We start from the raw sequence: 144179 nt of genomic DNA, 5'->3' as shown, positions 1-144179 counted from the left end.
AATCGCAATTAACAGGATAGCTTCTGAAGATTATTCTTCCCCATCAGTAGGATATTTCCGTATCCAATATTGTATGCGCCCGCAATCGATTATTGCTCAGTCGCCGAAAGTTCCGAGCTCAGAGAGTTCATTCCCCTCTAGTTTGTCTTCCAAATTGCCATCGTAAACTACGCCTTCTCTCGATTCAATCACGCACAAAAAGCATACTTAAGCGATATTCTGGTGGTGAGATGCATTCATTTTTCGTGAGGACATCGACAAGACAACATCGTTGCTGAGGGTGCTGGACGGCGAAGGATCGAGATCTGCCCTGAAACGCAAGCAGTTTGTTTGAACCTGTGAGGGAGCACAGAGAAGCCGATCCTTCAACAGAAGAGAAGGTGACCATCGAAGCAGCCGCTACACACACACATACACGCACGGAATTCTTTCCGTTTGGATGCCATTCAGCATCGAGAAAGATCCGGAAAATAATCTGCCACTTCCTCTGGGGATTTAAAAATACATTCATGTAAAAGAGTTTATTTGAATGTTTTCTATCCATGTAACACTGTGACCAAATATTTTTCAATCAAGTGCTATTAACAGGTGGTTATCGAGTTAGCATTAACCACTGGTGGGCTTCCAGTATCGAGGAAAATGTGGTAATATCTTATCGTTACTGAAAATAATCTGCCAGTTCCTCTGGGAATTTAAAATTACATTCATGTGAAAGAGTTTATTTTAATGTTTTCAATCCATGTAACACTGTGACCAAATACATTTGGTTTTGTGATTTTTAAATCAATCGCAATTAACAGGATAGCTTCTGAAGATTATTCTTCCCCATAAGTAGGATATTTCCGTATCCAATATTGGATGCATAAAACCTTGTGGCTCCAACGTTACGCTTTCGTTTTCGAAGTCCTCCAAATATTCATCATTCAGAATGAATTCAGATTCAACTTCTAACAAATGATCTCTAAATCAACGATAGTCCTACGTCACCCTTGCGGTTATACCATAGATATAACCCACTTCCTGTTTTTTTAATTACACATTTATGTGCGATTCACATAGAACGTTACGGAAAAGAACGTCCACGTTCCGTCAACGTCTCGACCAATTCGCACATGCAGTCTATGCTTGCAGCAGCACCGTCACGTCAAATGTCAAACGAATGATTTATTTAATGTTATTCATGGTGTCGCCACCTACAACTGTTTTAAATTGCAATGCCCTCTTTCGAATCAACATCCCTAGAACCAGTACTAAATTTCGAAAGATTTAATAAAAATCATTGAATTATATTATTTAAATGGTTAAACCCCGTAGTCCCGACCCTTATTCAAGAACTAGACTATTTTTCTCAGCTGGTCGCGAATGATTTTGACTCCGAAATTTGGAACTAAGAGATAAGTTGACGTAAAGAATACAACCAAAATTAAAACAAAAGCCGAGACACAAAGCCCAGACAAAACCCCAACGATTCGTCCGTCTCCGTCAAATATTCTTTCCTACAAATCCTGCCGGTCGTATTCAATGAACGGTCGCTGACGGGTTGTTATGTTGCCGGTGTATGTGAATGTTTTATAAGAATTGCATGGTAGAATAGCTGACGTAACGTGATGGAACGTGAACGTGACGTGGATGTTGTATGTGAATCGCACTTTACACTACACTTTTACTTACACCTATGCACAATGGTCCAGGAGGTGCATTTAAGTGGAAATTAGCATTTAGAGTCCGACAGTTATTTTCTAGACAAAAACTGTCTTCGACAAACTTGTTACATATGATAGAGCGCTCATTTTGATGTTATCAAAAATAGGCTGACCAAAATTGTCGATGAAATAAGAAATATAACTTATCATTATCTTATCATTATAGATTGTGGTAAACATAGTTTGACAATGTTGTAGTCGCAGTTATTTGAGACATCTTTGTAGAACAAAGTTTTTTTGTATCTTTTGAAATAACCGATATAGCGCCTTTTTTTTAAGTTGCGTTAGGGTCACCATGAAAAAAAACTGTTTTTTGCTCTAACTTTTATATTTCAAATTCTACATACAAACTGTCTTCGGAAGACTTTTAGAGCTTACTAATACAAACGTTTTGCGATGCAGAACTTGTCAATATATCAACTTCACTCAAAGTTATTGATATTTCTTCCCAAAAAATACGCTCTCTGCATTTGTTTATCATTCATTCTGAGGCAAACATAAACAAAGTTTATTGACGGCATTTGATCGTTTTCTCCAAGAAGGTTGATCCGAATCTTTAACAGATTTTTGTGTTTCGGACAGCTCCTGGAATCAGATGTCGTCGAAATCTGGTAACCAGTGTTGCCACATGTACAGATTTATCTGGAATGGTACAGTTTTTTTTCGTTATTTTTGGTATTGATTCTGTCGGTACAGAGAACAAATTTTTGTCAAAAAGTACAGATTAGTACAGATTTTTTCCACTTGTGAAATTTCTTACATTTGAACGCAGCAACATTGAGGATCATGACGATTTTTACGCCGCACTATTGCTTTGTGCTGCTAATCACAAAAACATTTACAATGCAATGATTGATCAGTTCCATAAGGACGAAATGCCGTACAAGAATCGTCTGAAAGGATTCACGTCGAACGGTGTGACATATGTTTTTCGTTTGATCCAGGCTGAAAAAACAGAATTCACGATGCTACATGAAGTGCTGAAACATTTTCTTTTGATCATTCAAGGAATATTACGCTGTTTCAATGTCAAATGTTATTGAATAAGAAGATCATTTGAATAGCGACAAGAATTTTAGGTTGGAATAGCAGCAGAAGAAATTGTCAGTACAATGGATAGCGAAAGGCAGATAATTTCAAAGGATATTTGTCGCAGTTTTTTCGTCGAGCTGATTAGGCAAATGAGAGAAAGATTCGATTTTGATTATTCGACGCTCAAGGCTACGCCAATGTTAAATCCCATAAACTTTTCCAATTTGACAATCATAGGCGTTGTGTTAGAAGCGTTTCCAGGATTCTACAATGGAAATGTACAAGATGTAGAGAATTAATTCCGCACTATAAAGACAAAATTACTCCACAAGGGAATCAACGAGCATGTGCAGGGTTGGTGGACAAAAATTGGATGGCTAAAAATTGACGGTTCGCTCGCATTTCGGCGCTTCGATGTCTTGTTTGTAACGTTCTCACTATGCCTCACTCCTCGGCAACTGTCAAGCGATTTTTTGACGTAGAACTACGTCTTTCATTAAGGGTGCCAAATCAGAAAACAGGTTACGTTTTTATGAAATAAAGTTAACGTTAATAACTATTTTTGCCGCGAACGGATTTTGGCGATTCACATACTAAACGAATCGGAAATTCCGTAAGATTTGTTTAATATGCTGTACATTAGAATCCCCTGGTTTGTAAATGGTTAAAATTCATGAAAACTTGAGGTGTTTCCATTTTCCCATACATTTGTTCTGTCCATTTGTGTGCTTTCCCGAACAGACTTGTCAATAACGAGCAACTTATCGACGACCAACGGAGGGGAAATCGTAGGATTCAAAGTCCCCATGAACAAAGGAAAAGTAGAAGAATACTTGCCTAGAGTATAAACAGTGGATCTCGCTGAGGCAAACTTTCATTCGGCATCGGACTGTTGAGCAATCCAGTTCACTTTGCTTTCACTGCGCTTCGATCTAAGATTGGACCCCACCAGTGATAATCCAACTTGGATATCGTCGTTTGGTTTTTCTGTTCGTTTTTCGCGTTATTCGTTTCGTGTGTTTTTCTTTCCCCGTCATAAATTGGACGCTTCGCGTAGTGTATGATGAGCAAGAAGAAGAGGAAGGCAGGCTCGAGCCCTGCAAAAAACGAACGCATTGCCATGGGCAATAAAATTTCGAGGCAAGCGTCATCTAATGATGCACGCGATGTTGGTGCAGTGAAAAGCGCTCGCACTGAACCGAGCCTTCGCGAGTGTGACACCGCATCGCACAACAGCGAAGTAGGCGATTTCGGCGCGTCGGTCAAAAATGTAAACGCCGTTACACAGGCAGCAACCAAAATCAAGCTTTCCTCGCTGGTGGTGAAGGCGGTCGTTCTTGACAAACTCATCAGCGAATTCGCATCGATGGGTGTTACAGCAGAGTACAAGCTGTGTGGCATAATTCAGTCGTTTTCCAAGCAGTTAACATTGTTTGTTTTCCGTCATCATAAGGTTGTGCGTCAAAAAAATATTTGGGGAATACCAAGCATCTTGAATGTCTTACTGGAATGTTATAAGTTATTTGGGTTCGCGTGCCAGTTGCAAAAGTGCCTTCAGCTAGGATTGCATTAGCGCTATGAAGCATCGCTACTGTTTTCGAGGTTGTTATTAACAAAAAGAGTTTATTTCGCTTGTTTAGTCACCGAGAAAGTAAATGTCGTTCTGGAATTTTGTATGTGGTTTCGCTTGCCAGTAGCAAAACTTCCTCCACTAAGGGTGATAGCTGCGCTTCTCTCGAGCATGAGAAAGAAATACAACTTTTTTTCGAGGCCAGTAATATTAACAGAAGCGTTTCTTTTGAGAATAGCGCAAAATGATGAGAAGTGTTTTATATTCCTAGTAGTTTCAAGCCACCAATGTATGGCTCTGTATGCATGCTATGGCGAACGCTTGTTTGGCGTTTGGTTTACGTTGTACGAACGATGCCTATAGGTGCGATTCCTTTAAGGCAATACTAAATAACATGTAGCATGATATTTGATACTTGCAAGTGTTATCATTATTGTTGTTTCCATGCGATGCCAAAGATATATTGATGTAGTTATGAGATGTGGAATAATGGTGCTGGTGCAACATGTATATAATCGAGTCTAGCCGAGTCTATGTCAATTGCGGAAAAAAGGCCAAAAAAAAAGAAAAGCGTAAATTTTCATTGCATTGACATGAAATAAATTGCGACTTACGATCAGCTAGTGTATTGTTTTGCGAGGGCAAGAATGAATCATCAATCAATTATCGTCAACAAATTCTACAATGAAAAAACCATTTCAGAGATTATTCTACTAAGCAGTTGTTTCTAAAATTTCACAGCATTATAGAATAATATCCGAAGGTATGAATAAGCGACTTATATAGAATAACAGCGTAGTTCTACGTCAACAATGCGGTCGTATCTTGGACACAACCTCCTATATTTTTCTGAATATAATCAGATCAAAAATAAGCTTCGAAATTGCCTCAGCAACGATACGATGAACATTGAATAAAATGTTATTTTTTATGAGATAAACAATTGAACAGCTGTGAAATGTTAAGCGTTATTTAAACGCCCTACCTGCCAAGTTTTGATTGGTCTGATTTACGGTTCCCCCAACAACTTCAAAATCAATGTACCTGATGAATCCGCTTTGCAAATACAGGTAAGTGGGGAGGGAGATTTTTGTCCCCATCGCAGTATGTTCCCTAACACAGCCATCGAAACTAAGGTGCCTGAGGAAATTGACATTGCAAATACAGTAATTTACAGCCATTCCATGCCAAACCGATATAGTGGTTCTCAGAATTTCGTGAAAAGTGGTAGTTTTGTTCTTTATCGCAAAACATTAGACCCCCTTTTCTTATTTTTTCAGTAGGGTGACCATTTCCATTTCAGGGTTGTCCGAAAAATCAATTTTATAATAAATAATCACTGAATTCTACACTCTACACTCTATATCCTCCGAATAAATCCAGTTACAAACTTTTCTCTTTTTTCAAAAAATTACTTTTTTCAAAAATTCCTAACTTTTGAACTACTAGTCCGATTCAGATAATCGACTTATCAAATTTTTGAAAAAAATACTAAACCTGCAGAAAATTCGAATTTTGTTCTCGTTATTATTGATTGTATTCGTTTTTTATTGTTTTCATAGTTTCGGGACCAAGGGCACCATATTTTTTAATATTTTTTTCTGAAAAGCTGAGGATTTTTCACATAACATATGCCGAAACCAAAGAGGCGTTTTTTTCGTTTTTTAATTTGATATGTCGAACATCTGAATCGGTCTAGTAGTTCATGAATTTTTGAAAAAAGGCATTTTTGGAAAAAAGAGGAAAAAGTTGGTTTTTCGGACCACCCTCAAATGGAAATGGTCACCCTACTGAAAAAATAAAGGAATACGGGTCTAATATTTTGCGATAAAGAACAAAACTACCACTTTTCGCTAAAATCTGAGAACCACTATATCGGTTTGGCATGGAATGGCTGTTTACATTTAATGCGACATGCCGAGGCACCAGTAACGTGGATGTTGTATGTGAATCGCGCTTCACTGACAACGTACACTGGAGAAATAGTTTAGTAAAAGCAGCTACCAAATCTTTAGTAGCAAAAACATTGGTAAAATATACACATTTTTTGTAAATATTACTAAAATTGCGTAAAAAAGATGTCAGACGCAATGAATGTTCCTACCAGGAATTCGTATATTTTACTTCATACCATTAGTAAGTTTGTTTTTATCGTCATACCTAACAACTGTGATGTGCGCACTTTGTCTTTTGTCTTTTGGAGACGAAGCGATTCGGAGGTAAGCACTTTGTTTTTATTGAATTCAATTATGTATTCATCTCCCCCGAGAATTTGTTTTCATCTTTTCGGCGGGGAAAATATCACAAGAAATTTTGATCCATATTAACATAATTGACCTAATACCATTTTTTTCTTTTTTAGTCGGCCTTAAAATTATATGCAGTTCAATCATTCATCATAAACAAATCGGAGATAAGTATTCGTTTTTTTTACATCATTACATCAGTCACCTCGGTCAGGAAACTATTTTCATATTCCCGCCAAGGATAAACATCAGTTATATTCTGTACATTACAACACTATTGACCTTTTTCCTTGTCTTTACAGCTGGCATGATCCCAGACTCGTAATACTTGTTTACCAAAAACCATCCAAGCTATGGGATTGAAGGTAACGGCGAGTTTGTCGCTAAAATTGGAATCTTTCTTCAACACATCATCGACCGTAAAAAACTTAAGGTGAACATAAATAATTTATTGCATATTTAATATCATTAACATATGTATTTCTTTTCTTCATAGGGACACGAGAGAACAAAATACGGATGAAACGTGCTAATTCTACCGTCAGTCTGCTAATCAGCTAATGCAAATCAGAGCGATGCAGCAGGAAGAGGAACGGGAACTTGCTTTGGAAATGCTCATCAAATTGAGGTGGTTGAGGCTGCGATTCAAATTTGCCTCTTGTACGCAGTTGTTAGAATGATTCCAACGAGAATTATTGATGTTGTTTATAGAATAAGTTATTAGTTATTAGTTATGTATTCTAAATATGTAGAATTAAACGCAATCAAATACAATTTTTTAAATTAAAAATAATTATTAAAAATTTTGTCATTATCCCTGATGATTACCTCTCACAAATATGAAGCAAAATTTTCACTGTTATTGCACCAATGTTGGACCAACAATTTGTAGTTTGTTTGACATATGTGCCTACCATTCTTTTTTTGTAACATGTACCAATGATTAGTAGGGTAGAAAATGACTAGAGAATTGGTAACATGTACCAAAAAATTCGTCATATTTACTAAATTTTCCTCTCAGTGTATAAACCCGGCCTTACACTGAGAGAAATAATCAGTTAATATCTAGGTCATGCGGATGGAATAAAATTGGTTGTCAAAAAAAATTCAATAGAAATATCAAAAGAGATCCGATAATGAGGAGAGGAATTACCGTTGAAATTTTATTGGACCTTTTTTTCATTTTAGAATTTTATATAAATAAAATAAATTAATATAAATATTATCCGCAGCATAACCTTATAATATATATTTTTTTTTACTTATTCATTTTGATAATTATTATATTCTGTTCATATCGAACAGTTGGCCGATTTTTCTAATATGGCTGAGGGCGGAAAGGACCCCCCGTTGACGCAATTGAATATTTCTGATACCGAACCTCCTCCTGAAGAGCAGGAGGATGAAGCAGAAATTGAGGTAGAAAATTCTGTTTACGAAGTTGATAGTTCCGAAGATGAGGAAATCGACGAGAAACAGGATTTTCGTCCTAAAAAATACCCTGAAGGCTCCAAAGGCCATTCATTGTGTACTTTAGACGAAAATCCAAACCTCTCAATGTCATTCGTATCTCGAAGGAACTAACTCAACATTTTTCTGACGTTACCGAAATTACACGGATGGGGCCAGACAAACTACGAGTTGTCGTCTCAAGCAGGACCCAAGCGAACAAAATAACGCGCTGCGACCTCTTTGCGATTGAGTATCGTGTATACGTACCCTGTTGCAACGTCGAAATAGACGGCGTAATAACTGAAAAGGGTTTGACCCGAAAAGAGATAATCGATGGTGTCGGTCGCTTCAAGAACTCCACACTAAAAACTGTGAAGATTCTTGCATGCGATCGACTGAAATCTGTGTCACATAAAAATGACAAAAGAATTCTCAATCGGACAAACTCTTTTCGTGTGACTTTTGAGGGTTCCGCCCTTCCAAATTACGTTGCAATAGGGGCACTTCGTTTACCTGTTCGATTGTTTGTACCCCGGGTAATGAAATGCAACAAATGTATGCAACTCGGTCACACGGCCGCCTATTGTTGCAATAAAAAACGTTGCGCAGATTGTGGAGAGAGCCATGATGAGAATCCTTGCGCGAAAGAGCACAAGTGTCTTCATTGCGGCGGGACTCCTCATGATCTTATTCAATGCCCGGTGTACAAAACAACGAGGGGAAAAACTCAAGCGTTCCTTAAAGGAACGTTCCAAGCGGACTTTTGCAGAAATGCTTAAGAGTTCCGTGCCAACGACACAGGACAATCCCTACTCCATTCTGCAGAACGACGAGCCTGTTGCTGACGCTCCCAATGCCGGATGTTCCGGTACATCGCAGGGTGCCATCAGGAAAAGAAAAATTACTTCTTTTCCATCACTCCCCAGAAAGAATACCGAAACTTCCCAAGTTGGAATGAAGCCTCGAACTGAACGTGCTGAGAATAGGCCGAAGCAAGTACCTCCCGGTTTACGTGGTCATGCTACCAACCAGGGGTCCTCAGCACTTCCCGGAACAACAACGAACACGTCTGTCCCATTTTCGCGGTCGAAGCAACAGCCACTACCTGGCCTGCTTGCGCTTTCAGACCTTGTGGATAACATTTTAAATGCTTTAAATATAAATGATCCTCTTAAAAGCATAGTATTATGTTTGCTTCCGGTTGTGAGAACATTTTTGAAAGAAAAATGTGGTTTTTTAGCAGCGTTCATTTCCCTCGATGCCTAATTCAGCGCAAGAGGTCAAGGATTTGACCACTGTCATACAGTGGAATTGCAGAAGCATCATCCCTAAACTAGACCAATTTAAATTTTTAGTTCACAGTTCTAACTGTGATGCATTTTCTCTCTGTGAAACATGGCTTTGTTCAGCCGACGAGCTGAATTTTCACGATTTCAACATTATTCGCCTAGATCGTAACGACTCGTTTGGTGGCGTACTATTGGGGATCAAAAAACGTCACTCCTTCTATAGAGTCACTATCCCATCGATTACAGGCATTGAAGTTGTCGCTTGCCAGATACAAATCAATGGCAAAGAACTCTGCATTGCTTCGATATATATTCCTCCCAGGACTACTGTAGGCCGCCATCAGTTCTTTGATATTATCGAGGCATTGCCGGAGCCGCGGTTAATCTTAGGTGACTTCAACTCCCATGGAACAGCATGGGGGTCACTCTACGATGACAACCGTGCCACGTTGATTTATGATCTGTGCGACAACTTCAACATGACAGTTTTAAATACTGGGGAAGCAACTAGGATAGCCAACCCTCCTGCACGGGCAAGCATGCTAGACATATCTCTCTGCTCTTCTTCATTATCCCTGGATTGCACATGGAAGGTAATCCAAGATCCCCACGGTAGTGATCACCTACCAATAATTTTATCGATCGCCAATGAATCAAAATCTAGTGAGTCAGTCGATATTGCGTATGACCTCACGAAGAATATTGACTGGAGAAAATTTGCAGAATTAATATCTGAAGCAATCATTTCGATGCATGAACTTCCTCCCCTTGAAGAGTATAATTTTATATCAAGTTTGATTTACGATAGCGCACTTCAAGCTCAAAAGAAACGTGTACCGGCTACCACTTTCCGACGTCGCCCTCCATCACTTTGGTGGGACAAGGAGTGTTCAAAGGTCTACCTTGAAAAATCATCCGCTTTCAAAAAATTCAGGAAAACTGGATCAGTGGAATGGTTTCGAAAGTACCAAGCTCTAGAAGCCAAACTAAAAGGTCTGATTAAAGCAAAAAAGCGTGGATATTGGTGGAAATTCGTCAATGGTTTGTCAAGGGAGACCGCCATGAGTACTCTTTGGAATACGGCTAGGAGAATGCGTGGCTGGAACCATACCAATGAAAGTGAGGAATACTCTGACCGTTGGATTTTCAAATTTGCAAGGAAGGTTTGTCCCGATTCTGTTCCTGCACAAAGCGTCGTACGCGATATTCCGCTCCAATGCGATTATGAGAATTTTTCGATGGTGGAATTCTCAATTGCCCTCCTCTCATGTAACAATTCAGCTCCGGGGTCGGACAAGATTAAATTCAACTTGTTGAAGAATCTTCCCGACTTGGCAAAACAGCGTTTGCTGAACTTGTTCAACAAGTTTCTGGAGCTGAATATTGTCCCGCATGACTGGAGACAAGTGAGAGTGATAGCCATACGGAAACCCAACAAGCCGGCTTGCGATCACAACTCGTATAGGCCGATTGCAATGTTATCCTGTATTCGCAAATTGTTAGAGAAAATGATTCTACTTCGTTTGGACAAGTGGGTTGAAGCGAACAATTTGCTGTCAAATACGCAGTTTGGCTTCCGCCGAGGTAAAGGGACGAATGATTGTCTCGCGCTGCTATCTTCTGAAATCCAAATCGCATTTGCTCGCAAAGAACAAATGACTTCCGTTTTTCTCGATATCAAAGGGGCATTTGATTCAGTTTCCATGGAAATTCTCTCAGAGAAGCTTCATAATCGTGGACTTTCACCAATTCTGAATAATTTCCTGTACAATTTACTGTCAGAAAAGCACATGTTTTTCAATCATGGCAGCTTGAAATCTTCTCGATACAGTTTTATGGGCCTACCGCAAGGCTCCTGCCTAAGCCCCCTCTTGTACAGTTTTTACGTCAATGATATGGATGATTGTCTCACTAGAGACTGCACGCTGAGACAACTTGCAGACGATGGAGTTATTTCCATCATGGGTACTAATCCCGTCGCTCTGCAAAAGTCGTTGCAAGATACCCTGAACAATCTGTTCACGTGGGCCCTCAAGCTGGGTATCGAATTCTCTACGGAGAAAACTGAAATGGTCGTTTTTTCTAGGAAGCACGAACCCGCCCAATTCCAGCTTTACCTATCCGGCAAAACGATCCAACACTCTATGTTTTTCAAATACCTGGGTGTATATTTTGATTCTAAATGTACCTGGGGGAGACACATTGCGTATTTGAAACAGAAATGCCAGCAAAGAATCAATTTTCTCCAAACAATAACCGGAACATGGTGGGGCGCCCATCCAGGAGACCTCATTCAGTTGTACAAAACAACGATATTGTCAGTGTTAGAATATGGCAGTTTTTGCTTCCGATCAGCTGCCAGGATTCATATTCTCAAGCTGGAGAGGATGCAATATCGTTGCTTGCGTATAGCAATGGGGTGTTTGCATTCGACACATACGATGAGTCTCGAAGTTTTGGCAGGAGTACCCCCGCTTACTCTTCGGTTCACAGAATTATCCTACAGATTTCTCATCCGTTGCAAGATCATGAATCCATTGGTGATTGATAACTTCGAAAATCTACTCCAACTGACTCCTCAGTCAAGTTTTATGTCTTTATACCATGAGTACCTTACCCACGACGTGCACCCTTCACCAGGCATCTCCAACCAAGTTTGCTTCCCATACTTTTGCAATTCCTCTGTCATTTTTGATCTGTCCATGCGACAAAAAATCCATGGAATACCAGATCACCTACGCTCCAATGTTATTCCGTCGATATTTTCGGAAAAATATGGGAAAGTTGGATCTGATAATATGTTCTTTACTGACGGTTCATACATAAACGGGTCCACTGGCTTCGGCATCTTCAATGAAAATTCCAGTGCCTCTTTCAAACTCAAAGATCCTTGTTCTGTGTATGTCGCAGAAATGGGTGCGATATACTATGCTCTAGGGATCATTGAAACATTGCCCATCGACCATTATTTTATTTTTTCAGACAGTCTCAGCTCAATAGAGGCAATCCGCTCAATGAAGGTTGATAAACGCTCATCTTATTTCCTAACAAGAATAAGACATCTATTGAGTGTTTTGGTCGAAAAATTATTCAAGATTACCTTAGTATGGGTTCCCTCTCATTGCTCGATTCCGGGGAATGAGAAAGCGGACTCACTAGCTAAGGTGGGCGCTTTAGAAGGCACTCTTTTTGAAAGGCAAATTGCTTATAATGAATTTTTCCACATTCCTTGTCAGTATACGCTCGTAAGTTGGCAGCGCATGTGGAGTGGAGATGAGTTCGGTCGTTGGTTACACACGATTATCCCTAAGGTCTCGACGAGGGCATGGTTCAAGGGATTGAATGTAGGTCGTGATTTCATTCGCGTGATATCTCGGCTTATGTCCAATCACTACAACCTAAACGCGCATCTCTATCGCATTGGGCTCGTAGCAAACAATCTTTGTGATTGTGGCGATGGCTACCACGACATCGAGCATGTTGTCTGGTCGTGTATCCGGTTCCATGCTGCTCGCTCTCAGCTCTCTAGAGCACTGAGAGCAAAAGGCAGACAATCGGATATCCCCGTCCGGGATATCTTAGGTAGCCGTGATCCTGATCTTCTGCTTCATCTATACCTGTTCCTCAGAAACGCCGATGTCAACGTTTAATGATGTTTCCTTCGTTGTGTCCCCGTTTCATATCCCTCCTATCCGATCGATAAACTTTTACATAGTCGCGGCAATACATACACACACTCTTTACAGATGCACGGGCCGAAGGTTGTGCAGTCCACTGATCATTCAACAAGAGCCAAAGGTTGTACCGCTCATGACAACTCTACACGAACTGATGATTGCGCCGGCTAGTGACCATTCTATCCTGGATTCCTCGAGTCGAGAAAGACGCACCACGCTAGATATGGGGTACAGACTAGGGAGCGTTGCTGATTAATGGTCAGCTGCATCCCAATAGGAAGTAGCCCGTGTCGGGCACACGTATAGAGCATCGAAGACTGCAACATACCAATTATGAGAACACTTGTAATACTAACCTCGAGCCAACCGCGAGTAATCGGTTACATATTACTAACATAGTTGTAAGACAAAAATTGTCAAAATATTGGACTCCCGGCCCCGTCAGGCTAACGCCACATGTGCCTTAATAAAAAATATATTTTGGAAAAAAAAAAAAAAAATGAGGAGAGGAAAAAAAGTGTCCCTTTTCTTATAATAATCCTCCACACAGATAGAAGTATTGTTATTAAAGCCAAAAATATTCGATTAAATAAAATGAATGAACTACATTTTTTCATCAATTAGGCCATGTTCTCACTGCAGCGGGGCGTCAACGTGGCGTGAGCGGGGCATGTTCATTTCTCGCAACGACATTTGTCTTCGGCTTGTTTTATACAAATTGTCAATGTGTATTTTTGAATGAAAGAATGAAAATTGGTTTATTTTTAAATATTCCAACATCGTTGGACGAACCGGGACAAAAATCGGAAGGTGAAAAACGTAAAAACTAAAAAAAAGCGCGTAAAATTAAAATTATGTCACTACTACAAACAAACATATGCAAGAGAGAAGCGGAGAAGTATAAATATCGCCAGTGTGAAGTGTTTTCTTTTGTACGCCAGTCACACGCCAAAACCACGCTCACGACACGTCAGCCTGGTGTGAAAACATCGGTAAGAACACACACGATTAATCGTAAGCATCACACGCCCCGCCCAAGCCACGCTGACGCCCAGCTGCAGTGAGAACAAGACAAGATGCTAACGTTTAAGATCCTAAGAGCCCAACTGACATTTTGGAAGATACTGGAATTTGAGTATTATCGACTTCTAAACTTCTCTAAACTTAAATGTAATTTAATTTTACTTCTAGCGAAATATTAAGTTTTTATGATTCTGAACACTAGAATTATATTATTTGAACTATTTTCTTTCATCAAATAACTAAAAAATACGAATTACACAAATTAAAACGTTTCTTTCAATTCCAGTTCGATCACAAAGATGAATAAATAAAGCCCGAGCTACGTAACGTTTGTTCATTTTATAGGAGATACGTTTGACAGCATAAGCAAAACAGACAACATGGGGAAAAAAGTTGCAAGTAATTTTTTTTTCAAGCAAAATGCACTTGAAAAATAAATTTGATTGACTCCACATGACCCAGGTAAACATAACGCTTTTTTTTTGGTAAATTCTACCAATTTGTAGTTATTTTCTATTTTACTAAATATTGATATATACGTATATTGCAACTTACATTCATTTTACATACGGTTGGTAATATGTAGACAAAATAAGTACATTCTACTAATTTTTGCATCAGCTAAGGTATTAGGTAGTTTTATCCGAGGATTTTCCTGAGTGTAAGCGTCAGACAAAACTCAACATACATGGAAATTAACCCAGGTAGGTTATTCTAAACTTATTCTAAACTAAACTTACGTTACGCGGGACAGTCCCGCATTTCAACAAAATGTCCCGCGAAAAATTACGTCCCACATTTGGCAAAAGCAACGAAAATGTCCCGCGATATCAATATATTACAGTATTACAATTTGATCATGTTGATTTTCTTAAATGGATGAATCTCAAAATAAAACTTTTATTTGTCAGACTGTTCAAGAGCGCTTCCAATGCATTCAACGATTAATACGTTGAGCTGGTTTCATCGCACCGACAGTGGACTTTTTGTTTAGAGGGTGTCAACAGGAAACGACAGCAACAAAATCGAAAAATTGATTTTTATAAAGACTAGCGGCCCAATTCTATGTTTTAATAAGTTTACCGCAAAGTCATTGGAATAGCTTTGCTGTTGCACTCAAACAGACTCTCGCAACTTATTTTCTTTTCTTTTATTCAATCTTTCTTTTTTAGTCCAAATATCTCTATGTCTCGAACATCTACTCTTTCTCTGCGATCAATTATTGCTCTTCCAATTTTGACTTTGAATTTCAACCCTCTACTCTTCATTTCCTACTATCTACTCTGTACTTTGTTCTCTCTTCTCTCCACTCTCTGCTCTTTATCTTAAACTTTCCACTTTCTCTCCACTCTCACTACTCTCTACTCTCTACTCTTTCTACTCTCTACTTTCTCTAATCTCTTTACTCTCTACTCTCTCTATTATCTACTCTCTACTCTCTACTCTCTCTACTCTATCTAATCTATCTACTGTCTACTCTATCTACTTTCTACTCTCTCTACTCTCTCTATTCTCTACTCTCTCTACTCTCTCTACTCTCCCTACTCTCTACTATCTCTACTCTCTACTCTGTACCGTCTCTACTCTCTACTCTTCACTCTCTCAACTCTCTACTCTCTCCACTCTCTACTATCTCTACTCTCTACTCTCTCTACTCTCTACTCTCTACTCTCTCTATTCTCTACTATCTCTACTATCTCTACTCTCTACTCTCTACTCTTTACTCTCTCTACTCTCTCTACTCTCTACTTTCTACTCTCTCTACTTTCTACTCTCTCTAGTCTCTACTCTCTACTATCTCTACTCTCTACTCTGTACTCTCTCCACTCTCTCTACTCTCTACTTTCTACTCTCTCTACTCTCTAGTCTCTACTCTACCTACTCTCTACTCTCTCTATTCTCTACTCTGTACTCTCTCTACTCTCTCTATTCTCTACTCAGTACTCTCTCTACTCTCTCTCTACTCTCTACTCTCTACTCTCTACTCCCTACTCTCTACTCTCTACTCTCTACTCTCTACTCTTCCTACCCTCTACTCTCTACTCTTTCTACTCTCCCTACTTTCTACTCTCTCTACTCTCTACTATCTCTATTCTCTACTCTCTACTCTCTCTACTCTCTACTCTCTCTACTCTCTACTCTCTCTACTCTCTACTCTCTCTACTCTCTACTCTCTCTACTCTCTACTCTCTACTCTCTCTACTCTCTACTCTCTACTCTCTACTCTCTCTACTCTTTACTCTCTTTTTTTTTTTTTTTTTTTTTTTTATAGAGGTGAGGAACGCTCTACCAGCCTTATCTGGGAAGGGTTAACCCAGACGTCGAGTGGGGATCGCACCCACAAAAACCAAGCCCTCTACTCGTTGCCTTATTCCCCCTGGGACCACATCTAGGCGACTACTTCAGGGGGCGGCTGTGCTCATGCACTCTTCGAGTTTTCAACGCTGACTAGCGTTGTCCTTCCCTTTTTCTCAACATTTTTTCTCTCTATTCGCTTTTCATTCCACTGCGCTTATGTCCTCTTCGCAGGCATCCATTTACCCGTCGAGACGTGTACCGATTAGGAATTGCCCTCCAACTTGACGCGCAACCCGTCACAGTCACCCTCGCGGGATTTCTCACCTGTCGAGACGTGCACCGATTAGGAAGCGCCCTCCAACTTGACGCGCGCCCCGTCACAATCACCCTCGCAGGATTTCTCTTCCCAGCGGAGTGCCGATTAGGTAGTGCCCTCCTACATGACGCGCACTCCGTCACAGCTACTCTCGTGGGGTATACACCATTTTGATCACGGCTTCATCCTTCGCGGTGTTTCTCCATCCAGGCCACGATCAGGCGTTGCCAGGCAGGCATTTTTGCTGTTCTCCGCGGCAGTATCCGGTTACCTGTCGAGACGTGCACCGATTAGGAAGCGCCCTCCAACTTGACGCGCGCCCCGTCACAGTCACCCTCGCAGGATTTCTCTTCCCATCGGAGCGCCGATTAGGTAGTGCCCTCCAACATGACGCGCACTCCGTCACAGCTACTCTCGTAGGGTATGCACCATTTTGATCATGGTTTCATCCTTGATGCTCGCTCCTTCGAAACGTTCGCAGTGTTTCTCCATCCAGGCCACGATCAGGCGTTGCCAGGCAGGCATTTTTGCTCTTCTCCGTGGCAGTATCCGGTTACCTGTCGAGACGTGCACCGATTAGGAAGCGCCCTCCAACTTGACGCGCGCCCCGTCACAGTCACCCTCGCAGGATTTCTCTTCCCAGCGGAGCGCCGATTAGGTAGTGCCCTCCAACATGACGCGCACTCCGTCACGGCGGCTCTCGGGGGGGACTATCCGGTACTACAGCCGTCTCGATTATTCATCTCTTATGGTCAGGCGTTATCCGCATGCTGGTCGGTCCTCCACTTCCGCTGTAGCTCGGACATGATATGTACGATTGCACTGTTTACTGCGTTCCAGGTGCCCTCGTCACGACACATTTCCTCCACGATGTTCCCAGCATGAAGGGTAGGCAGCCCCTCACGCACTGTGGTGAATCTGGGACATTCGAATACGATGTGTTCCGGTGTTTCCTCCACATTTCCACACTCCGGACAAAGAGGCGATCTTGCGTGTCCGAACCGGTGCAGATACTGCCTGAAGCAGCCATGACCAGACAAAAACTGCGTTAGATGGAAATTTACCTCTCCGTGTTTCCTGTTCACCCAGCCCATTAGTGTCGGTATGAGCCTGTGCGTCCACCTGCCGTTTTGCGCGGCACTCCACTCTTGCTGCCACCTAGCCATCGACTCCGCCCTCATTAGCTTCCGGATTCCTCTGGTTCCCCTCCTCCTATAGCACTCGCTGTCCTCCGCCAAGATGATGTCTATGGGGACCAACCTGGCTATGACGTAGACCGCTTCTGTTGACACGGTTCTGTACGCACTCGCGACTCGCATCGCCATGAGCCGGTACGTACTATTCAGCCTCTTCGTGTTCCGCTGAGTTTCTAACGCCGCGATCCAGGCTGGACCACCGTAACGTAGTGTCGATGAGGAGACACTAGCCAAGAGGTGCCTCTTGCTGCTGCTTGGGCCAAAGTTGTTGGGCATGATTCGTGTCAGTGCATTGATTGCCTTCGTTGCTTTTTTACAAGCGTAGTCGACGTGACTGTTGAAGTTCAGTCGATCGTCGATCTGCACCCCCAGGTATTTTAGGTCTCGCTTCGAGGTTATCGAGTGCTCTCCAATTGTGATTTCTGCACGTTGCACCGCCCTGCGGTTGCTGACAATCAGCATTTCCGTCTTGTGGTGGGCTATCTGCAGTTTCACACTTTGCATCCACCTTCCGATCATGTCTATCGACTCGGTCGCGAGCATTTCGACCCGTTCCAAAGATTCCCCTGTCGCGAGAATAACGATGTCATCCGCGAAGCCAATGATCTCCACACCCCTGGGCAGATTCAGTTTTAGTACACCATCGTACATACTGTTCCAGAGCGATGGGCCCAGGATAGAGCCCTGCGGAACTCCCGCCGTAGTTTTAATCTGCGCCTGGCCCGTGTTTGTCTCGTACACCAGCACACGGTTCTCGAAGTAGCTTCTCAGTATTCTACACAGGTAGTCTGGGGCTTTCATCGTGTGGAGCGCAGTCGCGATGGCCTCCCAGCTGGCACTATTGAACGCGTTCTTAACGTCGATCGTTATCACTGCGCAGTATCGATTTCCTCTGAGCTTCTGTTTGGATGCTCTGTTGGCTCTTTCGACCACTATGCGAATGGCATCTACCGTGGATCTCCCTTTCCGAAATCCGAATTGATTATCGGACAGTCCACGAACTCCCTCCGTGCATTCCGTCAGCCTATTAAGGATGATTCTCTCCAAAAGTTTCCCAAGAGTGTCCAACAGGCATATGGGTCTATACGATGCTGGACCACCCGGCGTCTTTCCTGGCTTGGGCAGTAGTACTAGCTGTTGTACCTTCCATCGATCCGGAAAGTAGCATTCGTCTAGACACTTCTGCATGGCTGTCCTGAACATATCAGGGAATGCTAGGACTGCCGCTTTCAAAGCTACGTTGGGGATTCCATCTGGGCCAGGCGCTTTCTTCGTTTTTAGGCGTTTGATAGCTGCAACTAGCTCATCGTTCGTCACATCTCTGCGTTCGATGCTATCCTCATCCTCTCCATATGGCGTGGGTGGCCAGGTCGTTGGGTCGTGCTGCGGAAATAACCCTTCCACGATAATTTTTAATTTTTCGGGACACATTTCGGAAGGTGTCGTTGGGCCCCTGAGCTTCGCCATCACCATTCGGTAAGCATTGCCCCATGGATTGACGTCCACGTCCCGACATAACTCCCTGAAGCAATTAGATTTGCTCCGCTTTATCGCCCGTTTAAGAGTGGATCTAGCCTCTCTGAATTCCACTCTCCGCTCTTCTCTGGTGTCTATGCTTGACCGTTGGAAACGTCTTCTGGCGCTAAGGCAGTTGGCCCGAAGCACGCCAAGTGCCTCGCTCCACCAATAGGCTGGAGGTCGCTTATACCTGGGTTCCCTTTTTCTTGGCATTGTTATATCACATGCTGTTGCTAGCGTTTCCGTCAGTTCATCCGCGTTCATGTTCAAGACGTCGCTTTCCACGCGTAGTGCTTCGATGAAAAGGTCCTTGTCAAAGGTTTTTGTCTTCCACCTGCGCGGGCATGTCCTATTTATCCGTACTGCCACGGAGTTTCGTTGGCCAATGGTATAACGGATGGCTTGATGATCACTGTGGGTGTATCCTTCACATACCCTCCACCTCATTTTCGTCATTAACGAAGGACTGCAGAAAGTCAAGTCGATGATGGACTCTCGACCCTCTCGGCGGAAGGTACTAGTGGTGCCCTCGTTGCACAGGGTAACATCCAACTTGGCTAGAGCTTCTAGTGAACTAGTCCCTCTCGCGTTGGTGCATCTGCTTCCCCACTCTACTGCCCAAGCATTGAAATCCCCTCCTATAACGACTGGTTTTCGTTCGGCGAGCTCCTCGGTGAGGACATCCAGCATATAGTGGAACTGGTCCATCGTCCATCTGGGAGGTGCGTAGCAACTGCAGATAAAAATTCCGTTGATCTTTGTGATCACGAAACCCTCGCGAGACCTCGAAACTACCTCCTGAATGGGATATCGGCCCATGACCTGGATGGCGGCCATTCCTACTTTATCCGTCACCCAATTACCGTTACCGGGGGGAACGCGATACGGCTCCGCGATAATTGCGACATCACATTTTGTTTCTGTCGTTGACTGCCACAACAGTTGCTGTGCGATGTCACAATGGTTGAGATTAATTTGGGTTATCTCCATCACTGTTGGCTTGCCCTCGCCTGTTTGTACACAGGGCAATTAAAGCCTCCCGTCATATGGTCATTACTGTCCTCTTTTTCGCAGAGCATACACCTTGGTTTTCCCTTGCAGTCGCTGGCAAAGTGTCCCTCTATTCCGCATTTCCTGCACAGTTTGGATCTATCTGGCCCCAAGCAGCCTTTCGCCAGGTGGCCGAAGTTTAAACACTTGAAACATCGCTCCAGTTGCTTGGGAACAGGCGGAATGATTCTAAAACGACCCACAGCCCAGCAGACGTTTATACTCTCTAACTTCAGTAACTTGTTCGCTGCGTCCGTTGAGAGACGAATCGTTGCGGTCTGCGTCCCGCGATACGCCTTTCGTAGTCGGATTTTCATCGGAACTTTGCCCAGGATGTTTTCCTCCTCCAACTTCTGACGTAGGTCTATCTCGGTGGTGAACAGACTGAGGTTCCTGCATTCTATCGATGCCTCGGAGGATAAGGCCCTTACGTTCGCTCCATCGCCGAGAACCCTTTCTACAAGATCCTTGAATGCTGAGCTCCTGATTTCTGGGTCTCTCTTCAGCTCGAACAGCATTTCGCCGTTCTGGGTGCGCCTGGACTTCACCACGCTCTCCTCCAGTTTCTTGAGGCCAGGGTCCTCTCGCATTTTTTTAAAGAGATCAGCGTATGATACGTTGCCCTTCGCTTCGACGATGAGTGCATCGCCTTTGTCTCTCGCCCGCCGAGGATTAGGCTTCTTGTCTTTTGGCCCCTGCCACTTTTCATTCTCTTTCTTATTTTTTTCCACTATTTTCACTTTTCTCTCCCTCTCTTTTTCTTCGTTCCTTTGTTTTTTCTTGTTTCTTTTCGTAACCGTGCTCCAGTCGTTTCTCTTGCTATCGGTGCTGATCTGGTCATCGCTGTCACCCAGCTCTTCGCTGTCGCCCTGGGCGGCACTATCGTCTTGATCATCGTTGTCGTGATCGTCCTTGCGTTTTTTGAACATTTCTTCTTCTGCTGGTGAATCCTTTTTTCTTTTTTCCGAACGGTTTCGACGAATCTTTGGCGTCACCTGTCCAGCTGCAGCTCTTTGCAACGCTTCTGCGAGTGCCTTCTCGGCGGTTTTCGTCCTTTCGACGAGTCCATCGTGCTCCTTCAAAGCTCGTCCCAAGAGAGATCTTATACCCGACATCCTGGTCTTGATCTCCTTATGCACGTTGGGTTTGTCCTGCACGAAGGTGTCGAGTTCTTTGACCCTCAACATGATCGTGCTCAGGATGCTATCTCCAGTCAGCCCTCCTTCCTGGGTTAAACTACCGCTGGACTTTGGCAGGAACAGGAGATTGATCCCCCGACTTTGCTGGGTCTCAGGTATTCCTCCATTACTGCCGCTAGGGCCTGGTGTTTCCACTTGTTTGAGTATTGGCGATCGCAGAAGCTTTTTACTACGAATGAACGCGTTGGCTTGGTCACCTGTATCCATCATACTCTCTCTTCGTTCTTCGTTGGTTTTGTAGGTTGTCTCCATTTTGGTTGGGTCCCAACTTCGGGCCGCTATCTCCGCTCGTTGTACATAGTCGCCTTTTTGTGATCCCATGGTTATCTATGCAAGCAGTGAGGCCATGCAGGGGTTGACACGGTCCTTCATGGGGACCGTGTTCAGAGCCGGATCAGCGCAAGTCAGGAATGTGACATCTGATGCCTAGTACCTAGTGCCAAGGCCTAGACGAGCATCGAACGTACCCGAAGACTTGCCAAGTTGTTACCGGGACGGGGGCAACCGTACTATTAACCCACACGCCATTTCAGGTAGGTGTCACCCTTCCTTACTCAGGGAGCAGAATAGCACGACTGTCGGCTTTTAGCATCGCATGTTATCCGTTTTCGTGTCTTGTCCGTTTTCCATGTCATACCAGTATGTCGTAATCAGGATCTTACTGGCTTCGATCCTGATGTGCTCGGCACTCCTCTCGTTGCACCTGTACACGGTATTTCCCCCGTGCATTCTCCATAGGCTTTACCGCGCCCTTACTCGCGTTGTCACCCGATTAGTCGCCTTCTACGACAGGGACAGGGACGTAGACCCGAAGTGCTATTCTAGGCCGGCGGCTCCACGGCTCTTTACTCTCTTTACTTTCTACTCTCTACTCTGTGCTCTCTCTACTCTCCCTACTCTCTCATCTCTCTACTCTCTCTACTCTCCCTATTTTCTACTCTCTCTACTCTCTATTCTCTCTACTTTCTACTCATTCTACTCTCCTTACTCTCTACTCTCTCCACTCTCTCTACTCTCTCTTCACTCCTCATACTCTCCCTACTCTCTACTCTCTCTACTCTCTATACTCTCTACTCTCTACTCTCTCTACTCTCTACTCTCTACTCTCTCTACTCTCCACTCTCTCTCTACTCTCTTTACTTTCTACTCTCTACTATCTCTACTCTCTACTCTGTGCTCTCTCTACTCTCCCTACTGTCTCATCTTTCTACTCTCTCTACTCTTCCTATTTTCTACTCTCTCTACTCTCTATTCTCTCTACTTTCTACTCATTCTACTCTCCTTACTCTCTACTCTCTCTACTCTCTCTTCACTCCTCATACTCTCCCTACTCTCTACTCTCTCTACTCTCTATACTCTCTATACTCTCTACTCTCTACTCTCTACTCTCTCTACTCTTTACTCTCTACTCTCTCTACTCTCCACTCTCTCTCTACTCTCTTTACTTTCTACTCTCTACTATCTCTACTCTCTACTCTGTGCTCTCTCTACTCTCCCTACTCTCTCATCTCTCTACTCTCTCTACTCTCCCTATTTTCTACTCTCTCTACTCTCTATTCTCTCTACTTTCTACTCATTCTACTCTCCTTACTCTCTACTCTCTCTACTCTCTACTCTCTACTCTCTACTCTCTACTCTCTACTCTCTCTACTCTCTACTCTCTACTCTCTCTATTCTCTACGCTCTACTCTCTCTACTCTCCACTCTCTTTACTTTCTACTCTCTACTATCTCTGCTCTCTAATCTGTGCTCTCTCTACTCTCCCTACTCTCTAATCTCTCTACTCTCTCTACTCTCTCTATTTTCTACTCTCTCTACTCTCTATTCTCTCTACTTTCTACTCATTCTACTCTCCTTACTCTCTACTCTCTCCACTCTCTCTACTCTCTCTTCACTCCTCATACTCTCCCTACTCTCTACTCTCTCTACTCTCTATACTCTCTACTCTCTACTCTCTACTCTCTCTACTCTCTACTCTCTACTCTCTCTACTCTTTATTCTCTCTACTCTCTTTAATTTCTACTCTCTACTATCTCTACTCTCTACTCTGTGCTCTCTCTACTCTCCCTACTCTCTCATCTCTCTACTCTCTCTACTCTCCCTATTTTCTACTCTCTCTACTCTCTATTCTCTCTACTTCCTACTCATTCTACTCTCCTTACTCTCTACTCTTTCCACTCTCTCTACTCTCTCTTCACTCTTCATACTCTCCCTACTCTCTACTCTCTACTCTCTCTACTCTCTACTCTCTCTACTCTCTACTCTCTACTCTCTACTCTCTCTACTCTCCACTCTCTCCACTTTCTTTACTTTCTACTCTCTACTATCTCTACTCTCTACTCTGTGCTCTCTCTACTCTCCCTACTCTCTCATCTCTCTAATCTCTCTACTCTCCCTATTTTCTACTCTCTCTACTTTCTATTCTCTCTACTTTCTACTCATTCTACTCTCCTTACTCTCTACTCTCTCCACTCTCTCTACTCTCTCTTCACTCCTCATACTCTCCCTAGTCTCTACTCTCTCTACTTTCTCTACTCTCTACTCTCTCTACTCTCTACTCTCTACTCTCTACTCTCTCTACTCTCTACTCTCTCTACTCTCTGCTCTCTCTACTCTCCACTCTATCTACTCTCTACTCTGTGCTCTCTCTACTCTCCCTACTCTCTAATATCTCTACTCTCCCTATTTTCTACTCTCTCTACTCTCTATTCTCTCTACTTTCTACTCATTCTACTCTCCTTACTCTCTACTCTCTCTTCACTCCTCATACTCTCCCTACTCTCTACTCTCTCTACTCTCTATACTCTCTACTCTCTACTCTCTACTCTCTAGTCTCTACTCTCTCCTCCCTACTCTCTCTACTCTCTACTCTCTCTACTCTCTCTACTCTCTACTCTCTCCTTTCCACTCTCTCTACTCTCTACTCGCTGCTCTAAAAAAACGCACACACAAACACATACACGCACATGCACGCACAAATGAACACATGTACACACGCAGACGCGCATCACTCTGGCGGAAGATAGCGAGTGCTACAAGCGACGGGAAAGCAGAGGTATCCCGAAATTGATGAGAGCGGAGTCGTTGGACAAATGGCAGTATGAATGGGATACGGCAGAAAATGGTAGATGGACGTACAGGCTGATACCGGTACTTTCGACCTGGTTGAACAGGAAACACGGTGAAGTTAACTTTTACTTGACGCAGTTTCTGTCTGGGCATGGCTGTTTCAGGCAATATCTACACCGGTTCGGGCACGCAGTTTCACCCCTCTGTCCGGAGTGTGGAGATATGGAGGAAACACCGGAGCACGTCGTTTTTGTCTGTCCCAGGTTCACCGAAAGGCGCGAGGGGCTGCCTGCACTTCATGTCGGGAATATTGTGGAGGAGATGTGTCGCGACGAGATGATCTGGAATGCCGTGAGCAGTGCAATCACACAAATCATGTCGGAGCTGCAGCGAAGGTGGAGGGCTGACCAAAGTGCTGACAACGTCCGACGGTGAAAGGTGAACAACGGCGACGGCTGTTGCAAGAGATGGTACCTCACGAGAGTAGCTGTGACGGGGTGCGCGTTGTGTTGGAGGGCACCACCTAATCGGCTCTCCGCTGGGAAGAGAAATCCTGCGAGGGTGACTGTGACGGGGCGCGCGTCAAGTTGGAGGGCGCTTCCTAATCGGTGCACGTCTTGACAGGTAAACGGATGCCGATTTAATAACTACGACGGAGTGAGTGTCAAGGAGGGCGTCTTCAAACTGGTGTATACCCCACGAGAGCTGCTGTGATGGAGTGCGCGTCATGTTGGAGGGCACTACCTAATCGGCGCTCCGATGGGAAGAGAAATCCTGCGAGGGTGACTGTGACGGGGCGCGCGTCAAGTTGGAGGGCGCTTCCTAATCGGTGCACGTCTCGACAGGTAAACGGATACTGCCGCGGAGAACAGCAAAAGGCCTGCCTGACAACGCCTGATCGTGGCCTGGATGGAGGAACACCGCGAACATTTCGAAGGAACGAGCATCAAGGATGAAGCCACGATCAAAATGGTGAATACCCCACGAGAGTAGCTGTGACGGAGTGCGCGTCGGGTTGGAGGGCCCTGCCTAATCGGCGCTCCGTTGGGAAGAGAAATCCTGCGAGGGTGACTGTGACGGGGCGCGCGTCAAGTTGGAGGGCAATTCCTAATCGGTTCACGTCTCGACGGGTAAATTCAAAATGCCTGCGAAGAGGACATCAGCGCAGTGGAATTAATAACGAATGGAAAGAAAAAAATATTGAGAAAAAGGGAAGGACAACGCTAGTTAGCGTTGAAAACTCGAGAAGTGCATGAGCACAGCCGCCCCCTGAAGTAGTCGCCTAGATGTGGTCCCAGGGGGAATAAGGCAACGAGTAGAGGGCTTGGTTTTTGTGGGTGCGATCCCCACTCGACGTCTGGGTTAACCCTTCCCAGGTAAGGCTGGTAGAGCGTTCCTCACCTCTTTAAAAAAAAAAAAAAAAAAAAAAAAAGACGTACACGCAAACACACACACGCACACATACACGCAAATGTACACGCAAACGAATACACGCAGACGCACACACTCTCTCACACAAAAAACGCATCGCAGCTGCTCACTGCTCACTCTCTCACTATGTTTGTGTTTACGTCAAGAATACGAACATTTACGACCGTTTACGACTGTTCACGACGACTGCGCTTTATTTTTTAGCGATTTTATTTATAGTAAGAAGATAATGCAGATCAGGTTCAATTGCAAGGACACATGTTAAGTATTTCACGAATCTATGGTTTATTTTCACATAATGTATATACATAACGTATTGTTTTTTTTTTGTGTCCCGCGTTAGAACTTTGACCATCTGGTCTCTTTAGGTTATTCAATTCTTCGCACTAGAATTGCTAGACAGGGATTCGCCTCTAATTTAACAGAACTGTAATTCGACACAAATAATTGGATAGTAATTGGAATATGATCCTCTAAACGGACATCGTTTGTATACATTCGTTGTGTAAGATAATTTTTCTCTGTTTCGATGTGAGTTAGGTGGTGCGGAGTCAATAAAGTTTATTTTTGTTGTCAAAAAGATAGACCGAACCAGAATTGAAATAAATGTTGTAAATTACTGTTATTCGTATTTTTGAGTTGTTTTAATGCAAGTAAAATTTCAAATAATATAAGTCTAGTGTTCAGAATAATAAAACATAATATTTGGCGAGAAGAAAAATTGAATTATATTTAACTTTACAGAAATTTAGAAGTCAATAATACTGAAATTTCAGTATCTGCTAAAATGTCATTTGAACCCGTATGATTTCAGACGCTAGGAATTAAATGAAAAAAAAATGTAGCTCGTTCATTTTTATCAATTATTTTTGAGTTAATAACAATACTTTCTCTAGATAGTGGATTATAATAAGATAATTAAAACTTTTCCCCTCCTGATCATTGGATTTTTTTTTGCAACCAATCTGATTCTTATTGCATCATCCAGGTTGTGAGTAATTTGTGAAATATAAAAAATATGGCATACTTCTGGCAACTGGCTATGGCGTTGGACGAAAAGGTAATTTACCACGACAATTTAAATCCGATATTATTTACTACGACAATCCTAGACGCAAACCGGTATGGATGAGTCAGATAATAAGGGGCGATGTGGGCGTAATATTCATGGTTTAAGAGAAATCACGGATGCTCCCAGATTGCTGCAACTAACAGTGTTCTTCGAATTATATGAGAAGCAGGGATGCCATAGAATTTTTGGATTTTTACAACTACGACAAAATATTTCCATATGTCTCACCAGTCTTCCGAAAAACACTTACACATGTCCACGCGATGTGAAAATTCCATGTTTTTGTTTGAATTCGAACATGATTCTCGCTAGTGTTGAGTGTCTATCCCCAACACGAACAATGATACACAAACATAGACATGTGAAAACAAACACGATGTTTATAATTCAAGAACATCATGTACAAACATATCACCCGATGTCGCAGTATTCATTGCTTTCGTTTCGTTTCTTTTCATACACGGAAAGAAATTATTCATCCCAAAACATTTCTTCGTAGAATACTTTTTCACAGAAACGAACTTGAAATTTAGTTTGCATTTCAAAAATTGCACGAACTAAGAGGCTATAAGTTCATGCACCAAAATATATATTTTTATTAAGGCTCATATGGCGTCAGCCTAACGGGGCCGGGAGTTCAATATTTTGACAATGTTTGCTTACAACTATGTTAGTAATATGTAACTGATTACTCGCGGTTGGCTCGAGGTTAGTATTACAAGTGTTCTCATAATTGGAATGTTGCAGTCTTCAGTGCTCTGTACGTGTGCCCGACATGTGATACTTCCTATTGGGATGCAGCTGACCGTTAATCAGCAACGACCCCCTAGTCTGCATCCCATATCTAGCGTGGTGCGTCTTTTTCGACTCGAGGAATCCAGGATAGAATGATCACTAGCCGGCGCAATCATCAGCTCGTGTAGAGTTGTCATGAGCGGTACAACCTTTGGCTCTTGTTGAATCATCAGTGGACTGCACAACCTTCGGCCCGTGTATCTGTAAAGAGTGTGTGTATGTATTGCCGCGACTAAGTAAACGTTTATAGATCGTTCATGCACATTTTGCAAGTCTGATTAAATAATCCTTGGTTTCGTTCAAAGAAAACATTCTCTGAATAGAAAGAAGCTTTCTATTTTTTTTTGCGTGCATATTGGCAATTAAAGTCTGGGGAGCCGACTGCATAGCGGGCGACGTCGTACAAATGATGACCAAAAAAATAAATACCCAAAAATTAGTTTTAGATGCAACCTTCAGCGGCACAAAGCAGAACCAGCAGAGAAATTTCAGCGGCTAAAACACACCATTAATTTCTCGATGTTATCACAAACTGAATGAAGGAAAAAACTAAAAGCTACACTTACACTGCACTACATATGCTATGTGTGCATGCGATTGCATCATCCTTTCTTCTCCTCTTATCCGCTCGTTTTATAGCTCGGGTCGCGATCGTCGCGAACAAGCAGTGTTGGCCATTTGTATTCAAAGATCCAGCCAAAATTGTTGCTCCCGTGGTCGAGTGGTTAGCGTCACGCCTAACATGTCACTGCTGAATAATTCAATTTTAGTACTTGTTCAAATAGCTAATAATAGCGAATGTTACATGAATATAAATGCTTGCACTAAATAATGATATTAATTGTAAAAAACTCTGATATCAATCGACGTTTATTTTGTTCAGAACAGATAAAGAGGTTTATTTTATTTGCCCAATACTTTAAACGAATCAACCATTGTCATGATAGGAAAGCATTTTTTTCCATGTCAACATACCAACACACCACGCGTTGAATGGTGGTGGTGTGGTGTCCGATTCGCTTATTCTACTCTACGCACTGCCGGTGCTTGGGGTGAAAATGCAAGAGAAACTGTACACCATGTTCAAACATCATGTGAAACATTGGGATTAAACATCATATGTCCAAACATACCACGAATACAAACATGTCACATTTTCTAACATAGGTACGAAAAAATCATGTTTGTACTCAAACACAAAACTGTGAACAGCAGCGTGGACATGTTTATTCCGGACGCAGTGTTTTTTGTGAAACATGGAAGACTGTGTCTCACTCTTTGAAATCTTGGAAATATATATACAGTAGAATCCACGAAAGCGAGTTCTACAGTAAATATATTGGGCTTCCTGAAATTTGGTAGTGAGTGACAGGCTCATGCTTTTTAGATGGATAGTTTAAAGATTTCTAAATTGACAGAACACTTTTTTAATCTTTTTTCGTGTTTGAACCCTTTTTAGTCCTTTATTGCGTTTTCCGCGATTTTTGTTATGCGGGGTGACTTTGCCGGACTATTACGCGGATAATCGAGATTCTACTGTATTCTGAATTATTTCCTTCGGACGGGTAGAATAATGAAAATGGGTTTGGGAGAGATAGAACATAACGCTTCCGTCGATTCCGGACCAGTTTTCTGTCAGACTCGGACCAGCTGCTGATTGTCGATCCCAAAGAGTATTTGAAAATACACTTCTACTAAATGTACGGTACATTCTCTCTTATATTCTCTTATATTTTCCTGTTATGTTTTGTCATGAAAACTAGTTTTTGTAGCAAAATATGTACGGTAGATAGGGACCATATTGCCCCCATAAGAACGAAACGTCCTAAACCATGTAGGAACCTTAATAAATTATGCTACATGTTAAAACCTCACGATTTGAAACCTTATTGATCGATGCACATTGTATGAATATGCTTTGAAAAATATTTATGTGGAAAATTTGGACTTCTAAAAATGTGTTCCATTTCCGTCGATCGAGAGCACTACGGGGCAAAATTACCATATTAATTGATTCAATATTTCAAGCATGTTTTCGCCAGGAAATAACATAACGAGTTCAGAAAAGGAAAGTTTATTCTATTTTGCAATTATAACGTTTATTCCATTGGATTTCATTCAGTTTGCATGTACAAAAAATAACAATCCCACTTATTCCACGCGGTGAGTGACGTGAGATAGCAAAGTTTCTTGCTTCATTGTGGAGCTACCTAACTTTTCAGCTTCTTTTTGACATCCGAGTCGATAACATATGAGGACACGAATTCAAATCTCACCTAGTGACAAATTATAGTCACGCCATTCGCCTACGGAAATGCAGTGACTTGAGCCATCTCACCTCATTCGCCGCGCGGATTAAAGGGGAATGTAATTTGGTCTGCAATTTTACGTTACTCAAAGCAGGAACAGAATATCTGTGCAGTTATGCAGCCACGAGTGGCATCGATAGTGATATCGAAATCGTAGAATTTTCCGACTGCAACGCGATTGAAGCCCTGTGCCCTGGCGGCGGAGGTTGGTTGGTGTCCGAAGAGAGAATTGTGAGTGACGCTTTCGAAAAACAGCCAGTCAATCTATTCCGACTAATTGCTTTTAGCTATTGAAAGGGTGAGAAATTCAACAATTCTAATTCTACCAACAATGAGTTTTTGTGAAAAAATCAAGTTTCAAAACAACGTTGCATTTTTCATATGTGTATTCTTCCAAATATCATTCATACATTTGATCAACAATCCGCATAAATATCCCTTTCACATTTACAATCTCCTGTTTGTAAGTTAAGTATACTTTGAGTGAACATTAATTTTGATTTGTTTTGAGCATTCGTAAGATAATCTAAACGATTTCCCTAAAAAAGTTAGAATAATTTACAAGAAAAAAAAAATCGAGATCTAAACGAGAAGTTTAATACTTTCCGGTCGATACAGTTCTCACGAAAGGAGCGTTAAAAAGGAGAAAATTTGGGGAGGAAAATATTAATTCACAAAAAAAGAAGAAAAAAACAAATCATTCTTTTCGCTACTGATTATTTATCTGATTCACATTTACGAATCATCCACTTTGCTTGCTTGCTACACAATCGTCATGATAACATAGGGGGGCTCATCTTCTAATCTTCTACAATATCGCAGACACTTATGTTCTTCTGTTACTTCTACTATAGTTTTATTTTCTTTATATGGTTTATGTGTTGTTTAGGTTGTTTAACACCTACTATGCATATACATACGTATGTTTTCCTGATATTTTGGTAGTTTAGATTTAACATCGAAATTTTGTAGTGCCATTCCCTAATCTGCTTTTTTGTCCTATGTGTTTCCATCACATTTGGTCGAATTCCAATTTGTTGTAAATATATGTTTTCTTTGCACATAAAATAAAAACATAAACCTTTGATAATACGAAAAAAAAAATCAGACAGTCGAGGTGTGTTCATCTTCGTTGCAGGCTGGCTCTGTTCGTTTATATCTTTCTTAGCACACGGGGTTCTGCTAATACTGCTAATAAGTGCAATCGGCGGTTTGGGGAGAGAGAGAGGGCGCGAAAGCGAAGAGTCACACGGACACAGGCCGGACCGCTTTTTGGCAGGGAAGCCGACTGCAAGGGAACTCTCCCTCCCGGGCCTTGAATTGTGTTTCGTGTCACAAAAGCAGTCACTCTTCCGTGATCAGGCTTCAAGAGGGCTTCTTCCCCGGTGGTGCTGCGGTGGGATGTATCCCGGGCAGTATAATGGAGAGATGTATCCTTCCCCCTAGTCAAGAATTCTGGCACAGTGGTAACTTTTCCCTGACGTTTTCGCTCTCCCCTTTCACCACCGCCTCTAGTGTTGCACACTCTAAGGTGCGAGAGAACAAACTGCAACACTTTTCTAGCTCAAAACAAAAGTTTAAAATGAAATAATTTAAGATTACGCTAATTTAAATAGTAATTAATACTTAAATTACGATCTTTAAATAAAAAAATAGATATTAAACATTACTCCTACTCTTCAATACATGATGTACAATAAGGGGAATAGTTTACAGGGCAAGGGCCGCATTTTGGAGAGGACAGTACCTCTTGGAACCTTGGTCCAAATTTCGCTGTTTCGCCGGGTTTCGGTTAACACTCAGAACGCGAAATTTTGTTCGAATTCCAAAAGTTAGGCCTGAAAGTGTTTCGACGCCCCAGCCTCTCCCCCGCCACCAGCAAGCATGGTGTTTGGGGGTGAGGGGGAGTTGGGCTAGGGTTGGTCACGCTTCGTAGATACGTTCATATTCTCCGGATAATATGAACGAAAGCAGTGCTCTGCTGCGATGGCAGAGCGGAAACTGTGCATATGTGTGTTCCTAGCGTCCTAGGAGGTGCGTGTGTGTGTTTGAAGAGGTTAGAGTATAGCTGAATACTGTTTTGTCCTGTTGCAGTTTTTGGCTGTTTGGTCGCGTTAGTTTACGTTGTATTAAGTAAAAAAATAATAATGATGAAAGTATTCTCCTTCGGGTGCGGGTGGTGGGTGGCGGACGCGCTCGAGCGCAAGAGTTTTCTAACTTTTCTCGATCACATGAACGTAGCATGTTTCGGAACGCTAGCGGGTACTCGGGGGCGCGAACAACACACAACACAACGGACGAATTCGAATTTGTTCTCCCCCCTTCTTTAGCAGAAAGGCTGTCGTAGCTTGGCGATGGCGTTTGTCAGATGCAGGATTTCGGTGTTGAGCTGTGACACGAGGGTTTCCAGCTTGTCGACCGAGTCGAGCACCTCGACGCGTTCGGTGTGCGGGTTGAAGCGCACCTCGAACGGGCGGGACATGGTCGAGACCCAGCGCCTGAACTTCTCCTTGGCATCCTCGAAGCTTTCGGCAACATAGTAGATCGGCTGGTACTCTTGGTCCTGGTAGGGCTGGACGGCGGTGCTGGCCGGTTCGAACGGGCGGTGCTCGGGCTTGTCGCTGATGGCATGCAGCAGCTCGCCGTAAGCGGACAGCAGACCGGCACCGTAGGCCTTGATTTCGTTGTTTTCCTTGCACAGGCCGAACTCTACGGTGAACCAGTAGACCTGAGAGGACAATGGGAAATGTAATAAATTAATTGAGAGAACAAGACTAGGGTCGTAGAAAGAGCACAACAAACGTTTTCTCTTCGTTTAATTGGAATTAATGTCCAACGGCGTGGTTCAGTCGGCTGGATGACGCGATATAAAGGGTGCTGCTGTTGCGCATGTGGCTAATCTTTACATCTCATTTGTTATTCAGTGAGCATAAAATAATTACATCGCATGCGCCATAAATGAACCACCCTGACTTAAATGTATGATTAACCTAGTGGCACACACTCTTCTTTTGTGAATCGTCTTGGCTTATTATGGTGGTCGAGAATGAACGTGGAAAATCTGATAGAAACTTACCGTAGATAGTTTTTCAATTTCGTCATCCGATGCTCCCAGCGAGGCTAATCCAATTTCCTGCGAGAATTGAGCGAAGCTTGGGTCGGCTAGCAGGGGCATGTGGCCTAGAAGCTCGTGGATGCAATCGCTGCAAGAGACAAAAAGAGGGAGAGATAAGTGAACATTTAATTTTTATTGCTTCTGATTTTATTCCTCCAGGGAAGTGGCAGCGATTGATAGAGGACAGAGAGCGAGAGCAAAAAGGATCATCTTTTTTCCCCATGGCAGCCAGCCATTGGTTGACATAGCGATCTATTGTCGAACATCGAACCTCCCACCGATGTATCAAATTATTGAGAAATGCATCGATTTTTGTCCTCTAAACTCACATTCTCGTTTCGCTAGCTAGCTAGCTAGGCGTAAAGTGCGAATAATAATAGCTGTCATGAAAATGGTAAGCGCTCCCGACTATAATTGAGTTTGTATCCATTCCTTTCTCGAACGACAACCACCCTTGAAAAATTCTCAGCGCTCGACGGAGTCTGGCGCTTCGTCATGTCACACCACCGTGTTGAGGGGGAGGAGGGCAATTATTCATACCAGTGTGACTTTTACAGCCCGCCACTTGTTGCTGTCGGCTTTCTCTCACTGCTTCGAAAGGAAGGAGGAAAGTGCTGCTTCATTCAGTACTGGGAACTTTTGCTCCGGAGGGAAATCATTTCCGCCAGCCAAGGAGAGGCGTGTAGGAGCGGAAGCTGGTTTGAAGGCTGGGGACACATCAAAGGGAGACTAGGAAAGAAGTCATCGCACTACGCTTGCAAGCGCAAGGGGAGTGATGGTTTCCGTTCAAATTGTTCTATTATATTATTCTCTCGATTTGCTTTCTTGTTAGTGCTAGACTAGGAACTGAGCATTTGGCCATAGGCAAAGGAATAGTTGAAGCATTTACCACAGTGTAATGAGTTTCGGCAACACATTCGCTTTCACTACGGGCCATCGCTCAAACGCCCTACCCCCCTTCGTGTCCACCAACCAGCAGTTTTTGCTGACATAAAAGGCACAGAAAAAATGCGCAACTGGTGAAGAACTGGAAACTGGTGAATGGAAACACTCAAGCAATCATAACGCGCTTTCTTTCCTTCTCCTCCAGCCGGAAACGTGGTAGAAGTTCTTGAAATCCCCTCGCATTACATACATTAGCTTTTCTCCGGGGGGCATCATCATCGTCATGACGTCAACCGCACGCCACAATAATGTCATAAATTGTGACCCCTCCGCTGTCGCACCTACTCACACACATAGTGGGTAGCGCGATCACGACAGGATTAAAAGAATTTTTCTTCGCTCGCATTTTTCTTTTGTCGCCTCTGGGAGTTGGGAAAATAAACTGTAAATGACCCATTCCATGAAGTTATGCGCCAAAGAACAATTTTAGATCAAGTTTTAGGAAAAAAATTATAAGGTTGTGTGAATAAACACTAGTTATAATATGAATTTTTCGAACGAAAATAATTTTTATGATCCAACCTTTCAGAAGGACGCGTTTGAAAAACTACATATTTATATTTAAAATATGTTAAGTTTTCGTTATCTCAACTGTCTAACAAAGTTGTTGGCACGTCACGAAAAGTATACGATCCATTCCAGTGACAAAAAAAAAAGTTTTACAGTGAACAGATAGGATTTTAGGATTTCAATTTCGTGCCCCGCGGTAGTGAGCGCCGCCCGATGAGCCAGGCGTGTGCGAGCCGCTGATAGCAGCTAGATATTTACGAAGCAAGAACTGGGAGTCAGTTTCGGACAGCGGTACTAAACCTTTTTTATACACCCAAACTAGCGTTGCTAGAAAGCATTTCATTTTCGGCAGAAACCATGTCTTTTCATGCCTTGTAGCGTCAAATGAGCAAATAATGTCATCTGTCCCCCAACGCTTTAAAATGTTTGTATGTATGGAAGCAAACATCTTTCTTTTTTCTGTTTTAATTTTTTTGTGATGGCACCAAAAAAAGTCCGAACGACATTAACGGGGATCGAACCAAGGCCGGCTGGAATTCAAGACTGTTTTACACGATCACGCTATCCACATAGCTAATGCTGCTGTTACGCAGAAGTGTAATGATATTACATCTCATTACAAATTGAAGTTGGAAAGTGGTTTCCAATTTTACTCCTAGAAAACACTTTACAGCATAAAGAAGATCTATATCAATCTCGTGTCTCTTGTTTCGCTCGTTCGTATTAATCTTATATAGTCGTACCATATATATTATACAAGTGCTTACCAGTATTTGAGAGTCCTGACATTTTTTGTTATCTTTAAGCTCATTTCATGTAATAAATCGGGATGACAAAACATGAGCTAAAAATCAAATTTGGGTGTAGGAGTCACAAGCACGTGCCAATCATGGTGTCGCAGGCCGCAAAAACCAATAAAGAAGGATGATGTCTAAGACACGACAGTATTATTAATGACGAAACCACGAAATTATAGTCGGCAAGAAACGAACACTATGAAACTCAAGAATGAAATTCATCAGTGCAAATTTTTGGTGGCACTTACAAAGTCCCATGAATGAATGATTATACTGAGAGTGAACGTTTCGCGATAATACCCAAATTTGATTTTCAAATTAATTCTCATAACTAACTTGAACATGTGTATTGCTCGCTGTCTAGAGCGACACTGAAATACTGATCTTTTCAAATAGCCAAGTAGTGAAAAATACCTTCTGCTTGAAATGTGCTGTATTTTAATGCCACTTTCAAACCAGAAGCAATGCTCGAATTCACGAAAACTAATCGATCGATCGATAGAAAAAGTCACCAATATGTTCAATTCACGATTTATCACCAAATGGCAGCGGCATCGAAGCTTTTCAAATGGCCTTTCTCAATGCCGAGTGTTTAATTCAGTTTTCCAAATAGTGGCTCCAGGTTATTAAATATTTGTTCCACAACCAGTATTACCTATTCGATAGGGTATATAATCAACAATTCGTGTGTGTTATTGATTCATACACAACCAATTTCCACATAATAGAATGAAACCAACCGCGGTACGTCCTATACAAAATTTCTCTCCTATTACGCTTCTGCTCGTCAGTGTAAGCTTTGCACTATACATACTTTGCGCATTTTCTGATAATGCATTCTGAGTCGCGGAAATTTTGCCCGTCCATTCAACACGATAGTAAAATAGCAACCAACGCAAGCACAATATTTATATGGCTTTTTTCAAAGCAGTTTTTGAGCCGAGGAAAAAAGTTTTTGGCTCAATAAGTCACAAATATCACTAATATATCTTTTATCTTTCGAATGAAGCGATTGTAATACCACTTCGTTCAATTGGTAAAGAGGGATAAGGGCTTTAATCCTTGCATCCCAGTCGTTTTCGAAGTTTTGAAGCAACCCGGTACAGATGCAAAAATGAAGTGGTGCAAAAATACAAAATACTTTTCCAAATAACGGCATGCTGTGTACTACAGGTAACAGGTACATTCAATTTTTATAGCTTATTCTAATGAACAGACCATAAGGAATTTAAATTGCCTTGTTTGTAATGTTTCAAAATCTAAAAAAACATTCATATTTAGTGGGGGTTTCCGTAGCCTCAAGGGTTGCGCGTGGGTTCAACCCCAGGACCCTCTATTGGTTGATCTTCTAATAGACCTTTTTCAAGGCTAAAGGCGAATGAACTTTGTAATTTAAAGCCTCTATAATAGAAAAAAAATCAATCAATTCATATTTAATATACTTTATTGATTTTGTGACGTGACAACGCTTTATGAACTGTTTTTTCGCACATATAATGTTGTCACGTCACGAAATGCATGCCGATTTTTGCATGGTTCTTGCGAGTTTTTCGAAAAACTGAATGTACAGGTATCTATGTTCAACAAATCATAGAACAATGTTCATTTGTTTGTTCATCTTTTGTTAACAAATCATAGAACAAAGTTTATTTGTTTGTTTTGAAACAGAATTCAAAGTTAGATGCCACGTCATAAAAGTATTGGCCTGGTAACAAGCGAACTCAACTATAGGAATCTTCTCCAACTGATGATACCTCAAAAAAAATTTCAATCGTTTACTTTTTGGAAATCGCGAGATTTACACTCGAAAATGAGAAAAAAATCAGTTTTTTTGTGAGTCAAAACGTGGCTACGTCACGCTGGAATGGGTCAAATATAGAATCTAAAGTGTAACTTACGGTTCCGGGGTGTGGTATGGTGAGTTGATGTGGCGCACGTACTGGGTACTCTGGAAGATACGGAACGCGAGCGAAGCCAGGAAGTCCCGAGCGGTCAGCAGACCAGCGGCTGGACGCAGCGTAAATCCTGTGTTTTTGCGAAGGAAATCGCTCATCTCTTGCAGCTGGGGGATGCGTTGCTCGACGAAGATCTTCTCCTCCTCCAGTTTTTGGAAGACGGCGATGTATTCGGCGCAAGCGTGTTTCTGCATGAGCTCCTTGACGCGACCGAACACCGCCGACCAGGTCTTGTTCTCAACGTCGGTGTAATCGATGTGTGGGATTGGGTCACCGCTGGGGAATGGGTTAGATGATAATTCGTAATTAGTTTTTCCTGAAATTTGGGACTTGTGGCAGGGGTTGCGACACTTACTACTTGTAGCTGAATGCAATCTCGGCGATCTCCTTCCTGCGGGCGCGGTACACCTGATCGGCGAATCCTGGATGGTTCATGTCCAAGTCCGGTTCGTACTTGGTCATGAGGTGGTTGCAGTTATCCAACTCAGAGGCGTGCTTCGGGAACCATGGAGCCTTCACGTTGACGTTGTTCTCCGACAGTAGGCTAACACTGCCGAACGAGGAAGTCTGCCGCAGCGAGCGGATCAACTGCAGCAGATTTGAGCGGGCCATGTCGACCTTGATCAACACGTCAAACATTACGCCGTCGCTGCGCGATTGACGCGACTCCAGATGGACGACGGTTCCGTGGAAGGTCTCCACCGCCTTCAGAATACGTCCCAGAGAGCCCATGCCGTCGCGGAGGCGAACTACCACGGCAGCGCGGACAATCTCTTTCTCTGCCGCCGGTGACTCGGAAGCAGCGTTCTGTAAAACCACTTCCTCCTCCGTTAGGCCGGCGTCTGTGGAAAAAAAAGAGATGGTTATGAATGAATACACACTTTCCAACATAAGAGTCCATTCATTTGAAAAATCCATTCACGCTGAAAGAGTGGAATCGTGGGAGATTTTCGCCACGTGTGGGGAGAAAATGTGATTCACTCACACGACCCCCGTCACGACCACGGACAGGGGGCAGCAAAAGCTGACACTTAAATCATAAGTTACGGGGGACTGATGGCATTGTTAGAGGATTTGAGCACCGGCAAGCGTTTTGCGGTTGAGGAAGAAAAATATTCTCACACACATATGTACGTATGGAATGGATTGGTGGGACGGAGTGAACGACTGATGATTTCCTCGACCCATTAAATCCAAATACGTGTGATTTTTTTTAAATAGCAAAAGCTTTCAAAAATGAGCGTACTCAATGAAGTATATCTGGAACGCGGAAGGATTGTGTGTGAGTGTAGTTTTGTGACGCATAAATGAACATCATAAATCGATCATTAGACTATTTATTGGACAAGTGGGGACTCAAGTCAGCATAGTTTTTCGTGGCGAAATAGTTAAAGATACTCATCTGAAACATACCTTTCTCATCATCCTGATTATTGTTGGATACATTCTCTTCCGCTTTGTTGGGAAGTTCGTCAGCTATGCGGCGTAACAATTATACCAAGCAACATCGATGGAACGGATGAAGATCAAATCAAGGCAAATGAAAAAATAAATAAATAAAACAATGAAATTAACTCAATAACTTAAAGTAAATCATAACAAAATTACCTGCAGCCACCTCCAGGCTATCAGTCTGGTCAAATTGAATGTTATCACCATTCTCTGCTCAGGTGACGATACGGAAGCGAAGAATGAAAAAATACAAAACAAAACATAAATTAGAAATAAAAATCAACGAAACGAACGAAACAACTCATACGGAAAATCAGTCATGAATAAGCAAAACAAGTAGCAACAACGAAAATGAAACGCGCGTTTTTGGCCCAGAAATATCGACATTAAAATAGCGAAAAACAAACGTTTTGTACTCTACAAAATCATCAAACACACACACATATATATTGGAAGTAAACGCTGCACACCGATGGCGACGGCGACCTTAGAGGGCGATCAACCGCGTGAAATTCTGGTTTTAAATTTCCTGACTTGTTGCGAGTTTCCTGGTGGTTCTGTTTGGCCGCGAAATAATTCTCCCTTCACGGAGCCAGCCACCCCCAGAGCCAGGTGTGGTGTTTGGTTATTGCTACTCGTTTTGCTCACACAATGCGTACCCGAAGGCGACGAAGAAATCAATCGAAATCGCGAGGGACAACTTTCAAATTACCTTGTGGATGCTGTTCTTGGGCCTGTAGAACGGAGCTTTCCAAACTAGAATCTGCTCGAGATATTGTCGCGCACACACAAACAACAAACAAACAAAAGCAGGAATAGTCGAGGGTCGAGTCGGCGGGTTCACGGAACATAAAAAAAATAAGAAATAAAAGCAAAAACCATATATAACGACATGCTCTAATGGATAAGCTACAAGAGTGCACGAGGCGGCAATGGGAAAGGATTTTGGCTGGCTAAAGACAGCCCCCTCGTTACTTACCGTTGGCCTTTGCTCGGGCCTCGTCAAGAACGGTTTGCTTGGTCTGCTTGACAACGATGGTCTCAAAACGGGCGTCGTCAACAAGGGAACGGCGGCGGGATGGGTAGCCGTTCTGGAAAGAGAAAGGATACCAAAGGCTTGAATTAATAAACCTCGTTGAATATGTCGTTGATATAGTTTCGTTGTTGATCGAGCCGTGGTTATACCGATCAGAGCAGCAGCCGATGGAAGGTAAGAATCACGGAAGCGTTTTTGGGATAGTAGCACCTCGCCGCACCCGTTCAACCGGAACCAGACGACACTCGTCGTAGCAGCAGCGACCGGAAACGCGACATTCACCTTCACAGAAAATAATTACTTTTATTATCGAGCAAGCGATCGATCGATTGATTGATCTCTATGAACTCGAGCTTGCTACTGCTGCTGAACGGAGGCAGTGCCATCAAGCGGGACAGAGGGATGACGCCGCACTCCGCGAATCGGTCGAGTGGAGCGGAGCGTGTTGGTTAGATCCTTGTCCTCCAAAGGAAACGAAAACGGAAATTTAATGCTAAAGTTTAGCGATTTGGCACTCTGAAGTTCGCCAAGAAGAATCCCCATAGTGGTCGCCGGTTGGTTCGTGCATAAATGTATGAGGATGAGAGCTGCCGTTGCAGGATACGATTGGGTTTCCAATTGAAAGTTACGTCGCTTGATTGGTTGGTTTCCGCCGAAAAAAAATTTTTTATTTGGGGATTTATTATTAATTACAATGTCCAGCCTTTTTTGAAAAGCGCCATTTTACACAATGAGGCAATGATTTGATGCCTGTTAACAAGAATATTGTCTAATCATCAAATTCGCTCTTGATGCCTCGAAAATGCTGTTCATGGCATTTGTTCTGAGTGATCCGTCTTAATAATATTTCGTTCATTGCAGATTTTCAACGGACTGCAACAATCGCAAATTGGGCATCCGGAGAATCAGAAATTCAATATTTTCAATGTTTGTCTTTTTTACAATTTCGACTAATACTTTTTAGGAACACGTAAGGAGTTTCGTTGCAGATCGTAGCACAGTTCTTCCTATTGAAGCGTATAATAAACCATTCGCCAATTCAAATACATACTCCAGCTAGCGGGCAGACAACACTCTTCTAATGCTGATAACGCGCAGCGATTTCAATACAAAGTTCAAGAGAAAAATAATTTCAGAGTGTCAATGGTCGATGTCGATTGAAATATCGCGCTCAGTTGTGTACTTGTGTTGTTCGGTGGAGGCACTGTGTCGCTTTTTGATGGTATCTGGTGGAGAGTATCTCTGTATTTTTGCACTACACGCACTATAAAAATCATTGCTCTGTTAATCCTTTCACTTACAACATTGCGTCTCACTCGTGGTAAAATGATTGTGCCAAAAATAATAATATCGGAACGCTTGCATCTGTTCTTTTTTTTTGGAAATAAAAACGTAGGATAAAGGGTTAAAAATGTGTTGGCTCTATCGGTAAATTGTCATCAGTGACGTAACACATTTTTTTTTATCGGACGTTAATAAGTAAAACTGCCAAATTTGATCCGATGAACAGCCACAAGCAATACAAGAGCTGCCAATGCATTCCAAAAATTGTACTGCTTGGCGCGGTTTGTGGTCCGGAGGAATCATTGGCCCATACTTCTTCAATTATGAAGATGGGAACAATGTTTCTGTCAATGGAGATCGCTTTCGAGCAATGATTTCTATTTTTTATAGCCCAAAATACAAGATCAAGATACAAGAGAGACCAGGTTGATATGTGGTTTCGACAAGACGATGCCACATGCCACACAGCACACGAGACGATGGACCCTGTTGGGCAATGAATTTGGTTGGCAATTCATCTCTTGTTTTGGACAAATGAATCGATCACCTAGATCGTGCGATTGATGCCGATGGACTATTTTTTTGCGGGGGTATGTCAAATCTATTGTTTAACATCGATTCAGAAGACATACAAGGGTAGATTTGGACCCCATTTTCTATTTATTACAAGTTTCCTGTGTTTTTTCTGTAAATTAAAAACTCTTTATAAAATCCCCTGTGACCCAGTGTGTGTCAACTGTGAAAAGGAAGATAACCGACAGCTTCATAGCTAAGAATAGTCGGGGCAATGTTTGCATCGACATAGGGAAACAAATTGCGATATATGGCCAGCTTGTGTATTGTTCTCGCGAGGGTAAGAAAGAATCATCAATCAACAATTGTCAACTGTTTCTGTTGGCTGTACAAGTAAGTTTAAAGGATTTCTAAAAATGTTTCAACTTTTTATTGTTAAACCGCCAGTGTTGTAATTTTATTTTAAGTGCGTATTATTTTTCTGATGTGTAAGCAACATTTGTATTTTTGAACCGTAATCATGTAATTTCCTGTACCAACAAAGATGCATTTGCGGGAAGCTTTGCTATTCTGTTTTCCTTCAAACAGCAGGATGTCATTGAATGTTGTGTGAAGCATGTGGGGACCATGCTACATCATGAATCCATCTGTGAATACTGGTTTAGATACAAGGGACTAAGAACGTGAATGAATGCCCTCAATGGTTGGATACAATGAATTGGAGGCGATATCGAACCAAGATCCGCGTCAATTTCAAGAGGGACATGTCAAATGTTTGGGAGGGACTCAACAAGCCATATCATTGCGTCTGAGGGAAATGGACTGTAATTTATATAGATAAAAATAAATCGCCAAATGTAACGGATCGTTCGATTTGAACTGTCTTTATTTTGTTGTGTTCGTCACTCGATACTGTACATTCGATATTATTGATTGACTGATTTTTCTATTCTCTTTAGACTACAAAGTTGGAAGTGGTTTAAACGATCAAATCGCAATGATTGTGAATTAACTAATTTTTTTTAAATCGGTGGAAGGCCCCCGAGAAATATTCAAGACACACAATTGAAGACATCTATTTCCTGTATCTATCACTGGTGGATGGTGAACAATGAATATTTTTAATCAGGGATCTGATAAAAAAAATACTTGAATTGGGAGAATAGACAAGTTAATTTTACACCATGACAACGCCAACATGTTCATGGATGTGTCAAGTAATGTCTGGAATGAGTGAACTGAAGAGTTCTACCTCACCCGCCATATTCCCTAGACACTGCTTCCGCAGATCACTATTTGTCCCGTTCCATGGGGTCGGTCCTTTCTAGAGAGCGGTTCCGATCTAATGAAGAAATCGAAAGTTAGATTGATAACTGGGTCTGAGCAAAGCATCTAGACTTCTACCAGCGTGAAATCAGTGTATTGTCATTCAATGATTGTGGCAAACACTGTTTTGTTGCAATAGAAACAATAGAAAGATGGGTTGAGTCTTCAAAACAATTGATGCCAGAAACGGTAGCGAAAATACATGGTATGGCTCGAATTTCTTTCATTCAGACTAAATAAGGTCAAAATTAGTTCAATTTTCCCCTGAACAGACTTGACTTGTAAGACATACCATTTGTTAGCTCTAGATATACACTAATTAAATACGAAATAGTGAATCCTTCAATACCACCGGATCCCGAGCGTATGCAAATTTCGCCACCGTTCCAAATCGAGCGACTTCCTGGTCGACAGACAACGAACTCGGCAAGTGCAAATTGCGCTGCCCAATGTGCTGTGTGAGTGACCCAAATCAATCAGAATGAGGTTGAATGAATCAAACGGCACGGTAGGTCGGTCGGTTACCCGTGTGTCTCGATCACCGGTAGCACACATCAATCAATATGCACGAACTGGCAGGCAGCAGCACGAACAACGCACTACTGCACTACTATACCAGCAGTCAGTCATTTGCTCAGGGGCTTTTCGCACGGAAAAGGCAAAAAAGCTAAACACACATTCCACCACCAGCCAATTGACGATAGGAGCCCACACTACGTAGCAGCGCAGTGCAATGTTATTGACATTGACATCGGAACGAATGAAGGAATGAGCCACAACATTAGCAAAAACAACATCCAACAAAGCTACTCTGAGGTAGTAGCCGCGCGGCGTCCCTCGCATTGAAGTAATGGGCTGAACAAAAGCGGTTTCTTCTTGTAATGAGGAATGTAACTAATCATCGTCGTCATCATCACCACCGGTGAGGCCGGTCGGTCGGTCGGGGATGGGGACAGACAGATCAATCTGATCCACCATCATCCCTCCGGGGGGATTTTTCACGATATCTTGTAATCTTGACCAGTGCCGGTGCACCTCAAGGATACCCCGCACTTGGCGCGGGCGAGTGCACAGCGCAAAGCAAACGCAAATGTGTATGAGACGATGTTGTTCCATCACCATACCGTCATCATCACCGATGCCTTTTTTCGCCGCATCATTCGTTCTAACTGGGCAAAACCAGTGACTGACTGTTGCTGACCGCAGGGCTCGAAATGGTTTGTGTCACACAGTAACGACGACGATCACTTTTTCAAATTCAATGTCAATAACTATATCGGTGGCATGCTGCACACCGTACGGGAAGGAGGTGGGCTCCTTTTCACACACCAGATAGCCTTGCGCGTGTTTCGCACAAAAGCGCTCCTGCCAATTTCGGAAGTGTTGATGCTATTAGCTTGTAATTTTTTTTGTGGCTACGGACGGTGGCAGAGATTATGTTTGTTCCTGGCGCCCTTTCGATGGGAGGAAAACGGGACGGGTCTGGCCGGAACACACGGTGCTAAATTAACGTGACCGAAGCAACGTTGCATAAGTGCGTTCAAACATTGAGTGATTGCCATTATTCTTGAAAACTGTTTCAAATGAAACTCAAACAATGTAATGTATCCTATTTTTTATGAGCAGGTAAATGGCATCAGAACTAATCGTGTTTGTCCGTTTTCCATTTACTCTTTCGAGCGAGTTGTTGTTCGGTTGGAGAGAAAACACCGATTAACATAAGTGCGCTACGACATTCGGTTTGTGTGTGGGCGTGAGAATCATTTGCACCTTCTCATCGATAAATATACCTCTTTCCTCATTTTCTGTGTCCAGGACATTGCTGCTTGGAACAAGTAGCCGTTTTGCGCTCAACTGAAATACTCTCACAGGTATGTTATTATTCCTTACAGTTTCGCGAACGCGATCTTGATGGCCGTGAGACATTTCCTATTCATTTCGATGAGTGTGCGCGCGCCCGCGCCCTTTTTGAGGGAGCGCAAATACATTAAGTAGACGTCAGTTCTACACTAATTACACAAATCAAATCGCTTTTGCTCGCTGGCTGGGTGCACACTAATGATCTAGATGCTTTCCGAAGCAGCTCGCGGTTCGGCGTGAAGGAACACAGTTTGATATTGGGATTCAATTGCGGTTTTGCGCGATTATATCAACTATCCCCCAGCCAGTCCCCGTTCGTTCGTTCTAGACCTTATGGTCATTTGCGATTAATAAATGTGATCGTGGCGTAAAAACAGGTGTTGAGCAGAGAACAAAGAAAAATGTTTTGTTTGTTTTTACACACTTTGTTTTTCTCGTAACGCGCTCTCGCTTTTTATTTCGCTCGGAACAGATGATCGAGCAGCATTTGCCCATAGAAAAGGGGGTGTGAGCGGAGCTTACCGAGAAGGTTCTAATGCAACCTTTGGAAAGTAGGAAGTTGTGTGACCAAGATATTCCTCGAGTCATCAGGGTTGAGGAGTTTCCCTCGATCATTGGATGAATTTTATTGAAGTGATTACCCAAATAAGATAATTAATATTTCGCCGGAAATTAATCCGATTAAAAAAAGCTGTTCTTATTTTCATGGATAATGATTGAATTGAGAAATCAATATTTTCACACCAGCATAGCACTCGAAACGATTTAAATGGTAGAAGGAAAAATAACTACCGCAGCATATTCAATCTTTACGAATCGCACTTTTTCATGAACTGGTGTTTACAAATATTTACTAGAATTTTGAAAAAACAAAAAGTGAGAAAAAAATTTTACATCCCATCTTTCACAGTTAATTTTTCACTAATCTCGAGGCAACTTTAAATTGTTCCTCAAATTCACATCACTTATCTTCCACACATTGGGCCACAGCCAAACCGACACGGATCATCAAGCTCAAACTTACCTCGATGCTGTATGACTTCTTGATGGCGAACATTTCGCGGTTCTTCTGGGCGGCAGCAATCATTTTTCTATCTATTGTTTGATTCTTGGGTACAAGACTCAAAGATGAGCACGGTTTTTAGGGTTTTGATTGTTTGTTTACCACTCGAGGCGGGCGAAATGTTCTTTTGCAAAGTATGCACGGTCGCCTTTCACTAGATTCGTACGAAACACTTGCGAAATTGCGAACTCAGTAGAATTGTGCGTCTAATGGTCTCACACACTTGGTTTTCGGTGTTATCCTCTGTTGGGGAACTTTCTGACCACGGGCTGTGACTGTTTAAGCTCGTTTGTCGACACTTCACACTCTTGAACTTCTTTGTTACTACTAGGCTAGGACTTATCCTCCTTTGATCCTGAGTGAGCGAAAATTACGAACAATTCTTCTTCTGATACTTTGCAAAAAGCAAGCAAACCAATGAATGCATGATAGGTTTGGCGTGCTATCAGTTTAAATACCTGCGAGCGCGTCAACGAGTCTCACTGACCCCTCTACCAGATGCGCAACAAGCGACGATGTTGCGCGACAGAGAGCCTCTTCGACTATGCCCAACAACGCAAACACTGTTTGTTTCAAAGACGGAGGCACGTGACGTATTCCGTATTCTCCCGCTCTCGCTCTCTGCTGCCCACTGCTATTACTGCCGGCCGTCCGCAAAAACGCGTGTAGCAACATATGTTGCGTGCGTCTCGTTCTGTTCCACCTCTCTATCCATCTGGCCCTTCCATGGGAGCTGTGTTGATTGTTTTTGCTCTCCAGCTGTTGCAGCGGCTTTTCGCAAATCGTTGTCGCGGTTCTTTTCTTCACCGCCAGCACAAGTCACCGCAAACGCCGCGCGCTCCGATGGGATTTCACGTATGGGAATATGGCGTTCGGCGGGAACTTCTTTTTCGGCAGAACCCCTCTTGAATTTATTACGCTTGTACGTGATACGAATGTGAAGCATCAATCATAATTTTTTGCTTTTCTATGTCGATAACTATAATTTTCTCGCTTTTTTCATTTTAAATTTTTCGTACCATACCGTGATTTAACCCTTCAGCGGGCCGTGAGAGCTAGGCATGTAATCAACGCAAACTCCAATACAACGACATGTTTACATGCTAAAATATACAAAACATGGCATCAAACAGGCGTTCGGCGGTCAACGATTCGATAACACTGAAAAAATTCGTGACGCAGTTACATCCTACTTCAAAAAGTCAGACGCTACGCACTTCGCGCTCGGAATAGAAAAACTCGTGCCACCCTGTGAAAAATGCCTCGAACGTTACGGCGATTATGTAGAAAAAAAAATAAAACGTAGATTAAGAAAATCCTTTTTTGTCCTAACTTTATTTTTCCGCGTTTTCTGAGGCACTGAAAGTTATTTTTTGAACGACTCTCGTAAGTACCGGTACCCGTTAAAGGGTTAAATGATATGTTGTCCAGGAATTTAACCAAACAATTTCACTTGAACGGATTGTTTAGTAAAATTTCTCCGAGTATCATCTGTGAATGTATTTAATTATCCCGAGCTGGAGTTTTGCAACATTGAGTGACTTTTCAAGAATCAGTGAAATCGAGAATTTTTTCTTTACGAATAATTTCTAAACCGGCGAATAGAAAATTTTCAATTTAATTTAATATCCTTTATAACCCACGCGACGCTTAAACATTTGTAGACTACTACTTTTCTTTTTAACTAATACAATATAAAAAAAACTAAAAAATAAAAACAAAAATAGTTCGTCATAACCAAGCCAGACATAATCGAGATAAATACAAATTAAGAAAAAAGATAATTTGAGAAATTTAAATAGTCTACGGTAAAAAAAGCTTCGTCAGGTTCATTGAAAATATAAAAACAAACCGCAGAAAACAATTTTCTTCTTCTTGAATGGCGTTAACGTTCCCTGTGGAACTTTTGCCGTCTCAACGTATGCATTAACTAGCGTCATTCATTAAAATTTAGTTGAGATTTCTTAAGCCAAATAACACGCCTTGAATGTATTCCGAGGGGCAAGCTCCAGAATACGCGTGACCACAGTGCAAGTCGAAGGAATTTTCTTTTGACGAAAAATCCCTCGGCCAGAACGGGAATCGAACCCGAACACCCGGCATGATAGTGTGAGACGCTAACCACTCGGCCACGGGTGCACCCAATTGCAAACAATTTTACATACCTTAAATCTAAAAAATCGACTTCTTCTCAAATTTTTGACGTAGGACTACATCTAACCGGAATATATAGAGGGTAAATGAAAATCTAAACACTGAACATGTAGGCAAACATTATTTTTTTCCGTATTATTATAACTCGAGCATCTCTGATAGATCGCGAAAATTTTCGTATCAATTGATAGGAAATATTTCTATGCAACCATCACAATGGATAACATTTCGTTTTTCGCGAAATAAACAATTGAATATTTTTGAAATGTCAAGTATTGTCCAAACGCATTATTTGCCCCGTTTTGATTGGTCCGATTTGGGCTTCCAAATGGCCCCGACTGAAAGGAGCAACCAGAGTACAGCAAAACATAATTTGAATACGAGCAAAAAAATGTATTGTAAGCCACTCCCCCTGTGATTCTATCGCCAGCCGAACCAAATAAATTGAGCAGTTGTTTTCCGAAAATATCATTAATTTTCTGACCGCGAAGCAGAGCTCATACGCTAAAGTTATCGTTCTAGCATCTAGCAGAAGCAGAGGCAGGAGTGGAAAAAGCGGCAGAAGTGGGATAAGTGGCAAAAACGGCAGCAACGGCGACAGCGGGCAACGAATTTTAATTTTGTTGCGCTTATACACTAAGAGTCCCCGCGACTGCAGACTTCCCATCGATTGATGGTTTTGTATGGTTTGTTCTAGTGCAAACACCGACCCAACAGAATCGATGCATTGTGCGCGCGTATGCATACCTCTTCATACAGATCAAGAAACCGATCAAACTATTGGACGATAAAAAATCTGCGGGGGCTTTAAGGCCACTGTTCCACGAATATCATCAGCAACGACCAACGGACAACAGTAACCCATCGCTCTCATGTACTAATCGGTCCAGCACCCAGTGATGATATTGTTGCGAAATTGCCTGTGGCTACAATGAGTTTGTAGGACACAAATTTCGACATCGAGAGAACCAGAATCAATCCATTAGCGCTTTTCAGGGTCACCAAACCTTTCACAAAAGAGTTATTACAATACGGAAGCATTCTAAAGTGATATCCGGAATAATAAAATACGTAACACGTAATACTGATTTGTGTTTGCTGGGGAGAGCTTGTGTTAATTTAGAGATGTTTTTGAGTTCAATGGTGGTTGGGGATTTTCCGGTCGTTTTTTTACGAATTCATGCATGGTTTCCGAATTGAAAGTGGCGTCAAAGTATGACACATTGCAAGCCGGATGGAAAGAAGAAATTTTCCACAAGTAAGAGCTGTGTCCATTGCTACATTTACCACCAACATAATCGATTTTTTATTTTTTGTTGCCGTTCTGCGAAAGATGCTGGATAGTATAATTTGTGGATTATTTGTTTAGGAATGATAATTTTGGCAGCGTTGGAAATGTATTATTTTCAATAGGTACAGGAGAACTACGCAAATATACAAAAAGTTATTTAAATTTACAGCCTTTGGGTGTATTTTTGCGTCTCTCCGGTTTAATCCGCGACATTACCCACCCGTGTTTTTTTTCTTAAATTTTTATAAAAAATTCCTAATCAGGAACTATAAGATCTACAAAATTTGGGTCAAAGAAGAAGTTTCAGAGTTTAAAAATATATATTTGTGAAAAATAAATTCTAGTTTTTAAAATATTTTCTTTCAAAGCATTTTTTACTATCATAACCGGGTTTGAACGAAAGCAGATACGGCCGTTTGAAAGAATAAGGCTGAATATCTTAAAAAATAGAAAAACAAATTGATTTATATAATGCTGAGCCGGGGTAGCTTTGGAAGTGTTTTGGGCTTATTGATGATGATGTCCGATCGATCATTCAATTTTCGCGAATAGACGAGAGCGGTGGAAGCTATGTTCTTCATTTGCAAACTGAAGGTGAAAATTTGTTCCGCAGTGGTTACTGTTCTACCCGCCGCCACCACACAACCGATTTGGAACCGAATTTTCTGTTATTGTTCTGCGAAAGGTACTACATAGTATGATTTGTGGATTACTTCATTGGTGATGATATTTTTGAGAGCGTTGGAGATGTAATTTTGCTATGAGATACTAGAACATCCCTTGGATATTAAATAAGTTCTATGCTCCAGTGTCATTTTAGACCAGGGATCCTTAAACTTTTTTGGGCAAGAGATTCCTTTTTCAGAATGAGGTGATACCATCGACCCCTATAGACAAATTTCATGCCAACTCGACTGGCCGTTGGCAGCACCATCTCAGATAGCAGCGAAACGTTGTGGGTGTAAGAACAAGGATCTTTTAAGCAACTTTGCATACTTGAAATATTCAAAAAATAATTAGAATACTTCTTGAAAAGGGCCAAAAATTTTTCTTGATTTTTACAAAAAATATAGCTCGAAAACTATAATACCTGCAAAATTCTAATTAAGGAATGAAATGTAGGAAATAGTTTAAATTTTCATAAAAATATACAAAATTTTTTTTGAAAAAAAAATTATTTTAAAAATTAAAATTATTTTTTCTCAAAAACGTATTTTTTTTTTAAATTCTTAAAAAATTGTATGAATAGCCCTTACAATTTCCAAAACGTCGTCCATACATCGGAAGATGGTCACTTTTACAGGGAAAAAGTTTTTTTAACAACAACTTTTCCATGTTTTCTTTGAAAAAATTACAACTTTTCTTTAAAGTCAAGATAGCTAGACCTATATTGGACAAAGTTCCAGATATGAGAACACCTACAAAATTTTAGTCAAAGAATGAAATGTAGTTTTTTTTTTTTTTTTTTTCCCAAAATATATTTTTTATTAAGGCACATGTGGCGTTAGCCTGACGGGGCCGGGAGTCCAATATTTTGACATATTTTGTCTTACAACTATGTTAGTAATATGTAACCGATTACTCGCGGTTGGCTCGAGGTTAGTATTACAAGTGTTCTCATAATTGGTATGTTGCAATCTTCGATGCTCTATACGTGTGCCCGACACGGGCTACTTCCTATTGGGATGCAGCTGACCATTAATCAGCAACGCTCCCTAGTCTGTACCCCATATCTAGCGTGGTGCGTCTTTCTCGACTCGAGGAATCCAGGATAGAATGGTCACTAGCCGGCGCAATCATCAGTTCGTGTAGAGTTGTCATGAGCGGTACAACCTTTGGCTCTTGTTGAATGATCAGTGGACTGCACAACCTTTGGCCCGTGCATCTGTAAAGAGTGTGTGTATGTATTGCCGCGACTAAGTAAAAGTTTATCGATCGCTAGGAGGGATATGAAACGGGGACACAACGAAGGAAACATCATTAAACGTTGACATCGGCGTTTCTGAGGAACAGGTATAGATGAAGCAGAATTGTCTGCCTTTTGCTCTCAGTGCTCTAGAGAGCTGAGAGCGAACAGCATGGAACCGGATACACGACCAGACAACATGCTCGATGTCGTGGTAGCCATCGCCACAATCACAAAGATTGTTTGCTGCGAGCCCAATGCGATAGAGATGCGCGTTTAGGTTGTAGTGATTGGACATAAGCCGAGATATCACGCGAATGAAATCACGACCTACATTCAATCCCTTGAACCATGCACTCGTCGAGACCTTAGGGATAATCGTGTGTAACCAACGGCCGAACTCATCTTCACTCCACATGCGCTGCCAACTAACGAGTGTGTCCTGACGAGGAATGTGAAAAAATTCATTATAGGCAATTTGCCTTTCAAAAAGTGTGCCTTCTGAAGCGCCCACCTTAGCTAGCGAGTCCGCTTTCTCATTCCCCGGAATCGAGCAATGAGAGGGAACCCATGCTAAGGTAATCTTGAATAATTTTTCGACCAAAACACTCAATAGATGTCTTATTCTTGTTAGGAAATAAGATGAGCGTTTATCAACTTTCATTGAGCGGATTGCCTCTATTGAGCTGAGACTGTCTGAAAAAATAAAATAATGGTCGATGGGCAGTGTTTCAATGATCCCTAGAGCATAGTATATCGCACCCAGTTCAGCGACATACACGGAACAAGGATCTTTGAGTTTGAAAGAGGCACTGGAATTTTCATTGAAGATGCCGAAGCCAGTGGACCCGTTTATGTATGAACCGTCAGTAAAGAACATTTTATCAGATCCAACTTTCCCATATTTTTCCGAAAATATCGACGGAATAACATTGGAGCGTAGGTGATCTGGTATTCCATGGATTTTTTGTCGCATGGACAGATCAAAAATAACAGAGGAATTGCAAAAGTATGGGAAGCAAACTTGGTTGGAGATGCCTGGATGAAATGTAGTTGATTAATTATGTTTTCATTAGAAAATATCAAGTAAATTGTTGAAAAAAAATCATTAAAAAATATTTTGAAAATTAAAATTCATTTATTTCGAAAACATGTTTTCTTAAATACGTACCCCCAGAGAAAGCAATCAACGACGAGAAATGTTGAAATTCAAAGGACAAAGCTTCATTAAGGCTTCGGTTGCTCTAGTAATACGATTTCACTAAAAATACACGTTCTTACAGATTGTACATCTTGACACTAAAAACCATCCGATCAGACTGAACGAGTAGCCGAATATTATCGTCCCGAAGTGGGAAATGCTGTGTTACCATCGACGGAGCGATGATTATTTTATAACGAGCTATTCGATTTTTTTTTGCGTGAGCTTTTAATCTGAAAGACCCTGTATCTAAAATTACAATTTTTATTATCAGATGAACAAATTAAATTAAGGCTGTTTATTTAAAAGGGTGTATCCGGAATCATGGACGTTTTTTTTTCAAAAACTTCATGCTAACCACTCGGTCATGGAAGTACCATGTGTATAAAATTTAAAACAAAATCGGAGAGGGTTGGCGTGGAATTGCCCTATATTTTAATGGACCGCTCTTTGCGTAGACCTTAACATTAAATTTTTTTTTTATTGATAGTAGGTTTTATTTAAGTTTTATGAACAGTGTATTCAATGTGTTATTTTCAATAGAAAGCTTATTGGCTTTTCAAGAACTTAGTAGACCATAATATTTTATTCATAGAACAGGATTTCGAAGAATATTTTTTGTTGAATAAAAAGTTTATGATTTAGGATAAAAAAAACAGTCGCAATTAAATTAGTATATATTTAATTATAATTTTGGGTAGTTGCTACCTTATGTGCAAAAAACGATACTACCATTTTTATTTGAGACCTATTCAAGGTCCAAATGTTTGAAATCCTAATGTGAAATATCTTTTAATCCTCCCCTCGACTGCGATTGGACACAATTTAAACTTTTTAAATCCTTTACTTTGAATATACAATCCACAAATATTTGAGGCGTAGGCTCGCTCAACCCAGTCTTCCCCTACGGATTACATATTAGCGTACAATTCGCAACTCTCACGCTTCCCCATTCTCAATACCCAGCCCAACATACCGCACGCGCCTCGGAAACATATGTTTTGTCTATGCAAAAATGTATTAACGGAAGAGATCGAATCGTATCGCACCTGCCCCGTCCGCACTATTCCCTTCCCGAGTATGCAACGTTTTTGCCCATGGTATGTATTGTCGCACGGACCGATACTGTATCACAGGCCCGTCGTGTGCGGCAAGCGTTTGGGGCTCTCTTCTCTCATTTTAGGAAACAAGTTCGCCGGGGAAACACCACAAAACGCGGCTGTTGCAAACGCTGTGTGTTGTCCCGCTGCCGCTGGGCATTTCTTTTCTACGCGCGAGATCGGATGATTCACCTGTCATTCACTTTCGAAGGCGTATTTTTCTGGATTGTGTGATCGGAAGAAAATTGTTCAATCGTCTGGATTTACGCAAACCGCTGTAACGGCGAGACGGGGAATGCACTCTTCGGTGGGTTTTCCCATGCGGTAGCGGGGCTGCTTCTTAGGACTGAGTCAACGAACGTTGGAAGTAGCGGTTCCAGTGAACTCGCACTAAGTGTTATAATGTTTTATTGATAAACTTGAAATCTCGTCCAATGTTTTTTCCACCAAAAAGCACGAAGGAATATAAGGTAACAGGTGGTTTGGCCAGATGTCGGAGAAGATGAAGGTTGAAAGCTGAACTATATTGCGCTTGTGTTTGTGTGTAGGTAGCTCTATAATGTAGTAACGTCCTTCGAGTCCACTTGATTTCGACGGGCGAATGTGATCCAGTAGTTGTTCGTTGGGGATATGAATGCCGGAAGGGCCATCATTTTTGCTTTGCACGAAAAGCATGTTGTACCTGAATTGGATTTAGTTTGGAAACAGGTTCCTTACGTCCCTAGAATTTAATTTTATAAATACATTTTTCGTCAAGGGCGCAGTTCTTGGCGAAAACCGCCTGGAAGCAATGTAATAATTCTTCAGGTCGTCAATATGGAATAAAATTGCATTTGCGGATTTTCGTCAAATGTTATGCATTTAAGCCATCGAATCGCTAGCCATGAAGGACATTTTGCCGCTCGAGCTGCTGTACCGCTATCGACATAGTTTGAACCGACAGAGGGTTCGAGTTCAAGTTGACACCCGCCTTGGTACAATTGTTATGGTCTGCACGAGCCGCAAACGTTAGTTGGTGGCTCGTATGTATTTGATTATTTCTTTCCACTGTTGTCAAGATTCGGTCTCAAAGTTTACTGCTTCCTGCGCGGCATGGCAGAATAAGTGTCTGTTGTGCGCTTGCTCAAATATTTTTCTTATATCGATGCGATCAATTTATTGCGCAACACACATCAACAGCACGGATTTTTTGTTGTCCTGTTTTGATTGATGCCAATCACCATGAGAAGAAATGTCATATCATCATTGTTAAACCACTACCGAATTGTCGTGAATGTCCTTCGTCCTTTATCTCAAAGCGTTGTCCGTTGTCATTTCTCTATGCCAATATGCCCATATACTGATTTCAAGGCCATTTTGAAGTACCGAGGTTTGCATGTGATACATCATATGGTCAGCGTTTTCGGACAATCATCCTAGCTTGGAAATTTTTGTAAACAATAACAATCTGTACCCAATAATGAAGGCAGCGCACGAAAAAAAAGCTGATGAAGTGACAACGCTGGTTTGATCAGGTTTGGAAGCAATTATTGCCGCATACACACGATGGATCCGTTCTGCCACAAAAAGGGAATAACCGAAAAATTTAACCTGCATTACTCATTAGCAGGAAGTATTCTTCAAACTCATGGGGATCCACTGACTTTATTGGGAGAATAGCTCAGCTGAAATTGAGACGGCACTACCGCTGGCATTCTGTATTTACAGTTTGAGGGTGCTGAAGACAAACCAGTTTACTTTATTTCCCTGTTAATGAAAGCATCACAGCTATCCATAATATTAATATTACGAATAACACATCGTCATATTGACAATGTATTTTCCCAAAAATGATTTTATCATAATAGAATGGCTTTTGTGGACTGTACGCTTCGTAGTTGCTCTCCGTGATTGACCTGAACCAGCGAAATTGCACAAAGAACACACTGAATGGCGCTTGGGAGTAGCAAACCATTCTCATTGTGCATGTTTCGGAGATTCGAGCTTTAAATAGTCAATAACGACGCCGGCCACGTCCTTATAGTCACCAGGGGAAGGGAAGAAATGTTAGTATAATATTCGCCGCCCAAAGGCCAGAAGGGTCGCCTCTATAGCGTGGTTTCCTAGCGTTTATCATGGGAGGGATAGTTGTTAGTGGGGAGAGGCAAGAATCAGGATGAGGTAGATGAGGTGACTACAGATTATCTTTTGGTATCCTGAAAAGCAAATCCTGTAAAATAATTGGACCGGCTGGCTGTATACATTATTATCAATCGGGTGTATTTTTGTCGAACTTTAATCATGACAACAGAGAGTTATTTTTGAGAAACCTAAGAAGGCAACCGAAGAAACTCCTCTAAAAATTCCATTTTTCATCGCGCATACTCTATCAAACTCCAGTCGCGACGATGAAGAGTTATCTGTGGGAAAGTGCGAAAATGCAGCCGCACGAATCGTATGCAATCGTGAAAAATGGACAGCTACACAGAACTGTACTAGTGCGGTCGCAACTGCCCCCTCGCCTCACACGCATGGAGTACAAAAAATAGTCCGACTCCCCTCGCCAATCACCGTACAGTCAAATCCTCTTATGTATTCCGATCCAATATAATAGCACTCTAGGCTACGGTGATAGTCGATCCGAACTCTAACGAAAACTTGATTGCACAACTGGCGAAAATAAACAAACCACTCTGCTAATCCGAAGCATACGAGTCCGAAAGAATGATAAATTAATGACTTGAAGAATTAGATAATTAAAGTATAAATTCATGATCAATTTTTTGAAAAATTTTAGAAGAACCTAGCTTGGGTTGCTGCCAATTGATGATTTTTGCAATTCCTTCGAGGTACATGGTGATATTTTCACACCGGTACGCACTCAGACTCAAACTACGCGTTGGTTGATGTCGACATTCCCTTTATTGTAGCAACAGCGGTAGAAACGAGAGACGCTATTCTCGCCAATTAGAGCATTCCACTGTCACAAGCCCTGTGCCTATCGACTCTCACACTTCACCAGCAAGCACAACGAGTGTATCACACACGAAGGGTTTGTAAACATACCCGAGAGGAAAAAAAGATTAAAATTAACACGCTCTCCCGAGAAAGAAACACATTGGCACGGGGCACACAAAGCGAGAAAAAATTCAACATTGGCGTCAGCTTTTTCTATACATTTAACAACTAACGCTTTGCCACCACTAAAAGAGAAACGAACACGAAAGACAGAGCACGGAGCAAACGAAAAAGCGTCTACTCTCGATGACTACTCCCGCGAGACTCCTCTGATTAAATCAGTTAGAACGAAAACAAAAATCAGGGACAAATCAGGTAAGCTCCTATTGGTATAATTTTTATAGACGGACACATATTTTTGACGTAGGATTGCGTCTTTCGGGAACATATTGGGGTACAAATTGAAAATCGAAAATCGGACACATCGTGAAAATTGATCAATTTCAAACGCTTATTGCTCAGTTTTTTCACAATGGATTGATGATTTTTGCGTCAATCTATTTCGGCACTCCATAACACTTTTTTACTTTGAATAAAATAATATATGTCATGAAAATAACTATCGAGCAATTGTAAAATCCCAACCCCTATCCTAACGGCAATACCCACTTATGGTTGGTCGAAATTGATGACACATGCGGCGGCTCATGTACTCACAATTATTGGTCAGTTATTTCCTGACGGATTTGTGAGATATTTGCATCAATCGATCTGAGCACTCCATAACAATTCATTACAATGAATAGAATATATTATATGAAACTAACTATTAAACATTCGAAAAATCTTCAAACGGAAATACCTCGTTCTGATTGGTCGAAATAGAAGATACGGATAAATCAGCGTTGGAAATACATCAAAGAAGAGGGATGATCCTACCGAAATATATTCCCTAACAGAAACATCAAAAGGAGAAGTTTTTGTTCCCACCGAAATATGTTCCCTAACAAAGGCATCAAACCAAGCTGCCTGGGAGAAATCGTCATTGCAAATACATGACAGTAGAGGGAACTATTGTTCCCACCGAAGTGTATTCCCTAACAGAGGCATCAAAACCAAGGTGCTCTGGGGAAATCAACAGTGCAAACGGAGACGAATGAATCGTAAAATTTAAAGTCTCTGTGAACAGAGAAAAAGAAGAAAAACATTGCAAATATATGCAAATCGAAGGCATTTTGATATTGCAAGTAAGGTGAGTGATCCGATTAATTCTAGCAAATAACATTTAAATTTGGAACATTAATGTTGGTTGCTTCGTGAAATTTCATATCAATGACCGATCGCGTATTGGTATATGGTAGCAATTGTGTTAAAAATTACTTGAAATTTGAAGGCATTTATTTCAATTTTCATAAATAAAAAACCAATGTGTGTTTTTCCGCTCGAGAACGGATTGTCCGATTTGAGCTGTCTGTTTTGTTGTGTTCATTTTCACCCAAGGAAAGTTCATACGGCAAGTAAAATTGGAAAAGTGAAGGAATATTCGAAAAAATGATTTCTATATGCTCTACATATTAGGTGCCGTTAATCCAACTAAAATTCGCATTGATTGGCAACTGGGTTGAAAGTAAAAATTATAAAAAAATACCTTTTCATTCCAAATGTTTTCTCTTTTATAAATTAACATGTTTTTACTGATGAGGAAAATTGATAATCGTGTTCGATATTAATAACGGCATACTTGCATAACTTGCTTATCTTATATTACATTGGTGAGTTTTTTTTCCTTATTTCATCCAAACAGATCACAGGAGGCATCTCGTCTAGGGTCACAGAGGGTGGTTTTCATCATGTCTCATTCCACTTCGGCATTCTCTATCGAGGTTGATACGCACCATCCAACGACTAATTTCCATCCTTCTGTCATCATCACTCGGTTGTAAACACTGGTGGAGTGAACTAACAATACCCAACAACCAAACAAATCGACCCTTTTCAGGACCACCAAATCATTATCAAAGATTTTAACGATGTAATTTTTCAAACATATCCAAAATCAGCATGAAACAGATAGGAATCCTACGTCAACTATGCGGTTTTCATTGTTTATATGCACAGTTTTATCCAATGAACTTTCTCCATGCCTAAAAATTCATGTATCATGCATAGCACCTCGCAGCCAGAGTCTAAAATAATTTGCGGTATTGTCAAAGAGACATCAGCTATTCCATGCCAAACCGATATAGTGGTTCTCAGATTTTGGTGGTGATGGTGATTTTGTTCTTTATCGCAAAGCATTTGACCCAATTTTTTTATTTTTTCATTAGGGTGACCTTAAGTTAACTTAACCAGTATACTTTTTATTGCCGAAGTCGTCTAAAAATAATAATTTTGTTAATGTCTGGGCCACCTTCCCCTAAAACTAAAAGCATCGATTTCAAGTCAATTTTTTATCGAAATCCATTATGAAAGGTCGAGAGAGGATGCGGCTTTCGTCAAGAAAAACCAACGGCAATTGAAAATCAGCGCTTTCCACATTTTTTCGCATTCAAAATTGCAGAAATATTGTCGTAAAATTTTGGCGAATTTTTTTGATATTTTTTCGAATACATCTATTATTGGGTACATTGTGCAATATATTGCGAATATAATTGAACTAAAAACAGGAACAGGAACAAAAATTTAGGTTTTGCCCCACATTTTTTCGATTTTTCGGGATTTTCCAGAAAACGGAAGAACAAAAAAAATTCTTGAAGATTGGGGTTTCTGTAACGTTAATAATCAAAATTACACCAATAGCTTTTGTTAAAAAAATATTTTGTACAGCTTGGTCGTTAATGGGTTAACGTCATGTAAGGAGTTACCACATCATTCTCTTCTTCATCACAAAATTTTAATGCTTATCTGGCTGTCGTGAAACATTCTTCTCAATACGACATGTCCTTTTGTAATTCATAATACTATCAGCAGTGGAAAATAATTTGTGACACATAATTTCACACAGGATTCCAGCTTCGATAGTATCGTTTCCAGCATGAGTGTATCGATGGTTTTCGAAGGAAAAATGCCCGCGGGGGGAATCGAAGAAAGTGAAACAGCGGGTACTGATTACATAAATAAGTGGTCAGTTCTAACACAACTGAATGACTTGTGAGATATTTCGTAGAGCGTTGGCTTGCGTTCCATTTGGTACTAAGTACTGTTATGTTTGCCATGTTACAAATGATAGTAACTATTATAAAAACTGTGACTATGAATTGTCAGAACATCTTACTTTTGCTAATCCTACGGTATTGCAGTTTTGCCCGGATTTGTGACGAAATTCCTCGATATGCTCTGATACAGTTCGAATTGCATGATATTCCCTGATGTTCAAGGTTTTTCAGGTAGTCGACACCCTGTTTTTATAAACGCGCATCCAAAATCAGATTTTATACGTGTATTTAATATATCCACTTTCTAAAAACTTTGTCCAGAATCATATACAGAAAGATAAATTTCGAGTCAAGATTTCAAGATTTGATACGCCAAAATGAAAAATAAGTGGCAATGAAAACTGGCCATATGATAATGGAAATTGCAATTATTGGTAGTTGATCCCTTAAAATTTTTTGGATATGGATTCTGTTAAAAAACAAGAGAAAAGGGCTCACGTTTTGTTGGAGCTGACAGCAGAAGTCATACAGAATTGTGTAGATCAATGGGGCGCGAGAAGGGTGACCGGAAGAATAAGTATTCATAAATGGAATCAGAATAAAATGTCTGACAGTTTCAGTTTTGTTACTTAAAAGTCGCAGCTTGTGTATCAGTATATTTTTTTTTGTGAATTTAAAAAATAAGTTTTCCTAATCCATTAAGTGTGACTAACGACGTTAATCGGTTATTGTTTTGTTTTACATGAAACTAGTTCCTCCCATCCAATTGATGTGGGCGGAAGCTGACTAGCGAACATGTGTTATCCTAATCAGGTTTGCTCAATTTTATTCTGATATGGCATTCACATAATTAATGATGTGAGATTTTCAGCTTGGGGTTACACAGAAATATTGAAATTGTTCGATCAACTTCATTCTTTAGATATTTTGCAGGGCAATAACCTGTATAGTATATATTTACGATTAGGGAATAGACATTCGTTAGCCTTTGAAACGCTCAACTCTTTGGAACCTTTTTTCCCCAAACCAAGAGCACATGTCTATGGATAAACATTGTTATACATATAAAGGGTTACGGCCCTAATGAGCGTCAAATTATTCTTGTCTCGTCAGTTAGTCGGTTATCTCATTATCCTTCGCTAATATGAACTCGACACTATGTCACGACAGTATATTTCAAGTGAGTTTTGGTTTGACATTTTTCTCAACGGTGCGGTATATCCAAACTAGTTTTCAAGAACTTGTTTGAAGCTTAGTAATCATGAGTGTTGAGATAATTAATATTGCGATGATGTTACGTTATTGTGTGTGTAAATCCCACTTATATGAACGATTGGTCGTAGAAAGCAATCGAGCGTACTTAGGACTACTTCGCTTGTCGTAAATTGATCTCAGGATGTTGATTAAGTTTGAATTTTTCTGATCTTGCATTGTTAATATACACAAAACATACATGGAAGAAAGGCTAAAAGCGTTACCCCTTATGGAAGGCATTCACATGACTTGCACCAACATTATCAAATATTTTTTTACAGACTAGTCAGTACACTCTGTCCAACTTCTATAAGACCACCCTGATTCTTTTTCGTTGCAACACAAACAGATAGAATTTCAACAAGATTGTGAATTTAAAAAATAAGTTACATTGTTGAATGCTTAGAACAAAGTATATTTAAGGTCAATTTCGTTCAGAAGAGTGCGTACAAGGATCCTCCTTAAGATTTTCAACAGGATTCAAGAGAGCGAGCCGGCCAGTCGAAAAAATTAAGTTTTTGGTCCTTAATCCATTGCTTAGTTTACTTGTTGGTATGAATAGTAGCATTGTTTTGCTGGAATGTGAATTTTTTGTGACGATATCCATGCAAAAACGGTAGGAGAGAGGATTCCAGTACATATGTGTAATCCTTGAATGATGTGAAAGCTATCTTGATCTTTTCGGTTACGCAGAATCTCGCCCAAACCATGCACGAGCCTCCACCAAAATTCCTGGTTGAAAAATACTGTTCCTTCTTCCGTAAATCATGCCAGTATTGAACTTTTTTCGTCAGTGAAAATAATCTAAAGGGTGTGTCACATCAAATTGCATCACGGAAAAAACGCTGTAGAAATTCGCCCAGTAGACCGATCCTTTTGAAAATTTTAGACAGTAAAATAAAAACTATTAAACAACTTTTGGCATTTTCTTTTTATTCATACTTCGAGCCCAAGCCCGTATGCTCGCACCTTCCTCTTTACCCCGTCCATAAGGTTCTGTACAACGTCAGGTTGTAGTTTTTTGACGTAGGACTACGTCTTTCGTTTCTATACCGGGGTATAAAATCAAAGTTTCGAAAACGAAAGCGTTACGCCGGACACCGAGATTTTGGGCGTTAATAGCTCTTAAACAACTGAACGAAATGGTATGATACACACTTCATTCGAAAGATAAAATGTCTACGCGTTATATACTTGTTACTTTTTGATCCAAAAACTTGTTTCAATAGTGTTAAACTTGCTTTCAAAACAGGCTATTGAAATCACCAATCGGTATATAAGCGAGCGCCGCTCGTAAACCCACTCAGTTATAATTGAACAGCGATTGGAGCATGTTGTGGCTGTTGTGGTGAAGCTCTTCGTTTATCATGAAAGCGCGAATGAACGGTGTCACCAAGAGCCTGTTTGTGCACCTTAGGCCAGAAGAGAATCCATCAGGAGGAGAGTGATGCCACAAACGGTGCCCCGGGAAGAGATCGGAGCAGCCGCCACACACACACATACACGCGCGGAACTCTTCGTTTGGGTGCCATTCAGTATCGAGAAAATTCCGGAAAGATTCAATCGTTGCTGAAAAATAATCTGCCAGTTCCCAAGGGAACTGAAAAATACATTCATGCGAAAGAGTTTATTTTAATGTTTTCTAATCATTTAACACAGCGAGCAAATACATTTGGTTTTGTGATTTTTCAATCAAGTGCAATTAACAGGAAAGCTTCTGAAAATTATTCTTCCTCATCAGTAGAAAATTTTCGTATCCAATATTGTATGCGCGCAACGGAAAATGTTTCGCATCGTGAAAATTATATAATTTTCAATCGATTATTGCTCAGTTGCCGAAAGTTTCAAACTCAGAGAGTTCATTCCCCTCTAGTTTGCCTTTCAAATTGCCATCGTAAACCACACCTTCTCTTGATTCAATCACGCACAAAAAGCATACTTAAGCGATATTCTGGTGGTGAAACGCATTCATTTTTCGTGAAGATATCGACAAGACAACATCGTAATTGAACGAGGTGAACGTGCTGGACGAGCTGGACGGCGAGGGATCGAGGGATTCGTTACCTAGCCTGATCTGACCTGAAAGACATGCAGTTTGTTTGGAACTGTGAGGGAGGGAAGAAAAGCCGAGCTATCAGAAGGAGAAGAGAAGGTGACCAAGAGTGTATCAGCAAAGATATTATCGTTGCTGAAAAATAATTGCCAGTTCCCCTGGGAATTGAAAAATACATTCATGCGAAAGAGTTTTTTTTAATGTTTTCTAACATATAACGCAGCGACCAAATACTTTTGGTTTTGTGATTTTTCAATCAAATGCAATCAGCAGGAAAGCTTCTGAACATTATTCTTCCCCATCAGTAGGATACGTTCGTTTCCAATATTGGATTCGCGCGCAACGGAAAATGTTTCACATCGCGAAAAACATAATTCTCAATCGATTATTACTCAGTCGCCGAAAGTTTCAAACTCAGAGAGTTCATTCCCCTCTAGTTTGCCTTCCAAATTGCCATCGTAAACCACACCTTCTTTCGATTCAGTCACGGACAAAAAGCATACTTAAGCGATATTCTGGTGGTGAAACGCACCATTCTTTGTGTGGACACCGACTGGACAACATCGTTGCTGGACGAGCTGGACGGCGAGGGATCGAGTGCCTTTCTCAAGGCAATGAGGGTGGAGGTGTAATGCAGGAGTTAGAGTAGAGTTCCAAGGGCCTTTCTCAAGGCTAGAGACGAATGAACTGAAAAGTTTAAAGTCTCTATAATACAAAACCATTCTATCCATGAAACGCATTCATTTTTCGTGAGGACATCGACAAGACAACATCGTTACTGAACGAGTTGAACGAGCTGGACGAGCTGGATGGTGAGGGATCAAGGGATTCATTACCTGGCCTGACCTACCCTGAAACGCATTCAGTTTGTTTGGGACTGTGACGGAGCGCAGAAAAGCCGATCCATCAGAAGAAGAGAAGACGACCGAGAGAATACCAGCATCGAAAATTGGTTCCGCATGAGACATCGGAGCAACCGCCACACACATACACGCGCGCCACTCTTTACGTTTGCTGGTTATCGAGAAGAATCCGGAAAGAAGTGATCGTTGCTGCAAAATAATCTGCCAGTTCCTCTTGGAATTGAAAATTACATTCAAGTGAAAGAGTTTATTTTAACGTTTTCTATCCATATAATACTGCGACCAAATACATTTGGTTTTGTGATTTTTCAATCGAGTGCAATTAACAGGTGGTTATCGAGTTAGCATTACCCACTGGTGGTGGACTTCGGGAAGAATCCGGTAAGATACCGCTGCTGCAATATAATTTGCCAGTTCCCCTTGGCATTGAAAATAACATGCAAGCGAAAGAGTTTATTTTAATGTTTTCTAACCATATAACACTGCGACCAAATATATTTTGTTCTGTGATTTTTCAATCAAGTGTAGTTAGCAGGGAAGCTTCTGAAGATTATTCTTCCCCATCAGTAGGATATTTTCGTATCCAATATTGGATGCAAAAAACTTTGTACCTCCAACGTAACGCTCTCGTTTTCGAAGTCCCCCAAATATTCATTTATTCATTCATTCAGAATGGGTTCAGATTCAACAACACTAAATCAACGATAGTCCTACGTCACCATTGCGGTTATACCATAGATATAACCCACTCCCTGTTTTTGAACAGAAATCCATTTTCTCTTGAAGTCCGCCTCCGATTTGACAACTTTTGGGTTCTTCCGGAGGGCCTGCTTCATAATCGCCCAATATTTCTCTATTGGGCGAAGCTCCGGCGCGTTGGGCGGGTTCATTTCCTTTGGCACGAAGGTGACCCCGTTGGCTTCGTACCACTCCAACACGTCCTTTGAATAGTGGCACGAAGCGAGATCCGGCCAGAAGATGGTCGGGCCCTCGTGCTGCTTCAATAGTGGTAGTAAGCGCTTCTGTAGGCACTCCTTAAGGTAGACCTGCCCGTTTACCGTGCCGGTCATCACGAAGGGGGCGCTCCGCTTTCCGCAAGAGCAGATCGCTTGCCAAACCATGTACTTTTTGGCAAACTTGGATAGTTTCTGCTTGCGAATCTCCTCCGGAACGCTGAATTTGTCCTCTGCGGAGAAGAACAACAGGCCCGGCAGCTGACGAAAGTCCGCTTTGACGTAGGTTTCGTCGTCGTACCAGGCAATGCGGCTTCGTCAGCATTTCGGTGTACAGCTTCCGGGCTCGCGTCTTCCCCACCATGTTTTGCCTTTCGTCGCGGTTAGGAGCCTTCTGAACCTTGTATGTACGCAGGCCCTCCCGCTGCTTGGTCCGCTGGACGAATGAACTTGACAAATTCAGCTTATTGGCGACATCCCGGACCGAACTTCTCGGATCACGTCTAAACTGCTTAACTACCCGCTTGTGATCTTTTTCACTGACGGAGCATCCATTTTTGCCGTTTAGTACTCTGCTGACCGTGGATTGGACGATTCCCAGCATCTTACCGATGTCCCGTTGTGACAACTCCGGATTCTCGAAATGATTGCGCAGGATTAATTCACGACGCTCTTTTTCGTTCGACGACATTTTTCCAAATTTACGAAAAATTTACAGTGAAGCATGGCCAACGTGATCTATACACTCTTATCTGATTATAAGCGAAAGCTGGAGATATAATTCCTAAAAATTAAATTTCTACAGCGTTTTTTCCGTGATGCAATTTGATGTGACACACCATTTATACATTGAAGAACTTTTCGTTTTGGTATATAGGTATATATTCTTTGTCACAACATACCATGTCCCACTGTCGGTTCATGTGAGCTTTGGCAAAACTCAGACTTCTTCCGATGTGAGATGGTGTCAGATGAGTAGTTTTAACCTCTTAAGCCCTCTTTATGTGTGGATATTTAACCGAAATTTGACGAATTGTCACCCGAGTAGTTGAATAGTTGAAATATTGCTTTATTTGCACAGGCGATTTTGAGGTATTCGAAACTGTTCTAGCTATTTCCCGCTTATCCCGGTCAGAGAGCTTCGATTTACGTGGAGCTCTCTCCTTCTTACCATATCCTTGAAGATTCGCCAAATAATTGAGCACTACTTGATGGGATCGTCCAATCCGACGAGAAAATTCTCTGATACCAACATTTTCTTGGTGAAATGCATCGATTTGTCTTTCTTTTCTCTCCGTGAGTGCTTTTCCCTTCGGTATTTCCCAGATTTAATTGATCAAAACAACTAAAACAACGGAAAATGTAACTGGTCTTATAGAAATTTGACAGTTGAAAATTCGAAAACATTCGTTTACGCTCAGCGCTTGCACACACATATGAAAACCATGCAGTGTATGGTAGTCACCAATACCTACACACTAGAATATAAATTGAAGCATTGTTTATTTACAATGACACAAAGCAGCAAGATCATCACCTGGTCTTATAGAAGTTGGACAGAGTGTACACTCGATAGAAATGGCCTGATTTTAAGATTTTTTAGATTAAGTCTCTGTTTTTATTTTGAAAAAAAAATTGTTTTACTTTTTATCGTGATACTACGCAAGATGCATTACAAGGATGCATTTTAGGATCAATCTCCTAGAAGACTTTCTAGAAGCTTCCGTCTTGATGACTGCGTTTTTTTTCCAAAGCAAAGACTGAATAACAGCCCGGTGTTTCCCTTCCACTACAGAGTTTCATGCGCAAAAATTAAGCTAGCAAAAACAGAAACAGAAAACAAACCGTGAATGCATAATATCGATTTTTTTCCTTTTTTTTTGCATTGCCCCGATCGCCGCCGTCGGCTCACTTTTCGATAAACCCATCGAAACGACGATAACCGCAACCGCATCGCTTAAGAGACCTTCGGTCGGATCATGGCACCGCGAACAACAACCGTCGTCAGGTACAGTAGTAGTGTATGGATGTGGAAGTAAGTAGTAGAACCCCAAAAAGCCCGGTTTCAAAGACTAAAACAACGAAAAATGATACACAAGCTGGAGATCTTTACACGGTGTTTTTTTTAATATCACGATTTGCGTTTGTGTACTATTAAGCCGGGGTAGAAAACTACGGAGAATGATCAATTACACGCAAATTTGAGGGGTGTTATTTGGGGGCAAAAAAGAACCCAAGGGATTTGCTCACGTATAGGATGTACGATTTGGTACGGTTTTCGTGAGTCATGGAAGGAAATAAAACAGTTATGAGGAGTGCACTTATAATGAACTGTAGGAACAAAAAAAGGAACCAGCAGAACGATTGACTACGATAATATATCTAAATATCTAAACTCAGTAGCAATGCGATGAAAACGATTCAATCGAGAAGGAATTTGTTGACAGAAAACTATCAGCGGTTAAATTATTATTAGCTTCAAACTGGTTCAAAGTAGATCAGCATATAAATATATCGCCATTGAGAGCTCCTATAAGTGACGGTGGTGTAACGATACATTCAGGAAGCAGATAAAATCCAATGCATAAGTGTTAGTTGACAACAGTGATGGTTTCAGAGCGTCGCAGCGACAACATTACAATGCCAACAGTGTGACTCTATGTGCAACTGAACAGGTGTGGTACAGAACCCAAAAGCGCTCGAATAGGTCAAGTAGGAAATTTGGCGGAAAAGAAGGCGGAATAAACGTGTGCACTCGAAGATATTAGGAAGGTCAGTGTCGAATGTTGTCTATGAGCAGTCTGAGTTGCGTTCACTGACGTCAATAGTGATTGCCTGAATTTTAGTTACGTTTATTTTGGCAGGTTACACACTCTTGGAACAATTAGGATTTCATAAATGTTTCGACATTAGAAAAAAACAGTCAAAATATTTCTAATTTGAGAAAATATTTCTCAACTGGTTTTGGGCTAAAATCGTGCACAATGCAGTAACACAAGTCTAATCATATGCAAACAAGATGTTTTTATCGCTCAATATCAGTACGTGCTGCATGCATGACCCGCTCAACGGATGTTTCAATTACAGTCCAATTTCGAACGTGTGCTGCTACCGTTGGCATAATTTTGTCGTCCCGCCAGGCCAAAAGTAGAGTTCATCGCCAAGGAAGTAGTGTGCCACCTACCAGATGGTTCAGCGTTGCGAAGTCAATAACTCACCGCGGTGTCCCCGGGCATACAAATGCAAGCTGGTTAGAATGAAAAATTTGGCAAATATACTGATTATATAATGGCGTTGATTAAAGTGTTTTGAAGAATAGTTGTGTCACAGCTCTGAACCGAATGACGTCTGCCAAACTCAGAAAACCGAATGTATCATGAATGCGAAATTACTATGGATTGCTACTGTGCATGTATGGACATGATGCATTCTTATTTCGAGACTCGGACTTTGTTGCTAGGATAGCGAATCGTCATGCAAAACAATTCCTGTGAAAGCCAATTTCGACTCGCTCGCATTGAAAATTGCGTTTTTCCCTAATCCCTGGATTTTATTTTTTGTCGAATGGCCACGTTTTAAAGTCTGAGACTAAATTAAAAAAAAATACTTTGGGTGCGAAATGAAAATTTAAAAACTCTACCTGCTTATACAGCAGCAAGGCGCAATTTAAACATATTCATACCATTGCCAAAACAATCGTAGCTAACCACCGTGCATCATTCTATTCAATGGTAAAAGGAAAAAGAAGCAGCACAATAGATACTGCGTTTTCTCCGGTTAACCGTCAGTCTCTATTTTGTTACTGTTACGAGCGGGCAAAATTGTTTACTTCAGAAAGCATTGCACAAAGCAAGCTCGGTACAGTGTCTGCACTGATGAACAGGAGCAAAGCAGAAAAGAAATACCAACACGTTGACTACCGCTGCAGTTTCAATGATTCCGTTCCCAGAAGCCGACTCAACTGTTTTACATTATATTTTCAGAAACGTTAATTACAGTACATATTAGTCATCGAAAAGCTCACAGATTTTTTAAACAAACATGTGATGAGTTATCTCGCAAATGGATTATATAGCAGAAATTTTCTCGCGGAAGCCAACTACGGTCACAGGGTTCACAACACAGCCACAAGTAGATACGAGATAGCTCGTAGTTGACGTAGGTAAACAATCTACGAGTTATGTCGCAGTGGATAATCAACGTGTTAGGCGAGTATAAAAGGAATTTTACTTGAGAGAAATATTCAATCGCGTACTAAACACACAGGTGCACAATTTGAGACCACAATCGTTTTGGAGGATTCGACAGCGTGTTGCGAATACGAAATGTCACCGCGATATAATTTTTTTTTTAAATTTTTTTGTTCTCCAATAAAAGTTACAGGACGACTCGACGAGAAGATGCGTGATTATATTGAATCAAACCACTCAAACCAGCAACATAGTTTAGTGAAGGTTACTCAACTATGTTCAATGTTCCGAGTGGAAAAAGTTTATAGATTTTGAACGAAGATCTTTTCAATTGATAGATGAAAATTGATTCCAAATATTTAAATCAATTGTAAATAATCTTAAAAAGTTTTTGGTAAGCCATACTCAGTGGAAATAGCAAAGCAAGAAACAGATGAACGAATCGGAAAGATAGTTAATTTCTTGTTTTTATCGTCGTTCACATTCTGCAGCAATGCGACAATAGATGAAAGATAGAGAAATATAGCAGAAAGTTTAACAAAAAGAGGAAAGATAATGAAAGAATAGAGAATGAAGGAAAAAAATGAGAAAAAGAGATAGTGAAAATGAGAAAGACAGAAGTTAGAAAAATGAGTGAGAGGAAAGAGAAAGGAAAGGTGAGAAACAGAAGAATGAGATAAAAAACGAGAATGGGAGACAAAGACAAAGGAATATGGGAGACAAAAGAAGAAAAAAGAGATAATAAACGAGACAGAGAAAGAGAGAGAAATAGAGAGCAATAGTGAGAGAGTGAGAGAGTAGGAGAGAGTGAGAGTGAGAGAGTGAGAGAAAGAGAGGAGAGGAGTGGAGTGAAGAGGAGAGTAGTGAAGAGGAGAGGAGAGGTGAGAGAGGTGAGAGAGGAAAGAGAAGAGAGAGAAGAGAGAGAAGAGAGAGGAGAGAGAGAGAGGAGAGAGAGGAGAGAGAGAGGAGAGAGAGAAGAGAGAGAGGAGAGAGAGGAGAGAGAGAGAAGAGAGAGGAGAGAGAGAAGAGATAGGAGAGAGAGAAGAGAGAGAGAGATAAGAGAGAGGAGAGAGAGAGAGAGGAGAGAGAGAGAGAGAAGAGAGAGGAGAGAGAGAGAAAGAGAGAAGAGAGAGAGAGAAGAGAGAGAGAGAGAGAGAAGAGAGAGGAGAGAGAGAGAGAAGAGAGAGGAGAGAGAGAGAGAAGAGAGAGGAGAGAGAGAGAGAAGAGAGAGGAGAGAGAGAGAGAAGAGAGAGAGAGAGAAGAGAGAGGAGAGAGAGAGAGAAGAGAGGAGAGAGGAGAGAGAGAGAGAAGAGAGAGGAGAGAGAGAGAGAAGAGAGAGGAGAGAGAGAGAGGAGAGAGAGAGAGAGAAGAGAGAGGAGAGAGAGAGAGAGAAGAGAGAGGAGAGAGAGAGAGAAGAGAGAGGAGAGAGAGGAGAGAGAGAGAGGAGAGAGAGAGAGAAGAGAGAGGAGAGAGAGAGAAGAGAGAGGAGAGAGAGAAGAGAGAGGAGAGAGAGAGAGAAGAGAGAGGAGAGAGAGGAGAGAGAGAGGAGAGAGAGAGAGAAGAGAGAGGAGAGAGAGAGAAGAGAGAGGAGAGAGAGAGAGGGAAGAGAGAGAGAGAAGAGAGAGGAGAGAGAGAGAGAAGAGAGAGGAGAGAGAAGAGAGAGAGAGAGAAGAGAGAGGAGAGAGAGAGAGAAGAGAGAGGAGAGAGAGAGAGAAGAGAGAGGAGAGAGAGAGAGAGAAGAGAGAGGAGAGAGAGAGAGAGAAGAGAGAGGAGAGAGAGAGAGAGAAGAGAGAGGAGAGAGAGAGAGAGAAGAGAGAGGAGAGAGAGAGAGAAGAGAGAGGAGAGAGAGAGAGAGAGAAGAGAGAGGAGAGAGAGAGAGAGAAGAGAGAGGAGAGAGTTGGTTTTTATTTTTTGTCGAGAGAGAACATGTGAGATTTTAGGAGTGTTTGCGTACTTATGTATGACTTTTTCCGATAGTTCATTCAATTTTCGCAAATTCGAGCATTATTTTTGGCATTAACAGTGGCGACAAAGTGCAGCACGTTTAAGGCCGGTTGAAAAATAAAAGTGAACCTTGTTCCGCTGCGTTTGCTGTCGCTGCCACCGCCCCCACAAAACTGATTCGGTGAGGATTTTCTGTCGCCGCCGTTCTGCGTAGTATAATTTGTGGATTATTTTTTATGGTAATAATGTTTTTGGGAACGTTGGAGATGTTATTTTTCTAAGAGACACTGCAAAACCACTCGGATATTCAATAAGTTATTTAAATTGACAATAATATAACATCAGAACTAGACATATGATCGTTCAAGATTGTTTCACAACTCGTAAAAATGTGTTACTCCATAAAAAGATTTCATATTTGATACGGAAACGTTGATTTTTATTGACATTACTAGCTGACCCGGCAAACTTCGTCCCGCCCACAATTTGTGTTTTGTTATCAATACCTTCAAACATTCACGTTTTCTTACTATGAGCAAGTTCATGTGTCCAATCGCAGAACTGTTCATTGATTGATCTTCTAATCAACCCCGTTGAATTTACGTTTTACTATAAAATTCCTAGTATTTCTAACAAAACTCATCATTATAATATCAGATTATTTTCAAACAAAATTCTCGTTCAAGATTTTTCAACCACTTGCAAATAACATGTTTCTCCGTTACATGGAATAAATGTTTTATACAGAAAATATGATAAAAATGACAGCCCTAAATCGTTAAATTCCTTCCTCGAGTTCTGCTCTTATCAACACATCCGGCGATCCTTTTTCTTGGTATAGATAAAGAAGATATAGGAGTGAGTTTCATCACATTAAAACCCATTTCCAGTTTCGAAAAAAAAATCAATTTCGCTAGCGCAAACATCCAATGGACTAACAGCCCTTGTCACTATGTAATTGTAGAACATATGGGAATTTAATTTTTCGAATTTTCCCTTTTTCCTTCAGAATTTTCCGAAAATTTTCAATTGTCATGTTTGGTTGGAATATTTTTGGTTAAAATATGTGTAATATTTTTATGGGACCCTCTCTCCATTCCAGAGGAGGGAGGGTTGTCATACCATTATAGAAACATTTCCATACCCAAAAATCCTCACATCCCATATTGTGCTTGATTAGTTCTCGAGTTATGCAGAAGTTTGTGTTTCATTTGTATGGCAGCCCCCCTATAGAGAGGGGGGACGAGTGTATTCACCATAAAACGTTTCGTGCCCCGTAAAACCTTCACATGCACAAAATTCACAAATTGGGCTCCATTTGCTTGATTAGTTTTCGAATTATGCAGAAATTTATGTTTCATTTGTATGACAGCCCACCCTTAAAGAGCGGGAGGAGTGTCTAACCATCATAGAAAAATTTCAATATGCCTAATTTGGTTTCATTTGCTTGATTAATTCTCGTGTAATGCAGAAAATTGTGTTTCATTTGTATGGCAGCCCCCCTAAGAGAGGGGGAGTAGTATCTAACCACCATAGAAACATTTATTGCACCCCAATACCTTCAGATGCCAAATTTGGTTTCATTTGCTTGATTAATTCTCGAGTAATGCAGAAATTTGTGTTTCATTTGTATGGCAGCCCCTCCTTAGAGAGGAGGGTGGAAAGTCTAACTACCATAGAATCATTTATTGCACCCTAAAACCTCCATATGCCGAATTTCGTTTCATTTGATTAATTCCCGAGTAAAGTAAATTTTTTTTGTTTAATTTGTAGGGCAGCCCCCCATTAGAGAGGGGGAGGGATTTCAAACTATCACGAAAATCTTCCCCGGTCCCAAAAACCCCTACATACCAATTTTCATGTTGATCGGTTCAGTAGTTCGCGAGTCCATAAGAATCAAACAGACAAACAGAAATCCATTTTTATATATAAAGAAGAAGAAGATTATATTTTAGAGACCTGTGTGAACCTGAAAAAATGGCTCATCTCAGACTTATGCAACAGGACTTTGAAATTGTTCTAATCTCACTGCTAGTATGCAGGGAGTTTACCATCCAATTCACCATTCACGAAATTAAATAAATGAGTAAGATCTCACCTGTTACATCATAATTATAGCAACAGATGCACTCGGGGTTTTCTCGGAGATGTTCGCTGGATGTTAACAGCTAATCAATTAGCATCAGTTGCGAACAATAAAATGAAGCAATCCCTTATTGCACAAGTGACGAGCCCCGTTGCTTCTGCCGTGTTAAACTGAAATCATTTACCGGTACAAATCGATAAGATCGCCGGGTACACCCCGCACTCGAAAACAAGAGCGTAGATCGCCCTACCGCGATAACATTGACTCTAACCCAAATTCATTCATCGGTTTCATTCAAAGGATAGAACCTTCTCAACTCTTCCCACAGAGGCGTGCGCGTACCGATTGATAGCTGAATGGAAAAATTAGATTGCACCAGCCCTCACTCACGGAGGGGCTCGGAATAATTAGAAACAAATTATTCCCTATTAGAATAATTACGCCTTCTCGCGACCGATTCGCTTCCATTAGGTGCTACTGAAAGCGAAAAGCAGGGAAACGCAGTGATCGGTGATCTCCCAATCAGGTGGAGAGAATATTAATTACTGTTGCCCACTTTCCATTGCTACCGTTGCTAATATTTGACGTTTGATGAAATATGAGTGAAACTGTGTTGGAAAAAACTTTTCCGTTGGCATGCGCGCGAATTGACTGTTGACCGGTATTATGTGTGAATGAAATCGTATTTGCGACGCTTAAACTTACAACTTACAAACAAACATGGGGGGATCATCAGCAAAAATAAACTGCTGGATGATCTTGACGGGCGCAAACAAGGACGCCGATTTGCTTGTGTGCTGAGGATAACTGCTTTTGTGTATCTCAGACAGGGACGGGGGTTTTCCTGCGAGATCATTCAAAAGTATGTTGATGTCACTCGCTTAATAATAAGAACACGCTCGGAAAAATGAGGTTTTCATTTCTTGTATTAAGAAAACAAATTGAGAATGGAAAAGTTCGTTCGCGATTACTCAAACTAATTTTTTAAAGCTCAATGATTTTTTAAGTAAATTATGACGCAATCAATAATGGCCAACAATGTCGTGTGCAACATACGCGCTCTTGCATTTCCCGTAATGTTTTGCTTATCACCTTGTCACCTTTATTCTTTTCACTGTTTGTGCTATTTCCAGTTTGTTTTGGACATATCCAATGGGATTCGCATTGCTAATGTAGGAATACGAAATGCAAATATTTGTTATCTTCCCAAATAAACAATTCACAAACTATGCTATGCAGCAGCTTTCATAGAACGACAACAGAAAATCCGAATCGAAGCAGGTGGCGCCAACAATTGCTGCGAAAAGCTGAAAAGCTTCAGTTTTCCATTGAAAAACACAGTTCTCACATCAGAAAAAATATTAGCTTGGGGAAAATGTTATCCATTATTTTAGGTGAAATCCAAAACCTTTTTTAATATGCTTCGGATTGCCCGATTTGAGTCAAATATGCACCGTTTGGTTGGAAAATTTGTTGCCGTTCTGAAGGTAGCTTCATAATGTCTCTATCACTGAGGTCCTTGATCCTTATTGACGAAACACTCTAGCAACAGATTTTTACAATCTTCTCTTGATCCCAATTTTTTATCACTCTGGAAATTTTGCAATGCGAGAAAAAGGTGGAAATCGCTTAGTGCTAGATCCTAACTATTTGGTGGATGCATTAAAACATCCTATCAAGCTCTCGGAATTATGTGGTCTTGCGTTGTCCTAATGGAACACAACACCTCTTCTGTTGGCCAATCCTGGACGTTTCTGGTCAATCGCTAGCTTCAAACGGTCCATTTGTTGATAGTAGAGATCTTGACTAAAAACTAAAAAAAATAAATTGCATGTGTTTTAGTGTTGCAGTATCGGCATCATAAACACCATTCACAATTTCAGCGGCCTGGTTTACATTTTCGCATTTATAAAAGAGAAAATATAAAATGAACCGAATTTTCTCTTCGTTGTCCTCCATTGTTAACCCTTTCGCTACGAGCGTCGTCTATAGGCGACATCCGCGACTTGGCTTTGTTCTCAAAATAATCTCTTTTTCCACAATTTTAATATTATATGCTTGGACCGTGATGACAGATACGGAGGGGTGCTACTGGGGTTCAATAAGTGCCGTGCTCACACCTTCCTGAGCCACGGTTGATCTTGGGAGACTTCAACTCCCACGGAACCGCCTGGGGGGTACAGTACGACGACAACCGTTCGTTGTTGATATATGACCTTTGTAACAGCTTCAATATGACCGTTTTGAACACTGAGGAAACAACACGTGTACCTAAACCTCCTGCTAACCCAAGTGCTCCTGACCTCTCGCTTTGCTCAAATTCACTATCGTTAGATTGCAAGTGGAATGTAATCCAGGACTCCAACGGTAGTGATCACTTGCCAACCAAAATTTCCATCATCATTGGGTCGAATTCTTCTGAATCTATAAACATGGCATATGACCTCACAAGACACATTGACTGGAAAAAATATGCGGACGCGATTACTCTAGCCATCAATTCCATTGGAGGAGTATAACTTCGTTTCTCGTTTGATCTATGATAGCGCGGTTCGCGCTCAAACGAAACCCATTCAAGGTTCCACCATTCGCGGAAGGCCTCACTTTGTGGTGGGATAGTCAGTGTTCCAAGCTTTATCAGCATAAATCGAATGCATTTATAGTGTTTCGGAAACGTGGAACCATTGAAAATTTTCAAACGTATTTAGCCCTTGAAAATCAATTTAAAAACTTGATCAAAGGAGAAAAACGTGCTTATTGGCGAAATTTCGTGGGAGGTTTGTCACGAGAAACGTCAATGAAAAAATTATGGAAAGTGGCTTGAAACATGAGAAATCGCTCTTCAACGAATGAAAGCGAGGAATATTCACATCGATGGATTTTGAATTTTGCACGGAAGGTTTGTCCCGCTTCCGTTCCCGCACAAAAAATTGTTCGAGATATTTCACAAGATAGGTGCGATCTTGATTCCGAGTTTTCGATGGTAGAATTCTTTCTTGCTCTCCGTTCATGTAACAATTGTGCTCCGGGATCGGATAGAATTAAGTTCAACTTGCTGAAAAACCTCCCTGATGTAGCGAAACATCGCTTTTTGAATTTATACAATCGGTTTCTGGAGTATAATGTTGATCCAGATTATTGGAGAGTACGAGTACGAGTACTCGTAGTACTAAGTACGAGTTATAGCTATTCAAAAACCCGGAAAGCCCGCGTCCGACTTCAATTCGTACCGCCCAATAGCAATGCTGTCTTGTATACGGAAATTGTTGGAGAGAATGATCTTGTTTCCCCTTGATCGATTGGTCTACTCTCAAATACACAATATGGGTTCCGCAGGGGCAAGGGAACGAATGATTGTCTTGCGTTGCTTTCTTCAGAAATTCAAATGGCTTACGCCCTAAAAAAAACAAATAGCTTCAGTATTCTTGGACATAAAGGGGACCTTTGATTCTGTTTCTATAGAGATTTTGTAAGACAAATTACACTCTCGGGGTCTGCCGCCTCTATTGAATAATATGTTATATAACTTGCTTTGGGAGAAACATTTGAACTTTTCGATTCGACAGTAGATCGGGTCTCCTACATGGGACTCCCCCAGGGCTCATGTTTAAGCCCCCTTTTGTACAACTTCTATGTAAGTGACATCGACAATTGCCTTGCACAAAATTGCAGCCTAAGACAACTTGCAGATGATGGAGTGCTGTCTGTCGTAGGATCAAACGAATACGACCTGCAAGAACCCTTACAAGATACTTTGAACAATTTTTCAACCTGAGCCATTGGCCTAAGGATCGAATACTCCACGGAGAAAACAGAGATAGTATCTTGGGGTCTGGTTCGACTCCAAATGTACTTGGGGGAGTCCATCTCGAAGATCTTATAATGTTGTATCGAACAACTATTCTCTCAGTGATGGAGTATGGCAGCTTCTGTTTTCAATCAGCTGCCAAAACACATCTCATTAAACTCGAGCGAATTCAGTACTGCGTTGGGATGTATGCCCTCAACGCATACCATGAGTCTCGAGGTCTTGGCAGGCGTACTCCCTCTAAAAGATCGCTTCAATTTACTATTTCTTCGGTTCCTCATCCGGTGTAAGGTTATTAATCTCCATGCAAGTTGTTCCTTCTTCGTATATTTCCAACCGTGTTTGTTTTCCTGACTACATTAATTCGTCTGTGCATTTTGATCTGTCCATGAAGCAGGATATCCATGGAATATCAGATAATCTTCGATCGAGGATCGTTCCAACGATCTTCGATGCAAAGTATGGGGATATCAATTGTGATAATATGTACTTTACCGATGGGTTCTTCTCTATGAATGAAGAGACGAATGAACTCTCAGAGTTTAAAGTCTCTCTAATTCAATACCTTCCTTCCTTCTATGAATGAGTCCACAGGATTTGGAGTGTTTAATGAAATTTTTAGCACCTCTCGCAATCTTCAGAATCCTTGCTCAGCATATATTGCTGAATTGGCAGCAATTCACTGGGCGCTGGACAGCGTCGCCCCTTATTTCTTTGGGGTTCTAATGTAAATAGTCCATGAAGGAACATTCTGGACACATACCAATCGGATTGCTAGTTTGTGAAAATAGTTCAATTACGTTTGTCTTTGCATTTGACAGAGAAAAATAACGGTACATAGCGCAGCATCAACCTTTTCTATGATCTTAAAGATCTTAAAGATCATAAAAAGGTTAATGCTGCACTTTGCTCCGCTACATGGAGATTATCTATAAGATAAATGATGTTGGTTTGTCCGATTTTGGGGGTTTCATGCAACCAGTAAATGCTATTTTTGAATTCCATTCATAATTTGGGCATTCTTCAGAATATTGCCTTTTCTTTGCATTTTGAAGGTGAACAGTCTCAACACAGAGAAACTTTATTTCTGCTACGCAAGAATTATAACATAAACAAACTGAAGCGCCAAAAGTAATTTGTACCAAATAATCATCTGGATGTTGATAAAAAGTTAGCTCAAATGAGGGGCGCTTTGACACCAATAGAAGGTGGACTTTATGAACCTTTAAAACATGTAAAAAAATATATAACGAAAAAATATCCTGTACAACTACTGTAAATTAAGAAAAAAAGAATTTTATTTACATGTTAATTTACATGCTAATATTTGCCATCCAGCCGGATAACGGATATTTGAAAAAAAAATCTTATTAACATTAGACAAATTATAACACAATATCATATAAACATCATTCACACGTGATTGAAATAAGGTGTGATTCAAAATTGTCATGTCAACATGTCAAAATTGTTATTAACCCGTTCACTACGGCAGTGAGCTACCGCTGTACGGAGCATTGCGCCGAAAAGTATGCATATCGCACTGGTGTGATCAATGTATCACCCTGATGTCGTCTATAGACGACACTCGTACACACAGGGCATCGCGCGGATGTCGCCTATAGACGATGTTCGTAGAGAAAGGGTTAGAATTGAATTATTATCAACTCCATCGCTTTCGTTTCGTTTAACGTTTCGTTGAAGACGGCAATGAGCTGTTATTCTCAGAAGATTCGTCTCTAGATATTTTTGTAAGATGATTTTGATTTTAATGATTTTCTGTCTGTCTGTTTACGTTTCGAGAACACCTAAATGGTCTGGCCTGAACCTCGGGTATAAAAAGGTTGCAATCAGATAATTTTGATCTTCTTCTAAGTAGTTAAAACGAGCTGTCGAACGTTTAAATATGTTCTCATACGAAGTAAGTTCGGTGTTCTTTGTGCAGTCGTGTCCTTATCCAAATACTTTTTTGATGCAGGAACATGTGGAATTACCTCGAATACATGAAAGCCCAACGCACTTCTCCACCAAGTCTAACAGTTGTTGAGACGAATTATCCGCGAAAGCGAGTTCATTTGTAATTCTATAGAACTTCCCGGAATTTGCCAGTGAGCGGTAGGGTCTTGTTCTTTGGTTTTGGTCAGGTCTTTCACATTATCTGATTGCTGATGTAAACGACCTTACAGATGGATAGTATAATGATTTCTGTATTGATGAAACATAGTTTTCATATATAAATATTTTTTTTTTTACGTGGGACTACGCCTTTCATTTCTATACTGGGGTGTAAGTTCAAACTTTCGAAAACGAAAGCGTTACGCCGGAGAACGAGATTTTGAGCGCTAATAGCTGCTAAACAACGGAACAAACACTTCATTCGAAAGATAAAATGTCTACGTTATATGCTTGTTACTTTTTTATCCAAAAATTTGTTTCAATTGCCCTAAAACTGCTTCCAAAACACATTTATCAAAGCAGCGTTATAAAATTATTTGTTTACGAATGCTGCAAACGATCGTCGTTATTGGGAAGTTGGAATTGTTGGGAAGGGGGGATGATAATCACTTTATTCGAAAGATGAATCGTCTCATATTTATATGCTTGTTACTTATTGATTGCTAAGTCAACGTTAGTCCTACGTCCACCTTGCGGTTATATCAAAGATATAACTCACCTCTATTTTTTTGTGTTTGCACCTTATTTTTAGCCTTTTATTCCGTTATCCGCGGGAGCTAGCCCGACTATTCCGCGGATAATCGAAGTTCTACTGTATTTGCTAATAAAGAGCCGAATATCCGGCCGCCGGATTTCCGGCTATCCGGCCGGATATCCGGTATTCGGCCAAACCACTATCCGTTTCATCTCTAGTTTATATCATCTACTTGTGTTGATGTATTACGAAGTTATAGGGTTCCTAGAATCACTAAACTTCGCTCAGCTATAATTACTGCACTTGAAAAAGAAGGCTTCAATCTAATGTACAAATATCCGACTGAGAACTACGTCAATGTTTATATTTGAATATCTTAAAGGCTTTACCTGGTTTGGAGAATTTCATTATTTTTCGTATCCAAGTGCAATAAATAGCAGCACAATCGATCAGAACTGTCGATAATATGAAATTTCGTCCAAAATATGTTATTGATGGCGCCTTTTGAATGCTAACAAATACTCGTCGATAATAGAGTTCTATCGAATCAATTCGTAGTCCAATTTACATAATCACAAAAACAATCGATCAGAGACTAACACTAATCGAGCCGAAATATCATAACAAAATTTGATAAGCATCGCAAGGGCTGCATTCTATCGAGCTCTGAACCTATAATCGCGAGAAGCTATCCGAACCCTAAGTACTTCTGGTACAACCGGAACCTCGTCCGCGTGATCATCGATGCGTAAATTAGCTCTATCAGACGCACCGCATACAATGTAGAGACAGACAGCGTCTAAGCGCGCTAATTACGAAAAAAACAGAACACCACCTGTGGTAAAGTGTGATCATGCCTGAAAGTAGTAGTATCCAAGTTCTAAAAATAAGTGGTTATTACCGCCCATATCCCACAATTGGATATCTTTGTCTCATAAAACAGTCCAACAGTGAATTTTAAAAAAATATCCGGGGATTCCAGTTTTTTTTTGTCGGATTATTATTCGTTTCCACGACAGCCGCTTTGTTCTAATGTTGATAAGCCACTAATACATGAACCTACTTAACCGGCATTCTGATTCCAACTTTTACAATTTCGGAATAATATATACCAACAATTGGGCGTAGTCAACTCGAACATCGAGAATGAAGTTAAATTAGTCCTGGGCAATAAAATACAAAATAAATCAGTCGCTTGGCGTTCCACACTTGACGACATTCACTTAGTATCGGATCTTGGAGCGTGTAGCGTGAAACAAACGGAAGTATCAGTCCGAATTCCGAACGCTTTGGAACGGGTCAAGGTTATTTTCCTGTCGGAAATTTTCGTTTAGTCTGGTCATTCGACGAGCCTACGTGACTTTTCGTCCCACCTTAATTACGCTTTAAAATCATCTATCGATAGAGTGAGGTGTTGGTAACAAAGGGAGCAATTTTTCCTAATGAAAAAAGCTTTATATTTATACTATGAATCCACATGTAGCTAACGTTGCTCTCTGCACCAAAGGGGATGATCATATGTAGGCTCTGAGACGAGGAGAGCAACATTAATAAAACAAAACATTCATATGGTTTGGATAGTTCTCGTTATATAATCGCTACACATGTAGCGGTCCGAGACAGCGCGGAGTGATGGGGTATAAATTTTCCGCAAAACTTCACATTGATAGAACCGCTGATAACCGGTGGTGTCTGTCTGTACACATTGTGGCACTGTGTTTTGAGGTTAAGTTCATTGTAGTTTGTACCAACGGCGGCGTTGAAGGCGTTTATGTTTACACCATTATTCACGAACAACCGTGTGGATCTGCACCGGCGCGATTACAGGGCATCGGATTTGCGTTTAGCTAGTTAGGGCATTGTGTAAGAACGAAGAGAAGGAGAAAAAAGCAAAAACATTGGATCGGATCCCGATGATTGGTTGCGTCCGAGGTACCAGGGAAAGGTTGTCTGAGTACAATGCAATTGCCAGACAGCTACAGATAGCCTTAAGATGGCGAGTGATACCGGTCAGCGTGCATGATACAGCGTTATTTTTTTGTTATCGCGTTTTCGTCGAGTCATTCGGCAAGATTTTATAGAACGCATTTAAACTTACCGAAAAATTCTCCCGCTGGGTTTGAGAATAGATGAAATTATCATTTCTAGCTGCGGATTGCAAATATAATACAATTAAAATAGTAATTCGAATGTAATTTGCTATTCCGTACAATACCCAATTATAGTTGCAAAAAACTGATGAAAAAATATCCGTTTTAATTGCGAGATACAGCAGCGATGCAAGCTTGTTGTTTCCGTAAACGTATCAATCAATATGTTTTAGATCATCTTCAATATTAGACGAATTTCATGCCAACTCGACTGGCCGTTGGCAACACCATTTCAGATTGCAGTGAAACGTTGTGGGTGTAAAGACATGGGTCATTTAAGCAACTATGCAATTGAAATATTCGAAAAATAAGTGGACTACTTTTTGGAAAAAGCCAATTTTTTTTTCTTACTTTTTTACGAAAATATATAACATGAAAACTATGATATCACAAAATTCATTTCAATGGATGAAATGTACGAAATTGTTTAAATTTTCACAAAAAAATACCAAAAACTTTTTGGAAAAATATTTCGCTGACAAAAAAGTTATTTTAAAAATTAAAATTCATTTTTCTCAAAAACGTATTTTTTTTAAATTCCCAAAACTCTGCAATTTTATTTTTTTTATTTGCATTTGCATTCGATGCTTTTTCTATTTGTTCCACAATTACCGTTACAATATGAAATAATCATTAGACACAGTTTTCGTTTAATATGTTTTTGCTACTTCAAAAAAACCTCTTATTCCATCACATAAAATTCATAGCCGATACGTAAAAGTAAATTTTCATTCATAATTTTTATTTTAAAAGCATGTTTATTCCACCTGAAAATCCATAATTATTTTCGCCTCCCAATGCCTCCCAAAATGCCGTATACGCGAATATACTCTTCAAAATCAGAATCCGAATTGGATTACGATTCCAATAATACAAAAACAAAAGCAGCAGGTTTTCCATTTTCATTGTCTTTATTTTTTAGATTTTCCAAAATAATGCTCGGAACTTGACTGTTCAGTATAGTTGTATTGTTGAACCCGAATCCGTGAAACATCTCAGTGCGAACCCAACAGCTTTCGGGTTTAACCTAGTGCGAAACTAGGTTGAAACTGAGTGAATAAAAAAAACGTTTCGACAGCAGTTAGGTTGGAGCTGGGGTTGAAACTGAACAAAAACGAATTCGCTATTAGTCAAAGGCGTCTCGTGAGTAAATTGACCTAAGCAGTGTTGAAAAAATTCGTCTTCGCTAAGCTCAAATGCATAGATTTTCGGACTAGGTTGCATCGAAATCCTATATACTCCAAACGAAAATCAAAATGACAGATCCAGACAACCAGTGAATATGAGCAAATGAACTTTTGTTCTTCAATATGTTTTGAAGGTTATTTTTTCACTCAGTGTCATTTTCATATTGATAATTCGAGACGTCAGAATTGAATTTCATTTTAGCTAAATGAATATCAGCTGCTGTTTACTTTTAGCCTGAGGTGGCTGTGTGCGGATGGTTTTTATTTAGTTCGAACTTTTATTGTATTGCTGCTTGCAATACAATAAATACAACGTTTGGGGATCGTACGCGGTTCTTGCTTGTCTCTATCCAAAGGTTTCTTAGCCCGTGTTGCTTTGCAGCTGCCGGATGCCGTGTTTGGAAAATTCACTGCCAGAACGAATATCATTTCGAATGTGATGAATATCAGTTTGTTGCTTTTGATATTTGAAGTATAAATGACAGCGAAGTTATGAACCCACTCAATGCAGCATTCATTCATTATATCAAATTTGTTCATGCATCAGCGATATGAACAAAATGAACTCGTTCGTTATTGTCATCAATATAATGAGGGAAGTGTGTTTCAAGCTGAAAAAAAGTTATTTACACTGAAACAAAAATCATATTCGTTACTCGTGAATATTTGTTGATATTCTAATGGCGGGTTTACATTAGGGAGATCTATAGCTATAGATGGATTTATTCACGTGAAAATAGGTGTAAACGGGTGAGAATAAATATGATACACTTATTCGAGGTATATATAACTTGAATAAATTCAGCATATGTAAACGCTTGTGAATTTCTCACTCGTTAGAAATCAATAAAGTTGGATGCAGTTCTACTTCAGGTGAATAAATTCACCTAAGATATGAATATATTCATTATAGAAGTTCACGCTAGTGTAAACGGTTGATGCGATTTCTATAAATCTCATCATATTTCTTCACATGAATATATCACTAGTCTAAACCCACTTTAAGACACTGGAACTAAGACAAGACGTGACAACTGGCTTTTTACTCTCACTCATCGACCAAGTGCGAGCAACAGGGATGCCGAACCACTTGAGATGTCAAGTTTCTGAAGACTATTTCTTCATGTCCCTTAAACATATGTTTTCGTATCATATATAATTACATTTGGATTATGTAAAGCAAAATTGTTGCGTATTTCCCAACAAATTGTATATTCCTGTTATGCTTCATCATGAAAACTCGTGTGAGAGTACATACCATGAGTACATCATGTTGAAGTGTATTTTCAAATATTATTGGCAACCCTTTAGAATTGACCAATCGCAGTTGGTCCGAAATCGACCACCTATTGTCTGGTCTTGTCTTAGAAATTGACTAGTTGTGTACCTACACGGTGAACGAGAGCAACCCAAAATTTCGTAAATTTTTACTCACAATTGCCTAATCAAAATTTAAATTCGGGCTCATTAGTGCTCGAATATTTTGTTTATCTAAGAAAATGAATGAATTGGTTGAACTATCAGATGTTTCGTCATATTTCAGGCATTTCTGAGTCTTATTCTAATTACTATCTATTTTTCATAGTCGTGCGTAGTTAATACATGTTGTTGTAAATTCAATACAACATTGCATGAATTTGGAAGCGCAATGAAATGTGATAGGATGTTTCATAAACAGAATATTACAGTATTGTAATGTAATGAAATTCTTCGTTCTGTGTGATGAGCAAATCGGTCGATCAGGTTTTCAAAAAAAAAAAATATTCTGACGTTGGATCTCAAGAAGCATTTTGCTCTCAATAGCCATAAAAGCATAAGCTTTCCAAGTCACTCCTCTCCCATCGTTAAGTAGGTCTTCAGTTTACGAAGAACTGATAAATTTCGTTCTTGACATTCTTACCACATTCAACGTAGTCCAGTTCTCTTTGGCGTTCAGAATGTCGATAAAAGATAGAATTGAAGCGAAAACTGTCAGGAAGAAAATTGTATCAAAATCCAGTATGTATCCATGCAGCTTTTGTTTTGTGAAGTTTTTTTTTTTTTTTTTTATCTGTATTATAGTGACTTTTAACTCATTTGGCTGGTTCGTCATTTGGCTGGTTTACTTCCATTTTTGGAAGAATGTCGGGAGTGAGAATTGAACTCGTGACCTTTAGCGTGAGAGGCATGGATGTTACCACTACGCCAGATCGGCTCCTGCAAGTGAAGTCGTATCACCATGTATCACATAGATACATTTCTTCCAGACTAGTAGTAATTTCTTTATCATATGTCTCAACCATGTTGATCATCGTAAGGCTGTAGGCCCACTTACCTTTGCACTCGTTCGGGATCTTCTGTTGCATAAATTTCTTCAAATCGTTATTTGGGATTTGAGTGAAGAATGACGCCAAAGAAGAGAGGAAAGCAGACCCGTTTCTTTTATTATTCGTACAAGAGTGCAGCAAACAAGATTAAGAATAAGCGCCTTACTATAGATATAATCAGCGTTTGGAAACGACTTCTCAACGATCGCCTGGGAAAAACCCGTAAATCAATACTTGTCACTATTAACATCTCTCAATGACATAAATCTTTCGGCGGGAATACTTGCATCAAATTAAAAAAATATAGTTTTGTTCAATACAATACAATGATGTCGAAGAGCCATGCGTTTTTGAATTTATATTTTACCATTAATATTCACCATCGTTCAAGCAATATCGTGGTGTTGTAGCCAACTGAGATTCTCTAGAAATACCAGTGATTTCGTCGATCATAAATGCAACGAAATCAGTTTGTTTTACTTCCCGTGCTCTAGTATGATGGATCCAACAATTTACGAATTGTTACCGATGTTCCAGAAAACACTGCCGTGGCATTTATGAAGTCAGAAAACTTTCGTAGCCAAAAATTACACATGCCCTTATATTTAGTTCCCTCTGTTTACAAACGTTATGCTTTCATTGTAACCCCGGAAACTCAGCCCATGTGAGCCGAGAAGACAAACTAATTTAATGGGGGTTTTCATACCTTCTTTGTTTTCCTTTACAATTGAGTTATGCTTGTTTCTTGCGATTTCATCAGCATGTTCTAAAGACGCGTCCAAATCCCCTGTACTGGGTAGCATGTTCGATTCGTCACGTAATGTGGACGTCCAATCGGTTGCAGCGCAGCTTATAGCGAAATCGTTTTTGAACCTGTGTTAGTTCCAACCTAACTCTGTAATAAGAAGACGTTTTTGGGTTCACGAATGTGAGGTTTTGTGGTGTGCGTTATATAGTCTAAGTAGGTTATATTCGCCATGAAAAATGTAGTGTCGACTTTAGGTGGCGACATTCGTGTTCGGGAGGGAAAATATTCTATACCAAATTAGCAGGGCCGACGACAGTTTTGATCCTTTCACGTACAACATCGAGTCTCACTCGATGTGAAATGATTGTGCCAAAACGTATAACATCGAGTATCTCTCGTGGTGCGCTTGCATAGGCACACAAGGCACAGAGACGCTCAGCAGAGAAGTGAAATTATTCGATGCGTGATCCATGGAAGCGTTTTTGGTTCGCTCTTTCGAAAATCAAATCGTACGGGAAGCGATTAAGCTGAATGAAAATTTCTAATTCATGTTATCTGACACTTACCTCACTATTTGTCCATACTTTTCTTCTTATTTCCACGAAGACATTGTAATATGAAGCTATTATCAAACAAAGTTTTCGTTTGAAATTTTACTCGCTATTCACGAAAAAATGTGTAGCTTTTTTACATAGAATACATATTCGATACGTAAAAATAGATTTCCATTCATAATTTTCATTTGAAACATGATTATTCCATCTGAAAATCCATCATCATTTTCACCATCCAATGAAAGCACTGGGTTCTGAGATGGCAACAAGGGCAACAAAATAGCTTTACTATTGTCTCTGAACCACATAGCCATATCGCGTCGTTAGCTGTATCATTCAAGTTCCCTGTAACTATTTTAACGTTACATCATCGCTAACAAAGGTCGTTTTTAACTTGTTCAATTTTGGCCGCGCAATATCCATTTTTGCAATAAGTTATTTCTCTACCACAGTCCTTTACAATATACTGTCCAACAATATCCATATTTTATTCAAATTCGTGACGATATATCGCGGAAAACATTCAATCGGTACACCGAAAAAGGCTGTAGGATATTTAATTATCTGGAGTGCGTCAATCCAAATGCGAAACTAAAGCATGAATCTCCAACAAGTGCAAGCAAGGATATGCACGAAACAGACACTAATACATTGGCAATTCACTAGAGCGTGTGAGCGCCGCTCTATCTGTATTTCAATATACGGTCTGGTGCACAGAAAAAGTACACAGAATGGTGTCGATGGCGTGATAGATCATCGGCGCCAAACAAGCTCTCAGAGAGTTGCTATATGAAAGCACCTTACGCAAAGCGCCCGCAATCTAGAGCATGTATAGTTGTCTAAGTTCGGGTTACGAGAGAATCGAGAGAGCCTCACGATGAGGAGATCTGATTGAACCCACAACCGTTCTCTTCTCTTGTGCACAACTTCCAATGCACGAAATCGTTGCCAACACATTGGGAGTTAATCAGAGCTTCAAAACAATTTTGTCAATTTGTGTGTAGATATACGTAATTCTGATGTACTGTCAAAATGCGCGGACTGGAGAGAGCGTAGAGTAAATGATAGGAATAGAAACCAATATATGTAATTCTTGTGCACTATCGAAAGTGCGCAGACTGGGAGAATGATTTTCACTCTTTTCATATGATTCTTTCTTTGGATTAAAGTCTGTGCTAATAACCATAGTAGAGGCGATTCGCATTTTTTTATTTTTAAATATTAGGTTGTGCAATGCACGAGGTGCACATAATGACGAGACGACACTGGATAGGAGTAGTCCTACGTCAAAATGGCGACATATGACCAGCTTGTATATTGTTCTAGCGAGGTCAAGAATAAATGATGAATCAAACATATTCACCTACTTTCACATAATTACATCGGCTCTTTCCGGGGTCACCAACACATTTTACCGAAGAGTTATTTCTGATATTTCGATGCATTTGAAATAATTGAATTGAATGAAATACCGTAGTTATACGTCAATAATGCGATCGTGTACTGAACATCACATTCTACAACATTTAGGCAGTTACGTATTTAGCCCAATTTTTATTATGAATTTATTTTTGACGTAGAACTACGTCTTTCATTAAGGGTGCCAAATCAGAAAATAGGTCACGTTTTTATGAAATAAAGTTAACGTTAATAACTACTTTTGCCGCGAACGGATTTTGGCGATTTACATACCAAACGAATTGGAAATTCCGTAAGATTTGTTTAATATGCTATACATTAGAATCCCCTGGTTTGTAAATGATTAAAATTCATGAAAACTTGAGGCGTTTCCATTTTCCCATACATTTGTTCCGTCCTTTTGTGTGCTTTCCCGAACAGAGCTGTCAATAACGAGCAACTTATCGACGACCAACGGAGGGGAAATCGTAGGATTCAAAGTCTCCGTGAACAAAGGATAAGTAGAAGAATGAAGGGGATTGCTTGCCTAGACTATAAACAGTGGATCTCGCTGAGGAAAACTTTCATTCGGCATCGGACTGTTGAGCAATCCAGTTCACTTTGCTTTCACTGCGCTTCGATCTAAGATTGGACCCCACCAGTGGTAATCCAACTTGGATATCGTCGTTTGGTTTTTCTGTTCGTTTTTCGCGTTATTCGTATCTTGTGTTTTTCTTTCCGCGTCATAAGTTGGACGTTTCACGTAGTGTGTGATGAGCAAGAAGAAAAGGAAGGCAGGCTCGAGCCCTGCAAAAAACGAACGCATTGCCAGGGGCAATAACATTTCGAGCCAAGCGTCATCTAATGATACACACGATGTTGGTGCAGTGAAAGCGCTCGCACTGAACCGAGCCTTCGTAAGTGTGGCACCGCATCGAACAGCGAAGTAGGCGACTTCGACGCGTCGGTCGAAAGTGTAAACGCCGTTACCCAGGCAGCAATCAAAATCAAGCTCCCCCCCGTCATCATAAGGGCTTGGTTGGTGCCTTTGAGAATGCATCAATGCATTGAACTGACGTTATGGCGAAGCATGCGTTAAGCTTGTGTTATTTGGGAAATACCAAGCATCTTGAATGTCTTACTGGAATGTTATAAGTTATTTGGGTTCGCATGCCAGTCGCAAAACTGCCTTCAACTAGGATTGCATTTGCACTAATATTGATCATAATGAAGCATTGCTACTGTTTTCGAGGTTGTTATTAACAAAAAGAGTTTATTTCGCTTGTTTAATCACCAAGAAAGTAAATCTCGTTCTGGAATTTTGTATGTGATTAGGTTTCGCTTGCCAGTAGCAAAACTTCCTCCACTAAGGGTGACAGCTGCGCTTCTCTCGAGCATGAGAAAGTAATGCAACTTTTTTCGAGGCCAGTAATATTAACAGAAGTGTTTCTTTTGAGAATAGCGCAAAATTATGAGAAGTGTGTATATTCCTAGTAGTTTCAAGCCACCAATGTATGGTTCTGTATGCATGCTATGGCGAACGCTTGTTTGGCGCTTGGTTTACGTTGTACGAACGATGTCTAGAGGTGCGAATCCTTTGAGGCAATACTAAATAACATGTAGCATGATATTTGATACTTGCAAGTGTTGTCATTGTTGTTGTTTCCATGCGGTGCCAAAAATATATTGATGTAGTTATGAGATGTGGAATAATGGTGCTGGTGCAACATGTATATAATCGACTGTAGACGAGTCTATGTCAATTGCGAAAAAGGTCACCGGAATAGGGTTCGAAGTAAATTTTCAATACATTGACATGAAATAAATTGCGACATACGATCACCTGGTGTATTGTTTTGCGAGGACAAGAATGGATCATCTATCAATTATCGTCAACTTTCACAGATTATTCTACTAAGCAGTTGTTTCTAAAATTTCACAGCATTTTAGAATAATATCGGAGGTAAAAATAAGCGACTTATTTAAAATAACAGCGTAGTTCTACGTCAACAATGCGGTCGTATCTTGGACACAACCTCCTATATTTTTTCATAATGAAATTTATCATGAGGTCAATTAAATGTGAACGAAGGTGACGCAATCCGAGTCGGTCGCCGGATCGCTGTCAGAAGCGGCGGCCACTCGCAAGCAAACCTGTGTCTTTGATTTGCTTCTGCGCATTAGTGAATGCTCTGCACTGGGCTTGAATTGAGCATATTCTGAGAATTCATTCAAAGCCAAAAGATTTTTCGTGTCCGTTCTACAAGGCCACAGACCAGAGGAACTGATTGTCGTAGCGAAAGCAAAATTGCGCTGATTCTTTTGTTTTCGGTGATTCACCATGCTATTGGTATTAGAATATAAAAATTATGCCTAGGTGCTCAGGTGCTCCTTTTGGTAGACACAGTTTTAGAAGCACAAATTGAACAAATCATAACGTGGGGGTTTTGTTTAGATAATGCTTTACATTTTCCAATTATTCTCAATAGTTCCAACAAAATTAAAATTTTCTCATATAACTAATATCAACAATATTAATCGAAGAAATATCGAACTGTTAATCTGTTAATTAGGCAATAAATCATAACGGTGAAAATGTTTATTAATGCCATGAATATTTAACCGGCAGCCAAATTTTTGACATCTTCATCAGCAAATATCTTCATTTCAATAAATGGAAGTGTATTTGAATATTTCTAACACGTCTATTTGTCGTATCATGAGAGAGCTACCGACTTTTGAATGTTTGGTCGAATACCATAAAAACAGCAACATTTGAAGTAAGTGGTTTGTAATATTCACTAAATTCTTATTATTTTCGAAGAAAAAATCCATTAGTTTTCCAGATAAGAGACTGATTAGCCAAGCTCCCTCAAATATTGAAGTATAATCTTAGAATTTGACCAACATTTTTGCAGTACTGCCACGTTATTCAGAACGAATCGGATATTGAAAATGATATTGATATTATACTGTTACTGTGTGTATACTGTTCTGATCTCGTGAATAAATTCATTCAATTAATTGTCGTGCACGCGTCGCATTAAGTAGTTCCTTGTCCTTCTGGAACCGAGCATATAGCACGAAAGGTCCAATGCATTTTATTCCAGCCTCGCGAACTCTGATGACAGAATCCATAGATCTCCACTTCCCAAGCACTGCAAAAGCATCATTATCTGTTCCTGTTTTGACGTGGTTTTCATAATTAGGAATAACAATAACCTTTAGATGTCTTGTCCGCCAGTGAATGGTAGGCTTACCATCATTTACATAATATTTCCGTGCTTAATTCAACAAGTCAATTATTAGATAAAATTATGTATTTTATTATGATTTGTTTTGGGTTAGAGAAGGTGACGGAAACGAACCTAATAGTATTTTTTCCATTTTCTTATGATCACTTTCTCACACCATGTCCCTTTTGAATACAGGATATCTAGCTCATTTTTAAAACCATAACAAACCGCTCAGCGTGAAACATCCCCTATGACCACAAGCCAATGAAATGCGCGTCGCACCCCGACGTGTTTGTGTACACGTTATTACCATTGCCGGCTTAGGTGTTACACCTGTTCCGCTACTTTTTTTTATTCGGCCAAAGGGGCTCAAGTATGCCCACTGGAATCTACGCATATTAGATCAAGAATGCAAATAATGCATACTCGGTTCCACCCGCTGCGGCGATTGACTAGTAACAGGTGCCACCAGGGCACAGGTCGCAATTGCATGTTCTATAACTAGAGCCGGTCATATTTTAATTTCAATTAGACCAGAGCTCGTTTTCTGATCAACTTGCCTCATTAAACATGGGTGCATTTTGAATGGGGGTAATAGCGGTGGCTCGTGCTGCTGTCGGATGTGTTTGGCCAAGTTGAGGATTTTAGTAGGTGATTAAATGAGACCTGTTAAGCTCCGATACAATGCCTGCACAGATCGAATGACTTTATCACATGGGTTCTCATGACTAAAGATCAACCAAACTGTAACCAAAACAACCAGGCATTATGACAGCGACGTTCATAAGCTATTGAATACTCTTGTAGAAATACACGCGACTAAGCTGTAGCTTTCATGAAATAACGACCCGATGACATATTGATATGAGGTGAAAATTGCTGATTCCAAACCCGAGATAACGAGCTGTAAAATACCGATGGACGGAACGCGAGCGGTGGACTCTGATACTGGGCATATTTTTGCGAAACATCGAGTCATTTAGCCTTCGGCGCATCGTATCATATCTTTTTATGCGCAACCGGTGCTGTCTCCAAACATCAGATGATAACAACACTCTCCTGCGCTAGGGAATCTTCGAGTTGCGATTGCACCTTTTGCAGGGAAAGTTTCGGATGGGCGCTTGGGCAAATAGTTGGTTATGAAATTTCGGCGCCCGGTGTGCTGGTGATTATGCAATAATCGTTGCTTGTCACTCATGGTTTCATCCGAAAGGAAAGTAGCGTTCAAATCGATCATGACCAAACCACACGTCAGGTCCGTAAATTCAAGCAAATTGAAGATATTCCAAATCGAAATCCACGGATAAGTAGGCTGTTCTTCATTTAGTATCAAGTGACGTCAATTGGCATGGTCCGAAGACAACTAGGTAATGTTGACACGGTGTGGTTCGCGTGCGTATTTTGAAAACCACCGAGCAGCCACAAACATATGGTAATCCCCCGGTTGCGTTGACCGTCACTTCAAAGCGAGGGGGCAAACCGGCCTGTGATGCACACGGGTGTGTGTGTGTGTGAATTGGAACATACCGGTTTCGCATTTCTGTCACGACGTCAGGCTAATTAAAACGCATCCTAAGGTTACAACTTTGGTTTTTCGTGATCGCTCGTTGGCCTGCGAGTGAATCACTCGAGTAATTTGACTGTGTGGTCTTTTTTCGATTACAGGAAAACAAGTTTTCAGTACATTGTAAACTACGTAGCGGCGATTGCGTAGATATTACCCACACGCTAGGAATATATCTTCTTGCAGGTATTTCCAGCGCAATTAAATTGATCGAATGTCAAACTCTAGATTTGTTCAACACTTTGACGGCCATGGTGTTTTGGCCAAAAAGTTCGTAAAAAACTGGAGGATCCAATGGTTATTATTAGACTAGCTGACCGGGCAAACGATGTTCTGCCATATAAATTATTTCTAGTGAATATTTTGGGTGTTAGATAAAACATACAAAATGTATTGTAAGCGTGTTTGAATGTTTAACGATTTATAAAATTAATCGAATGTGAACAATGAAACAGAAATGAAAATGAAAATGAAAAAAATGAACGAAATTGTGTAGTGTTTCTTGATTCATTGTATTTTATTAACATGTCAGTTACCATGATTGATCCCCTCAAAATTAAATGTAAAGCGAAGAAAGTAATATATTTTCTATTTTGTAGCGTATCATTTCGTCGTTTTTATTAATTAGAGTATTCACATCGGTTTTCTGGATTTAACATTTAGCCATATTACTTCCCTTATTCACAGAATTGCAAATGTATTTATTGGTTTACATCGAATAGCAGAACTCAACATTCATATGAACATTGAATGGGCACTTATATCAAGCCATTCTCACTGTTATGAATGAAAAGAAATAAAATGATGATCTTCTAACCTTTTCAGCGTAGACAGAATACTGGATACCGGGGAATATGGAGAAAAATTATGAATTTTCCTTAATTTTTTTCGAATTTCAAACCAAAACAAAAAGCATAATCATTTTAAATGTTGTGCTCAGCTGAGGTGAATATGATACAGACCATCGATTGTCAGGGTGAATGTCTGCGTTTTGGATTTCTTCGTTGATATATTGAACATTCGCGTACGCTTGTGATCATGTCATTGGTGCAATCTTTAGGGAAACGCCTTGTACATATTACATCCACCATGCAAGGCGATACAAGTTTCAGATCCACGCAAGAACCATGTTCGTGGTAGTCCATATCTCAGAATCCGATTGATTTGAAACTCGACTTCACGATTCGATCGACATCATCTTTTGCATTCTAACACGTTGAGCCCCGATTTTTTCTTGCTTCGCTTTCCATTCAGCGCACATCAAGAGCATTTGCACAATATCAGTGTCAATCCCAGTTTCCAAAGATTTTTTGACGTAGGACTACGTCTAACCGGAAGATACAGGGGGTGAAATGGAAATCTAGGCACTGAACAAGTAGGAAAAAATGCAAGATTTGGAACGCTTATAACTCGAGCATTTCTCGATAGATCGCAAAGGTTTTTGCATCAATTGATAGGAAATATATCTACGCATCTACCATAACGTATAATATTTCATTTTTCTTGAGATAAATAATTGAATAATTGTGAAATATCAAGCATTGTCCAAATGCACTATGTGCCCATTTTTGATTGGTCCATTCATTTTGTGCTCCTCAAATCGTACCGACCAAAACGGGCAACCAGAGCAGCAGCGAAATAGAATGAAGCACGATTGGAAAGGAAAAAGAAAAAAAATGAACGAAACATTGGTCGCAGTCTCACACATGCGTAATTCTCGAGCCAGCCAGTCAGCTTAAAAATCCCCGCTCCGCTGCCGTAACGATCATTCTCATTCAAACCGTACACCACATCGGTTCGTATCACAACACATCAACAAACCAACCCAAGCAGCCATGTCTGGACATGGTAAAGGAGGAAAAGTGAAGGGAAAGGCAAAATCCCGCTCGAACCGTGTTGGTCTGCAATTTCCCGTAGGTGTATTCGCCAATTGCTCCGCAAGGGTAGCTAGACCGAGCGCGTTAGTACCAGTGCACCAGTCCACCTAGCCGGCGTTATATAGTTTCGGCCGCCGAAGTGATCGAGTCAGCTGGCAAAGCTGCTCGCGACGATAAGAAAACCCGCATTCAGAACAGAACACATTCGGTTCGGTGGACATCAAGACAACAGGCAGTTGCAGCGAGTGGCGAGTGGCAAACACAATCGTAAAACGGCAGCTGGTAGCAGAAGAAAAAAGTTTGTTCTTTATACAATCTGCTTTGGTGGCAAATCCAGAACAAGGCGGCATCGAGGGCGTTCGAAATGGTTTTTTTTCAAAACCACGAGTACAAAGTTTTCTAAATTGGAACCATTGCATAAAACAAGGCGCTTATCAGGGCCATTAAACCTTTCAAAAAAGAGTTTACGAAATACAGTTCAATGCTTTCTAAAATAATATCCAAAATAATAAAACACAGATTGATTTTTTCATAATTTGTTTGCCAGGATCTGATGAGTATGTGAATTTGGCAGTTGTTCTGAGCTTATTGATAGTTGGGGACTTTCCTGATTATTCAATTTTCAGCAATTCTTAAATTGTTTCCAGATTGAAAGTACAGTAATTTACAATTAGTTCGACATTTAGCTAATTGGACGGACATGTAATGCGACATATTTAGTTGGACATTTTTGTAAACAAAGAGATCCAAATTATGACCCCACATTGAAAGTCGACACTGTACCACTGTCATCGCAAATGTTCAATTACAGGTTAAAATCGCCTCCAATGCGACACTGAGTGGTGCTTCGGCACGTCCCATTGAATGTAATTTACTGTACAACATGTCACAAAGCTGGATGGGAAGAAATTTTCCAACTGTGAAAGCTGTGGCGAGTGGCAACAAATCGCTAAACAGGAAGGTTTAGCCGAACAAGATGGGGATATCGAGTGATAACAAAACAATAAACTCTTTAGATTGAAGATAATTTTGTGATCCTGAAAAGGACCCTTTTTAGCCTGCATGTGAATCCAACGAGAGAACAAATCGTAATGAATGTATTTTTTTGCCATCGCTGACTTTTAACGCTCATTCGTTCGTCTCGTTGGACTCGCCCCTTTGGCTGAGTCTGCCGATTTGTCTCTATCCTGTGAGTGTGTACCGCTAGAGTATAAAACGCGCGGACCCCAAAAAAATATCTTATTTTCTTTCAAACCGTAAACCCGTGTGGTTGTACGGCATCGGCATCGTGGACGTAACAAAGGAGGACAAGTTAAGGGAAAGGCAAAGTCTCATTCGAACCGTGCAGGTCTCCAGTTCCCTGTTGGTCGCATTCACTGATTGCTCCGCAAGGGTAACTAGGCCGAACGGATTGGTGCCGGAGCACCAGTATACCTAACAGCGATTATAGAGTTTCGACCGTCGGAGTGCTCGAGTTGGCTTGCAAAGCTGCTCACGACAATCAGAAAACCCGCATCAAGAACAGAGCAGCTTCAGTTCGGCGCTCATCAAGGCAACAACTAGTTTCAGCGAGCGGCAAACGTAATCGCAAAACGGCAGCAGGTATAAGAAAGAAAAAGTTTGTTTATACAAACTGCTTTGGTGGCAAAACCAGCCACCGTAAAACACGGCGCTTTTCAGGGCCATTAAACCATTCAAAGAAGAGTTATTAAAAGTTTTTCACAATACCAATGCATTCTAAAGTGACATAATATGACATATAATATAAACTGTTTTTTTTGTTTATGCTTGTTCTTGAACTTATTGGTGGTTGGGGTTTTTTAAATTGATCATTCAGTTTTCACAAACCCATGTATGGTTTCCGAATTAAAAGTGGCTTCAAATTACAACACATTGTATGCAGGATAGCATTAACGAATTTTATCGGTAGCAAGAACTGCTTTCTTTAGTTGATAACTGATGTTGAAAATTGACTGACGTTGCATCTGCATTGCATAGAGAAATAACTAAGGAGCAACACGATGAGCTATGTATTTCCTGCTGCTCTGTTCTTATTTTAAAGGACTTTAATCCGAAGGTCATCCGTCCCTATATTTACTGTTGGTTTTTCAGAACGCTTATAGCTCGTTTATTTCTCGACAGATCGTAGAGTTCGTCTCCAAAACCTCAGTTCTTTTTATTTCCTTTGTTTGCGGAGACTACAAATCTTACAATTCATTCGTCTCCGAAACCACAGCTTAAGGTACGGTAATGTGCTCAATAGTGAAATATATGATAGTGAACGAGCTGATGACCACCTGTGCATTCCCTATCACAGCCATCATTTTGATTGTAAGATATGTGTATACGCCGAAAGATGCCCGACGTTGAACATTTAATAAGTACAAAGCCTTCAGAAAAAAATCAAGAATCAAGTTTGTAAAAAAAACGCAAAAACACAACACCAAAGGTTTTTTTCAGAACCCCCAACATGTTCATAAAGAGTAAACAGTAAACTAATCCATTTTTCAGGTAGATAGGTAGGAATTCACGTAGGAGAAGAAAATAAAACAATATATTTAAAATATATATTTAGCAAAAGCTGTCCCCTTTGTATAGTCCTACGTCACTCCGGTTATGTCACCGACATTACCCACTCGTCTTTTTTTTATTCTTTATTTTTGAGACTTTCAGCCTCCCGGGCTGGTTCTTCTCAGCGTTTCCAAAGATACTTATTGTAAAGATAGAAAATAGACAGCAATTCAACTAAAAAGTAGCCACATTTTGTAAAACATCCGAAAACAAACAGTATATAATTTTATTTTATTATTTAATAACTGTCAGTCCCAGTCAGTCAGCACTTTCCTACCAAAAAGCTCAACGTCTGCCTCTAGGGGCCGACGCGGGGCTCAACGTGTTAAATACGTTCGTCTCACATTCAATCGTTCTATGTAAATGTGACAACCTTGCCTTGTCGTAAAACAAACGTGCAAGTAATTCATCCGTATTCGTGGAGCAATTTACTCGCAGACCCGGAAACAAATTCAAATTGTTGAAGTTTGAATGAAAATGATTACTCGGTGTCGTTTAGAAACAGAGAAGACATAGCCCTGATACAAACTTAACTTTTTTTCTAGAAATTTCCTTGCATTTCCACCAAAACTTTATCTATAATATAAAGTCATCACCAGGCACAATTTTCGTTCAAGATTTTTCCCCACTTGCAGAGAATGTGTTCCTTTTTTACATAGAACACATTTGATATGTAGAGCTAATTTTTCATTTATTTATTTTTCTTTTTGTTTTAAAACGCGTGTTTATTCTACCCGAAAATCCATAACCATTTTAGGTTTACATAAATGGAACACGGATCTCAATGTCGACTATGTCGAATTGTATGGCAAGGTTACCACATTTGCATAACTCGATTGGTTTTGAGTCGAACGGATTACAGAACGCAAAATTGCAATTCGTTTGGATAATTCTGATTCGGGTTAGTAGACGGATGGGAATTTCTAAGGAAATTACATTATCGATATCCTCAGGGCCTATCGATTTTGTCGATCAACCAAACTAACAATGTGTAATCCTCGTGTCTTGCATTCTACCGAATACAGCCAGCAATATATGGGACCGGACCCGACATAACTTATTTTTTGACGTAGAACTACGTCTTTCATTTCTATACCGGGGTGTAAAATCAAAGTTTCGAAAACGAAAGCGTTACTCCAGAGACCGAGATTTTGAGCGTTAATAGCTTCTAAACAACCGAACGAAATGGTATGATAAACACTTCATTCGAAAGATAAAATGTCTACGCGTTATATACTTGTTACTTTTTCATCCAAAAACTTGTTTCAATAGCCTTAAAATTGCTTTCAAAACAGGCTATTGAAATTACCAATCGGTATATAAGCGAGCGCCGCTCGGAAATCCACTCAGTTAGAAGCTATCTTCGTTTATCATGAGAGCGCTGATGAACGGTGTCACCAAGAGCCTGTTTGTGCACCTTAGGCCAGAAGAGAATCCATCAGGAGGAGAGTGATGCCACAAACGGTTCCGCTTGAGACATCGGAGCAGCCGCCACACACAAATACACGCGCGGAAATATTTTCGTTTGGATGCCATCCAGCATCGAGAAGTTTCCGGGAAATTGTCTCATTACTGGAAAATAATCTGCCAGTTCCCCTGGGAATTGAAAAAAACATTCAAGCGAATGAGTTTATTTTAATGATTTCTATTCATATAACACTGCGACCAAATATATTTGGTTTTGTGATTTTTCAATCAAGTGCAATAAACAGGTGGTTATCGAGTTAGCATTAACCACTGGTGGGCTTCGAGTATCGAGGAGAATCTGGAAAGATGTTATCGTTATCGTCAAGTGCAATTAGCAGGAAAGCTTCTGAAGATTATTCTTTCCCATCAGTAGGATATTTTCGTATTCAATATTGGATGCGCGCGCAACGAAAAATGTTTCGCATCGCGAAAATCACATAATTTTCAATCGATTCTTGCTCAGTCGCTCAAAATATCAAACTCAGAGAGTTCGTTCGCCCCTAGTTTGCCTTGCAAATTGCCATCGTAAACCACACCTTCTCTCGATTCAATCACGGACAAAAGGCATACTTCAGCGACACTCTGGTGGTGAAACGCATTCATTTTTCGTGGTGACATCGACAAGACAACGCCCCCCTAGTCTGTACCCCAATCGACAAGACAACATCATTACTGAACTAGCTGGACGGCGAGGGATCGAGGGATTCATTACCTGGCCTGGAACGCATTCAGTTCGTTTGGAACTGTGAGGGCGCAGAAAAGCCGGTCCATCAGAAGAAAAAGAGAAGGCCACCAAGAGAGTATCAGCACCGAAAAACGTCGGAGACATCGGAGCAGTCGCCACGCACACATACATACACGCGCGGAACTATTTTCGTTTGGTTGCCATCCAGCGTCAAGAAGGTTCCGGAAAGATGTTATCGTTGCTAGAAAATAATCTGCCAGTTCCCCTGGGAATTGAAAAAACATTCAAGCGAATGAGTTTATTTTAATGTTTTCTATCCATATAACACTGCGACCAAATACATTTGGTTTTGTGATTTTCCAATCAAGTGCAATGAACAGGTGGTTATCGAGTTAGCATTAACCACTGGTGGGCTTCGAGAATCTGGAAAGATGTTATCGTTGCTGAAAAATAATCTCCCAGTTCCCTTGGAATTGAAAATTACATTCAAGCGAAAGAGTTTATTATGTTTTCTATCCATATAATACTGCGACCAAATACATTTGGTTTTGTGATTTTTCAATCAAGTGCGATCAACGTAAGACCACGTCTTTCGGCAATTTATTAGAGGTGTAATGAATCTTAAGGAGGAATTCCCGCTCCACGCGCACTGGCAAACGATGTTTACTCAACAATTTCTCAAACGAGAAATGGGTGTTGTGAGAAAGGATGAGCGAACGCAAAAATTATGTAGACTGATTTGATGCAACAGATATTTTGTCCATTGGATATGGAATACAAATCATATCACAATACAAGCAATGTATTATATATATTATACAACTTTCGTGTGATTGCTTCTTTTGCTGAATACAGGAAACTTCGATACAACGTACCCTCGATATAACGTACACATTTTCAAAGTCCAGAGGAATAATTTTTTGAATATTGTTTTTCTGAAAGAACAGTAAATTATCCGTATTTTGATACTAAATCTTGATTTGTAGTTTTAACCAATCCCGAAATACAACTTTTGTGATTCCGGATTCTAAATGAATCATATTTTAATCAACATTACGAAGAGAAAGATTGGTTTCGTCTTCTAGTTGAATTTATTCATCAACCTTACTCAAACAGCAACACAATAAAGTAATATAAGCTACGTTTCTGAGTTCTTTATTATGCTTCGATATAACGTACAATTTTGAAAGTAAAATGTACGTTATATCGAAGTTACCCTGTATTGTGCCTTCAACGTAACACTCTCGTTTTCGTAGTCCCCCAAATATTAATTTATTCATTCATTCAGAATTGATTCGGATGTAACTAAAAACAAATGATTACTAAATCAACAAAAGTCCTACGTCACCCTTGCGGTTATACCACATATATAACCCACTTCCTGTTTTTTTAGTTTGAACACACGCTCTTCATCTTTGCGTATATGTCGATCATAAATTGTTAGGACAGCTCACGACCAGGGTAACTATTATATACAGACTCGATTATATGTGATTCGATTATATACAGTTTAAAGAAAAATATTTTCATGTTTCAAATATGACTTATTTCAAGAAGAAATGTAACCTTTCAACGTTAAGGTGTAATTTAACTGACTGATTCATATACAGTGGGGTAAAAATCGTGATTTTTTAAGATTTTGATTGAATTTTCACGAAGAATTAATTATATCGATATTGCAGCCAAATTAAGATAGATAGAAGTTGGGTGTCAAAGAACAAATTGTAGAGCGGTTAGAGAGCTTCAGTTTGATTGAAAGAAACAATCCAGTTGAATAGAAAAAAATCAGGATGACATTAATAATAATACATTAACAATTACTAACTTTTAAGTTTTTCACTTCCAAAATGTTGTTAAAATCCATTAATTTAGATGTTCCACTACTATAACCTGTATCAAATTTTCTCATCTTCCAAATGAAAGCAACAGAATCGTCTTCCGTAGCGTACTTTGTAATGTAGAGCCAGTTCGAGGCAACAGAGTCCGAAGCAAAAAAAAAAGTTCTATAACTCTGTCATTGTTGAAATTCGAACATATGCGTAGAAGAATTTTTTCCATCAAATATGATCGTCTATCACCCTCTGAGAGAATCTGGATAATTTTTTTTTCATTTGAGAAAGGTATTTTCTGACTTTAAGGGGATGAATCAATAATCAAATTCCTCTTTCATATTAAAAAAAAAAGAAAAAAAATACATGCAAAAAAAAACAATAAAAATATTTTTTTTTATTCGATTATATATAGTGAAAAGAAATCAGAAACTGTATATAATCGAGTCCGTGCTGTATTTATACAGATTTTTCAGGTTTTTTGAAACCAAGAATCTGTTGATACATATTACAGATTTTTTTAGGATTTCATACAGATTTACAGATTTTTCAAAATAACGATCCAATATTAGTTATGACTTGATCTCAATATTTTTTTCCAAACTCACCAATTTTATTCATAAAGCATTCGAATCAGTCTAATTGAGAGTCATTTTGGCATTCATATGCAGCGTGTAATATTGCTTTATCATGTTCAATCTAAGGTGAAAAGATGCAAAAGTCTGCGTCATCGGCTAGCTTTACAATAAATAAATAACACTGTTTATCTTTTTCTTACTAAAGCACAGTAAATACAAATTTCACGTGGATACCATCAATATCGCCAAATTCATAATAACTATGCCAATCAATAAAGCTAAGAGTATGCTTCAAAATTTAACTTATAAATTTAACCCTCTGCGGACGTATTAAATATCGACATGGTGTCGTACTGGTCGCAATTGTTTTACATGATGAAGCAGTGATGTATAACTTTCTGAGATTATGGAAGATGAACAAGATTCTATTATGTTTTGTAAGCTTCTGATAAGTGTTCACTAAACAATGTTTTAATGTTTATGTTTAAAAAATATTTGCTATAATTCTTCTTCGTATGATATCTTTCGCATGTATCACAAAAATAATTAGTTTGGTGCCTTTCGCCTTTTATCTTTCTGTTTGAATATACAGAACAATGCTCTCCACATCTACACAGTTCCGTAATACATGGAGCTTTCCAATCATCCTTTCCTCAAGACTGGATGACAACTTTTGTAGAAAAACTCAGTACCGTTATCTATTTTTCATAGTAGCACAGTTTTGGTTCGGTTTTGGTTCACAAGACGTTAAAAACTCGTTTAGAAAAAGTGTGAACTAATTCATTTTTGCTTAAATTATAATATTAGTATTGCTTTTTTGCTGTGGTGGCTGAAAGCAGACAAACAACGGCGAAGCGTTGATACAGATTTCGATACAGATTTCATGAGAAAAAAATTCGAGGGCTTGTATCCGAGACACGACCGCTTAGGACGTAAGACTATGCAATTTTATTTTTTTAAAATTTGTTGGTTTATCATTTCGGATATTATTTGCGAATACGTCGAAATTTCATAAATAGCTCTTTAGTAAAAAAAAAGTATAAAAAAAATGTCATTCTAAAATTATCGAAGGTGTGCTATTCACATGTACAGGAAATGAACATGTTCTAAATTTCGCGCAATTTAGTTAACTTGTTATTCAACTGTGTTAATTGCAATGCCAGATACACTTCAAGTGAAATATTCGCTAGCGTTCATAGCTCGAGGGGAAACATAAAACACAAAAAGGAGTAGAATAAGCGACCTTTGTTGTTTCGGGCACAGATTCTGCGAATTTTCCTCAGAGGAGATGCAATACTTGTTCTATGCAAGGGTGGAGTTTACTTCGCAAATATTCTCTTTTCGCTATTCCTATTCGTTAGTTCTATTCTAGCGCCTGCATAAGTTGCCCGTTATTGATAGCTCTGTTCGGGATTGCACACAAATGGACAGAACAAATGTATGGGAAAATGGGAATGCTTGCAATTTTCATCAATTTAAAGTATATACAGACTATGGGATTGTAATGTATAGCATATAAAACAAATCTTAGAAAATGTTCAATTCGATTGGTATGCAAATCGTTAAAATCCGTTCGCAGCAAAAATAGTTATTGACTTTAACTTTATTTCATAAAAACGTGACCTGTTTTCTGATTTGTCACACTTAATGTAAGACGTAGTCCTACGTCAAAATACAGATAAAAAGATATTTTGAGACCAAAATCACAGATTTTATTATGGCAACCCTGCTCACGACATCGTAGAATAGCGTTATCCTGATCATATGGAAACATCATATGATGCAATTCAAAATCAGAAATGATGTTCATAATGAATGCATTACCTTTAGCGGGGTCTCGTTGTTTAATGTTTATGCAATATCCGTCTCGCCCCTTCAGAACGGCTGGGGATTTTTCGTCGAAGACACCCTTTTGACTTGCATTAAAGTCACACACGATCCTGAGCTAATCACTTAGAATACATTCAAGGCGTATTGCTTAGCATAGAAATCTCATGATTTCTATGCTAAGCTTATGGTTTTACTGTATATAGATGGTGCCAGGAACCCATCTAGCATAAAATTCAGTGTTTGTCAATTGATCCATTCACTGAAAAAATCGCTTTCGTTCGTTCAAATATGGTCATACAGAATTCCCCCAGCGGCTTTTTTTTGTTGTTACGTGCTGCAAATCACGACACAAAATAGAACGCGACAACTATGCATCGGTTCGCACTTCATGACACACCAGCACGCAAGCAAAACCATCATATACGCTTTCGGTGCAGAAAGTTCATTTTCTTCTTTGCCTCTAACATATACATATCGAGTGCATCCGTGGCCGAGAGGTTAGCGTCTCACATTATCATGCCGGGTGTTCGGGTTCGATTCCCGTTCTGGCCGGGGGATTTTTCGTCAGAGAAATTTCCTCCGACTTGCACTGTGGTCACGCGTCTTCTAGAGCTTATACGGAATACATTCAAAGCGTGTTATTTGGCTTAAGAAATCTCAACTAAGTATTAATAAATGACGCTAGTTAATACACATACGTTGAGACGGCAAAAGTTCCACAGGGAACGTTAACGCCATTCAAGAAGAAGAAGATATACATGTCGAACCTCTCCATGCATCATGAAACAGCAGGATCGTACGGACTACGCAAAGCGAATGATTTATATTCAGCTAATGTAGCAGATCCTGATTTTTAAGTCTCAGAGAGTATCTGATTATTTAGCTCGATAGAAACTAAGGGAAGGGTAGTCAGATTATATTTTCCATTTTTAACGCTGATATCCCTTGAAATATATATATATATATATATATATATATATATATATATATATATATATATATATATATATATATATATATATATATATATATATATATATATATATATATATATATATATATATATATATATATATATATATATATATATATATATATATATATATATATATATATATATATATATATATATTCATATAGACCGCATAATTTTACTAGCAACACCGCTCTCGTGAGAAACAAAAACTCTCTCGTTTTACCTCTTTTCCCACTCGTTGCTCTCCTCCAATTTTTTTTTCGAAATTACAATTTTTATAACACTATATCAAACTCGTAAAATGTCTTCTATCACAATAATCCAGACACAAAAACTTTTCGGATCATTTCGGGCATTGTAATTGGTAGAATAATACAAGCAGTGATGCCAAACTATTCTATCGAAGTGTCCTACTATGTATTGAGGCCAGTAGAAAACGAAAAACACATTAGATTTAACGTAAAACGTGTACTGTAGCGCACACGTTCGAAACTTTGGAAGATTTCGCGTATGCAGTGCTGCACTCATGGCCCCAGCGGAATAATTTTTGAGTGCAGTACGACACTCTGCTTATTCAGCTCCAAAGGCTTGTTGTTTGTTTTAGTTATCATTTAACATTTCTAATAGCATATATTTTTATGTTATTTCAAGATATTATCAATGATACGTTTCTATATCGTTACTAGTTAACCTGGCGGACTTCGTCTAGCCCAAAATTGATTTTCTGATATGAATATAGGTCGTACTCGATTATATACAGACTCGATTATATGTGATTCGATTATAAACAATTTTGGACTCGATTATATACAGTTTTTGGGGGTCTCCGTAGCCACATTGGTTGCGCGTTTGCTTAGTAAGCGATCGATCGTGAGTTCAAAACTCAGGGCCCTCATTGACCATCTGTGTTGTTACAGAATAACTACGTCCACGCAACAATCATCAGCGATGGAGATCGATCCACGGTCGAAATAAGATCGATTCATCCATACAACTGCTCTGCTCTGCAAGAAACATCGGGCTGCTGTTCTATAAATAACTCAACAATGTATCAACGACTGTCTCCGCTGTCCAGTCTTAACTGGATAATGGAAGGACAGATAGAAAACTCTTACGCCTAAATGGCTACTGTGTAAATATGTACCATTTCCAATGGTATAGAAGGGAATACTCTAACGCCGAAAAATGGCAACTGTGTAATGTGCTAATTATAGATATGATAAATATGTGACATGTACACGATTAAAATTCGGCTCTGTTACAGCTGAAATGTTAATGAGCCTAAACAAAACAAAAGGGAAAAAAAAAATATACAGTTTGGAAAAATTTTTTTTTTTATATTTCAAAAAGGACTTATTTTTTATGACATGAATTAGCGATTGAAAGCGCTAAAAGTTTTGATTTATTTATCTTCAAAAATTTCCCAGTGGTGCAAACAATTTTTTTTTAAAGCCAAATGTATTCAAATTGCATGAAACGTCGAGATCTTGTCATCTCGTTTTTTTTTTTGTCAAAAATCGACTCTCTGGGATTTCGTCGTTTTTTCAAAAATACGAGGCAAAACGTTTAGATCAGAGTGCCAACGAAAATGGTCATCTTAATTTTTCATATGGTACTTCCTGTGACATGCTGATTTGCAAAATTTTTTGAAAACCAAAAATCATTGGGGTTTTCAAAAAAAAAATTGTTTTGATGCCAAATGTCTTAAGTTTAAAAACTTAAATTTTGACATCTGCGACAATAGTAAATGAAGTCCGAATAAGCAATTTTTTTGAATAGAGTATTTTATCGTTTAAATCAACATTTGGCAGGAAGCCCCATATGAAAAAAAGATATGACGATTTTCATGGGCACTAGGGTGGCAGCGAAAATGGTCATGTCAAATTTCAAAAACCGACAATGTACATTTTGTTTATTGGCCCCAAAAATGATCTGTGCAAAGTTTCAGCTCTATCGGACATGATTTAGGGGTGCCTCAAAGCGCTCAAGGTTTTGATTTTTTCATCCTCGAAAATCTTCCAAAATTGCCAAATGGCTTAAAAATACATGAAACGTCGAGATCTGGTGTCATCTCGAAAAAAAAATTTTGGCCGAAAATCGACCTTTTGGGACTAAGTGGCCAAAAAATCAAAACTTTGAGTGTTTTGAGGCACCCCTAAATCATGTCCGATTGAGCTGAAATTTTGCACAGGTCATTTTTCTGGAGCAATAAACAAAATGTACATGGTCGGTCCTTTAAATTCGACAATTATTTTTTTCCATACCTTCACTGCCTCTCAGGCTCAGAAGTCCCAGAAGGACCCACCACCGGATGATTTTTTGGTACGTATTCAGACCTTTCCTTTCTTTTTTTCCGCATATTAATTCCTAGTATGTAGTGTCCATTTTGTGTGTATTAAACTACATTCCCACATTTCACGGGTATTGATACCTCTTTTTTTTCCTGAAATTTATATGTAATTATTTCAATTTAGTGTTTCATATATCAGTTGTAGATAGATCGAGAAGCAAAACCACACATTAAACTCATGATAGTTCTGCGTTTCAACTTACCCCGCTCTTCGGACAACTTGAAAAAATGCATATTAAAACTAAACATTACCAAAATTGATATTTTTCCAACCATCAAGTATGAATCCCTATTTTTCATCGAAAGTCATCTGTTATACCTTGTATATGCTGCATACAGACTTATATTTAGTGATTTTCAAACATAACTTTCAAATTGAACTTCGAAAAAATCATTTCAGCTTACCCTGGTGTACCTTATACTTTTTTCTTATTCGATAATTAGTTCGTTTTTCAAAGCCAGAAATGAGTGCATTAGCCCTGCTGAAGCGTGACATAAATTTATTGTACTTGAACCGATTCATTTATAATGGATCAACATAAAATACATGACGGGACAGTTATGCCTAGAATATCAACATGGGACAACATGGATTGTTTGTTCCCTGCTTAAAAAAAACAACTTTGAAGGCGGGAACAATAATTTTCTTTGTGTTTTTCCGGAAGATTTATGCATAAAAACATCGTCTTTGTCAAAAATCGTCAAAAAGAAACATGGGACAACTATGCGTAGAGCGGCAGTGTTCACCATTAAAATGCCAAAGAAAAGGCAATATTCTGAACAAAGCCTAAATTATGAATGGATCAATATGATGACAGTAAACTCAAGCAAAGAGAAATACAACATCTACTTGAAACTTCGAATTTCATAATTCAAAAATAGTGATTTCTAAAACCGGACAAGCCATGATAATTTTTTGGACAAACCATGATCATATTTTCTCTTTGAAGAAAATAGTTAAGCATAAAAAATTAACGGCTCATGATATTGAGACTTGGGGCTTTTCAACAAACCCAAACTTGATTATATGTGACTTTCATGAAGAAAAATCGATTTGTATTCACAAGTTGCGTGAAAACACCCAAAGTCGAACAAAACTGCATCATTTACCCTACACTGGGAAACCTACAGAGCCAAATTAGTCAAATACATGTTTTTGTATCATATACTTTCTAATTACTACAATAGTCAAATTCTAATCGGTGGAATTTCATATTTTCCAGATTGTTGACGAATTTCCTGATTTTCAAGGTTGCTAAGGTAGACACTCTGCAATAATATTGGCCGTGTAAGGCCCGCATTAGACATTACTGCATTTCAAAGCCATAAAAATCGACAAGCGAAACAATTCCCTTTTCTTTATTCTGATAATTAGCGAAAACAACATTTTAATCAAGATCTCTTTTCGCAAATAAAAACTAAAAAGACGCAATAAAATCCAACATTCGTTCTGCCCCGATTTATCTTTTCCCAAATTATGAAAACCTTCAGTAAAATATACTTATGCTTCTTTCTCCATTCTAAAATTCCCAAGCCACGAAATACATTCACCCGGCATAGCTGTCCTCTCTATCGGATCTCTCGGTAGCATACAGATAGATGCTAAAAAGAGGCTTGTTCGTGGATAAGCAAAAGTGCTGTTAAAATCGTCATGAATTATGTGATCTCAAGCCCGTTCGCACGGGTGGTCAGGTCAAGTGTGTCATATCTGCTATCGATTTTCATTCCACACGAGCAAGCTCATGAAGAGCTTTCATCTGCTAGTGACAGAATGGACAGAAGTGAGAGGAAATCCGGAACCATCCGAGGAGTGGCTGTGGCTTCCTTTGTGCAAGTCGTTCCAAAGTGCGTAAAACAAAGTTGATTTAAAATTTGAGTATGAGAAAACGAGCAATAACAATTTTACTGGTGCACTCGATTAATCATTAGTGTGACATGCCAATGAATTGTCTTACCTTTTCGTCCATTTTGCATCTGTTTCCCTGGAATTAAAAAAAAGAAAATTAGAAACGTAAAAACGTGAAGTTAAACGAAAAAAATCTCCATTCTACATAACAGTAAATGGACTAATTCAAAAATGTGCACAAAGTAATTTTATGGAACCGCTTTACAAGTAGATAGCGAAACAATAAAATCATTTACCACAAATGATGGCGTACAACACATTTGACGCCATTGCGGTGCATACATGTTCCACTCTAATCTTTTGAAGTTCGTTTCTAATATTATAAAACTTACGATCACGTTGTTGGTATCAAAAATTGATTTCGGCGAGATTTGCACTACTTTGTAAAGCATTTTTACACGGTTAAACACTACACAGACAGACAGAGAAAAAGAGGGGGACGAACACAAAGGAAACAGCACAGCACAAAAAACGCGACTTCGCCAGCGAAAGCACTAGATTGAAATGGTCCAGTTTAGAACAAACCAGCCAAATCACGGTAACGGTATTGAATTAAAGAGACTTTAAACTCAAGGCGCCTAGAAGTATATACTAAGGTGGGCCAACTTGCTAAAACCACTCTTCAGCCATCTTGGAAGTCTACTGTGTTTTGTTTGTAAACAAAACACAATACGCTATTGCCGAAGCTCGCTCGTGATCAGTCTGTCTCTTTCACGCTACAAGCAAATAATTCCCCTTCTACTTTCTTCCGTGCTGTTTTCATATACCGCTTCCCTAACCAACTTAGTGACGAAACGGCCTCACCTAGTACCATAGACCCGTCTTGTTTAAACTCTGAGGCAAGGCGCAAATTGATATAGCGCCTGTTTTTGTGGCTAATGAAAACAGATAGAACTGCGCAAATTGGCCAGATGACGCGAGATGGTGGAGCGCTCGTGAGACACGACTCGCGCGACGCTGTGGCTGAACCACAGTTTCTCGTGCTGGTCATGCCGGTTGTGGTAGTTATGTTAGTGAACAATCATATAGCGCCGTGGTGGGGGACACTGTATGGCTGTACTGGTCGGGTGATTGTGTTAGTAAATAAATATATCGCGCAACTCTGTGTTAATTAGTCGTTGTATGCGAGTGGCATGTTATTTACACCAAACTGCGACTCAATATGCGCTCCACCACGCTACGTTTGTGGCACGTATGGGTCGTGTTGGTAGTCTCGCGTTCGCTTACGAGCGCTATACGCTTCTCAATTTGCGCCTAGCCTGAGAGTTCATTCGTCTCTGACACCACGGCCAAATCACAACCAAGGCGCCTCTATATATACCAGGTGAAACAATCATATGAAATGCACTTTCAGCCATATTGAAATTGCTGTCGGTATTGTTTACAAACAGCATCAGAACGCTGCCGGCGGCTCTCTACAAACTGCTGCAACGCTTGATCGAACGATGCCTACTTTATTCGGCTTTCGCGAATTTATGTGAAGAAGACGGGATGATTTTGTAGAATTTCATTCTCATTCAGTTCATCCACTCTCGCATGTGAAAATGCAAAAACGGCGTATCCTAGCAATAACAAAACAAACAACCCCCGCTCTACAAACCGTAATCCCCTTCTCATTGAAGTGATGATGTTGCTTCACCTGTTATACATTTATACAAGCGCCTTGATCACAACGTATGCGTTTAGCAAGGCGCCTAGAAGTACATCCTAAGGTGAGGCCGTTTCGTCACTAAGTTGGTTAGGGGAGCGGTATATGAAAACAGTACGGAAGAAAGCAGAAGGGGAATTATTTGCTTGAAGCGTGAAAGAGACAGACTGATCACGAGCGAGCTTCTGCACTAGCGTATTGTGTTTTGTTTACAAACAAAGCACAATAGACTTCCAAGATGGCTGAAGAGTGCTTTTAGCGAGTTGGCCCACCTTAGGATATACTTCTAGGCGTCTTGGCGTTTAGTACGGCGATTGTGAACGCGACCCAATTCGCGTTGACGACATTGTAGGGATGCCAGGTGATTTTTTCAAATATCTTCACACGGTACGAAAGAATGTCTTCAAATGTCAACTTGGAAAACTAAAATTCATAACTTATTTTTGTACAAAGTGTGATAGCTTATTCTTGAGGTTTTGAAGTTTGTTTCAATAAATATGAACAAAGAACTAAATTTTATGAGTTTAGAAATGATATTTGGCTTGATATAACCGTTGGTTAAGTGAATATCGCCACAGTTCTTCCACAAAAACGGAACTGTGATAACTCAATTTGTTTATTTCAACTTTGAAGATTTGGTTGTAACTTAAACCATATTATAAAACTTATTATTAAAACGGTATGCAGCCGGAAAACTTCCGATTCGTGAAGTGGTCGTTTGAAAGATCTTGATTAATCTATTCTCTAGTATAGGCCCAAAATAATAAAAATACAATGTCACAATCATTCAAATTCACGAGTGCAAATGAACGAATGTCTTCTAGAGACAAAATGTATTCAGACCGCTTTAAGTTCTCCAGAATTTGAAGTAAAGTCACTTTTTTGTTGAATACACTCTAAATACTAGTGGATTTTCAGCTTGGAAAAGTTTGAAAAAATCGAGTGAATGAGTGAAAGTGACCCCGTGACTAAAGTCCTTGTTGATTACTAAAAACAAAAGTAAATAAGTGACACTGATAAAAAAGCGAGCGAATGACACTGAGACAAAAGCAATATTTATTTTGACGATATTTTCGGTCAATAGTTAGAATTTTATGGAAATAATATCTCTGAAATGTCTTCACATATTTCATAATGTCTTCACAAATGCAAATGACTTCACAGTAAGTCAAATGTCTTCAAACATGTCTTCAAACCTGGAATCTCTGCGACATTGAGATCCGTTTTCCGAGTTAGTAATGGGTTTATGGGTTATAAATGAAAATTTATATCTCCATATCAAATTAGTATTCTATATAAATGAAAACTACCTTTTTTTTGCAAGCGGTGGAAAAATATCATACGCAAATTGTTGTTGTAAAATAAAAGAAATGTAAAAACGCTATGAACTTATTCCCCAACCCACTTCCACCGTTTTTCTACTTTAAATTCACCATTTTGGTCTCGAATCAACATTTTATTCTTCTTCTTCTTAATATAGTGAATGAATTATTTTGTAAAAAAAACCCTTAACAATCATACTTTTTTCTACTATTCTATAATTAAGATTTAACCATATTCATAGAATTATTCTTTCCAGCAAATATGATCCTCTATGACGCTATTCTATAATGTAATTTGGCTACGAACACTGGGTTGCAGCCACAGCCACAGCACGCCCAGTTTAAAAGCAGCCTAGTTAAAGAACATCCTGTTGGCGAACGACACGATTTTTCGCTGGTGATGTAATGTAATTTTGATGTAATTTGTTTTAAATAATACGTCCAATGAGCTGTAGTCAGAGACGAAACAGTTTTTTTACGTAGGACTACATCTTCCATTTCTTTACCGGGGTGTACGTTCAAAGTTTCGGCGAAGTATGCGGCGATTGATGTATGATCGGCAGAATGTCTTTCCCCAACACAGACTTCAAAATCAAGGAGCCTGGGTAAACCGTTATTGCAGACATAAAAAAGCCGATGGTACGTTTACAACCATATATGTTTGCCCTTCGGAATGTGTTTTCCTAACAGCTGTGTGATTATATCATAGATATAACCCACCCATTATTTTTTAAGCTGAAGTCAGGTATGTAGAGGTCGATTGTGTTTGAGCGGTTAAATGCTCATGATGAATGACGAGACCTACTTTATGCTGGACGGCAACGACAGGACACTTTACGTCCTCCATCAAAAGATAAGCGATGTCATTTAATATGTATCTCATATGAAGTTCCTGATGAAGGTCTTCTTGTGGCTGACGACCATCGAGAAGGGAATGTTTAAGTCCCTGTTTGAAAACTTCGGGGTTTGCGGTGAATGGGAAGATATACAGTACAAAATGCCTGCCGGAAGTTCGCGCATTCATCAAAAAGTAAAAGTGGTAAGAATTTTGCATATCGTGTTTGCAATTGAATGCGAATTTTCGCAATAAATTTCAACAATTTGTTTTTCTACTACATAAATTGGAATTTTGTGGAATAAAAGTATTTGTTTTTGATGCTCCATCTTTTTGTAAAGTCAGGCAAGGCGCAAATTGAGACGCGTATAGCGCGAGCATCTAGACGCGATCTAGCACCTGTTTTTGTGGCTAATGAAAATAGATAGAACGGCGCAAATTGGCCAGATGACGCGAGGTGGTAGAGCGCTCGTGAGACACGATTCGCGTGACGCTGTGGCTGAACCACAGTTTCTCGTGCTGGACGTGTCAGTTGTGGTGGTTGTGTTGGTGAACAATCATAAACCGATCAGGTGGTTGTATTAGTACATAAATATACCGCGCAACTCTGTGTGAATCAGATATTGTAGACGAGTGGCACGTTATTTACACCAAACTACGACTCAATATGCGCTCCACCATGCTACGTTTGTGGCACGTGTGAGTCGTGTTGGTAGTCTCGCGTTCGCTTACGAGCGCTATACGCTTCCCAATTTGCGCCTAGCCTCACAATGCGTTCGAGACACTTGAAACAAAAGCTGTCCTAAAATGACACAAATATTACTTGTGAAACGTACAAACGAATCGACCAATTCAATTTTATTAAATGTTCTACACTTTAAAGTTGCATAATATGTATTTTCTGATAGTTAATAATTCCAATATTCTAATTTTGACGTAGGACTACGTCTTACATTAAGGGTGCCAAATCAGAAAACAGGTCACGTTTTTATGAAATAAAGTTAACGGTAATAGCTATGTTTGCTGCGAACGGATTTTAACGATTTGCATACCAATAGAATCGGAAATTTTCTAAGATTTGTTAGATATGCTATAAATTACAATCCCATAGTCTATATATAGTTTAAATTGATGAAAATTGAAAGCATTCCCATTTCCTCAGACATTTGTTCTGTCCATTTGTGTGCTTTCCCGAACAGAGCTGTCAATAACGGGCAACTTATGCAGCCGTTAGAATAGAAACAACGAAGGGGCTGCAACTGTGTGCATCTATTAGACGCGTGTTTAACCCTTTCGCTACAAGCGTCGTCTATAGACGACATCAGTGCTATGAGCTGTGTGTACGAGGGTCGTCTGTAGACGACATGAAACTGATACTGCTCTCCGATCACACCAGCGCGATGTGCATACTTTCCGGCGCAGTGCTCCGTACAGCGGTAGCACTCCGGCGGAGTACATTGCTGTATTGGAAAGGTTAATACTTGTTGAATGGCGATGCACGGAAGATGTCCCTCGGTAAATACTCAGTGCAATGCGTGCATTGATATAAAGAAACAAATTGCGACATATGACCAATTGGTGTATTGTTCTCGTGAAGGCAAGAGAGAATAGTTGTTTCTCGAAATGGTTCTACAAAACCACGCAAACCATTAAACCAGGATCCTCGGAACTTCTTACTAAAGAATTATTGATGAAATTTCGACGTATTCGCAAATAATGACAAACCAACAAATTTAAAAAAAAGATTGCGTAGTCCTACGCCCTAAGCGGTCGTGTCTCGGATAGAACCCCTCGTTTTTTTTTGCTTTAATGGAAGCCATTGTGGTACATTTTCTAAAAACGACACAAAGTATTCAGAACATCATTTTATACTTCAAAACAACGTTGTTATTTCCCTTGTATGTACCAAATAACAACGATTGGATAATTAACAATCCCCTTTGACCGACTTTACAATATAGAATGGCAATCTCTTTACTCTGCTCGGGAATAGAAGAATTCTGAGCTACAATTATTCAATTTTTCGTGTTCAAGAAAACGATACAACGATACGAACGATTCCTATAGCTTCCTTTCGTAACAACAAACCATATTACTGGATAACTGACTAAAAGTGTTGGAGAAAAGAATAAAATGACCGATATGCGTCATTGAAAATAATTGAAAATAGTTCAAAAAGTAAGGAAGGAAAAACAAAATCAAAACAAAACATGAACATCAAAGGGTATTAGTATTTTCAACTCGCGCGGATGATGAATCTACAATTTATATTGGGAATTCATCATCCGGTTTGATGCTTTCGGAGGGCTATAAATAGTTTCTTTCGAATGTTAGTCAGGAACCGATAAATCGGGTTTTGTTTTGCGTCATGAAAGTTGATCAAGATTCTGTGAGAAAATTGGGAACCGACCAAATAAGATTATTTTTGTTGTTTGATTTTTGTAATGACGGGTGAGACAAAGGGCACACGATCTGTTTCGGTGATTATTGACCACAAATATGACCTTCTTTCGATTGTGGAGGCTTCTGATTTTGGTTATTTAATAAAAATTGGCCGCATAAACCACCGCTGCCGTGTGTAAATGGTTGTAATTTATTTGCATCATTCGATTGGTTTGGTTTTCCTGACACTAATTCGAGACGTACAATGTCAGCACGCTCGATCAAGCGGGTAATAATTTTCTAGTGCTGGTTGAGCAAACAGTGAATCGTTGGGCTAGTTATAGCATGCTTCATTTGAATAACAACCTGAGACAAATGGTTCTGTTTAGAATCATTTTTCGATTACCAGTTTCTATTTTGATGTGTTCCCTAATATTTCAAGGTAATGAGCAAGAGTATACAAAAGTAGACTACACGCGTCATTTAGAAATACAAAATATTTATTTTTACTAATTTCTGGGCGATCAACTGATCGGATCGTGTAGGTTTTATATTCCGTGCGGTGTTTTAATGATCCAGCAGTTCCTCGATTTTAATCAAGTTCCTAGTCTGCTATCAACGCTGCGTTTAATGTATTTTATTTATCTGATCGATACTCTTTATTCAAACAAAGTGGATACTTAACCGTGAGTGTTGATGTTCTCATGGCAGGTGAAAGTGGGTAGCTGTCCGGAAGGTAATTGGTAGCTTGCATAGCGATTGCAATGAGAAGATTTGTGATGATGTAATTCTTGATTAATCTATCGAGCATTGTATGGCGAGTTTCATATTGATAGGAAGTTGTTCTATAGAGTGGCGGAATATGATCATTTACGGAAAACACGGATGTTTGAATCATTGCGTGCAGGAAGATGATTTTGTTAACTATGACGAGTGTTTCACAGGTGGCATAAATGTCTGCATAAAGAATGTGATTAATTTATTCAGACCTTTTTAGTGGAAGCTATTCATTCAAATTGTGTCGTCCAGATCTATAATTGACGTAGGATTACGACTAAACTTCCAATATAGGGGTCCATTAAAATGTGTCGGGTGGAAAAAATGAAAGATTTTGAACGTTAAGATTTCTTCGATTTATGGAGGGATTTTGATTTCAAATACACAAATTAAGAGAAAATAACCCCACTTATGTCTTTGTCCGAGACATATATAGTCGGAATAATAAAACAAGCGAACAATGTAACGAATAAAAAGGGCAATTCTACTCGCACATAGTTTACAATTCATCAAGCAGTCTTCGTCCATTACATTCAATTCGAGAGTTAGCTTACGTGAACGAGGACCGTAAAAAGGAAGGACAGAAGATACAACATTCAGTCGCACATTGTCGGGAGCATTGTAACCACACTAAAGGCCCATTTATACGTTGCTAGTAGCTGACTTCACAACGAGCAGCTACTGACCCGGTGAACTCGCTTGACAAATGGTTGACTCGCCTTGTCCGTTCACACAATGTGAGCTGCTGACAAGAAACTAGATACTAAGTACGGGTTTACCAGAGATGCCAGACGATTTTTCAAATGTCCATCAAATAGTCAGAAACAGCAATCAGGTCCGAATTTGACAGATGATTGATCCGAAATCAACTTATTTATTGGCTGTTTTCGGCTTAGGTTTTCAGTTGAATTTATCATTACACAATTTTAAATTTTATCGCGAGACACACGCTGGCCGTGTTTACAAATACTTTGTGCTGAATTTCTTTGAACTGAGGGTACTATCCGAAAAAAGCAGAAAGAAAAAAGGATTCGGGCCAGGAATTGGATGCAAAGAAAAGGAGTAACAAATACAATACTGGAGTAACTCCACGATGATGATCCCCGAGAGTACAGAGCAGTGTTGGAAATAACACCTGAAAAAGTGAAAAAACTGTTGGATTTAATTGCTCCACAAATACAACGCCAATATACACTCATGAGTGAAACTAGAAATGATGTGCCTTTCTTCTGGAATATGGAATATATATCAGATTATTGTCGCTATTTTTTAGAACCTCGAAAGCATCCATAGCTTAATTAATTCCGAAAGTATGTGGTGCTACAAATGGCAGTCTAAAAGATTTTTCAAAATTTGATTTACTTCGCGTTGACAGCAGCTTCGTGTACCAATTTGTGAAATGAAAATGATAGTAGATTCGCCGGAGGAATAAATACGTCTCAAAAACTAAAATAATGAATGAAAATATACTTTTTTTCAAATCGAATATGTATTCTGTTTCTTAGAACAATACTTTTTTTTGCAAGTTGTGAGTGAATTTTGAATGAAAATTGTGCCCGATGATGATTTTATATTTAGATTCCCAATAAAACTGTCTCAATAAGAAAACGTGCCCCGCCAGTGTGCCAAACAAAATAACAACGATTCCGTTTAGAAACTATTAGGGTTTTATTTGTTTTTCCAATATTTTTCAAGTCTATAAATATCTTCGCATATTTTCAAATATCTTAAAAATAGAGACATTTGTTTACATTTGGCATCCCTGATTCGAACGCTAAATTCTGTTTTTTGACGTTTTGAGGGATGCGAGTGCGAGTAAATTCAAAAAACTTTGAAGTAGCTCGCACGCCGAATCACACATGACACTAACTGGCATGATGTGTTCACACGGTGTGAGTAGCTGCACTGCAGTAACTGACTAGATCGACTCGTATGCTTACTCGCACCGTCTGAACCCGGCTTAAATGTCCATTTATACGTTGCTAGTAGCTGACCTGACAGTGAGCAGCTACTGGGTCGGTAAACTCGCTTGACAATTGGTTGACTTGCCTTGTCCGTTCACACAGTGTGAGCTGCTGACGAGAAACTAGGTACTACATCATTGGTTTACCAGGGATGCCAGACAATTTTTCAAATATCCATCCAATAGTTAGAAACAGCAAACAGATCCGAAATTGACAGATGATTGATCCGAAATCGACTTCTTTATTAGCAGTTTTCGTCTCAGATTTTCAGTTGCATTTGTCATTACACAATTTTATCGCGAAATACACGCTGACCGTGTATAAAAATAATTTGTGCTGAATTTCTTCGAACTGAAGGTACTATCTGCAAAAGCAGAAAAGCAAGAGGTTTTGGGCCAGGAATTGGATGCAAAGAAAAGAAGCAACAATTACAACATTGAAAGAACTCTACGATGATGATCCTCTAGAGTACAGAGCAGTGTTGAGAAAAACACCTGAATAAGTGGAAACACTGTTGGATTTCATTGGTCCAAAAATATAACGCCAAGATGCACTCATGAGGGATGCTATACCTTCTTCTTCTTCTTCTTCAATGGCACTAACGTTCCTAGAGGAACTTCGCCGTCTCAACGTAGTATTACTTGCGTCATTTTTATTAGTACTTAGTTGAGATTTCTATGCCAAATAACACGCCTTGAATGCATTCTGAGTGGCAAGCTCTAGAATACGCGTGAACACAGTGCAAATCGGAGGAAATTTCTTTGACGAAAAATTCCCCCGACCAGAACGGGAATCGAACCCGAACACCCGGCATGTTAGTTATGACGCTAACCACTCGGCCAAGGGATGCTATACCTGCAAGAGTGAAATTAAAAAAAGACATTGATGTGCCCTTCTTCTGGAATATCGTTCAGATTGTTAGAGATATTTTTTAGAATCTCGAAAGCATCTATAGCTAAGATAATTCCGGAAGTATGTGATGCTATAAATCTCAGTCTAAAATTTTTTTTTTAAATTTTATTTATTTCGCCTTGCCAGCACCAATTGTGAATTGAAAATGATAGTAGATTTACAGGTGCAATAAATACGCGTCACAATAAAGTAATGAATGAAAATGTACTTTTTAAATCGGATATGCATTCTGTTTCTTAGAACATTCCTTTTTTTTGCAAGTTGTGAGTGAATTTTGAATGAAAATTGTATCCAATAATGATTCTATATTAGTGATTCTCAAGAAAACTATCTCAATAAAAAAGCGTGCAAAACAAAATAACAACAATTTCGTTTAGAAACTATGAGGTTTTTATTTGTTTTTCCAATAATTTTCAAGTCTATAAATATCTTCGCATATTTTCAAATATATTAAAAATAGAGACATTTCTTTACATTTGGCATCCCTGATTTGAACGCTAAATTTTGTTTTTGACGTTTTGAGGGATGCGAGTGCGAGTAAAATAAAAAAAAAACTTTGAAGTAGCTCGCACGCCGGATTTCGCAAGACACTAACTGGCATGATGTGTTCACACGGTGTGAGTAGCTGCACTGCAGTAACTGACTAGACCGACTCATATGCTTACTCGCACCGTCTGAACCCGGTTTAATACAATATAGTTGATTGCTTCTCACGATTGCACGAATTTGTTTGTATTGGTGAAAGCATCGTTATTTTTTCGACACTGAAGCCACACAGCATCATCGAAACAGCTATGAAAACCACTCAATAAAATGTTATTCCTGAGTCATAGCGTTACATGTCATGAAAATCAATATAATAAAATTGTGTTGATATCAATACAATTATTGTTTTTACGTTTAATGGGTCTAAAGGGTGTGTCACATCAAATTGCATCACGGAAAAAACGCTGTAGAATTCGCCCAGTAGACCAATCTTTTTGAAAATTTTAGACAGTAAAATAAAAACTATTAAACAACTTTTGTCATTTTCTTTTTATTCATACTTCGAGCCCAAGCCCGTATGCTCGCACCTTACTCTTTACCCCGTCCATAAGGTTCTGTACAACGTCAGGTTGTAATATTTTTTGAACAGAAATCCATTTTCTCTTGAAGTCCGTCTCCGATTTGACAACTTTTGGGTTCTTCCGGAGGGCCTGCTTCATAATCGCCCAATATTTCTCTATTGGGCGAAGCTCCGGCGTTGGGCGGTTGGGACGAAAGTGACCCCGTTGGCTTCGTACCACTCCAACACCTCCTTTGAATAGTGGCACGAAGCGAGATCCGGCCAGAAGATAGTCGGGCCCTCGTGCTGCTTCAATAGTGGTAGTGAACGCTTCTGTAGGCACTCCTTAAGGTAAACCTGCCCGTTTACCGTGCCGGTCATCACGAAGGGGGCGCTCCGCTTTCCGCAAGAGCAGATCGCTTGCCACACCATGTACTTTTTGGCAAACTTGGATAGTTTCTGCTTGCGAATCTCCTCCGGAACGCTGAATTTGTCCTCTGCGGAGAAGAATAACAGGCCCGGCAGCTGACGAAAGTCCGCTTTGACGTAGGTTTCGTCGTCCATTACCAGGCAATGCGGCTTGGTCAGCATTTCGGTGTACAGCTTCCGGGCTCGCGTCTTCCCCACCATGTTTTGCCTTTCGTCGCGGTTAGGAGCCTTCTGAACCTTGTATGTACGCAGGCCCTCCCGCATCTTGGTCCGCTGGACGAATGAACTTGACAAATTCAGCTTATTGGCGACATCCCGGACTGAACTTCTCGGATCACGTCTAAACTGCTTAACTACGCGCTTGTGATCTTTTTCACTGACGGAGCATCCATTGTTGCCGTTCTTCACCTTCCGGTCGATGGTTAGGTTCTCGAAGTATCGTTTTAGTACTCTGCTGACCGTGGATTGGACGATTCCCAGCATCTTTCCGATGTCCCGATGTGACAACTCCGGATTCTCGAAATGATTGCACAGGATTAATTCACAACGCTCTTTTTCGTTCGACGACATTTTTCCAAATTTACGAAAAATTGACAGTGAAGCATGGCCAACGTGATCTATACACTCTTATCTAATTATAAGCGGAAGCTGAAGATATAATTCCTAAAAATTAAATTTCTACAGCGTTTTTTCCGTGATGCAATTTGATGTGACACACCCTTTATAATGTAAGTTTTAACAACTTTCACATTGGTTAAGAAAATTGTATAGGGCGCTTGCAGCGTGCATATGTTTAGTTATCTGTTGGGCAGGCAAAAGAGTTCACTGCATAGGATTTATATGGATCGACAAGATTGAGATTTGTTTAAATAATTATTTTAGTGAAATAGTTACAGAAATTACGCGCTACACTATATAACTAACATGTGAATATATGTCTCTTTACATAAAAATATATACTGTCAGCGTCAAAGCCATATACACGGAGAAAAATAGAAACTTCTCTTATGGCTATGATCCATATCAATGGAATTGATTATTCAAAAAGTTTCACAGAAACAATGCAAATTGCACATTGCGATTGTATAGCCGGAATAGGTGAAGTATGCTCCCATTTAAGCTTTATGCTTTTTGCCCTGAAATGCTGGTCTCGTGATAAAGTAAACTATAAATAATATTCGTTTGCCGATATCCTTAATCGGTGGTTAGTTTCGCCAAAAAAGCAGATGATTATGTTGAAATTAAGAACATATTCAGCCAGAAAGATCAACCAATCCTCAGATATGATTTCCGGGTACCTGAATGCTTTGCGGAGAAGTGAATTATGATTATAAGAAAATTGATCGGAAACGAAGAAAATCCATCAATTCTCTAATTCATGGAAAATACAAGGAAGCATTCGAACGTGAGCTCGAGCGTCTGTGTCTTCAATCTAGGTCCGAACATGCTGATAATCCTTTCCTTTTATTTCTCCGATTCAAATCTAGTGGGAAAGTCGCTCAATGAACATCGCGAAATAGGTGCTAGTAAGTTAAGCAATATGCGTCACACAAAAGCTCTTGGTCGGTAAATAGCTTGCCTAACTGTTTCTCAAAGTTCATGTTAGTTCTATGAAATATTTCGCGCTAATAGAAAGATCGCAACTATATTTAAATCATCTACAAGAACGTCGATTGATAATAAATCCGCTTCTGCTGCACAGAAACTACGAATGTAAACAAATGATGTTTGCCCAACAGATGCTCTGCATGTATGTGTAGCAAGAGCCCTATTGCAGAGCTCGGAACACTGCCACGGCTGCCTCTGCTGCCAAACATAGTAAACGGAAAAGTATTACATTCAATCAAAATGCCTCGGTCAACGAAAAGAAGAGTTAAAGCTCTCCAACGTGAATATGTGAAAAAAGACGATCAACGAAGGAAAATATTAAGGAATTATCAACATCGAGATACTGTGCGGAAGAACTTGTTAATACCAAAAGAGCCCCAATTAGCAGTGTTATAAATTTGCTCATGTTACGCTCGCGTATGATCAGAATTTTCTATATTTATATTTGTAAATGCACCTTCTATATATATATATATATATATATATATATATATATATATATATATATATATATATATATATATATATATATATATATATATATATATATATATATTTATATTTGCAATTGTTCATTTGAACACATCGTTCATACATTTTAATTCAGTATTGAATTGTAATTTTTTCAAATGTTTCTAAGATTCGTGTCGGTAGAGCGCCACACAGTCTGATAAGTGAATTGATCCATTTACGTGTGCTTTGCTCTGCTCTCACCAACACTTGAAATGAAAACACGTGATTTCACCAATACTACTACAATGGCTTCGTTTCACCTTCACCTTAAAGAACATAAATTGATATGATTTTCAAGAATTTTACTTACCTCTTCTGAATCTGGGTTAATTCGACCTTCTTCTATAAAGAAACCGAAAGTAGAGTCGTTCAACTCAATTAATAGCTCGGCAATTAGGCCAATGATGTTATATTTACATTTTCTTCGCGGTTGCCAGTAATGACAATCGTTAAAGCTACAAGTACCGCGCAGTATAATTTATCAATCCTTGGTAGGGATGTGTATTGCATCTGACATTTATTTTACATACGTTTGGTAATATTTACAGAAAATATGTACATTCTACTAATGTTTGCATTACCAACGATTTGGTACCTAGCTTATTTTCGTAACCCATTTTCTGGGTGTACTAATTCGATAGTAATTTTCTACCGTACTGTTCGTGATGACAGTGGAATAGTGTTGACGTCTGTTGGCGACCTTCAATTAGGGGCCATAATTTGGGTCCCAAACTCGTTAGTGTAATCGCTATCATATTAGAAGACTCGAAGCCAGTTATAAATTGTTAACCATTTGTCTATACATATCCAACATTGTTACTGAAACTTTTCATTATAATATTAAGTTGTCTTCAAAAACAATTTTTGTACGAGATGTTTCACCACATCAAAAAAAGTGCTTTTCATTTAAACAGAATACTAATTTGGTACGGAAAAGTAAATTTTCATTTATAGTTTTAATTTAATAAGTGTGTTCATTCCGCCTGAAAATCAATTATTTTTTACGCCCCCTAAACTAGTAAACGAATCTCAATGCCATCAACGCGGATTGGCATATCCTAGCCAGAGCCATGATTCTTAAGTCTATATTTTATTTAAACTACGAAACAATGCAATGTGCAATATTGATTTGAAGTGTAACCCAGGTCGTTTTGCCAGAAGTCTTCACTTGGATGATTATTCGCACTCCGCTCTTCATCAGCTTTTCCTGTGTGCTCCCGTTCTATCCCTAAACAAGGAAACATTTGTAAAGACAAATTTGTGTGGTATTGTATTGGTTCAAGTTTATCTGTTCTCACTGTACAGTCATTCCATGCCAAACCGATACCGTTCTTCTCATTGCACAATATTAGATCCGCAGGTTTTTATTATTTTTTTATAAGGGTGTTTATTTCCTATTTAGGGTGGTCCGAAAAATAATTTGTTTCCCTTCTATTCCAAAAATCAATTTTTTTTAAATTTATAGTTTTTGAACCACTGGACCGACTCAAATGATCAACTTATCAAATTAAAGCCAATTAGCGAGTTTTCTTTGAATAAATATTGTAATTTCGAAAAAAAATAACATGATAGTCTTTAAATAGAAGTGTAATGACATCAAGGGCATGAACTTTTTCGCCGGTTCAAGATGAAATATATGAAACATGACATAAAACTAAAGCTGAAAAACTGAACTCTGCACGCACGCCAAGTCGAAGAAGGGGTCAACGATCACCACTTATTTCCTGATTTGGTGTAATAAACTGACGCACTACTTCCACCTAAATCATAATTAGCATCGAAGCATCTTAATCCGTCTATTAAAACGCATACACATGTATGTTCACTAAACCATGTATCATGTTATAACATACTTCCGCTTGCAGCCACCTCCACATGATTTGTGTTTTTGGTTTTGTTTGTGTTCGACGGCAGAAATCATACCATCCCTGCGCGGTGCAAAGACGACCACGAGCATGAACTTCAACTGTACGGCCTTTTGAACTCAGAGCGTGAACAGGCGGAGATCACGATTCGCCAACACCTGGCGCGTCTGATTAGTGGCAACCGTTCAGTGAGATTTGATTCAGCGAACAAGAAAAAAAAACCTAATCTAAACCTGCACTAGCCTATTTAGTCGTCCCAGGAAAAGCGAACGACCTTTTGGACATTCGTCCGGCATACAGGGGTGTATGGCTGGTTCAGAAAACGGAACTGAAAGTGTATGTTGGTTGAGATTCCAAAGGTATATAGGATTGGTGTTGTGACGGACGCGAAAATTAATCGCATGTTAGGTTTTTGTTTTGCTATTTATACCAGTGTCGAATACACTAGCATTCGAATGATGAAAAGGTAGCCCACCATAGAGCTATTGGTGCTTTAGCGACAAAGGATAGAACGCTTGGGTTATGTGCGCTACCGGCGAGGTGCGATGGCCGCAAGCTTAGGCGCAAAGTACACAGCGGCATCAACAAAAGCAACAGCAGTAATGAGAAAAATACACAGAGGAACTGGAAAAATCGAGGAAATATATCGAAGCTATCGGATATCGCGAATCAAAGTCACTACTATTCGCTACTAAATGCTACTAACTAAGTGTAATAAAGTCAAGGATCAGATCGGCACGAGTGCAGGGGAGCGTTTAGTTGCGGATTCGTTTCGTAAACGGTCTGAGTAGCGTTAGATTTGTGCGACTGATGTCGATATTGGGCTGACAGTTGAAGATTTATCGTTCGATCTCAAGATTTGTTTCCTTGTTTCTTGTGCTTAATGACTAATGAATGTTAATATTTGTTTGTGAAAGTCTGCGAAGTTCTGGGAGGCGTGCTGGGGGCTGATTAGTGTGGTCGTCGCTCATTGGTGTGGGATTGAAGGAATAGCGGACATCTAGTGTCTTATCTTGATGTTGTATACCTCAGGATCGGTTATTTATCTTTAAAAATTATGACGGATATTATTGCGATAAAACATGCATACCGAAACAATATTTAGTATTCAGATATATAGTTACTGTAAAAAGCTTGCGCCAAGTTGAGTTCAGCGTTGAGAAGTTGTTTTTTTCAATACATTTGATGAAATCATTAAACAGTCAGATGCTCAAACATTTGGATCAGAATGCAAACATCAAACACAAGAATTTATTCTACTTCGAGCCCTAGGACAATCCTAATTATTTCGAAATATCTCAGAGGAAGTATGGTAGCTAGAGTTCAAAAAATAGATCGATGATACTTGAATAATTTCCCGTGTGAAATTCGTATGCAAGATTCGAAGTGCAAGATTTTGTATAAGCGTACGTGTTTGTTGATCTTTCCAGAAATTAGTTGTTTTTCAACAAGTGCACTTACATGAGTTAACTACAACAAAGTTTTGACACGAACCTATGAAACTCTTAACACGGTTGAGAAACGAATGGAAACAATTGAAATAACTATAACCTAGCGTGAAATTCGCTTACGGGACGATTTAGTAATATTGTTGTGGATTGTTTTTGTTCGAAAATTGGTTCTCTCCCAGCAAGTGCACCCACGTAGGATTATGAGATCAAACATTATGGCTTTGAAAGAAATTTTTTTGTTGTGTAATTGTATCTTTTATTTCCAAAATATATATTTTTATTAAAGCTCATGTGGCGTTAGCTTGACGGGGCCGGAAGTGCAATATTTCAATTGCATTTCGAATATGTTAGTAATATGTAACCGATTACTCGTGGTTGGCTCGAGGTTAGTATTACATTGTATTCTCTTATTCGGGATGTTGCAAGCTCCAATGCTCTGTACGGATGGCCGACACGTGATACTTCCTATGGGGGTGCAACTGACCATTAATGAGGGACACCCCTCTAGTCTGTACCTCATATCAATCGTGGTGCATCTCTCTTGACTCGAGGAATCCAGGGTAGGATGGTCACTAAGCGGCACAAGCTCTTCATTCATGAGCGGTACAATCTTTGGCTTTTGTTGAATGATCAGTGGCCTACATAACCTTCGGCCCGTGTATGTGTGTCTAAATTAGGGTGCGAGCCATGGTATGTCATAAAGCGGATTTGTAACTGATTTTTTTTATTCTTTTTTTTTGAGACTTTCAGCCTCCTGGGCTGGTACATCTCAGCATTTGTAACTGAATTAAAAAAAAGCAATGATGAACCAAAAATCATTCGCTTCCCCTATTTCCAACGTTTTGCCCATTTAATGTTCAAAGAGAAAAAGATCGATCGGAATGCAAAAACAATTCGAACGGAATACAGAATTGAATTTTATCAAGTCGTTCGAAATATTTCGATTCGATGATTATATAATCAAAATATGAATCGTTTTATCTAATTTGTCTTTGTTTATGTTGTGTCTTAGAACAAAAACTTCCATTAAACAGAAATTAAAGAGGGTCATTGAGAAACTTTCCGCGATTTTTTATCAATTTCGAATGAAGTTTTACTCTATTGAAAACCAATCAAGTATATATTGGTATATAGTATATAAAACTATTTCGAATGAATTTCAATAGCTCTTATATCGGCCAATGGTTTTCCATAGAGATGGTTTTGGAGAAATCTAAACAAATGGTAATCGAGGTCCGGGCTACACAGTGGAGGCATCAAAAATTAATCAAGCTAAGCTCCCCCAATTTTTGGTAAATCATTAAATACGTATGTTGTCTCGCTTTGTCATGATGGCAAACAAAAACTTTTCTGTCGATCATCTGTGGTCGATTTTTCTTGATCGCTTCATTTAATATATCCAGTTGTGAGCTGTAGAACTCTAAATTGAATGTTAGACCATGTTATAACACTTCATGATGGGCAACTTCCTTCCCACCCCATACATACTATTAGCTAGAGATATCATTTAGCAGGACATGACCTGATTTTGAGATCCTTTTGGGGGCGTTCTGATTTATTTTTCATATTTTAGCATTTGTCCTGATTTTCATTAGAAATTAAAATTTGTTGACGAATTATAATTTTATTCAATGTATTTTGTTTTATATGATAACCTTTGTATTGGTGACTAAAATTTTGCATGCGTGTAAAGAGTGACGGTTGATCTTCCACAAGATCTTCCATCTGTCTCTATTCAGACTTTACGTATCAGATGCCGTCTGTTTCAAAATCAACAATTAAACATTACAGGTAAATCTGATTTGGAAAAGCACATCCAAACACCGAAACATTGCGAGAATATTCAATTGGCATCCAATTTCAAACCCATGCTGAATTATTTTGTGTAAAACTCAAATCCAAGCGCTCAGACGATTTGAGCTGCAGAAGAAGTTCTTGCGTCTCATACCGTAATATATCACAACGATCATTAGAGCTTCGATTCCATTGATTGTACTCTGGCACAATTGCGCATGATGTTTGATTACTCGGAAATCACCAAGAAATCTCCTGTGCTCGTATAAAGACAGAAGTCATCATCTCCGGAGTATTCTCACCACTTAGATCGTCCGCGAAGTATGTTGTATAGATAAATTTGAGTATTTTGGTCTCCTGAAGTGCAAATCAAAAACAACGTGTTTTTATTCATTTATATCTCATAGAATGATAATGGTATCATTATAATCCAAGTTGTGCACCTCTGTGCTCCTGTAGCCGAGTGGTTAGCGTCTCGCATTATCATGTCGTGGGTTTTTTGTCGAAAAAACTGACTTGCACTGTAGTCACGCGTATTCCAGAGCTTGCCTTAACAGAATACAATCAAGGCGTGTTGTCTGGTATATGAACGCATGTATGTCGCATGTAATACCTACATAAGGAATGCAAAAGTTCCACTGGTAACGTTAGTGCCATACAAGAAGAAGCTGTGAAAGGTGTCCTGATTTACATCTGCGACCAAATGGTATCCTTAAATTTAGCATCAGCTTAGTTGGTGCCAATCCAGACTTCGAAAATGTTTGTGGTGCTTCACCACTCCATGATCTTTTGTAAATGATATTTTATCCATTTTTCATCGCCCGTAAAGATTTGCTTCAGAAATGGGTCGATTTCGTTTGGTCATAGTAGTACTTTTCTGATGAAAATTCGTTTAGCGAGTTACTTTGCGATAATTAATGTTTAGTTCATCATGAATAGACCTGAACAGCGTTTGAAAAATTTGCAGGTTTTCCATCTAAACGTAAACGAGGAATTGATCGCGCTCTTCGTCCATTTTACGGTTGACCTAATCGTCCATCCGAGCAATTAATTTGTGTGAATTTGTGTTGGCAATATGATGACATTTGAGAGCATAATGAGCATCAATATCGTGACATTTCATATGGATGCATGATGTTGACGTTTTACCTCACGGACTTCCAGACTGAGTTGCCAGATTTGCAAGTGGACATTTAATTTTTGTTAGTCTTTTTGTGCGATTGCAGTTAAAATTTATAAAACTGATACTTCTAATGGCAAAATACGGTACTTTTCACGATGCAAATCAAAACCTCAAAGTAAACTGACAATGTGATAGTGAGAGAGTGGATGAAACTTAACAACGTTTTAGGAAATTTCTAACGTTGAACTCGATCATTCTTTGCGCTAGCAAGCGGGTTATGTGTTTCTTCACACTCCGCTATAAAATTTGGAGAATGAGAAGATCTGGGAAAATCACAGATGAAAAAACATCATGTGTTAATTCAAGCTACAGTAGAATCACGATTATCCGCGGAATAGTCGGGCACACTAACCGAGAATAACGAAAATCGCGAATGACCCAATAAAGGACCAAAAAAAGAGATGTCATGTTTTACCAAAACAGAAGTCATTAAACTATCCATCTATAAGATCGTGTACACCAGTGGATAAATAATGTAAAAGCCATGACCTCAACAAAAGAGCATGGGCCTACCACTCACTAACAAATTCCGGAAAGGCCTATTGATTTACTATGGAACTCGCAGTCGCGAATAATCCGCTTGCGGATGATCGGTGTTCTACTGTCAATGTCTCATTTATGGAATAAAAACATTTGCTTGCAGATAATATAACTTGCATATATTTTTGCAAACTAAAATAATCTGGCATCTCTGAAACTGAAAGGAACAGTCTGTATTTGTGAAGCGAGTATTATGATGGGTTTTTGAGGAGGAAAAACGAGTTTCTAAGTGTAAATTATGAACGAAAATTAACTTTTCCGAATCAAATTAGTATTCTATGTGAATACAAATCATTTTTTTCCGCAAGTGGTGAGAAAATCCCATACAAAAATTGTGTCTTAAATTGACGTTATATTATAATAACAATTTTTAGTAGGAATATCTAGAAATTCAGAGGACATAGGTTAAGTTAGGGTTAGGACAACGCGCTTCAAGTAATTAAATAATATCAAGTAGATATTTTCATTAAAATTTTACCAATTAACCAACTCAACAGCAAATACAATTAACCTTATCATCCAGCTTTTATTTGGTTCCAAGAACTTTCCTGTGGTACCTTCCCACACAGAGACATTTCAGTTTGAATGAAAAATCTTTGATGATGAATAATTCAATAAACAATAAATTCTGCACAAGGATAATTTATTACTTTGACGAAAACAAAATTATTTAAGTTTTTTGCATAGATTTTAAAAAAGTGCCAAAACAGGATTTATATAGTGCTTTACAAAATCCACTGTAATTCGGCAAATATCGCAGTAAGATCTAAATTTGCAGGCACATTTTAAAATATTATTGGCAACCCTAACCATGACAATGCTCCTTTCCATGCCGCAATGTTGTAAAGGTTGAAACTTGGAATACGAACGCTTGAGACAGCCACCCTCTTCGCTAGAATTGGCTCCCTTCAATTTTCATCTGTTCCCTACACTCAAATATTTCTACGTGGGAAGTGTTATAGGTTATTGGTTATTATTTTATTATTTTGGCGGTTTTCGGGATTGATTTTGAGGTAGCAGCTAACCAAAATTATAACTTTCATTATCATATGACCAACTTATATTGACGAATTTACGTTAGATTTACAATCAGATGGCGCAGCGAGTAAAATGATCTGTTTTTTTGGTATGAAATTCGTTTAAATTTGTTAGAAAAATCCGAATTTTCCTTCAAATTTCACGGATTAAATTTTTCTTTCCACGCTGAAAATGTTTGAAAATCATCATTTTACAATGTGGTGTGTATATTATGAAGAATGGCTTGGTATAAGTGTTGTAACATTATTTTTTTTTCAACTAGGTAATCGATGAGAGGTATGTGTTGAGCTAAAAATACGGCAAATCTTTCTCGTATCGGCCCCTACATAATCATTGGTATCAGCCAACTTAATATGATGTCGATTCCATCGCCATCATCCGCAGTATTCATAACCTGTATGCATTATCAAACTTAAAATTTTCGAAGATTATCTATTACTTTGGTCAAATCGCGTGTTGGAACCATCGTAAATATACAAAACTCTAACTTTCTTACCATATACTGATGACATTTGATGGTTGAAATAAATCTAAATAGAAATAAAATGAATAATCAAGACTGAATCTTGCTTTTAGGTGAGTAGAAGAAACAAAAATTATCACTTTTGTGATTCTGAGCTCTAATGTAGGTGTAGCATGATCTGATGCAGCTTTGCGTAAATTCGTCAATTGCGACTGATTTTCTACAAGTTTTTATCCAAAATAAGCGAAATTATTTTCACCAAATCGAAGTTCGGAATCCAGCTGTCAGAATCAATTTTGGTGTTCGACAGAGTTTTTGAAATGTCTATAAACTTTCTGGAAAAATTAAAATATTGAATAAACTGTCCAAAATCTTTCTCAAAAATGTAATCTAATGTTGAAAGCTTAATATATTTCAAAATATCTACCATACGTTTGGTAGAATACAGTTTTATTTTCCATTGGGTTCCAATTTTTATATAACTTTAAATCCCCTTTTAGGTTAGTTAGGCATGGGTACTCTATACGACTAACTTTTTTGGCGTATAATTGTTCTGAAGTTATTTGTTAAATCATTTTTGTTTCAATTAGCAGTATTGTATTTTCAAACCAGTCAGGTATGAAGAACTTTTAACTAATGAAAAAAGGAGCAACGTTACATAAATTCGATTACAATCTGAAGCAGCTGCTCCTACTTCATTGTCCTTCTGATATATTCTTCTTTGTCGTGTACTGCGATAACCAAATATGGGAATAATTATGATTAGAATTATGAACTCGAAAATATGATTCAGTAACCAGTTTGCTGTTATCTATACGAATGGCAGAATAGTGAAATCAAAACAAAACATACCGTGATTTGAATATTTTCTGGGAATATGTGCTACATGGGATTCACATCTGAATACATTTCCAATAACAGCGAATATTCTTCTTATGATTTAATGAATTTTTATTTGGATTCAATTCAATTCAATCAGGCGTCTAATAAACGTAACCAATGTAAAAATCAATCAAGTGAATCTATATCTGAAATGAAAATAAGTTTTGAGTTCAAAAAATTATGTAGTAAACTTCAACGATGTTACGACCCGTCATAATATTTGTCATGTTAATTCGTAGGCATTATTACGGTTAATGGTAAATATTCAACGCTAATAAAAATTATAATACTTCTGAAGACTATCATAATGTATCACGGATCGCCTGTGTAACTAGGAGCAAAAACCAGCCATGTTTCGTTCGAAAAGTATTGTCATATCACTCATTAATGTTTAATTATATCTATTAGTAATTGACCAGTTCTCATTCTAAACATTCTGACCGATTTTTTTCCGCGCAAACTGGAACGAATCCGCCAATTAGTAGATCTCTTTTAGTTAATCTCATAATTGAACGTAGCGACAATGAACTTCATCTGATATCTCAATCAGCCAGCCTTAAACGAAATCGACGGACAGTTCCACAGTTGAGACTGAACATGAATCGAACCGATTCGAACCGGCTTAAGGTACGGTACGGAACGCACGTGTGACAAAGCTGCGCACACCTATACCTCGACAGTCACTGTAGCGATACCTCAATGTAACTCCAGCTGCTCGCGCAAGTTCAAGATTATCGCCTATGAGCCTCCTATGTCTGCCGGCATTTTGCTTATGTGAAGTTCTCGCATTGCTGATAGACACGCAAGAAATTCACAGTTGCTTTATGCTTTTCCGCCGCAAACAATGCGCGATTTGTTTTTCTGTCAATGCTGCGAAAATAATTAGTCTTGAGGTGCTCTATTTTGCGTTTCGCGGCCAGGGACGGGAACTCATGTCCTTTCCGACTGTTATTATTTCACTACTTCTAAACAGCATGATAATATAGTATTCCCAACACTCATTTCCAGATGTAAATTCGATCTGAATCGAAAAACCACGCATGAAAAAAAAAAAAAACATTATAAATTAGGAAACCGGGTGAACAGTAGAAACCACTTGTTGGTTATCGTGAGGTTTTCCTTCTTCCTCCTGGTTTACTCCACCCAAAGAAACTCGTTATCAATGTTAGAATATCTGTCTGGCTGACACTCAATGTCAGCGAGATAGGTTTTTCGGAGGTAGAGAAAAATTTCAATTCTTAGTCTTTTTTGGTTCATAAATCCCATTCCAATTATGGCGAAGATGGAGAAAAAACGTGATTCAAAGCCTAGGACAACCCCGAATTTATCGAAGGTTCTAGAATTATCGGATCAGCTGGTCAAAATCCACCCAAGCCTGCCGCAGTCAACAATCGCCTGACTGCACCAGTCCGTTTTTGGAACTGTACACCATAAAATTAGGATGGGATGAAAAAATGGCAAAATAAATTAAAAAAACTTAAAAATTATCACAAATCATCGTTTCTTCTACTGTTTTATTGCCTAAACGAACTGCAAAGGACATGTAAAAAACAATCTTTCCTTTATATTCGATTTTTGCTATTTGTCTTTCAGACAATAACAGAACACTTTTGAGATGTGTTTTTTTCTGTTGCATATTGATTTGGTAATAAATAATAAGCTCTTTGTAGTGCTCCCGTGGACGAGCGTCCCACATTACCATGTCGGGGGTTCGGGTTCGATTCCCATTCTGGCCGGGAGATTTTTCGTCAAAGAATTTTTTTACCGACTTGCACTGTGATCACGCGTATTCTAGAGCTTGTCATTCCAGAACACATTCGAGGCGTGTTATCCGGCATATAAAGGGTGTGTCACATCAAATTGCATCACGGAAAAAACGCTGTAGAAATTCGCCCAGTAGACCGATCCTTTTGAAAATTTTAGACAGTAAAATAAAAACTATTAAACAACTTTTGGCATTTTCTTTTTATTCATACTTCGAGCCCAAGCCCGTATGCTCGCACCTTCCTCTTTACCACGTCCATAAGGTTCTGTACAACGTCAGGTTGTAGTTTTTTTTGAACAGAAATCCATTTTCTCTTGAAGTCCGCCTCCGATTTGACAACTTTTGGGTTCTTCCGGAGGGCCTGCTTCATAATCGCCCAATATTTCTCTATTGGGCGAAGCTCCGGCGCGTTGGGCGGGTTCATTTCCTTTGGCACGAAGGTGACCCCATTGGCTTCGTACCACTCCAACACGTCTTTTGAATAGTGGCATGAAACGAGATCCGGCCAGAAGATGGTCGGGCCCTCGTGCTGCTTCAATAGTGGTAGTAAGCGCTTCTGTAGGCACTCCTTAAGGTAAACCTGCCCGTTTACCGTGCCGGTCATCACGAAGGGGGCGCTCCGCTTTCCCCAAGAGCAGATCGTTTGCCACACCATGTACTTTTTGGTAAACTTGGATAGTTTCTGCTTGCGAATCTCCTCCGGAACGCTGAATTTGTCCTCTGCGGAGAAGAACAACAGGCCCGGCAGCTGACGAAAGTCCGCTTTGACGTAGGTTTCGTCGTCCATTACCAGGCAATGCGGCTTAGTCAGCATTTCGGTGTACAGCTTCCGGGCTCGCGTCTTCCCCACCATGTTTTGCCTTTCGTCGCGGTCAGGAGCCTTCTGAACCTTGTATGTACGCAGGCCCTCCCGCTGCTTGGTCAGCTGGACGAATGAACTTGACAAATTCAGCTTATTGGCGACATCCCGGACCGAACTTCTCGGATCACGTCTAAACTGCTTAACTACGCGCTTGTGATTTTTTTCACTGACGGAGCATCCATTTTTGCCGTTCTTCACCTTCCGGTCGATGGTTAGGTTCTCGAAGTATCTCGAAGTAAGTTTTAGTACTCTGCTGACCGTGGATTGGACGATTCCCAGCATTCTACCGATGTCCCGATGTGAAAACTCCGGATTCTCGAAATGAGTGCGCAGGATTAATTCACGACGCTCTTTTTCGTTCGACGACTTTTTTCCAAATTTACGAAAAATTGACAGTGAAGCATGGCCAACGTGATCTATACACTCTTATCTGATTATAAGCGAAAGCTGAAGATATAATTCCTAAAAATTAAATTTCTACAGCGTTTTTTCCGTGATGCAATTTGATGTGACACACCCTTTATATCTCAACTAGGCACTACTCAAAAAACACAAATAATGACGCAAATAATACCTATACCCTCGAGTTTTCCTTCATAATTCAACACAAGAACAAAAACAACGTCAGCAACATAAATTAAAATCTCTACCTTCAGAAAAATGTGTGACGCACATCAACAGAATATCAAGCACCAAACTCACATTTCATTGCAAAGTCCATCCTATTCTTCTTATTTCAATATAGCTCAAATGGACTGTAAATAACTTAGAGAGCACAGATTGCTTACGCCAATCGACCAAGCAGAATGCAAAACTCTCGCAAATTGATCTGGGAATGACTGAGCAACAAATGCTTGAATGTTGACAATTTTCGCGATGCATCCGATTTTTGGCTTTTGAATGTATCGGACTGCCCACATACGAGGGCAGTCCGATAAGTACTTAGCCTACAAAATAAAACAAAAATTTTGGAAAAGTGGCGATTTATATCCGAAAGGCGTAATTCAAATTCGGAGTAAATAAAAAATTGTTACTATAAAGATGATGAAATAGTAGTGGACTCTGAATTTGAACACAACTATTGATGTAGTAAACTGCAACGCAGATCATGTCACTTATACAAGTCATATACGTCACGTAGGTTGTTCAGTCCGTCAAACGCAGACGGAACATAGGTAATTCATCTCTTGTATCCGAATTCGTAATATCATTGTAGATATAATTGACAATGTTTCTTACTGTTTTTTTTTTCAATTGCAAGAATAGGGATATTGGTTTACATTCATATAGTGCACCATTACATGAATTACCAATATTGTTTTGTGTTTATTGCTACTTTTCTCTTTTTATTCTATTTTACTATGAACATTTCTCGACCTACTGAGTTTATATATTATTTACTATTTCCTTTTTATTTCATCCGACGTTATATGGTCTTAATGAATAGTATCTAATTCTATTAAAGTCAACCTTTTGAGCCTTGTGCGAAACTAAGCTGAGTTTTCATTCAAATCATATAAATTCCAGACGGCATTAACGGCATGGAGGTTCGAAGCGTCAAGCTCGGCTATAAATAATGCTTTCGCATTGTTCCTCCATTGTACCAACGTTTCCAATTCCAGCAGTTGACATCTATTCTGGTATAATGACAAATTGACCGGTTCGACACAAGGAAGTTGCACGGCAAGTCGCAAAGAGCAAGTTTCACGAATTTACGTCATAACTAACATGCCGGGTGTTCGAGTTCGATTCCCGTTCTGGTCGGGGGAATTTTTCGTCAAAGAAATTTCCTCCGACTTGCACTGTGATCACGCGTATTCTAGAGCTTGCCACTCAGAATGCATTCAAGGCGTGTTATTTGGCATAGAAATCTCAACTAAGTACTAATAAAAATGACGCAAGTAATACTACGTTGAGACGGCGAAGTTCCTCTAGGAACGTTAGTGCCATTGAAGAAGAAAGACAATGAAGCAGTCGTTGTGTCTTCCCTATTTCTTCTACAGGATGGTTTCTGAACGTTAGATTGGATTCCGAAGAAATTCCAGGATCGCGCATCGTCTGTACAAATGTTATGGTGGTGAAGGTAGCTGATGACGTGGCACTTCGGGAAGTTTGAGGATCATATTGTTGACACGGCACCGTGATACAATCTTGTCAAGTGACTCCTGAAGTTGGCGATCGTCCTCTTCATGATCAACGATCACCAAGATTCTTGTGTTGTCTGTGTATCAACATAGCATCCGTTCTCCAGAAGTAATGTTACGTCATTGATGTATAGCGAAAACAGCAGAGGGCCAAGACTGCTTACTCGAGGTACTCCTTAGAGATTACATAACCAGTCTAGTAAGGCTGAGATCTCTATAATAGAGACAAAAAAAACTACAGGCTATACTGCTCATGTTTGCTTAGGATACGTAATCACCAACACCATTAGTGTTGGGAAAACGCGACTTTGTTGTTTTTTTTGCCTACAAGCGTAACCATGCATATTTCCAATGAAATAATCTGCAAAAAGAGGGAGATTTTGTGGATTAAAACATTTTTTCCATTTGGAAAACGCAGCGTACATTTATGCGAACAATCAATCGTTTCAATGAACATTTAATCGGTGTAAAGTCAGACCGGACCACGTGCCATTTATATGATTTCGAGAAAAACGAGCTTGGATTTTGGTGCAGGGGCATTCAAAACAATTTCGACGCTTTATTCCTGCTGCACGACTGATTCCCCAAATCTGATTGATATAGTATGTAGCTTATGAAACTCTTAACCTAATGCAATCAATAACTCGAAATTTTCAGTTTTGGCGGCTTGGTCCCCTCTAACTTAACACCGATCATTTGTTCGCATAGCTAAACGTAATCACCAGGTTGCTCTGTCTGTAGTTTTAGTATTAGTCTTATGTCTCCGTCGGTAGTTTCAGTTGTTATCGGATAAATTCAAAAAAGTTTGGAAGAAATTTAGTGAAATGTCTGGAAAAGGTGCTCTGGATTTGTTGCGAGTCTATGATAGCACTTTTTTCCTGAATACTCTGAGATATGATAAAAACAGCAGGTTCGTGTTTTTTCAATTGATTGAATTTGTAAAGGCAATCCGCAATGTTGGTATTTTTAGCAATATGATTTACCGATATCACGATCAATCGTTTAAATATGGTGGAGTGACCTACTCCAACGGTATGAGTAAATGAGTATGTGGAGTAATTCGATGTCGAATCCGACAAGTTATAATGCTAAGAACCAACATTATTTTAATTTTACTACTGATCTGATTGTTTCATTATCTACTTGAAGATTCAAATGCAGAAATTTAGGTAATTAAATCATTAAAAAACACAATTGCTTCTATTTGTTCATCGCAGAAAATAGTAGTTGTATGAGCAGTTTTTCAATGATTTCTTATATTCATCTATTAGGAAACACTAAGTAATAAGACACTATTGTGACAGGCATGTTAGGACTCTACAAAGAATTCGATTCAAATGTAGATTTAGATTATAGCACATAATACTGGTAATTGTTGATTTTCGAGCGATGTATGAAAGTTGTATGGAACTACGTCTGTCATGCGTCTTCTTCTTGAATGGCGTTAACGTTGCCTTGTGGAACTTTTGCCGTCTCAACGTATGCATTAACTAGCGTCATTTATTAATACTTGGTTGAGATTTCTTAAGCCAAATAACACGCCTTAAATGTATTCCGAGGGGCAAGCTCTGGAATACGCGTGACCACAGTGCAAGTCGAAGGACGAAAAATCCCCCGTCCAGAACGGGAATCGAACCCGAACACCCGGCATGATAATGTGAGACGCTAACCACTCGGCCACGGGTGCATCTGTTATGCGTACAAACAGTGATTTCACGAAAACGTTTTTTCAAATTGCTCAAATGTTTTCGAACAAAAAATGTTTGTTTACATGTTGAGCAAACGTATTACATTGCGTAGAATACAAAACGGCGAAAAGGTCGATTTTGTTATTTTGTTGCTTACGTCTCCTATACAAACATAGGCAGTATAACTATCAGCAACTGATTCTGAGCATTATGCTTTACCACGATTTCACGAACTGCACTGATATGAAAGTTCTCTGCTATCTTTCGCAGTTTCGCAGAGCAGTTCAACACTAATTCGAATTTTTGAGCTAGTACAGTTTTCATTTATGTTTATTTGAATTGGATGTACAATAAGGAAACAATGGTTTATCAAAATTACCAAAGCAAAATACCAAATACCAAAATACCAGTTAGCTGGGTGGGCTAGAGACTTTTATTTTTTTACAAATGCTTTAGTCATGGTGCAAGATCGGTGAATCCATACGAGACAAATCATTTTAGCACTAAATTTCCTTGAAAAATAAGAAAAAATAAACATGTGGAGTGAAGATGAGTTCGGTCGTTGGTTACACACGATTATCCCTAAGGTTTCGACGAAAGCTTGGTTTAAGGGATTGAATGTCGGTCGTGATTTCATTCGCGTGATATCTTATCCATTATCTTATGTTCAATCACTACAACCTAAACGCGCATCTCTATCGCATTGGGCTCGCAGCAAACAATCTTTGTGATTGTGGCGATGGCTACCACGACATCGAGCATATTGTCTGGTCGTGTATCCGGTTCCATGCTGCTCGCTCTCAGCTCTCTAGAGCACTGAGAGCAAAAGGCAGACAATCGGATATCCCCGTCCGGGATATCTTAGGCAGCCGTGATCCTGATCTTCTGCTTCATCTATACCTGTTCCTCAGAAACGCCGATGTCAACGTTTAATGATGTTTCCTTCGTTGTGTCCCTGTTTCGTATCCCTCCTATTCGATCTATAAACTTTTACTTAGTCGCGGCAATACATACACACACTCTTTACAGATACACGGGCCAAAGGTTGTGCAGTCCACCGATGATTCAACAAAAGCCAAAGGTTGTACCGCTCATGACAACTCTACACGAGCTGATGATTGCGCCGGCTAGTGACCATTCTATCCTGGATTCCTCGAGAAGACGCACCACGCTAGATATGGGGTACAGACTAGGGGGGCGTTGCTGATTAATGGTCAGCTGCATCCCAATAGGAAGTATCCCGTGTCGGGCACAGGTACAGATCATTGAAGACAGCAACATCACAATTACGAAAACACTTGTAATACTAACCTCGAGCCAACCGCGAGTAATCGGTTACATATTACTAACATAGTTATAAGGCAAACATTGTCGAAATATTGAACTCCCGGCCCCGTCAGGTTGACGCCATATGAGCCTTAATAAAAATATATATTTTGGATAAAAAAAAAAAGAAAAAATAAGCCAAGCGTGGCCTAAACTTGGTATTGAAATAATATTGCAATTTGTTTACACTTTCAGGTAAGTAGTTTATAGAAAAGTATGTGACAAATCAATCATTTCTGTTTAATGTGTTCATTTTCCATGAAACATAATGATGAGCCTGACTCATAAACAAGTGAAGCTCGAAATTGTTCGGCTGAGGTAATATTTGTTACATTGCTACAGTTTTCACGAATGTAAACACAAACCTGTATTAGATTTCTTTTCATTCTATAATGGGAATGTCAGCAGAAGTAATTGGCACCCCTCATATAATTGACCCCCAGTTAGTAAACCAATAAAATTTATTCGTGTACAATCAATGTTTACGATTCGCTGCAATGCTCATCGTGGCAGCGAATCAAAACTCCGCAAGCTTCGAGCGAACAAAAATAGCAATAGAGAAACCTGAATAATTTAGAGCAGTCGTTAGGCAGTAGAAACGAAATCGCCTTAGCAGATGACAAGTGGTTTTGGTTCGGCCTGAGCAAGAACGCCTATTTTATCGGTATATCGGCGGGCCGTAGTAAAAAATCTGTAGCGATTGGATGGCGCCGGAATGGGAGATAAGCGGATAGAATTTGGTGGTTATTGTCGTTACTTCTTGTTCTCCAGAGAAAAAAAAATCTCGCTAGATACTAGAATAGAGAATCGATAAATTTGACAAAAAATAACACCTTAAGTAAATATTTTCAATATTCAGGATCTTGATAATGGAAAAATAAAAATTTTGAGCGAGTGTAATAAAATGAACATCATTTTGAATTTTATTGCTTCTTAACTAGTTCCGCAATTCACAAGAACGTGCCCCCAGACTTTTTTTTTTCATATTACCGTTGTTTTCTTGATGCGAGGAATCTACTGGTGTCTACGAGCTATATTTGTGCAAACTTCATGTAAACAAAACAAAACGATTTTTTCTGTTGGAGAGGAAAAAAAAACCCAGAACGATGAGTTCGCAGCATCCGATTTGCAGATGGCTATTCATAGAAGCTGGAAAGGAAAACAAAGTAAACTATAAACACATCTCATCCCGTCGCAGTTGGTAATTGTGTACATATAAATATCAATCAATTAAGGACGCAGTTCGTCTTCACGCCACCATCCATCATCCACCATTCAATTGGTTCTAAAACTTTCGCCACGCCGAAAATTAACCCATGTAGATTGCGAATGCCAACTCCCGGCCCGTTCGCCTTTATTGATCGAGCCGTTGCCTCCGCACACTTCTTCCTAGCTTGGTCACGCTCATTTTATTCCCACCTTCACCTCATCGCCTCGCTCCGTCGAACCCGTATAACCATCGGCACAAGTAGGACTTTTGCGAACAGGTATCGCAGCAGTGTCTTGATTGCCTTTTTTACAGTCTATAAACAGGTTTCTCGTTCCGCTGGTAATACCCAGATTCCTTTCCAATAGAATCATTTCGCGCTTCAAGCGGATATAATGGGAAAAAACTCCGGGTCAGATCAAACCCCAAAAAACCACACACCTTCGTTCATGGCTAGACAAAAATTTCAATACTTGCTGTAAGTCCTAAGCCTTCAGGACGCTATTTTTGGCAATATTAATATTGATTGGATAACTCCTAGGACTATGGAAGCCGTTCCTAATTTTCATTTGGAAAAATTTGTCGCAGCTCAGTGAGTCAATGCAGACTTCGAACGAATTATTTGTTCTTTATTTAGTATCAAAATGCTTCATTATTATATAATGGGGCATCTATTGCGTTCTTTATTTACGGAATTAATTCGTGTATATCATTCTGCGGAATTTAATTGACATTGGATGTTGTATTACTCGGATGTTTGTTGTGTTTATCGTGTGACAATTCTTAATCATGAATATGGAATTTACTTTGACAGTTTTCAATGCTGTCACATCGATCAATATTACCGCATATGTGGAATTTTCCACGAATCGCCTCTGTGTATTTCAGCTTGGGCCACTTTTGAATTTTGCTACTCATGGCATCCATTGTTAGCATCTATGTGATCATTCCCTTTTAGGGATATGCTCATCTGTGATTTCTCGCATGCTAGTCGAGGAGTAGTTCTCGAGCTCGAAAAGAGTCATTTCACTCCTTTGCCTTATTTGAACGCCTGTATTTTTCCACTCACCGAAACTTGTCAATGTGTGGTTTCGAGCTGCAACGTAATATATGTGATTAAATTGTATAAACGTCGACTGTCATGCTAGAATACATTTAATGGAAACGTAGATTAATGCGCATATCAGGGTGCGGTTACGTCGAATCCGGGATATTGGTGACATAGGAAACCCTCTACATACGGAAACGTACATTTTTTTTATGGCCAGTCGTTCGAAAGATATGAAAAAAAAAATTTTTAGTTTTATATAAAAAAGTACACATTTATGATTTATGCCTATGGTTAGGGGTTCGACTGAGAGAGGCGATGCGATAAAGGTGGGAATAAAATGGGCGGGACCAAGCTAGGAAGAAGTGCGCAAAGGCAACGGCTCATTTATTCATTATACTAAATAGGTGTCGATAAGGTGTGCAGATGACAAAAATCGTACGATAACTAATAAAAAGACAAATTATTTTTGACGTAGAACTACGTTTTTCAGGAAGGGTGCCAAATCATAAAACAGGTCACGTTTTTATGAAATACAGTTAACGTTAATAACTATTTTCACTGTGAACGAATTCTCATGATTTGCAAACCAATCGAATCGGAAATTCTCTAAGATTTGTTTGATATGCTATACATAACAATTCGCTAATCTCTAAACGGTTTAAATTCATGAACACTAGAAGAACTTCCTTTTTTCCCATACATTTGTTCTGCCGATTTGTGTGCTAACCCTACCCGTATTTCGAATGCTTATCACTCGAACAATTCTTTACCGATCGGAAAGATGTTTGCATCGATTGATAGGAAATATTTTCACGCGTCTATCTCAATTGATGAAATGTTATTTTTCATGAGGTGAACAATTGAATAACTGTAAAATGTCAAGCGTTATCTAAACGCTCTCACTGCCAAGTTTTGATTGGCCCGATTTATGGTTTCCCCAACACAGACGTCAAAAGGAGGGAATCCGCTTTGCAAATACTTGCAAGTCGGGAGTATTTTTTGGTGTTGGGTACTTTCGTACTCGCTTGTCGTTGTGCAGACTGGAATATGTTTCCATAAAAAAAGGTACTTTTAAACTGAGATGCCTGGAAAAATCGCCATTTCAGATACTAAAGGTGAATGAACCTTCGTGGTTTGAGAACTGAGATGTGCAATATTTTTAGAGGGAAATGTAAAATACAATGATCGTTTGACAATTCTTTCGTTCACTTTTCGTTCACGAATTCCTACGATTTCGGACAGTCACACTTTCGTACACATTCGTATCCAATGTAACCGCGGCCTTATACAATCAATCCGATAGTCATTCAATCAGTTGTCAGTTCAAAAATAGAAGCGAATTGACACGATCAATTTACGTTCGGTCAATCATTTTGTCAATACTAAACAGATTTTATATCTTTCAATAAAGGAGCAAAAAGAAAAGAACTTTTCTTTTTTTGAAAATCATTTGAAAACAAAATGAATGACATAGAAAATATATGAATCCATGAATGCTTTGTTATGATACATTTCTAGCATTTTTGATTATATTGTAGTGGTGCCATTTTAAGAGTCAGACAGGAAACTGTTGAACATTTGTTTCATGTTGAGCAGAAAGCGTCATTCAACTAGGATAGGGCGATCTCTAGAAAAGATCAATATTGACGGAACGATTCTTTAAACGGTGTAGGGATCGATTCACTGATTAAATCGGTACCAAAGAGTCGATCTTGGAAGAATCGAATGCCACTTTTCCAATTTTTTATTTGTTCCATATAATTGTTGTCTTTTCATTAAACATAGAATATACATTTCACATTTTTATTAAACATCAAAGTTGGAGTACAAAGAATCGATCGGAGAGGAAAAGATCGATCTTCTAAATATCGATCGAAGATCGTCTAATCCTACATTCAGCGGGAGATGATCGTAGGAAATTGGAATCGTTTTACGACAGACGATCGTAGTCGAGAGAGTAGCAAAATGACGTGAAGAACTATTTGATTCCCGATTGGGTGTTTTTAGACGCAACCAATTCGTTTTGAAGCAGCCCTATAAAGGGTGTGTCACATCAAATTGCATCACGGAAATTACGCTGTAGAAATTCGCCCAGTAGACCGATCCTTTTGAAAGTTTTGGACAGTAAAATAAAAACTATTAAACAACTTTTGGCATTTTCTTTTTATTCATACTTCGAGCCCAAGCCCGTATGCTCGCACCTTCCTCTTTACCCCGTCCATAAGGTTCTGTACAACGTCAGGTTGTAGTTTTTTTGAACAGAAATCCATTTTCTCTTGAAGTCCGCCTCCGATTTGACAACTTTTGAGTTCTTCCGGAGGGCCTGCTTCATAATCGCCCAATATTTCTTTATTGGGCGAAGCTCCGGCGCGTTGGGCGGGTTCATTTCCTTTGGCACTAAGGTGACCCCGTTGGCTTCGTACCACTCCAACACGTCCTTTGAATAGTGGCACGAAGCGAGATCCGGTCAGAAGATGGTCGGGCCCTCGTGCTGCTTCAATAGTGGTAGTAAGCGCTTCTGTAGGCACTCCTTAAGGTAAACCTGCCCGTTTACCGTGCCGGTCATCACGAAGGGGGCGCTCCGCTTTCCGCAAGAGCAGATCGCTTGCCACACCATGTACTTTTTG

The 144179-nt window shown here is 39.7% G+C and overlaps 1 protein-coding gene across 4 annotated transcripts; it reads right to left on the bottom strand.

The window, feature by feature from the left end:
* Window positions 1–31528: 31528 nt before the first annotated feature.
* Window positions 31529–109366, bottom strand: LOC129767695 (tyrosine 3-monooxygenase). Of its 4 annotated transcripts, XM_055768848.1 has the most exons (10): window positions 109191–109366; window positions 108908–108934; window positions 39999–40110; window positions 39732–39782; window positions 39176–39229; window positions 38981–39043; window positions 37923–38409; window positions 37511–37843; window positions 33322–33448; window positions 31529–32973 (listed from the first exon to the last, which is right to left on the bottom strand). In XM_055768848.1, the coding sequence occupies exons 1-10, from the start codon at window positions 109248–109250 to the stop codon at window positions 32572–32574; spliced, it is 1716 nt and encodes a 571-aa protein (XP_055624823.1). In that variant the 5' UTR covers window positions 109251–109366; the 3' UTR covers window positions 31529–32571. The 4 variants fall into 4 exon arrangements, with proteins under 4 accessions (XP_055624823.1, XP_055624824.1, XP_055624825.1 ...); XM_055768849.1 differs by lacking the exons at window positions 108908–108934; window positions 109191–109366 and adding an exon at window positions 46063–46524; XM_055768850.1 differs by lacking the exons at window positions 38981–39043; window positions 39176–39229; window positions 39732–39782.
* Between the last annotated feature and the right edge of the window lie 34813 nt (window positions 109367–144179).

This window comes from Toxorhynchites rutilus, chromosome 2, assembly GCF_029784135.1.
Source record: "Toxorhynchites rutilus septentrionalis strain SRP chromosome 2, ASM2978413v1, whole genome shotgun sequence".
In the NCBI taxonomy this organism is placed as follows: Eukaryota; Metazoa; Arthropoda; class Insecta; order Diptera; family Culicidae; genus Toxorhynchites; species Toxorhynchites rutilus.
Note: the sequence above shows the minus strand (reverse complement) of the source record. Positions and strands in the feature narration are given on the sequence as shown.

Coding starts and splice junctions, on each gene's coding strand:
- LOC129767695 (XM_055768848.1), bottom strand. CDS start 109,250: ATGCTTTACAAAGTAGTGCAAATCTCGCCGAAATCAATTTTTGATACC. Junction 108,935..109,190: donor TTGATACCAACAACGTGATC/GTAAGTTTTATA, acceptor TTTTAATTCCAG/GGAAACAGATGCAAAATGGA. Junction 37,844..37,922: donor ATTGCATTCAGCTACAAGTA/GTAAGTGTCGCA, acceptor CCCATTCCCCAG/CGGTGACCCAATCCCACACA.